We start from the raw sequence: 112,337 nt of genomic DNA on the forward strand, positions 1-112,337 counted from the left end.
GCACCATTTTGTCCCTAAACCTGTCCTACCATCCTTCATGGACCTTGTTTAAATCACCTCCGAGCTCTGCGCATCAGTTTTCCTTTCTGTGTGATGCTGGACAAGGTGATTGTCTTGAAATGGTTTTGAGCTTTGTCATTCTTTAATGAGGGCGTTATTCATCCCCATTCTTCTGCCAAGGGCTGCTTCCCAAATGTCCAGGCAGCCACACCGTTGTTTGGGTATCACCTTTGTTTGACGTGTCTCCCCAGGGAGGTGGGCAGGTGCCTTGGCTTAGAATAGCAGCAGCCTCTCCCTTCAGACCTTAGTGCTCACATAGCGATCCCGAGCCTGGAGATTTCCATTAAAAAAACTCAAGAACCGGACTTAAAGAAAAAAGGTGTATTGAACGATAATTGACCTACTCTAAAACCACACATATTTAAAGTACTCAATTTGATAAATTTTTACATCTGCTATTCACTTGTTATAAAAAAAAAAAAAAAACTATCAGCACAATCGAAATGGTGAGTATATTCATCATCCCCAAAGGGTTTTTCTCACTCCCCCTTTCCTCTCTTTTAACCCTTTCCCCACCCCAGGTTACCACTGGTTTACTTCCTGTCGCTACACTTCAGTGTACCTTTTATAGGGTTTTATGTAAATGGAACCACACAGTAGGTACTTGTTTTTATTTTGTTCCTTTCATTTATCAGAAAGTTTTTGAAAAATCTTTCATATCATTGCATGTGTCAGTAGTTCATTCCTTCGCACGGAGTAGCATAGCATTAAGTGGATAACCACAATTTATTTGTTATTCACCTGTTAATGGACATTTGGGTTATTGGCAGTTTGGGCTGTTAAAAATAAAGCTGCTATTAATATGTGTGGACAAGTCTTTGTCTGGGCATATACTTTCCATTGGATAAATACTCAGGAGTGGAATGATTGGGTTGTGTTATAGGCGTATGTTTAACTTCATAAAAAGTAACTACACTAACCTGCAAAATATCTGCCCCAATTTTCCAATCAGCCATGTATGACTGGTCCAGTTGCTCCACATTCTCACCCACCTTGATACAGTTAGTCTTTTCTCTGTTTTTCCCCTCTTTTTCTTTCTCTTTTCTTTCCTTTTCTTTTATTTTCTTTCCTTTTGTTTTTTCTTTCCTTTCCTTTCCTTTTCATCATACTTAGGCATGTAGTGGTATCTCATTGAGGTTTTAATTTGCTTTTGTCTAATGACTAGTGATGCTGAACATCTTGTTGTGTACGTGTTTTCTGCCATCTATTCAAACCTTTTACTATTTCAATTTTTTATTAGATTGTGTTTCTTCTTGTTATTGAGCTGGAAGAACCCTTCGTATATTCTAAATAAAAGTCCTTTGTCTGATATATGTTTTGAAAATATTTTCTCCCAGTCTGTAGCTTCCTGTTCATTTTCTTAATAGTATCTTTTAAGAGCAAATGTTTTCATTTTGAAGTCCAAGAATACTATATCCAGTAAAACTGGGCTTTAGAAATGAGAAAGATAAAGACATGCCCAAATAAACAAAAGCTAAAGGAGTTTACCACCACCAGGACTGCCTTACAGAAAAAGCTAAAGGGAGTTCTTCAGGTTGAAATGGAAGGATGCTAAGTCCCAACATGAAAACATATGAAAATATAAAACTCACTGGTATATATAAAGTCAAACTCGGAATATTCTAACACTGGAATTGTGGTGTGTAAAAAAAATTTTATCTCTAGTATAAAAGTTAAAAGTCAATATTATTAAAAATAACTATAGCTATAATAATTTGTTAATGGGTGCACAATATAAAAAGACAAAGTGTGTCATCAATATCATAAAACACAGAGGGAGGAAAAGTGAAACTACAGCGTTTTATGCAATTGAAGGTAAGTTGTTATTAGTTTAAAATAGACTGTTATAACTATGTCGTATGTAAGCCCACAGAAAAAGACACCTCTAGTAGATACAGAAAATATATAAGGAAAGGAATTAAACCGTACCACAACTAAAAATAAACCACAAAGGAAGAAAGTAAGAGAGAAAGAAATGAACAAAGAAACTACACAAGAGTGAAAAAACGATCAGCAAAATGGCAATAATAAATCCTTACTTGCCAATAATTACTTAAGTGCAATTGGATTAGTTCATTAACTTCTCTAATCAAAAGACACAGAGTGGATTAAGAAAACATCAAAAGGTATGCTGCCTATAAGAGACTCACTTTCACTTTAAGGACACACACAGGCTGAAAGAGAAGGAGATATTCTATGCAAATAATACAAAATAGAACCGGCATGATTATACTTATATCAATAAAATAGACTCTCATCAAAATTGATCAAAGAGACAAAGAAGGTCACTATATAATGATAAAGTGGTCAATTCATTAGGAGGATATAAGGACTGTAAATACATATGCGCCCAACATTGGAGTACCTAAATATTTAAAGCAAATACTAACAACTGAAAGGAGAAATAAATAGCAGTATAATAACAGTAGGGGATTTTCATACTCCACTTTTAACACTGGATAGATCATCTAGACAGAAAATCAATAAGGAAACAGAGGACTTGCATAACTCTATAGTGCAAATAGGCCTAACAGACGTACACTGTATAAGGCACATTCTATCCAACAGCACCAGAATACACATTCTTCTCAAGTACACACTGAACATTCTCCAGGATATATTATATGTTAGGGGACAAAGCAAGTCTTAACAAATTTAAGAAGATTAAAATCATATGAAGTGTCTTTCAAACCATAATGGCATGAAACTGGGAGTCAATAATTGGGGGGAAATTAGAAAATTCACAGATAATGTGAGTTAGGAAATTAAACAATACATTCCAGAACAACCAGTGGGTCAGGTATGAAATCAAAATTTGACTTGAGACAAGCAAAAATGGAGGCAAAACCTACCAAAATATATGAGATACTGCAAAAGTAGTTCTAAAGGCAAAGTTTAGAGTAACAAATGCCTACATTAATAATAATAATAATAGATTCAAGTAAAAATACTAACTTTGCACTTCAAAGAACTAGAAAAAAGAATAAACTAAGCCCAAAGTTAGCAAAAGGAAGGAAATAAAGATTAGAGCAGAAATTAATGAACTAAAGACTAAAAAGGTAATAGAAAAAAAAAATAAACAAAACCAAGAGTTGGTTTTGTGAAAAGATAAACAAAATTAACAAACTGCTAGTTGGATTCACCAGGAAAAAAAAAGAGAGGACTCAGATGAACATAATAAAAATGAAAGAGGAGACACTACAAGTTATACCACAGAAATACAAACCATCCTAAGAGGCTACTGTGAACAATTATACGTCAATAAATGGGATAGCTTAGAAGAAATGGATAAATTCCTAGAAACATGCAACCTACCAAGAATGAATAATGAAGAAACAGAAAATCTAAACAGATAAATAATTAATAAGGAGATTAGACCAGTGATCAAAAACTTTCCAACAAAGAAAAGCCCAGAATCCTGTGAATTCTACCAAACATTTAAAAAAGAATTAATGCCAATCCTTCTCAAACTCTTCCATAAATTTGAAGAGGAGGAAACACTTCTAAACTTATTCTACGAAGCCAGCATTATTATGATACCAAAGCCAGACAAGGACACTTTAGGAAAACAAAATTACAGGCAAATATCTCTGATGAACATAGATGCAAATATCCTTAACAAAGTACTACCAAACCAAATTCAATAGCACATTAAAAGGATCATACACATTAAAAGGATCAAGTGGGATTTATCCTTGGGTTGCAAGGATGGTTCAACATATACAAGCCAATAAACTTGATACAGCACATTAACAAAATGAAGGATAAAAAGCATATCATCATCGCAATAGATGCAGAAAAAGCATTTGAAAAATTCAACATCCTTTCATGATAATAACTCTCAACAAATTAGGTATGGAAGGAATGTACCTCAAGAGAATAAAGGCCATATATGACAAGCCTACAGTTAACATCACACTCAATGGTAAAAAGCTGAAAGCTTTTTCTTTAAGATCAGAAACAAGACTAGGTTTCCCACTCTCATCACTTCTATTCAGCACAGTATTGGAAGGTCTACCCAGAGCAATTAGGAAAGAAAAAATAAATAAGAGTCATCCAAATCAGAAAGGAAGTTAAATCATCTCTGTTTGCAGATGACATAATCATACATATAGAAAATTCAAGAAACTATTAGAATTAACAAATGAATTCAGTAAAGTTGCAGGATACAAAATTAGCGTGGAAAAATCAGCTGTGTTTCCATACACTAACAACAAACTACCCAAAAAAGAAATTAAGAAAATTTCATTTATAATATAACAAACAATAAAATAGTTAGGAATAAATATAATGAAGGAGGTGAAAGAATTGTACACTGAAAAGCCTTAGACATTGATGAAATAAATAGAAGAAAACACAAATGAAAAAAAATATCCTCTGTTCTCAGGTGGGAAGAATTAATATTGTGAATGTCCACTCTACTCAAAGCAAGCTACAGATTCAAAATAACCATGAGAGGAATGGATCAGACTGTCGGTCCTCAGAGGGAAGGTAGGGGAGGGTGGGGGTAGGGGGGAGAGATCAACCAAAGGACTTGTGTGCATGCATATGAGCCTAACCAGCGGTTAAGGACAACAGGGGGGTAGGGACATGCGTGGGGAGGGGTGTGGGATGGGAATGGGGGGGGGTGAGGACAAATATGTGATACCTTAATCAATAAAGAAATTTAAAAAATAAATAAATAAATAACCTTGAAATCTGTATGAAACCACAAAAGACTCCAAATAACCAAAGCAATCTTGAGAAAGAAGAACAAAGCTGGAGGCATAACACTTCCCAATTTCAAGCTATATTACAAAATTATAATAATTAAAACAGTATGGTACTGGCATAAAAACAGTCACATAGACCAGTGGTCGGCAAACCGTGGCTTGCGAGCCACATGCTGCTCTTTGGCCCCTTGAGTGTGGCTTGGCGTTAGAGCCACTTCTTCAAAATAGACTCGCCCAGGCTGAAAACTGACTTCTGTGCATGGGCCATGAAGTTTCAATCGCACTGTATGTGCGCGCCCACACGTGGTATTCTGTGGAAGAGCCACACTCAAGGGGCCAAAGAGCTGCGGTTTGCCGACCACTGACATAGACCAATGGAAGGGAATCTAGAGTCCTGAAATAAACCCACACATGTTCAGTCAATTAATCTGATAAGGGTGCCAAGAATACACAATGGGGAAAGGGTAGTCACTTGAATAAATGGTTTTGGGAAAACTGAATATCCACTTGCAAAAGAATGACATTACACCCTTATCTCACACCATATCCAAAAAAACAAAAAAACAAAACAAAACAATAAAAACCTCACAATAGATTAAGGACTTAAACCTAAAACCAGAAACCATAAAACTCTTAAAAGAAAACAACATTGGCCTTGGCAATCATTTTTTTGGATATGACACCAAAACCAAAGGCAACAAAAGTAAAAATAAACAGATGGCACTACATCAAACTCAAAAGCTTCTGCAAAGAAAAAAAAAATCAACAAAAAGAAAAGGCAACATATAGAATGGGAGAACATATTTGCAAACTATATATCAGATAAGGGGTTAATATCCAAAAAATATAAAGAACTCCTACAATGCAATGGCAAAAATCCAAATAACCCAATTAAAAAATGGGCAAAGGACCTGAGGAGATATTTCCCCAAAGAAGACATACAAATGGCCCACAGGTCTATGAAAAAGTGCTCAATATCACTAATCATCAGGGAAATGCAAATGAAAACCACAATGAGGTAAATGCGACGTCAGTAGCATGACTATTACAAAAAACACAAGATACTAGTATAACAAAATGTTGATGAGGGAGCAAAGGGAATATTTGTACACTGTTGAATGGGAATGTAAATTAATGCAGCCATTATGAAAAACAGTATGGAGTTTCCTCAAAAAAAAAAAAAAAGTAGTACAACCATACAATCCAGCAAACCCACTACTGGATATAAATCTCAAAGAGATATCTGCTCTCTAGTGTTCACTGCAGCGTTGTTCACAATAGACAAGTTATGCAGACAACCTGAGTGTCTATCCATAAATGAACACTTAAAGAAAATGTAGCTGGCAGCTCGTAGGCAAATGTGGTGCTCGAACCTCCCACAACCACATCAAAATTACAACTAAATTACTGGAAAACCACCATTCAGAATGTCTGAAATCTAGCTAAACAGAAACCCAGTCATTAAGGATAAAGGAGCAGCCAAATGGAGACTGGTAGGAAGGGTAGAGACACATCCACGTGTGGACGATAAAAATTGAGAGGACTATCGCTGCTGCGGAGGCTCCCTGCTAAGGAGCCAGGGGTCCCAGCCTCACACCAGAACCCCAGCCCAGGTTCCAGTGCTGGGAAGAAAAGTCCCCATGACTTCTGGAAGTAAAAACCAGCTTGTGGGTGAGTGAAACGAAGAGCTGCTGGCATACTAGGCGTTCCTCTTAAGGGCCCACGCACGGACTTACTCCCACTCACTTGCTCTGAGTTCCAGCACTGGGACAGCGGCGCCAAAGGCCCAGGGACCCAGGGGAGAAACGGAATTGTCTGGCATCAGGGCGAGAGCTGGAGGGGCAGCGTTCTCCCAGACAGAAGTGCTGGCAGGGGCCGTTGTTGCTTTGCTGAGCCCTCCGCCTACAGAGCTGGCAGGCGGGCGCCAAACCTGAGTCTCCGTCGACCTGGCTAACACAGTCAGCCCCACTTGGGTGATTACCTGAGATCCCGCTCCACCCAATTTGCAGGCCCACCCAAGTGTTTCCAATTGCTTTTCCATACAGATGGTCTCTCGTGCCTCATGCTTTGGACTTCTCTAAAAGTCTCTCAAACAAGCAGCACCTGCCCTTGGCATACCTCGTACCTCTTGCTAAGTGGTCCCTCCAGAGCCAGTGTGCCCAGGGGTCAGCTTCAGACCATATCAGATCATAACCCATCCGCCTCCACAAGCTACACTCTCAAGGGGCAGACTTGGTAGGCACCAAAGCCCCACTGAAGCAAGTCCTGCTCCCGGGGTTGGCCCCAGCACAGCAGCTCCTCCAGTGTAGTAGCAGCTGATCCTTGTAGTTGATTGGCCTGGGGGTCAGTCCCTCCCAGTGATGTGCCAACAGCAACCAAGGCTCAACTACAACAGGAGGGTGCACACAGCCCACACAGGGGGTGCACGTGGAGTGCCCAGCTTGGGTGACCTGGGAAGCTGCGGGACTGAGCCCTGCAGGACACCAGCTGCATAAGGCCGCTCTACCAAGTCCAGGAGATGTAGCAGCTCTACTTAATACATAGAAACAAACACAGGGAAGCAGCCAAAATGCGGGGACAAAGAAACAGGCCCCCAATGAAAAAGCATGAGTAATCTCCAGAAAAAGAACTAAATTAAATTGAGACAGGCAAACTACCCGATACAGAGTTCTGTAAAACAATGGTTATAAGGATGCTCAAGGAACTTGGTGAGGACTTCAACGGCATAAAAAAAGGGACATGAAAACACCAGTAATGAACCATCGGAAAGAGAAACGAAGAAAACAATCCCATTTATTATTGCAACAACAACAACAAAATAAGATACCTAGGAATAAACTTAACCAAGGAGGTAAAAGACCTGTGCTTGGAAAACTATAGGACATTGAAAAAATGAATAGAGGAAGATACAAACAAGTGGAAGCATATACTGTATTCATGGATTGGAAGAATTAACATCATTAAAATGTCCATACTACCCAATGCAATGTATAGATTTAACACAATCCCCATGAAAATACGAAAGGCATATTCCACAGATCTAGAACAAATATTCCAAAAATTTATTTGGAACCAGAAAAGACCCTGAATAGCCACAGCAGTGTTATTTACAATAGTTAATATCTGGAAACAGCCCAAGTGCCCATCAGTAGATGAGTGGATAAAAAAGCTATGGTACATTTACACCGTGGAATACTACGCAGCTGTAAAAAAGGAAGGCTATCTTACCCTTTGAGACAACATGGATGGACCTGGAGAGTATTAGGCTAAGTAAAATAAGCCAGACAGAGAAAGACAAATATCACATGATCTCACTTATAGGTGGAATCTAATGAACAAAATAAACTGATGAACAAAATAGATCCAGAGACATGGAAACAGACTGACAAATCTCAGAGGGTAGAGGGGACGAGATTAACCAAAGAACTTATGTGCATACTAGAGGCCTGGTGCACGAGATTCGTGCACTTGGGGGTGTCCCTCAGCCCAGCCTGCGCCCTCTTGCAGTCCAGGAGCCATCAGTTGGACATCTTTAGTGCTGCTGTGGAGATGGGAGAGGCTCCCCCCACCGCCGCTGTGCTCACTAGCCATGAGCCCGGCCTGTGGCTGAGTGGAGCTCCCGCTGTGGGAGCGCACTGACCACCAGAGGGCAGCTCCTGCGTTGAGCATCTGCCCCCTGGTGGACAGTGTGCGTCATAGTGACCTGTCTTTCCGCCATTCGGTCGATTTGCATATTATCCCTATATTATATAGGATATGCATAGCCCATGGTCGCAGGCAATAGTGAAGTGAAGGCCTGGGGTGAAGTGGGAGCCAGGTGGAGAGGGCATTGGTGGGGGGTGGGAATGGGGATATCTGTAATACTCTCAACAATAAAAATCAATTAAAACAATTTTTTAAATGATAAAGAAAAAAATGTAGAGTATATATTATGTACAATGGAATATCTATGAAAAAGGAGATCCTGTCATTTGGGACAATATGGATAAACCTGAGGAACATTATGCTAAGTGAAATAAGCCAGACACACAGAGACAAATACTGAATGACCTCATGGATGTGTGGAATCGAAAGAAGTTGAAATCATGGAACCAGAGAGTAGAATGGCGGTTACCAGCAGCTAGGGGTTGGTGAGGGGAGGGGAAAAATGGGGAGATGTTGGTCAAAGGTTACAAACGTTCTGGGTGTCTAATGTGCAGTACAGTGACCCTGGTTCCGTGATCAGCAAACTGCGGCTCGCAAGCCACATGCAGCTCTTTGGCCCCTTGAGTGTGGCTCTTCCACAAAATACCATGGCCTGGGCAAGTCTATTTTGAAGAAATGGCGTTAGAAGAAGTTTAAGTTTAAACAATTTGGCTCTCAAAAGAAATTTCAATCGTTGTACTGTTAATATTTGGCTCTGTGACCAATGAGTTTGCCGACCACTGCCCTAGTTAATACTGTATTGTATACTAGAAATTTGCGAAGAGAGTAGAGCTTAAGTTTTCTCAGCATACCAAAGCCCAAACAAACTATGAGACACGGTGGATATGTGGACTGACATGATTGCAGTAATTATTTCACAATGTATATGGACAGCAAACCATTACATGGCACACCCTATACATATACAACTTTTCTTTGTCAATTATACCTCCATAAAGCTGGGGGAAAATAGAGTATGAGCCATCAGTGTGACTTGGCTCCAGAAGTGATTTTAAAATATGGAAAGAGCTTAGAGGATGGGAAGGAGGAGGGGCTTGAAGCTGCGCGGGCGCAGCAGACACAATGCTCTTAGTTAGACCGTGCTCATCCAGGGTGACTTGGTTTGGGGGACCGGTGGAGATGACGGGAAACTAAATCAGCACCCCCATGACACCTCTTGGGACCACCTGTGTCAGACTAGCATGTTTGATGTCTACATGAATGGAAGTAGAATTGTCTGAAAGGAGGGGTAGTCCCTCCAGCCCCCAGGGCACCAGGTGCCAGAGGAGAAGCATGCACCAGAGTTTGCCTGGAGAAGGAGGGAGAGGATGGTCAAAGAATAGAAGCTACGCCAAACTGTTAGGGAATTGAGTGCGTCGACAGAACAGATGTTAGATTTGGAGACAGAGCACAGCATGTCCCCATGCAGAGGATGTTTCCACAAAGTCAGAAGTTTGGGGAAATAAACGCATTACCTCCAGAGGAGAGGAAATGCGTGGCGAAGGGTTTGCAGAGATAACCAAGGAAAACTCTGGACCCTCTCTCCAACCTCAGCTGCCTGTGAGCAGTGGGGTGCAGTGGTGCACAGCTTGAGCGCCGAAGCCAGACGACTTGAGTTCGAGTCTTGTCAGGGCCATGGGTTGGCTGCGTGGCCTTGGACAAGCCTCCGGTTCCCACTCCATGCCTCAGTGTTCTCATCAGAACAGTGGAGATGAAAAATAGTTGGTCTTTCTTTAATGGAGCTGTTGTGGAGATGAAAGAAGGCAATGCCGGTAAAGTGGCTACCGAGCCCCGAGTAAGTGCTCAATAAATGTTAGCCCTTGCGTCCTCACGCCTCTTTGATTACTGCCTGTGCAGGGAGGGACAGGACTGCCCACTGAATGACCCTGGAGTGTCTACCTGGGTTGCCAGGCAACAAGCTATCTGGGACCAGTGGCTCCCCCTCCTTGAGCCAGAGGAGCTGTACAGGATTTCAGCTTCCTTAAGGTCAGCGGTGGCTGGTAGCTGACATTCCAGGACAGCTCCACTGGGGGGGTGGGAGGGGGGTGGGAGGGGGAGCAGCTGCCTCCTGAGCCGGGTTGTTTATGAGGCACGCTCCCACGCTGACTCAATAAGGAGGTAAAGGAAGAGAGGGGGAATTTTCCTGGAACATGACCATGCTGTGCCCAGGTTCCTTGCACGCTCCTTGGGGGGAAGGGATGAAAGGGGGGGACCCTGACCTCATCTTGTTGGCTGTGACTTTCTAGTGAAGCCCGCTCGGTGCCCACACTGCATGGTGTGGTGTTTACCTTCCCCTACCTCCCCACACCCGCCCCTAAACTGTCTCACTCCTCCTCATCTCTAGTCCCTGAGAGTGTGCCCCCCAGGCGAGCCCTCTGCCTCCTGCTAGGCCTGGCGATGCTTGCTCCTCCTTGATTTTATCTTCTGCTGGGGGCTTCTGGTGTCCTGTCCATGCCTTGTCCTCGGGTTCCAGGCCTGGTTGGACATTGTCATGTGGACCTGGCTTATTGACCATCTGTACGCCGTCAGCGGCTACAGACGTAAGCCGCGGGCCTTTTTTAATTAAATTCAAATTATCGTGGCCGTTAACTGGTGAGACCTTCAAAATGAATTAATTTTCTCTTAGCCATGAAAGTGAAGGTTCCCCCTGGACTCCGACCCCCAGGCCAGTCATTGGGCACAAGCATCCTAGTCACAGCAGTGCCCCTGCCGCCCTCCTCACTCAGGCCTCTTCCCCGCCAGGATCAGCGTTCTGGTCTCTCCTCTGCTCCGCCCTGGTACTCTGTCTGCCTGATTTTCCTCCCCCCCCCCCAACCACCGTCAGTGCCTCCCTGGTACCTCACTCTGTTGTAACTCCTCACCGGCTTTTCGGGCTCTCTGGCTAAGACTCAGCTGCTGCCGGTCCCCTGTCCACATTCAGCGGCTGCACTTCCTTCACTTTCTACACTCCTTCCACCCTGCACTGTCTCCTCCACTCCAGACACGCCCCCGAGCCCCTCCCCATCACCGTCCCCCACATCTACTCAGCTCATCTCGATGCCCCTCTCTTTGGGGCCCCCATGAGCCTGCCTCCGTTCACACTCTCAGAGCAGAGGCCTGTCCGTGGCTGATGGCACTGGTCATACTGCATTGTATCATCACCCCATGAACACTTGTCTAAGTCCCCCGTTAGCATGTGTGCACTTGAGGTTAAGGACCCTCGGTGAGGAGCAGTTTACACAAGGTGGTACCACGTGGCCCTCGGGCACGTCTGTTGATTGCATGAGCAGGGCTGATGTGGCTGGAGAAGAGCAGGCTCAGAGGAGAGGACTGGCTTCAGGGGCTGTAGGGGTTTGCAGGGAGGGCCCTGCAGGGCAGAGCTCAGCCCAGCCTCTCTGCCTCTGGGGGTATCCTGGGACCCCGCACAGGGAGAGCTACCTTTGGGGAGTATGCGCTGTCTAGCACCCATCCAGGTTTTGGATAACTCAGCATTTCCTGCCCCCCCTGCACGGGCTCTTTGACCGCCAGGCTCACACACAGATGCTGTGCGGCTCTCAGAAAAGACCATGGTCGGGCGTTTGCTGCCCTCTAGTGAACGGAGCATGGCTCAGCCTCTCGCAAAAGCCAAGCAGACTCTGTGCTCTCCCCAGGAGCTGGCTCCAGGAATCCAGCCCTGGCCAAAGGCAACCATCTGGGGGTGAACATGTGTCTGTGGGAAGGGCCAACACTTCTGCACAGAACAGATCATATCTAAGCCCCTAAATTGCTATCTGAATGGCCAAGACCGTACCTTCCCAGATCCTCCCCTACCTCCACCCAGGAGGTATCCCTGCTGGAGCAACGGCCAGCCATTTCTTTCAGATAACTTGGTAGGGATCTGTAAGACCCCCAGAGTTCGTAATCCGAGGCAGCTTTTATGGAATACATAGGCCATCCCCAATGCTGCAGGCAGAACTGGCCACAACATTAGAATGGTGATTTCCACGCCCCGTGGCCCTTCATGAGGGCCCTGTGGCCGCGCTTCTGGGACACCCCTCCCCCTTCCCAGCACGGCACAAAGGCTCAGGCTCCAGGCGAGTGACCACACACTCACCGGCTTATTGTGAGGGTCAAATGAGATTACTCATGACAAATGCTTAGCCAGTGCCTGGTGCACAGCAACCACTAAATAAAAATTAAATATTGACAATGATTAGATAATGCTATTATTAGTTTTGCCAACGCTCCAGAACACAAGGCTGCCTACAAAACTCAGGAAACCCAGGCCCTGGACAGGAATACACTGTGTCACAGTTAGATCTTGCACATGTTGAAAATGATCGCCCTTCAGTGCGCCACAGTGTCCGGCACTGGCCTTCCCTCCATGGGACAGTCAGAGGCTCAACCCTCAGACCCCAGGCTGCTGGTAGAAACATCAGCTTCTCCAGGCTGGGTGAGGTACAGGGCTCCAGGGCTGTTTCTGCAGGGTTTCCCTCACACTTAGATGATCACAATGTAGGTTCTTTGCCCCCAGTCCAGTCTCTGGGGGCTGCCAGCATAATGTCTTGTTTGGCCTCAGGGTGTCTCCAGTTTTTAGGGAGGTCCTGAGCTAGCCCTGGGGCCAGGCCCTCTTGATAGGCCTGGGGTGTTCTCTGGGCTGCTTTTCAAGCAGACATCCAGCCAGAACTAAGTGTAGGGTCCATCAGGTGGGTAAGGTCACCAGCTAACCACTATGTCCCATGGCGCCTGCACCCCAGGGTCCAGGTGCTGCTGAGAGGGTGCTGTCTCCACTGAAGGAGCCCACTGCATATTTGCTACCAAAGTCACATGAGCCTTTCTCATTGGTTCCAGCCAGCGGTGTGCTGGAGCCAGCTCGAGCCGGCCTGTGAGACCGGATGCTGGACACTTCTTCCCAACGCCATCTGCAGAAGCAGGTCAGTAGCTTGGAATCAGCCAGGATGGAGGTATTCGCCACAGAGATCAGCAAATACTACAAATCCTGGCTTTTCTTTTTCCTGAAGAGCCAACTGTTACACCTTATCAGTATACCACTTGCTTTTCCACCTTTAATTCCAAGCAAAGCACCACATTTAAACCACTGCTTACACAACCACCAAACAATAGGCTTTTTAGTGTACTTTCTGAATAAAATGCAAAATGGAAAGCCTCATTTGTTTGTTTATTTATCCAAATATATATAACAGAGATTGTAGCTGGTGAAAATATGGTGGGTAATTGACAAGTCAAGATCATGCTTTTGAGTTTGAAATGAACTCCAACTATCTAATGTTGGTAAAAGTATGTGCAGTGAGCTATTTTTTTATTGGCAGGTTTTGAACTTTTACTGCTTAGCATGCAAAAGAGCTCTACGTGATAAGCCACATACTTGCATTGGGGAAAACATTAAACAAAGATATTAGATAATGTACCTCAAAACCTATGGAAAAATGATTAAAAATTTTAATGTTTTTTGTTTCTTTCTTATTCTTTTGTTTTGACATAATTCGCGCTGTGTTTCAATCCTAACATTAGTGTGTCCTCTACAGGCCTGTCTAGTTAAGACAGTAGCAGTGGTTACAGTCAGGCAGCCTCATCTTACAGCACTGTAGAAACCATTTGAAGTGAACCCTGAAATAGCACTTCTTTTATCCAAGAAAATGGAATAACTAGTTCAATTGAGTCCACTGTTTGTTCACACACTGGGCTGTGGGTCCCCGGTGCTCAGAGGCTGTGAGGCTGTAAGGTAGGCGTGGCAGTGAGGGGCTCAGTCACAGTGGACCTTGCCCTCGGCCACCCCGGAGCTGGACAAGTCTCCATTGCAGAGTGTCTGGAGCGGTGAACGCGGCCTGTCTTCCAAGGCACACTTGTTCGTCTTCACCATCACTACGTACTTTCGAAAGGCCTTTTGGATGACAGCAGCACATCGCTCCTCTTCCGTCCTCTTGGTGGTGGTGACTATGGGTTCGTACAACTTCTTCAGAGGGTTGGCTTCCATGAACTTCTCCTCCATCATCGTCTTCATGCCGTCCAGGCCAGTGGAGTCGCCGAGTACCCTCGTGGTGAAAGCGAAGAGAATGTCCAGGCAGTGGAGGCGATCTCCGCTTACCATGGGCAAGTCCATGACTAGGAATTGAAATTTATTTGGCTTTGCCACACGCAGAGGCTCGGGAAGGGCATCAGCAAAGTCAGAAAGGGCAGAATATTTGATAAACTGTGTGGCTTCTGGGTCAAACTTTTCCCAGACTTCGTAGAACATTTCAAAGTCATCTTCACCCAAAGGGTCCTCACTTTCTTCAGTGGCTGTATTGAAGTTTTCTAAAATCACAGCAATGTACATGTTGACAACAATGAGAAAGGAGATGATGATGTAACTGACAAAGTAGACTATGGCTATGGTACGGAGGTGACAGTTCTCTCCGTTGGTTTTACATGAATCTTCCGATTTCAACATGGGGTTGAGGAGGGTGTCCCAACCTGCTGAGGTGGTTATTTGGAAGAGACAGAGCAAGCTGCCTGCAAAAGTTTGGAAGTTAAATATGTCATCAATCCCAGAGTCTTGCGTCACTTTACAGAAAGAGTTCATACCAAAAATGGCATAAATAAACATAACCAGAAAGAGTAGAAGACCGATGTTGAACAGGGAGGGAAGGGACATCATCAGAGCGAAAAGGAGGGTCCTGATTCCTCGTGCCGCCCGGACAAGCCGCAGGATCCTGCCGATCCGAGCCAAGCGGACAATTCTGAAGAGTGTGGGAGGGAAAGGAATGTGATCCTGGTGTTCTAAGGCAGAAATCATTGTGCCTGAGGAAGAGGAGAAGAGCCCGTCAATTTCTAGCAGGCCTCCGGTTTTAGACCAGACTGTCTCTCCTGCCTTGGAATCTTAGTGGGACTGACTTTTATCAATACCTTTTAATTTATGCACAAAATTAAGAATTTTCTTTACCCATATAAGGGGAAATATCTATCCGTACCTTAACTTGGAAAACAATTTCCAAGGGCCATACAGTTTTAGGTGGGACCTAAAGACCCAAGGAAAGAAAAGAAAATGTAGCTTATGAAAGGCTATTTTGTGAGTTTATCTCATGAACTTGAAATACATTATCTATGTTGGGCATTTAAAGTCATTCGTGGGGTAATAATATAATAGTTTTCCACGTTTATTGGATGTATAGAGTGGAAAATAGATGAACTAAACTTGGAGTCTTTTAGATTAGAGTGCAAAGAGAAATGTCTGCTAATGAAGGTTGGCTTGAGGCTGAGTTTCAGTGGAAATTGTGGAAAACCTAACCTCAAAGTTCCATAAAGTAACAGGTTCCTATTTGTACAGAGGAATTTGAACACAACTTGTCAGGAGATGGTAGTGTTAGGATGCTCATCTGTGGGCTAAAGCTGCCATGGATCTCTCATATATTTGTTAATATGTTAATTCTAAGGACTCCTGAGTCCAAATTCAAAAAATTTCAGGGACTAAATTAGAGATACTTTCTCTGTTGTGGTAGACACCTCAGAAATGGTATCTCAAGCAGAGGTTTCTGAAAACTGCCTAATAATTGGCCTAAAATGTCACTCTCTTCTCTCATTGCCTACTCTGTGGGCGAGTGAGACAAAGATTGAAAACAACTCACATTTTGGCCCCGATATTATAGAATGGTTGGAATGTGTAGACATGGCCTTGCTCTGGTGGTCCTCTAAGGTCCTTCAGGGTGATGGGCAGCCAAAACTATCTGCCATCGCCTAATGACTAACAAGAACTAATTGATGACATATTTCACTGACTGCCCAATTGTGCCAAGAAGTTTAATTCACATGTTAGTTGGGCAGTCAACCCTGGTGAGATGTAGAATTCATTAGGTACCAATTTAGCAACCACTGGAGGAGGTCCATCCTTTACGGCCCTCCCCCTCCAGGAATAGTTCTTTTAAGTAATCAAGTCCACAGTAATCTGTCCCATCTCTGAGATCAATCGTCTGTGTACCATGTACTTTGGTGTTCAATTAATTTCCCTGTTTCTGACTCTTTAAGGTGAGTAGGTCTTAAAAACTGGATTGTTAACTCCTAAAGAGAGACTCACTGTGGCTCAGTCTCCTTGTATATTTCTCTAAAAGCTTAGGAAAGAGCTTGAGAAAGTGTAGCGGCTAAGAGTTGAATGGCAGACCTACTGGCAAAGGAATAAAAAAATGCTGCCTTTGGTGAGCAGGATTTGGCTCAATGTGCATATTTGCTCAACCACTGGAGCAAAATGTTATCCAGTGCTATGCAGTTTAACTGCAATTGCCTAATATTTAAGGGACAGAAGTCAGAAATGTTTCTACAAACTGTACGATGCCTGGCACCGCCTGGAAGGAGTTCAATGGAGAGTGGAGTGGATGAGCTGCTCTCTGCATAGTGGAGAAAGGGCTCTGTAAGCTACAAGAGGGCTGCCCCAGAATCATCCAACCACCACTTTCTAACACAGTTGCCTCTGTCAATTTCACCAGAATTTATGATTGGAATTGACTAATAAAAATTAAGGATCTATTTAACTGTAAGCACATGGATCTATTGGTGAACTTTATCTACATGGCTTAGAAGCCAGAATAGCCTATGAACTTGCCCTCTGAAAAACGACATTGCTGCAGTGATAGGAACCAAAATATTTTTATCCAAAATATCTGTTTAATGCATCCTTTCTGAAATAGCACAAAAGCTTCCACCTGTGAAATCAGTTGTTATTACTTCCACTGCTTTTTGAACTATAAGAAAGGCCCCCGGGCAATTTTACACAATTATAAAAAGTCAAATTACTGATTTAGTTAAAAGCAGACTTCAAAAACTCAGAGTAAACTCGATGGTTAAGCATGAATAATAAAGGTATATGGCCAATAACCCTCCCCCCACCCCATTCTTCTTTCATAAATCTTATAGTTAATTCTGCCTACGGTTAGGGAAAATATACTGATTATAAAGTGAGCCTAGCTGGTGAATGGGGTCCAAGCAGTAGAGATAAGCATAGTTCATGGATTTTGAACTAAAGAAAAATATGGAAACTAAATGCCAAATCCTTAAAATTATAAAATGTTCATTAGGGCTTATAGTTTCACAGGGAAGATAGAACTCTGACTCAGTTACCAAGATTAACCATGTAACCCCACAGAGACTTTTAAGTCACTTTAATTTTGCCTATCTCCATTGACTAAATGACCCACATTATTATTTAATTCTATACTCCAATTGGGTAGACAGTCGAGGGAACGGAAATTACTCTATCACCTAGCAACTTCCCAGTAAAGAATGGCATTAGCACACCTGTGTTTTCAGAAATCACACTAAGCCTCATTTGTTACTTTATGGATAGTTTGGACATACTTCCAAATAATAATACAAATTTACTCCTGGCTCTCAGATTAACACCCCTCGGGCTGCTGATTTTACTTACTAACAATAGAAACGACCACGATCAAACAATCAAACAAATTCCAGCCATTGGTGAAGTAGTATTGCCTCAAAGCAAAGATTTTGATGAGACACTCAATTGTGAAAATGACCACAAAGGCCAGGTTGAGACGCTCAAGGATGGAACTCATGGATTTAGACTGGCCATATGACTCAGCCATCATGCAAACCATGTTGAGGAGAATGAAGATGATGATGAAGACATCAAAGAGCTGGTTTGTGACCAGGTCAAATACGAGACCCTGGCATTTGTTCTGAGAGAGAAAAAGAAAGGAATCACAGATCACTTTGAGTTGTAAGGATGAAATAACCAATAAAAAAGGCATATACAACAGAATGTATTCTCTCTTACAATTAAAGCAGCTTCTTGGAAAATGCACAAACTCTTTTTAAAGAGCAAAAAAATTCTTTATAATATTTTCATTTCTTTAAATTAAATTAAATAATTGTTTTTTAAGCTTTAGGCTTATAGCTTTAATTTTATCTTAAAACAAAAAAGTATAACTAAATAAAATTCTTAGTAACAACATAATTTTGATGTGATGGAGGATGTTTTGCAAAAACAAAACAGCTCATGTTGGATTTAATAATAAAAAGATAAACTTTGGTCTCTATGTTTCATCTGTTTCTATATTTTGATTTCAATACTGTTAATGCAGAGAATACCCACTCACATAATTATGTTGGACAAAATGGAATTATCATCTCCAAGGCTCCACTTGTCCGTTCAGAATAATCAAATCTTACATTTAACCAAAACTACATTCAAGCAGTTCTTAGACGCCAAGTTTCTAATTTTTGTTCCACCTGCGGATAAGGGTAGGTAAATAGGATTCTGATCCAATGATTACTAAACAAGGAAACGGAAAAGTTGGGTACTTGATGTTATTACCAATAGTGAACTTGTATACTGGTTTGTACATAGATGGCCTAGACGCTGCATCTGTGACATTGCAACTTCTGTCCGGCTGTGTGATGCATTGCTAGCTCCATATCCTTCATGAAATAGACTGGTAAATATGGGGAAACATACTGTGTCTCATGAGTAGAGTTAATTCCAAATCTGGGACCAACTGGTGTTGAGTCAGTGGTTGTATAGCACAGACATGTAAGTAAAAATTATCTGTGTCTTTTGTGTTGGCTCAAGTTCAGATAAAAATTTCAAAGTGAAATTAGTGCTAATAGGTGAGATTGGTATTGAAAAGCTAGATTTAGGGAAGTTGACACCTACTGTTGACAGATTTAATCTCCCCAAATATAATTTCATCATTAACTCCTTGGTCAAAAATTCTTCATTATATAAACTCTAGACACTTAGCCCTGCCATTCACAGACACTTTTAGTGCAACACAAATACTTAATCCTAGTGGGATGGGCTGTGTGCATGTGCCCTAAAACATTCTTTCATTCAAAAACATATACACAAAGTTAAAAATGGAACTCCCATTTGACCCAGTGATCCCACTTCTAGGACTATATTCCAAGAAACCAGAAACACCAATCAGAAAGGATATATGCACCCCTATGTTCATAGCAGCACAATTTACAATAGCTAAGATTTGGAAACAGCCTAAGTGCCCATCAGCAGATGAGGGGATTAAAAAACTGTGGTACACCTACACAATGGAACACTATGCCGCTATAAAAAAGAAGGAACTTTTATCATTTGCAACAGCATGGATGGAACTGGAGAGCATTCTGCTAAGCGAAATAAGCCAGTTGGAGAAAGATAATTATCACATGATCTTACTCATATGTGGGATATAATTATCAACATAATTTGATGAAAAAGAATGGATCCAGAGACAAATGGCAGGTGCGGGGGGTGGGGAGGGGCATTAGAGAGCAACCGAAGGACTTACATGCATGCATATTACCATAACCAATGGACACAGACACTAGAGCGGTGAGGGGTTGCCCAGGGTGGGAATGGCTGGGGGGGGGGGGGGGGGGGGTCAATTGGGGGAAAAGGAGACATATGTAAAACTTTAGACAATTAAATACATACATACATACATACATACATACATACATAAAAACACATGATCTGAAAAGCAAAAACAAACAAATAAACAACAACAAACATATATAGAGGACACATTTGATGCCAGGCTCTATTCTGCACGCTGGGAACAGCAGTAAATTTAACACACTTTGGGGTCTATGTTCAAATGAAAATCTCAAAATCCTCCATACACTTCAGTTCTCAAGCCCTTCTTCCATTCTGCTGCCCCCACTGACCCTCCCCACCTTGAAAGTCTTCAAACTCACTTGTCAGAGCTACCAACGGTGCTTGTTGTATTACTTTATAATTGAATGCTCTCAAATCCCAGCCCTTCAATTAGACTGTGAGCACTGAGCAGCCCTTTCATACCAGTTACAGCAGGATCAGCAAACTACGCCCATAGACCAAATCTGGCCCACCGCCTGTTTTTATATAACCTGGGAGCTCAGAATGGACTTTATGTTTTTAAATGTTTGAGAAAAACCTCAAAAGAAGAATAACGTTTTGACATATGAAACATATATGAAACCCAAACGTCAGTGTCTCTACATCCAGGTGTACTGGAATACAGTCATGCACGTATGTTCTGTGTCATCTGTGGCTGCTTTTCTGGCACAATGGCAGAGAGAGCAGTAGCAGCCGAGACCATAAGGCCTGCAAAGCCGAAAATATTTACTGCCTGACCTTTTACAGGAAATGTTTGCCAGTGCCTGACACAGAAAGTTTATCATAAACATTTGTGAAGTGGAAGTGAGTATGCATGGCCTCAACTTCACAGCTGAAAAAGTTGACAAAATGTATTATAAATACATTTTAAACTGATCGAGATGAAATTAAAATGGTCTGCTAACAGACACAGACAACAGTGTGGTGACAGCCAGAGGGAAAGGGGGGTGGTGAGGTGGAGGTGGGCACAGGCGGTGAGGAGATGGAGACGGAAGGAGGCTTTGCTTGGGGGGATGGGTGCATGATGCAGTGTGCAGATGATGTTTTGTTGAGTTGTACACTCAAAGCCTGGGTGGTTTTGTGAACCAATGTTACCCCAATAAATTCAATGAAAAAAAAAAAAAGTCTGCTCACTTCTCGTCATTGCAATGAGTATATACTAAGCACCTGTTGTGTGCTCACTAAAAAGCAAGTTAAAGTTGTTACCCAGACTCTTACTATTGAATATGAGTGTCTAATTTTCCTAAGGACTTGAAACATACACCTGTGCATCTGGGTTTTTATTGTTCTTGGAAAAAGTCTGTAAATTTTAAAAAGTAAAGAAGAGCAGCAGTGTTGACATCTGAGTTCCTCATAACCACGTAATGAGCTATGTATTTAGAATCAATTACTTCTCTTACCAGAGGCCTTGGAATGGGCTTTTGAGGTTTTTTGGATCCTAACTTTTTCATTGCATTATAGTATTTCTTCTGTTCTTCTGTCATAAAAATGTCTTGGCCACCTAAGTATATGAAGAAGAGGAGAGTTAATATTATTAACAGTTTTAGGAACAGGTTCTGAATTGTCAGAAATAAAGTTATATTCCACTTCTGTCATTAATTCCTAAAATTTCAATGGGAAGCAAAAGAGGCTGGACTCTAGGGGAGGGCTGAAAGGAAACCAGGTTTAAATTAAGGAATAGGGGAGAAATTTTACTTTTATCAAGTATATATCATTTTTTAGAATATAAACAAAGATAACAAATTATTTGCAAACATCTACAGAACCTTTACAAAACTGGAAATATTTCAGGTTGCATAAATCAAACAACAGTGCAACAAAAATATAAATGAGTGACACAATTTAAACAAAAAATCCCACTCAGTGGCAATTAAAATTCTCTTAAATGAATGAATATATAACTCACTACTAATAAAATTTCACAGAATCTGTCCAGAGCCATTTTCAGAAATAAAAATTAGACAGCTTTAAGGGTTTTCACTACTGAGCAAGAAAGAATAGAAAAATGAACTAGATTTTTCATTTCTGAAAGTTTTAGGGGACTTTAAGTAAAATATCTAGACATCCTGGATAAAACAGAAGAGAATTCCTTTAAATTGTATAGCTGAACAATCCAATTTTCCTTACCAAAGTAAGGAAAATCTCTAGGGCCTAAAAATCAAGAGAGATTTTGTAAAAAATAAGACAGAGCAGTAAATTAGTTCTAAAGCCACAGTTGGTCTAGGAGCATTTTCTAATCTCTGTAAAATCTAGAATCTTGGGCTTTAAAAACCTTAAGGGGTCCTGGGAGAAAAGGCAGTGGGCTTCTGCTGAAGTCCTGTGTGAATCTGAACTTTCCAAGTGCTGCCAATGAAAAGGTGAAGATGGAAGATGACAGAATTTGTTGGCAATGAAAGACAAGTAGGAAGCTGTCTCAGTGTGCACTGTGGGTAAAAACCCAATCTTCCCTGATAATTTGTGAACCCAGGCCTGCCTTGAGGTGGGTATGGGATTTGAATTTACACCACCAGTATGGACCAAAAATATACAGCCCTAGGACAGCCTTTTCAAAGACTGGGGAAACTAGCACTGGGAAAATAGATATCTGCATGCAAAAGAATAAAGGTGAATCCTTACCTGACACCATATATAAAAATTAACTCAAAATGGATCAAAGACATAAATATAAAATCTAAAACAGCAAAACTCTAAGAAGAAAATAAGACAAAAGCTTCATCACATTGGATTTGGCAATAATTTCTTTAGTATGACACCAAAGGCAGAAGAAAAAATAAACTTCATAAAAATTTAGTGCATTATCAAAGGACACTTAGGTTGTTTCCATGTCTTAGCCAGCATGAATAATGCTGCAATGAACAAAGATACATATATCTTTGTGAATAAATGTTTTCAAATTTTTTGGGTAGATACCCAGAAGAGGGATTGCTGGGTCATATGGTGCTCTATTCTTAATTTTTTGAGGAACCTCCATGCTGTTTTCTATAGTGCTGTACCAATTTACATTCCTTTGATGGATGATTGGATAAAGATGTTATACATATATACAATGGAATACTACTCAGCCATACAAAAAGATGAAATACTGCCATTTCCAACAACATGGATGGATCTTGAGAATATCATGCTAAGTGAAATAAGTCAGATGGAAAAAGTCAAGAACCATATGACTTCACTCACATCTATATATCTATATATCTATATATCTATATATCTATATATCTATATATCTATATATCTATATATCTATATATCTATATATCTATATATCTATATCTATATATCTATATATCTATACATCTATACATCTATATCTATATCTATATCTATATCTATCTATAGCTATATATATATATATACATACATACATATATACATACATACATATATATATGTATATATCTATATGTATGTATATATGTATATATAAAGAGCCAGGGTCTGTAATGACCGAAGACTCGACCGAACACCGGAAGTCAGCACTGACTGCCACACTGCGGGTGCCTCAGCGACCCAGCACTGACTGCCGAGAGGGCTGTGATCAGACCCGGACAGAGGCCGGGAGAGAGAATCAGGCTCTGATCGCAGCCCCCGTGAAATCAGTGCTGGGTCGGCGTGGCGGAAGTCAGTCCTGCAGTCAGTGAACATAGAGTCAATTAATATCTCTTTGAGAGGAGTTGGGAACATAAAGTACAGTGTAGAGCAACTACTTATATTATTTCACATAAAACTCTTTTCAACTAAGATATTTTCCTTCATTTAAAATGTATTTTTATTGCTCAAAGTATTACAGATATCCCTTTGTTTTTGGGTTTTTTTTCCCATTGATCTCCTCCACCCTGCACCCACCCCTTCCAGGCCTTCAACAGACTATTGTCTGTGTCCATGGGCTATTCCTATCTAATACATAAAAATCTAGAAAGATTTAGAGAGGATAAAATAAAAGATATGCCAGGTAAACATTGAACAGAAGAGCTGAAGTTGCTGTATGAATACTGGATATAGGCTTAAAGCCTAAATACAACTCATGAGATAAAGTTAGTCATTGTAACATAACAAAAGGTTCCTTTCACTAAAGAGATAAGATGGTTCCCAATACTTATACACATAATAGAACAGTGTGGGGGTTCAGAATGAGCCTCACCAAGATGTGTCTCAGCAGATTTTTGAGCTAAGGGCAATGTTAGCTTAGGCTCAAGTGAAAATTCTGCCCCTTTTTTTAACTACCTTAAAAAAATTAATTAGAGGCCTTGCCCATAATAAGACATTATCCTATATAATAAAAGGCTAATATGCAAATCAATCAAAAAGCAGAATGATCGGTTGCTATGACACACACCGACCACCAGGGGGAAGATGCTCAATGCAAGAGCTGCCCCCTGGTGGTCAGTGTGCTCCCACAGGGAGAGCTCCACTCAGCCAGAAGCTGGGCTCATGGCTGGCTAGCATAGCAGCAGTGGTGGGAGCCTCTCCTGCCTCTGCTCCTATAGGGAACAAGCCTAAGCCATCAGTCAGACATCCCCTGAGGGCTCCCAGACTGGAGAGGGTTCAGTCCGGGCTGAGGGACACCCCCCCCTCCAAGTGCACAAATTTCGTGCACTGTGCCTCTAGTGTAAATATAAAACAGAAAGCAACAAATGAACAAATAAGACAAATAAACAAACAAAATGAACTCAAGAACATAATGCTAAATGAAATAAGCCAGTCACGAAAAGACAAATACTGTAAGATTTCACTTATATGAGATACTCAGAGTAGTCAAAGTCATAGAGACAGAAAGTATTAGGGTGGCTGCCAGGGGCTGGGGAAAGAAGAATGGGAGTTATTGTTTGATGGATACAGAGTTTCAGTTTTACAAGATGAAAAGAGTTGTTAAGATAGACAGTGATGATGAATGTATTTAATACCACTGAACTGTCTGATAAAAATGGTTAAGATGGTAAATTTTGTGCTATGTGTATTGTACCAAAGTAAAAATAAAATAAAAATAGAGCCCTAGAAATTAATCAGGTTGTTTCAGGATGCCTGGCAGACACAAGTGTCTTCAGTAATCATATGCATCATGATAGTATTAACACTGTTTTTCTGAGCCTGTCCTAAGTGTGTGTCATGGGATAAAGAAAATAAGTAAGTATGGAAAATGGTACTGCTATCATCTCCTGTGCCCATGAGAACCAGGTTTCTCAGTGTAGAGGAGAGGAGATACAGATGTATCGGTTAAATGAAAACCTCCTGAATTTGAATGATCAGTATTCATATTTCCACATATATCTCCCAGGAGTCCTAAATGTGAAGTAGCTCTGTCCACTGAAAAAGCCTCGAAACAATGACAATGAGCATTCCAAACTGCGGTCTTGGAACACCACGTCACACAACAAACCCAGCACTCCTTAGAGAACTGCTGATTCCAGATCTGGGACAGGAAGGGTCTGACTAGGCCGGGCACATCTCATTATTCCAGAGAGCAAGGGAGCTGTCCAATGGGAGGCCCTTATTTGAATCCTGATTTGAAAAGAAACTAACTTTAATACACATGAATTAATCAATGAAAGAACAAATAAGTATTTTAAGAAAATGAAAGACGGGAGGAAATTTGAACATGGACTGGGTATTTGACAAATTTAAAGAATTCATATTCATCTTTTTAGGTGAGATAACTGATTTGTGGTTATGCTTAAAAAGAGCTATGTTCTCAAAATCTGTGGATGAAATGATAGGATGTGTCTGATTAGTTCTACAAAAAAAAAAACCAAAAAAAAAACAAACCTGGTGGCAGGTTTGGGTGAGGCCAGATAGCATAAGGATGTGCTTAAATCAATAAATATTGTGATGGGTGATAGGTAGTTTGGGTTCATTTTAGTATACTCTTGTGCGTTGTTTGAAATTTTCTGTAATACAAGTAAAACAAAACAAAATTGCTATAGACTAATCAGAATAGTGATTTCAAATGTAAGCTGAAACCTAAAATCATAAGGCCTGACACCCAAATTGCAGGTATTGATTGCAATCAAGCTGCATATTGCAGAGGTGACTCCATATAGCACACTCCCGAGTAACAGCAGTGACTAATAGTTGCATAAGGGTAGTGACTGGCTCTCCCTGCAGATACTAGGAGGGCTCATCAGTATCAAGGTATATTCTAGATGGGTTAAAAGAGTTCAACAGAAAAATAAAAATGAGCCCCCCAAAACTGGGAAACCCAAAGTGAATAATATTTAGTTACCTGTTTTCAGAATTCAGAAATGCAAAAGAAGAAGTCAAAAAGGTCAAGATTGGGAGTTTGACTCCATGAATATGCTAAATGTCTGTAAGTCAAAAAGGTCACTACAAAAATACAAGAAGCAAGTCACAAAGTGGACTCACTATATAAAAATATAAGAAAAAGATGACAATCTCAATTTTAAAAAGAGACAAAGGCTAAAAACATAATTCTTAAGAGAAAAATACTTATGGCCATCATCCTGTGAAACCATGCATAACCTCACAAATGATCACGTAAATGAATATAAAGCAATGAGAGAACACTGTTATCCATCAAGCTAGAAAAGATTTTTTAAAAATTATAAAAACCAGAGTGATGAGAAAAGAACAAAGCAGCATTTTCATATCTTGCAAAAGGAGCATACCCAGCACTATTTCTGAAAGGTTATTTGATAGTATATCTTTAATGCCTTAAATTTAAGAACTTATCCTGAGGAATAATCAGATACACAGAGAGAAGTTCAAGAATGTTTGTGACAGTTTTAGAAGAGCAAGAAATTTAGAACTGAACTAAATGTCTAGGACAGGGGAGAAGATGATTTCATGACATGGACTCATGACTAATGGGAAGGAGGCGGGGCTACAAAATTTAAAATATCATGCAATCTCAACTGTGTAAAAGGAATATATATTTAGTTGAGAAGTAACTGGGAGGGATTGTACCAAAGAGATGAGGCTTAATCCAAAATGGCTATCATTTGGTGGTCACCTTATGGATGATTTAAATTGTCTTTTTATTTTCCACATTTACTATGAACGGTAAAATCAGGAAAAAAAGCTTGTTTATTACAATGCATGGGGAATTTCCCTAAAACAATCTGCCTCTTCCCCAACCATCTTCTTTTCCAGTTGTTCCAATGAAGCTGCTGAGTTTGGGTGTTGGGAGCCAGGACACAGTTTGCTATAGGGGGAGTATTCTTTCTTTCTCTCTTTCTTTTCTCCCTCCCTCTCTCCCTTCCTCCTCCTCCCTTCCCTCCCTTCCTTTATTTATTTTTATTGAATTGAGAGGGAGAGATAGAAACATCAATGAGAGAATCACTGATTGGCTGCCTCCTGCATGCCCCCTACTGGGAACTGAGCCCACAAGCCAGGTATGTGCCCTTGACCAGAATTGAACCTGGGACCCTTAGTCCCCAGGCTGACACTCTATCCACTGAGCCAAACCAGCTAGGGCTTTTTAAAATTACTTATCTATCTATCTATCTATCTATCTATCTATCTAACTATCTACTATCTATCTATTTATTTTTATAGAGAGTATTCTTTTTATTCTGGGTAACAAGTTACACTTGAAAGATACTAAAATATCACTGTAGTGTCATAAATACTGATTCTGGTAGTTGCTTTTTTATTGGGGTTCAACAATGTCCTTTGTGTTAAAGAGTAGAATGGAGAGATAAAACAGAGGTTTAATAAAACCTAGCTATTGCCCTAGCTGATTTGGCTCAGTGGATAGAGCATCGGCCTGCGGCCTGAAGGGTCCCAGGTTCGATTCTGGTCAAGGGCACATGCCCAGGTTGCAGGCTCACATGCCAATCGATGATTCTCTCTCATCATTGATGTTTCTATCTTTCTCTCTCTCTTTCTTCCTCTCTGAAATCAGTAAAAAATATTTTTTAAATAATAAAATAAAATAAAACCTAGCTATTTTTAGTCCCTTTTCAGCCACATCTTCAAGCTTCGTCTCCAGGTGGCCCCCTCTTTGTTCTCATGCTGATGATAAAGGCTACTTTGCACAACATTCTAGACCAGAATTATGTTTCACTCAAGTGCTTTGGAGAAGAGAAGTAAAATACCAAACCAGGACAACCCCGATACTTATCTTTTTCTGCTGATGGTTGAAGTTATCAATTATAACACCAATAAAGAGATTCAGAGTGAAGAATGAGCCAAAGATGATAAAAAATACAAAGTAAAGGTACATGTATTTGTTCGTCTCAAATTCTGGCTGCTCTTCCTTCTAGGAATTTTTTTAATGAGAGAAGAAAATAATTACTGGAGAGAAATATAAGCTATATTAAACACCTCATCTAGAAGACCAAGTATTTCTCAGCAGCAGCATTAACTCCTCAGCCCACTCCATACAGCCATGGCGCCTGCAGAAAGCCCCTCAGTTTCCCCTAGCTCAGGGTATCATGCAATGGGAGGGAGCCAGACTGGAGGTGAGACTATCAGAGGCAGACTAACTGCCAACTCCTGTTGAACAATTACATCCTTCATACAGAGCCCACATCGGATTTAGTTTATGCTTATGTCCTGTCACTCTTGAATCCCTGATGCCTAGCATACCTTGTGACATGTAGCATATCATGAATGAATGAATGAATGAATGAATGAATGAATGATCAAGCTCCAGAATGGACACAAATTAATTAAAACCAAGCTCCCCACCTCAAAATGTGACTCAAAGCATCGGACGCTGGGGATAGAGAGAGGCCTCTCAAACTTTTTTCAGTTCTCATGTGACTTAGACATGGGGTTGACAGCCATGGGTTTGCCATGGTGGGCCTCATAGTAAGGAATGGAGTAGACTGCTGGGCCAGGAGACCATGTGGGGAACATGGCAGCAAGTCAGTATTTGAGACCAGGAAGAGCTGAGGGGGTAGAAATGCCCATTGTTTAACCACTTGTAATTTTAATATTTGAGACTAGCTGGATGCTCCACAACTACACAGAGAATGGCCATGATGATAAAAGCCAGCACACATCAACTAGAATGTCCCAGGACCAGCATCAGGACAGGTACCCCTCCACATACTTCCACCCACATATGTGAGCCACACACACACCTTTTCTATCATGCATCTGCATAAGATTTCCTCCCCATCCCCAAGCTCCACCTCAAGGCAGATGGATGCTCACAGTAAACTAGGAGAAAGGCCATATACTCAGACCAAAAAAAATAAACACATTAATATTTCTAAATATTTCCTTGGTTATAAATTGCCTCTACCACTCTTCTCACTACTCATAGCACTTCTATTGCTACTACCAGCTCACATGTACTGAACACCTACTATGTGCCAGACATCAACTCTTAACACTCTCAAATGGAACATCAGACACACACGTTTGTGATGATAGGATAAAACAAACAATGCTGATTCCTTTCTTGATTCAACCATCTGTTCAAAGCATGACTTTGGACAACACTCATCCTTTCAATTCCTCAATTTTCCAATTGGGAAATAGAAATAAAAGAGATCACTGAGTATTCTTCTAACTTTGGGAATCCATGATCAATTTCTATTTAACTAGAATTCAATAGTTGACAACCATCAGAAACCCCATTAGTCTTGGGAGAGCCTGAAGCCATGAGAGGGGCTGTCGTGCTCACACCTAGTCCCATCTTACAATTTTCCCAGTCAAGGGCAAGAACCCTTTGAAAAATGGCTCTGCCTACCCACTCATTTGGAGAAAAGGTGAGAGAAGAAAATCAAGGAATCCTGTGATTCTGTTGCTGTTTCTGGCTCCATCTCCTACATAAGTGGTTTCTCCTTGGCCACTATGGAGAAAGAGGACTGGACTTTGGAGCATGCTAGGATGTAGTCGTAACATCCCTGTTTTGACCCCAGCACTCGAGAACATGGTAGAACACAAGCTCACCTCTCTGGCATCGACAGCTGCATACATAATATCTGTCCAACCCTTAAATGTTGCCTGAAACAAACGAAAAAAAAGCAGATAAACATGAACACAATTATAGACGTGCCATCAACATATAGGTCCCAGGCAAAAGCAAGCAAGGCCAGGGGGCAGATGTGTGTAAGATGATGTACCACCCTTCCAGGGCAGAATGCCCAAATAAAAGGACAGTAGAAAGGAATGCAAGGATGGGTGTCTTGGATTTTTCTTCTTTTTAATTTACACAAAATAGAAAGTTTAGAAACAAGAAAGTTCTGCCTTAAAAATTGCTAGAGAAGCTACAAATCAATTTCTGGAAAGAGCCTGTTTAAGGCTCTCTCCTGATGCCACATCTGTCTGCACTGTCAGTCCAAGACCTGGCAGCTGTGGCTTGACCTGGGACTGACTTCCAACAAGAAACCGTTACTAGCCGAAACCGGTTTGGCTCAGTGGATAGAGCGTTGGCCTGCGGACTCAAGGGTCCCAGGTTCGATTCTGGCCAAGGGCATGTACCTTGGTTGCGGGCACATCCCCAGTAGGGGGGTGTGCAAGAGGCAGCTGATCGATGTTTCTCTCTCATCGATGTTTCTAACTCTCTATCCCTCTTTCTTCCTCTCTGTAAAAAAACCAATAAAATATATTTTAAAAAAAGAAAGAAAGAAACCGTTACTAATGGTGCAGCAGGGCCTCCGAGGCTCCTCTCCTCTCTGGTTGGAGCTCGGAAGAACAAGGCATCAGCCACGGCAGAGTAGGAGGGACAGACCCTACAGGGGCATTACGTGAAGGCTGAGGCTCAGTAGAAAATAAAGTTGGAGATGCTTAGTGAGGAGCAATTCCAGAGGGCACTGGCTCTCACATGAGAAATTGGGATTTGATTCCATTGCCTCGGGGGAGTCACTGTATTTTCATTCGTTGAAAAATAATTTATGATTTTCCTAAGAGTGACAAACATGCTGACAGCACGTACCACTTGCAGCAGGGCGAGGTAAGCCATTCCCACATTGTCAAAGTTGACTTTCAGGTTGTCCCAGGTGAAATTTTCACTTTTACATTGACTTTGGTTTGCAATAATGGTATAATTTATAAGTAAAGCTGGGTTAGTTGTTGTGTTCAGGCATCTTCCAAATCTTCCGGAAAACAAGTTTACTCCCAGGATACAAAATATAAGCCAGAAAATGAGGCAGACAAGCAAAACATTCAGAATGGCAGGTATGGCACCTATGAGAGCATTAACTACCACCTTAAGGAAACGAAACAGAAGAAAAACATAACGGATGTGTAAGACTCATCATGCTCTTGCTTGTCCCAGGATAGGCCTGGGGCTCCTAGAACTGTTTTTACCCGCCACCCTGGCCCTCCCCGAACTCCACGACAAGCCCTGCTCTCAGCTGCATGGGTAATGGGTCCTTTCATTGCTACTCAGATCTCTTGAGAAGTGTCCTCTGATGATGGTGTTGGAGACTCAAGGAACACCTGCCTTAGGATTCAAGGGAAGCCATAGTCCATGTCACAGAAGCTCTTTTAGGATGGTGGCTTTATCATACACTTTTCTCCATTTCTCACATTCTAAGCAATGGGCTGGATGGGAAGGAGTCCAAGAAAAGCTTGGCAATTTAAAGAAAGCCCTCTTAGCCCGGCGAGAAATGCTCCACCTTTCCCTGCTAGCTGAAGTCCCTCCCATGCACTTGAAGAATGTACCTTCATTCCTTCAAACTGGGACAGAGCTCGCAGGGGCCTCAGTGCGCGAAGAGTCCGGAAGGATTTCAAGCCCTTTAAGTCAATGAGACTGGTCACAGACACCTGGTGGGAAGAGAAGCCTGCTGGGTAGCATGCCTGCCTGAATGCTCAGAGAAGACAATGTGGGGTTAAGAACCCCCATTCTAAGAGGCAGGTGGATTATCCAGACACATAGACACTGCTGGAAGGGGAAGAATGGATGGAGAGGCTCTTTCCTCCTTGTCTGGCAAAACTATAGTTCATGCAGGTAAGCATGATGCATTTACATTAGTTGTTTAATGAAAAGTAAAGTTGAGAAATTGTTGTGAATTAAAGGAAACCAAAGAGTCATGTCAATGATATGTCATGTGGGGTCCTGAATTGGATACTGGATTGAGGTGAGGTATGGAAAGGGGGAGATAGTGATGGGTGGGATACAGAAAATTAACTATAAAGGACTTTGTTGTAACAATTGACAAAATCTGAAAATAGATTTTTTAGTATTGGATCTTGTTAAATTTACTGTCCAAATTGCACCGTGACTATGTGAGATAATATCTTTGTTCTTAGAAATACACACTGATGGCCCTAGCTGGTTTGGCTCAGTGGATAGAGTGTTGGCCTGCGAACTGAAGGGTCCCTGGTTCGATTCCAGTCAAGGGCACATGCCGGGGTTGTGGGCTCTAGTGCAGGAGGCAGCCAATCAATGATTCTCTCTCATCATTGATGTTTCTATCTTTCCCTCTCCCTTCTTTTCTGAAATCAATAAAAATATTTTTTAAAAAAATAAAAGAAATACACACTGATTATTAACATTTCACCCCATCAGTTTTGTCATTTTCTCTCTTATTTTTTTCCTAAATTGCTTGAGATAAAGTTGCAGACACCACACTCCTTTACCCCTTAAGAGAGATGGTACACTTACAATCACAATGGTGAAATCAAGCCAGCACCAGGCACTGGTGAAATACTTCTGAAATCCAAAGGCCACCCATTTCAGACCCATCTCCAGGATAAAAATGTATGTGAAAATATTGTCAGTACAATTAAGTAATTCTTGGATTTTGGGTTGTTTATCAAGGTGAATATCTTCAAATATCTGAAATGATAAAGCCATAGGCCAGGCTGAATATTTGCACAGGTCTCCTTGCTGACTTTACTTTTTCTTTTTCAAATAAACTAGCATCTCTCTTGGTGATAAAGTTTTGCTCAACAGGTATTTTAAGGCTGAATTTTTCCAATGGAATCAATTCCTTAAGTAAAACTGGAAGAAGAAAAATCCTATTTCTAGACTTCTGTTGCTACTATGTTCCCCAGGCTCTCATCACTGGCCCCTGGAATATAAAAACTCTTCCTAACAAATCACCATACCATTTCCTGGCCTTCTGCTGCTGACTTTTCTAAAACCACTGAATGGCACACACACACACCATGTCTTTTGTCCTCCTAGTTACCTTAGGGGCTATATTCAGTAGCTCTCTGTTACTTATAACATCAAATCCAAACACCTAAGTCCGCATTCCCGATCTGGCCCACCCTGAGGCCCATCGTCTCCTACCACAAACAGCCTTATCTAGTTGCCTTAGTGTTCCCTACACACATGATCATTTGCTATGTGCACCATGACATGCAAAAGTTCGAGATGCTATGGGCTAGAGCTCCCAATGTAAATTACTTTGAAAACTAAACATTCATTAATTGTGACTATGAAAACAAGACACCCTAGCTTTCAGAGAGACCCATTTTCATGCTACGTACAAACATTTCCTTCACCCCAAGTGTGCGTGTGCTTCTTCGGGGTCTATAGAATGAGGATGCACACTGTTTTTTTGGTTTTTTGGTGGGTTTTTTTGTGTTTTGTTTTTTTGTTTTTGGCCTTCACAGAGTTACTGAAAATGAAAGGAAGGAGAGACGAGGTCTTGACACTAAATCTGCCAGGACATTTGGGCAAACACAGAAAGCAAGAAAGCAAGCAGCCCTGCTGTTGGGACCGAGGTTTCCACAGCTCCATGGCTCCGGGGGAAAAGGGCTTTGGAAGCTCATTTTCTCTCTCATTTTGGAAACTTGGCAACAAGCTGGCTCCATCGGTCTGAGTTAGCTCAATGGAAGAGCAAGCTGATAATCAGCAACTGCTCTTGGGGGGCTCCGACATTATAATGAGGCCATTTACTAACCCAGGAAGCTCCCATTATTACATAGTTTCCCAGACCAGAGTTTCTCAAACTCTAGTGAGCCCCCAAATCACCTAGGTTCTGATTTAGCAGGTCTGGGGTGGGCTCAAGACTCTGCATTTTTAATAAACTTCCATGGGCTAACTAAGGCTGCTGGCAATCAACGAGGTGTTTCTTTTCTCTATTTCTCTGCAAATAATGTTCAGTGAAACAGGGCCTGGGTCCCTCTCCTGGAACCCTCTGCTTGTGTGTTCAACTCGCTCTGCCCAGCCTACGCTTGCCTCAGCTGAAGGCAGATGAGAAAAGAGGAGGATTGTGTGTCCTCTGCTACTTCTCTGATTATACCTTTTCTCACATGGTGCCATGGCACATGTGTGGCCTTTTGATAGCACCACTGCTTTCCCACTGACTAGCACAGGGCTTGGTAGACACCAAGTACCATTTGTGGAGTAAATTATAACCCCCTGCCACTTGAATGAGAGTAGACAGCCAGGGAGATTGTAATCACCAGAAGACTATAGGAAGCCAAAGGCCAAGGACTAGCAATAGAAATTAATCAAGGAACTCCTCTTGATAGCTTTAGAGAGACCTGCTCTTTTGATGGAGGAATAATTTACATTGTGGTGAGCAGATAAATGAGGAGTCTGTTGGCCATAGCCTCCGATGGGCCCCAGTGTGTGCTCATCTCCTTTCACCCAGAGGTTGCACGGGTGTAGAGCACTAACCAGAATGGCAGGGCTAAAGAAGTGAGGCATTTCCTTGTCCCGTTCTATTTGCTAGGAACATACTGCAAGATGTCTGTCACTCCAAATTCAAAAGGAGGAGCCAACGGCTCCATTTACTTGACATAACAAGTAGGAAGACAATTTAGTTCTATAGTATGGCCATTTTAAGGGAAGACACAAGACAGAAGGAGGGAGGGAGGCAGGGAAAAAATGAGGGAGAAAGAGAGATATTGGTGATAAGAGCAAAGGGGGAGGTGAAGCAGGGGGCAAAAAGGTGAGGATAGCGAGCTGGAAGGAGTTTATGACTATGTGGTTCTGGAGGCTGATGGATTCAGTTATTTCCAAACCTCACTGAGACACAAGACACCTCGGTTTGGGAGGATCTGCCATGCACACAAAGCGGCATTTCTTTGTCTCTCCTCTCAAGGGATTACAAGTGATGGAAAACACTAAGGCAACTTGGTATACCCTCATCGGGTCCCTGTAGCCTTCTCCTCACATTTTATCTTTTAGAAAGCAGCATTATGGTCTTCAAGAAAAGAGAGTAGGAGTGCTGCTGTCTAAAGGAGGAAACTGGAAGGATATAGTGAAAATGTCTAGAAATCCTCCAAGAATGACAGACAGAACTGGGGTAAAGGGCCAGACTTCAGGGGCCACGTTAGAGTGCTAGGTTGGGTCATGATTCCCTGTAGGTAAAGTGCCTTTGGCTTGGAGGCTTCCCACTCGCAGCATGACTCCAGAAGTTGTTCTGCAAAACCCTATCCCCAAGGGTAACCAGCAGTAAAGATCCCACTTGTGCCTATTCCCCCCACCTTCACAGCCCCATGAGGGTGAAGTCAGAATGCAGCTCCCCCAGCTGCCTTGTTCCCCAATGTCCCCACAAGATATGATAATTTACCAATGCCCCACTGCTCAGCAGAATCACAAAGATAATAAAGCTCTCAAACCAGCTGTGTTTCACTATTTGGTAGCAGGTTTTCCGCAGGTTCCACCATAAGATCCAGGGGGACTTTCTCTTGTTCACAGCACAGCATGGGAAGCAGCAAGCCAGGCCTATAAGGAACGGGCAGTAGCACTGCCATTAGTGTCTGTAGTAAAGTACATTAACAACCCAACTCTTCACCCCTCCCTGTACACATACCCCTTGCTGTGTGATTTTGCAGATCCTCACACTAAAGAGGTAGAGTCTTTTTCCAACCCTTTGAATCTGGGCTCAGCCATGTAACTTGATTTGGCCAATAGAGCAGAGTGAGCCAGTTCTAAGCCTAGACCCTAAGCAGCCTTGCATGTTTCTATCTGCTCTCCTCCACCATCTCCATAAAAAAGGTATATATGCCAGACCAGTGTGGCTCAGTGGTTGAGCGTCAACCTATGATCCAGGAGGTCACAGCTCCAATTCCCGGTCAGGGGATATGCCCAGGTTCTGGGCTTGATCCCCAGTGGAGGGTATGCAGGCAGCCGATCAATGATTTTCTCTCATCATTGATGTTCCTAACTCTCTCTCCCTCACCCTTCCTCTCTAAAATCAATAAACCCCCCACCCACCCCTTATTTTTTTAAAGAAAGGTGTATTCAGATCAGCTAACTGGTTCCAGGAAGAGGACATATTACATGAAGCCACATTGCAGTTAAACCCAGGCTAGATCAGCCAACTCCTAGTTAGTACCACTCACATGAATAAAGCCCTCCAAGATCAGCAGAGACAGTCAGCCTAGATGAGCTGAATCACGTTTATCACTGTATGCTACTGAGGTCTTGTGGTTGTTTGTTATGCAGCAATGTTTTGGGCAATAGTAAACAGTGTCCTAAGAACTGCAGGGAACGAGGCATGGATGGACACAGGCTTTGTCAACCACCCTTGGAAGAGTTTGATCAATTGTGAAGATACTTACAAATAGCTGAGCATTTGGTCCCAACACACACAAGCCATCTAGATGAATCACATCAACTTTCACCTTGTCTCCTGCTCTACTCCTAAATTCTGTGGGTGCATACTTCATGGTGACTATCGCATTCTACTCCTTTTCTCATCATCTTCCTTAATCACTGTGAGGTCTCCTCAGTCTGCCCCTTACCTCTCTCCATCTTTCAGAACATCAATAAATTAATTTTCCTAAAAATGTATTTCTCTTATCCTACTCCACTCTTCTAGAACCATCCCCACTTTTTGCCTCCTTCTCCTAAAGAACCATCCCCCCTTTTTGCCTCCTTTTTGCCAACCATCCTTTTTGCCTCCTTCTCTAGAACCATCCCCCCTTTTTGCCTCCATCTCCATTGCTGACATCCTGTCCATACCTCAAGGACCAGTCCAAATGTAAGTAAAGAGAATAGCAATCTAGCCCTGGGCAGCTTTAGAGCTGTCAAACAACACTAAAACCCATTCTTAGTGTTCCTTCTGAACCAAATCTAGTCCCAAACTGATGGAGAAATTTTTAATTTTTAGATTCATTTATTCATTTGTAAGTTACTTATTTATGTGCTTAACATTTATTGAGCCCATAATCTGGGCAGGTTCTATTCTCACACTAGAGATACAATATTGAGTAAGTTATTGCTTTTGTGTTTAAGAACCTCATGGGAGAGATGGACAGAAATAAATTCCCCTCAATGTATAAAGAAAATAATGAAGGCACACAGGAAGAAACCACTACATCCACTCAAGGAATCAGAAAATGCTGCATTTGTTGATTGCTTATTATGTGCCAGGCACTCTTCTAAGTGATTTACATTCATTCATTTCATACCTATAACAACCCTTTTCAGCAGGTACTATTACTGTTCCATTTTGTAAATGAGGCACAGAGAGGTTAATGAAATTAAACACTGAGAAGCCAGAATTTGAGCTCAGGCAGTCTGGCTCCAGAGACAAAGCTGGAGCCAGACTGCCTGAGCTACAATGTTATCCTGTGTTCAGAGAAGAATCTTGAGGAATGAGTTGAAGGCCTGGCAGGGGTTTTAGTCAACCCTAAACTTATAGTCAAGTTCTTTTAGTCTATGACTCAAGTGTATCCTGACAACTGATGTACTGGGGACTCTAAAAAGTGGTGGACATATTGGCTCACTGGGCTTTCTGGAAAGTTTTCTGGAGTTTCTACCCTGGTTGTTGGTCTCTGTAAGCTGAGCCTACCCAAATTAAGACTAGGCCTGATAATGACCCCAAGAACCTATGAGTGACCTCTCTTCACTTTTGTCTCCAGTAGAAGTAGAAAGAATGAATGTATCAAAACCATAGAGCTTCAAAGAATAACAGAATCCCATCCAAGTATTCTGTGAGTTGGATGCAGGAATACTACCACTTACCTTTGGGAAAACATCTCTCTGGTTCCTTTTGGGGAACCATTTCAGGTATCCGCCTAAAGGGATCTTGCAGGTCGATGGTGCTACATTCCGAGAACACACTGATAGCATCAGACTTCTGTACATCAGAACAAAGGAAAGGGAGAATCATTTATCAACACCCTCTCTCACCATTGTAGTACCTAACACCTTATAAAAAGTATGATTTTTTAGGTATGAAACTAACAAGGCAAAGGCCTCTAGGTATGAGGGGCATCAAGAAAGTATCCCTCTTATTGGGTCCTTTTCCAAATGCTCTGACCAGCCCTGACTTCAGGAGAGAATTCTCTAATTGCTCTCCCCTGGTGGAGTAAAGGGAAGGAGTATAAAGACATAGTATCTCAACCTTTTCCTCCCTTCAAATCATACCCCTAGTCAGCTGCCTAACCCCAAACAGGGAAACAGGTGATGAGGAGAAGGCTACTTTACTGAGACTGTAATATTCAGATATCCCAACGCCTGGAATAATAGGCCTACACCAGTGGTTCTCAATGATTTCCCCCTCCAGGATATATTTTGGCAAAGTCTAGAGAAATTTTTTATTTTCACAAATGGGGAATGCTACTGGGATCTAGAGAGTAGAGGCCAAGGATGCTTCTAAACTTCCTAAAATACACAGAACAGCCCACCACAACAAAGAATTATCCTGCCCCAAATGTCATAGTGGAGAAGTTGAGAAACCTTGGTATAGATCTTTGCTTAAGATGTGACCCCAGAATTTTTCTCTGCACTAGTCTTGATATTTTCCAAAATGGCTCTCTTAGAAAAGGTGTATCATGCCATATGTTCCTTCTGGGAACATGCTGGGGAAATTACCTTTCTAGTAGTCTGTGCTGATAAATTAGCATAATCTTCAGAGAACAACTCAATTTCCACATTTTGAACTCTTGGACTGGTGGACTTGTCTTCCTGATCAAGCTCATAGGCCTGAATACAGAGAAGCCCAGAGTAGAATTAATATTCCTTGTGGAAATCTCGCTTGAGATGAAACAATACTGCATTCTCTTTGGTTTTCTATTTGTTATGAAAATTGTGACATTGTTATTCTTTTTCTTTTCCACTGTTTGTGGAAAAACTCAACATAAAACAAATCTGGAGAAAATACTATAGAAAACAGATAACAAAATTTACTCAGAAGTAATCCTATATAATAAAAGCGTAGGTGGTGTCACGCAACATCATCACAAGATGGCCACCACAAGATGGCCGCATGCACAGTGGAGTTGGGGCCCAGTGGCCGCTCTGTGTGGTGAGGCCTAGGGGTCCCGTGGCTCTGCGTGGCACAGAGGAGGCCGCTCTCGGTGTCTCCACCACCTCAAACAAAGGAGGCAGGTCGCGGCAGGGGAGGGCAGTTGTGGATGATCAGGCTGGCAGGGGAGGGCAGTTGGGAGCCATCAGGCCAGCAGGGGAGGGCAGTTGTGGGCGATCAGGCCGGCAGGGGTGGGCAGTTGGGGCAATCAGGCCAGCAGGGGAGCATTTAGGCATCAATCAGGCCGACAGAGGAGAGGTTAGGGGGCGATCATGCTGGCAGGCAGAAGCGGTTAGGGGCAATCAGGCAGGCAGGCAGGTGAGCGGTTAGGAGCCAGTGGTCCCGGATTGTGAGAGGGATGTCCGACTGTAAACTGGAAGTTGGACATCCCCAGAGGGGTCCCAGATTTGACAGGGTTCAGGCCGGATTGAGGGACAACCCTTCCCATGCACGAATTTCATGCACCGAACCTCTAATATAATCATAATATGGTTCTGGCACAATATTTACCAAAAAATTCAGAGGTAAAACTTATTGTGACCTTGCAATTAACAGCTAAATAATAAATTATTTAATAAGTGATATTGGTATAATTAGCTACCCCTGAAAAATTAATACAGTACCAGAATATAGTAAAAATAAAGTTCTTAATTTGATATAAAAACAGATGAGTAAAAAAGTTAGAAGAAATTTTTGGAAAATAGGTTGGCTTATCAAAATCAAAAGGCATAAAAGAAAATATGAAAATGTATTATTACATAAAAATAAATTATAAAAAATAAATAAATAATAAATAAAAATAAATAAATAAATAAAAATTGTGTCTGATGACTTGCAGAGATATCCAAAAAGGATGTGTAAAGTCACACTTTAGGTGAGGGTTTTATCCAAAAATCTATGTGACAATTCCAGTGAATCCGACACTGCAAGGTCATAATTTAAGAACACTTCTCCTTTTGAACACATATAATAACATACACAGACACACACCCACAAACATACACACAAAAAACAGGTAAATATACCTATGGACCAGACAGAGAACAGAAATATAAAATAGTAACAATTTAAAGCACATAGTAGGTAAATGGCTAAAAGTGCCCCATGTGATGATCAGAACCATAAGTATTTCCAAAACTTGAAACATCAACTGCTGGGTTGAAGTTCTTGAACTTAAGAGATAGAGCCAATATAAGCTCTGGCCAATGCTTGGAGTTATGATTATACAAAGCTGCATACCTAAGGAGGCAGGAGGGAAAACAGCCTCAGAAATAGGACCTGAGCAAAGGAACCCACTGGTTCAGTGACTGGATATGCAATATGCTCAGTACCACTATTTGACAATAATCAAAAATTGGCTATATAAGATTTTTGATTCTGAAATGGATGACTTATAAACATCCATTGAAGACATCAGAGAACTTAGAATGCAAAGTGAGTGACAGATCTTCCCACCAAAGATGAGTTTTTAAACTAACACTCCAAAATACTAGGTGTACCAGTCAATAATAGCGGATTTTGTAATCAAAGAAAACACGATAATTTCAGGAGAAACATCAAAAGTGCTTTATTCAAAGTAATGTCCATCGCTAGCTACACATTGCCCCATCTTTCAGATAATTTGTAGATACCGTCCCAATAGAACTTTTCTTGTTTTGAGGCAAACCATTCAGAGACCCAATTTTCCACTTCTTCGTACGTTTTGAAGTGATGCTCAGAAAGTGCATGTGCCATCAATCGGAACAATCTGAAGGGTAAGGTCTGGTGAATACGGCGGGTGGTTTAATACTTCCCAGGCAAGATCTTTTAACATGTCTTTAACTGGTTTTGAAGTGTGTGGTGGTGCGACATCATGAAGCAAAATTACTTTGCTGTGTCTTCTAGAACATTCTGGTCATTTCACGATCAAATTGATTATTTGTTGTCGGTATCGATCAGTATTAACGGTTTCACCTGGTTTTAGAAACTCATACTACACCACACCTTCCTGACCCCACCAAACGCAGGCATTGTCTTCTTTCCCAAGCCATTTGGCCTTGCAGTCAATGTTGATGGTTGACCTGGATCAACCCATGATTTTGTGCATTTGGGATTCTCAAAATAAATCCACTTTTCATCGCCAGTCACAATTCAATGCAAAAAAATACTTTCTTTCGTGCCATTGAAGCAATATTTTACTGACGACTTTACGGTTTTCCATTTGTCTTTCGTTCAGTTGATGTGGCACCCATTTTCCTTCCTTTAAAATCTTTCCCATCCCTTGTAAACAATCGGAAATTGTTGAGCAACGTTTGATCTTTCTGCAAGTTGTTTTTGAGTCTGACACGCATCTTCATCCAATAATGCTTGTAACTGTTGGTCTTCAACTTTTCCAGTTGACCTGGGCGTCTTCGTCTTTCATCAAAATCATTACTTTTAAAGCGTTTAAACCAGCATTCACAAGTATCTTGAGATGGAGTATGTTTACCATAAGCTTCCTGAAGTATTCAGCAGCACTTTTCTTCAAAATAAAGTAATGAATTAAAACTTCCCACAAATGCTCTTTTTTTAGGCACGAAATTCGACATTTTTAAGTGTAAAAATATCTATGATGTTAACGCCTTCAGCAAATTTAACATATGAAGTATTGAAGCTTGTTGTCAATACAACAAAATAGCATACATATCAAATTGCATATATATCAACATATATGTAACTCTATCTAGTGAAAAAAATCCGCATTTTTAACCGGTACACCTAGTATGAGATAAACATAAAATAAATAGCTGCTCCCCATCCCCAAAGTAACTACTAGGAGGTGAATTTACTCAAGAAAAAAACAAAACTATATGTCAACAAATTAGATAACTTTAATAAAACAGACATATTTCTAGAAATAAAATAAAAACTCCACCACAACAGACTCCATAAGAAATAGAAAATCTGAATAGCCCTATAGCAAGTAAAGAGATTGAATTTATAATTTAGAAACTTCCCAGAAACTTCCAGTTTCTAGTCTGATACCTGGAAGTTTCAACACTCCATCCTAACAAGTAAAAAGCTGTACAAACTGGAAAATAAACAACGCTTTTTAGATCCATAAGAAAAGTGAGGTTGAGGGCAAATGCTGACCCCAGCCTGAAATACAAAGAACCACAACTTATCAGAGCAGAAGCCCAGGAGCAAAAAAAAAAAAAAAAAACTCCATAGGAACAGTGCCAGAGCAGGGAAACCTGAACTGTAATTGACAAACTGCTGCAGGCTAAGTGTGGACAAGTTTAAGAGACAAAAGCTCAGTAGGACCATCTTCAGGTGGGGCCCAGACTGTTGTGAGTTTTACCTCTTGGAACTCTACCAAGTTCTCAGAGTGAATATTGGAGAAAAATCCCCTCATGCTTTCAGCAGGGGCAGGGTAAAAGAAATCATTTTGAAAGGTATGGGAGTATTCTGTTCTTCCTAACAAGCCCTGCCCCCAAGAGAAACTAGTTAATCAGAACCTAACCTGCTGGGTTTTATCACGGTCTTACTGACCTGGGGGAAAGATAATACCTGATTCCAGCCAGCTCTAGATTTCCACGTGGAAGGAAGGAAATAGCCAACTCCAGCTTACTCTAGCCATTCTGTCCCACCTAAGGACAGGGCTACTGAGAAGCACTGTGAAGTCCAGAGTCCAGAAGCTCAGGCTCACTGAAAGCCTGAAACCTCAGCACAGAGGAAGGAGAGGGAGAGCAGCTAACTGCATCCAACAATTTTGGCATATTATATTTTCATTTCTATTTATCTTTAAGAATTTAAAATATTTTTGTGATCTCTTCTTTGACTTGGTTATTTAACAATGTTTTGCTTAATTTCCATATACTTGTGAATTCTTCCATCTCCCTTTTCCTCTCCAATAGAACTCTTCCGTTTCCCCCACACCTCACCAACATATAACTAAAGGCCTATTTACAGCAGTTTCATTACCAATACATCATGTCCAAGTATGAAAAAAAAAAGTTACAACACATACTAAAAGGCAAAAAATGTAGTTTAAAAAGGCAGAGCAGGCATCAGAACCAGACTCAATATGGCAAAGATGTTCAAATTAATCAGACCAGGAATTTAAAACAACATGATTAAAATGCTAAGGGCTCTAAGGATACAGTAGACAGCATGTGAGAATATACAGGCAATTTAATCAGAGCAATGGAAATTCTAAGAAAGAACAAAAAAGAAACGCTAGAGGTAAAAAATGTAACAAAATTTAAGAATGCCATTGATGGGCTTTAGTAGACTGGACACAGCTGAGGAAAGAATCTCTGAGCTTGAGGATATCTGCACAGAAACCTCCAAAACTAAAAAGCAAAGAGAAAAATGTGGAGGAAAAATAACCCAGAAGGGAATACCCAAGGCCTATGGGGCAATTATAAAGGTGCAACATACGGGTAAAAGAAACTGACAGCCCTCATCTCCCACCACTCCTCACCCATGAGCCCCACCACTGATTCCTGCAGAGAGCAGCAAGGCAATGAAGAGGTTGAGTACCTGGGGAGGGGTTGGAGTGGGGCACAAGCAGAATGGACAATTTAGCAAACGAAAGGATATCGTAGGTTTCCAGAACCATTTTCCCCAAGACCCTTCTGAGTTTTTTCCTATCACTGTCTCTTTTTCTATGCTATTCACTTCACCTTCCACATTCTTTCCTCACCTTTTATCCAACCCAAATTCTTTTAGGGCTCAACTAAAGGCACTTGATTCCCCTGTTGCCCTAGAGTACTCTGATCTCGCTCCCCTCTGAACTCCTCCGACACCTCTCATCTGTGTCACATGTATAGGGCCATGATCAGCACAGCCCTGGGATGGGCCCATCGCCTTGAGGGGCAGCCGCCACAAATTCTACCCTTATTATCCATGCATAGTGCACCCAGTGCCCCGTGGCAACCAGTGCCCTGTAGCAACTCTAGCTCCACACACCCTCTAAGTCTCTGTGTGAGCCTTCATACCTGCTCCCCAGCCTCAGGTTGTGTGACAGTCTGTTCATTGTCTACAGGAGATTGAACATCTTCTTCCTCTGCAAGTGGGGCCAACCAAGTCCGATCGGGCCCAACACGCAAGGGCTTTGGTGCAGGAGTTAGTACACTGGACTCTTCCCAGGTCACTGGGTCTTTTTTAATCTCTGTGACCAGGGGAAAGACATCTTTGTTCTCTGCAGAAGAGCCTTCTTTCACCTCTTTTTGCTTTGGTGACTTTTGCCTCCTGCATCGTTTGCGACAAAATTGCTCCAGAGTACGTATCACAAAACGGAAAGCCCGGTGGAAGCGATCCAGGGCTAACTGGACTTTGGTTTTCCTGGACTCTCCCTCCAAGTTTCCATCCCTCTCCTCATTGCTGAAGGAATTGAGCAGCAAGGCAATGAAGAGATTGAGTACCTGCGGAGGGGTTGGAGTGGGGGCACAAGCAGAATGGACAATTTAGCAAACAAAAGGATACAGTAGGTTTCCAGAACAATTTTCCCCAAGACCCAAAACCAAATCAAATGAAATTTCTATGTCCTTCTATTTCCCAAGAAATTTCATCTATAAAATAAATAAAAAGAGATTGAGGAGTAATTAAGATAACAAGATAAGACAAAAGAAAAACTCATGTTAAGGGGTACAAACAGCCAAATCCAGCCTATCTACATATAAGCAATACCTACTGTAGACTCTGGCCAGAGTAAAGCAGAACAGTGTGACCATGTGGTATAATCAAAAGTATATTCCTTGTGAATCAGCCAGAATCATAAGCTTGGACACTTGTTGGAACTGCCCACAGGGACATGGGCCTGATGTCTAAGACTGCTGTGGGGTCCTCTTCTGTTTGCAAAGTTGGAGACTTGGTGTACTTTGTGCAGGCTCTTTAGATCCCACTGCCCGAACTGCAGTAAGTACTGGCGCTGAGGCAGAAGGGTTTGAGTCAAATCTACATCGCTTCTATTGAAGCACATCTCACTTTAAACTCAGATCATCTCCACAGCTCCCTACTTGGGATTTTTGCTTACATTCACACACCCCTAATTCATCATCTTTAACTCCTCAAACTCCTCTGTGGCTCTCACCAGCTCAAAAATATACATCCTTCGGAGAGAAGTGTCTGGTGGGTGTGAATGGGTAGAGCCAATATTTTTCACCTTCACCATGAGAATTGCCAACTCTGGATCTTTGCTCAAGCTCTCCTCCATCGGCTCAGGTCCCCTTGCCTCTTAAATGCCATTCTCAAGTACTATATCTTACACAGATCCTTTCTTAATGATCCCTTCCCCATTCCCATTGGTGATGTCCTGCTCTTCTGAACTTTTGTATCACTTACTGTCTATCTACACTTTCCTTGTGTTCTTAGGATAAACTACCATGTGCAGATACCTAAGTATATTTGCACCATAGCCCCAACTCAGGTGTCCTTGGGTGTCTCCTGTCTCTTCACACCCTCACTGGTAGATGCCTAATTAGCCGCTCCATAAATACCTATGTTTCCAACTACAAGTAACAAACTCAAGTCAGCTTACACAATAAGGAAATGCAATATAACCAGAAGTTTGAAAATAAAACAGGGGCCTAGTTATGACAGATAGACATGTTTGTTCCACCATTTCTCTCTACCTTCCTCAGTGCTGGCTTTGGCTTATCTGGTTCTTCTGGTGGCTGCATGTTTACAGTTCTATCCAGAATCCCTGTCATAAAACGGCCCAGAGGAAGTAAAAGTACCATTTGTTCCCTTGTCCCCTTCTTTAAAAATAAGAAACCTGCCCTAGCCAGTTTGGATCAGTAGATAGAGCATCAGCCTGTGGACTGAAGGGTCCCAGGTTCGATTCCGGCCAAGGACACATGCCTGGGTTGTGGGCTTGATCCCCAGTAGGGGGTGTGCAGAAGGCAATTGATCAATGATTCTCTCTCATCATTGATGTTTCTATCTATCTGTCTCCCTTCCTTTCTGAAATCAACAACAACAACACACACACACACACACACACACACACACACACACACTGAGTGGCCAGATTATTATGATCTCTGAACGCATAATAATCTGGCCACTCACTGTATATCCTATATAATTAAAGGCTAATATGCAAATTGTCCCCTCACCAGGAGTTCGACCAGCAGGCAGGCCAGCCAACCGCCCATGTCCCCTCCTCCTGGCCAGGCTGACCAGACCCCACCCATGCACAAATTCATGCACCAGGCCTCTAATATATATATGTATATATATATTTTTATATAGTTTTATATATTATATATATTTATATATATTTTACACACACACACACACACACACACACACACACACACACTGAGTGGCCAGATTATTATGTGTTCAGAGATCATAATAATCTGGCCACTCAGTGTATATACATATGTGTGTGTGTGTGTGTGTGTGTGTGTGTGTGTGTGTGTACTATAGGCCCAATGCACAAAATTCGTACATAGGTAGGGTCCCTAGGCCTGGCCTATGATCAGGGCCAATCTGTGGGGCGACTTGTGGGGCAATGGGAGATAGGGGGCCCCACTGGCACCTATCTTGGCTGGCCTGGGGACGGCTGGGGGCAGCTCCTACATTGAGTGTCTTCCCGCTGGTGGTCAGTGCGCATCATAGCAAATGGCCGTTCCATCATTCGGTTGATTTGCATATTAGGCTTTTATTATATAGGAGATATGTATGTGTGTGTGTGTGTGCGTGCGTGTGCGTGTGTGTGTGTGTGTGTATCCTACCTAATAAAAGAGTAATATGCAAATTAACCATCACTCTGCCACACCCACCAGCCACGCCCACCAGCCACGCCCACCAGTCGATCAGAGTGAGTATGCAAATAAACCCAACCAAGATGGCTACAGCTACAGAGAGCAGGGGGGGAGGCTTGGGTTTCCCAGGCAACAGAGGAAGCCAAGCTTTCCGCCTGCCCTTCCAGGCCTAAGCCTCCACTCAAGGCTATAAAGTTTCAATTATAGAAGGTAAACAAATCCAAACAGAAATGGCGGCAGCCACAGAGCTGGAAAGAGCGGGAGGCTAGGGTTGCCCCAGGCAATGGAAGAAGCAAAGCTTTCTGCACACCCTGGCCAGCCCAGGCCTCTGCTTAAGGCTATAAAGTTTCAGATACACAAAACCCAACAGAAATGGCTGCCAGCCACAGAAGGAGCAGGAGACTTGGCTCTGCTCCAGGCTACAAAGTTTCAATTGTAGAAGGTAAATAAATTCCAGATACCATGGCCTCTGCTTAGGTCACCAGGGGGCGTGGACGGCCTGCAAACCACCATAGGTCCCTTGCTCAGGCCGCCCCATGCTCCAAGGGAACCCCCACCCTGATCCTGGACACCCTTCAGGGCAAACTAGCTGGCCCACACCCATGCACCAGGCCTCTATCCTATCTAATAAAAGAGTAATATGCAGATTGACCATCACTCCAACACACAATATGGCTGCCTTCATGTGGTCAAAGATCCTGCCCCCATGTGGACACAAGATGGCCACCACAAGATGGCCAGCAGGGGAGGGCAGTTGGGAGGCACCAGGCCTGCAAGGGAGGGCAGTTGGAGGTGATCAATCCTGCAGGGGAGGGCAGTTAGGGGTGACCAGACCGGCAGAGGAGGGAAGTTGGGGGCAAATAGGCTGGCAGGGGAGCAGTTAGACATCAATCAGGCTGGCATGGGAGTGGTTAGGGCAAAGGGAGGGGTTTGAGAATATAATGATTATCTTAGAATATAATAATTATCTTAGAATATAATGATTATCTTAGAATATAATAATTATCTTAGAATATAATGATTATCTTAGAATATAATGATTATAATGAGAATATAATGATTAGAGAATATAATGATTATCTTAGAATCCTATCACCTGGGGTAAGAGAATATAATGATTATCTTAGAATCCTATCACCTGGGGTAAAATAGCTATTGGGACAACAGTCAACACAAGCACTATTGTGACAAGGAGGTTTTGTTTCATGCTTATCATACTTGCCTCAAGCCAAATTCAAACACAAATTACTAATATTATATAATATCATCATATTGTTTAGAATAAGAATGTCACTAGTGAAATGTTGCAAAAGAAGCTAATGTGTTTCTTTAGTTCATGTATTTTCATGTTAAAAGGTCTAACACACTCACCACAAGTTTTCCTATCACCATGATCAACAAGAAGACAACGATGCACAGGTATTTATCAGCTTCTAGCATGCATTCCCACATGTTCTCGATCCATTCCCCGCAGAGGATGCGGAACACCACCAGGAAGGAGTGGTAGAAGTCCCCCATGTGCCAGCGTCGAAGACATGCGGCTGCCGTAGCATTACAGGGTTTTGGATTTTTTTTCTCACAGCTGAAACTAGAGCCAAACAGCTGCATGCCCACTACTGAGAAAATGAAGACCACAATGGCCAGGACCACAGTCAGGTTCCCAAGGGCTCCAACCGAGTGGCCTATGATCTTAATCAGGGTGTTTAAAGTCGGCCAAGATTTGGCTAACTTGAAGACTCTCAGCTGTAGATACAGACAATGAACAAAAACGGAAGAAAAGCCAGTTAAGGACAAATTCCATCTGTTCCGTCACAAAACAAAAGGCCTGGTCTCAAGCCACAGCATTTATGACTTTCAAAAATCTTTGCAAAGCCAATCCATACTAAACATTGCCACCAACTCCATATCCCAATCTGACACTCGCCTATATCTAATTTGGTTTTTAAAATGAAAATATTTTGTTCTAGTTATTTTTAAATGATAAAGACTTTGGGGTCATGATGATGGAATTGAGCACACATGCTTACTATATAAAATATGTATCAGAGGCAAAAAAAACTTAGGCCTGAGGATCAAATCCATCCCGTTGCCTGTTTTTGTATGGACTGAGAGGTAAGGACATTTTGTACATTTTTAAATGGTTGAAAAATAATCAAGAGAAGGATAATTTTTTATTACACATAAAAATTATATGAAGTTCAAATTTCCACATTTGTAAAGTTTTATTGGAACTCAGCCACGTCCATTCATTCTCCAACATCTAGGACTACATTTGTGTTACAATGACAAAGCGGAATGGTTTTCACAGAGACCACATGACCTGTAAGGCCAAAGATATTTACCATTTGGCCTTTAAAGCAAAGGTTTGCTAACTCCTGCACTATATTATTCAGATCACAAGTCTGAATCTAAACTTTACGACAATGATGAATGTCATATGATGTTTTTACTCAGGAGAGGATAGGCAATCGGTTACTCAAAACACACACACTTTTTTCCAAAGAGGATTTTCCTCCATGAAACCTTACAGATGTGTTAGAGACAACTTGGAGAAAACACAGCAACTAGTTTCATAGGTTATTTTTTATATTAACTTTAAATATAAACTGTGGTTTAAGTCCAAAGTACAACAGGTATCAGCTATCTGAGGGTGGAAATATTGCAGGTCGGAAAGTCTTATGTCCCAAGAGAAAGACCACCACCGTCTGCTCAGAGGGGAGCTGGGAGAAACTGTGTCTCATATGCAGACAACACCAGAGTTCCTTGCTAAACGTGTGGATGTAATAAGCCTAAACAACAGTAAAAACAAATGCAATTTTGCTCACGTGAGCACCCACGACACTTTAGCAGAGCAGCCTAATAATGCCTGACTTGGAGCAGTGTGCTCTCCTGATATATCCAAGTATCAAATGTACACTTAGGTAACAGAATCAAATGTCTCACTCTATAGGCTTAGAAATCCTATCCATGCCAAATTAACCTTTGAAAGAGGACAAAAGGCCATCTTTTGTGGTTCCATATCTCCCACTCAGATGTGATTTCTCTAGATTTCTATCCTACCTCTTGTGGGCTTAGTCACACTCTACTTTGCTTCATGGCCATTTCTGGGCCTGTCTTGCATCATCCCTAGACTATAACTCCTTAAAGACAGTGCTTTCCTCATCTCTGAGCATTTCCTGTGTCAGTTAACATTAGATACTCTGCTCAGGTTGCCAGGATGCCTCCAATGGCTGTGACATGTGGAATGTGGCACTGGCAGCCCTGAGGAGGGACTTGTGAGAAAGCACCTGCCACCAGCAGTGCCCATCCCCTTCCTGGGCTCTGGAGTCTAAACCCCCTTGGTGAGCCCTGAAGTGAGGGTGCCTGGCTGAGAGCTCCGTGGAGGAAGAGATCATTGGGGTGACAAAGGGCTGAGTCCTGACACCGTAAGACACATTTTGCAACTGGTTGCCTAAAGGCTTATCTTGGAAGGGTGGAGGGGAGAGTAGGGGTTCAGCTGCGAGAAGGTCCCTGGGACTCCCAAGGGCATTTATTGAAGACCTGAGTAGGAAGAGGAGTACATTTTGGGTTCTCTGATTAAAGTAAGATGAACTCATTTATCCAAATTAACCACTGAACTCACTGAAGACTCTTTTCAATCCTGGCTGCTAAGTTATTCAGCAAAATAAGAAAGTAAGTGCCTTACCACTCTGAAGGAACGGAAAACTGGCAAACTTTGCGGCATCATCACATCTACAAAACTCAGAAGAGCAACAATGCTGTCAAAAATGTTCCAGCCTCGGCGAAAGTAGTGGTAGGGATCGAGCGCAATGATTTTAAGGCACATTTCTGCTATAAAAATGCCCGTGAAAACCTATATTGAGACAAAGAAAAGTGGGAAAAGGAAGCCACCTCTTCTTGCACACACATGTTAAGAATGGTTCCAGAAAGAAAAAAAAAAAGAATGGTTCCAAGGAATTACAGGAGTTACAAAGAAATATAATGCATTCTCCTGGTTGCACAATATTGCCTAAAATCCATGAAAAAGAAATATTTAACTGCTATAGCATGAACCTTACCCTACCTTTGCTCTCTCTCCACCCCCTTCCATGGTGCCCAGTTCAATGTTACCAACCTCACAGACATCTCAGGATGGAGAAAAAATATTTCTCATTCTGTTGAAATTAAAGCAAAGCTCGCTTCTTGGTAGATGGCAGAATGATAGCAAGTATCAATTAATTCCATTAAATTCTTTAAAAATACCAAGGGGTAAGAACTCTAAAAAGGGGAACTGCACAACAGCTCTATGAATTAAAGACAGATATCCTCTATAAACCAGAATCCAGGAGGAGCTCACCTAACCACTCAATCTTAGTACCTTGATCAGAAAAAAAAAAAAATTTAAAAGGGGCCCAGAACAGAGAACTCAAAACATTACTAGGGACAGAAAAGTACCTTTGAGCAACTCACAAGATAAACCTTAGGTTCATTATAGTTGAAAGGAGGATTGGTGAGTTGGAATATAACCCTAAAAACTCATTTGGAATGCAGGGCTCTTCATTCCAGAATAAAATATCAAAGAATTAAAAGGAGAGGTAACAGTTTTTAAAAAGTGCTAAATTATAGCACCATAGGCAAAAATATTTTTTGCCTTGTTTTTGATAATCAGGTAAATACAGGCTTAAGGAACTTGCACAATGTTGAATAAGTAGTAGCTAAATTCAAAACTATCTTTCAGAAGATAAATCAAAGCATATCCTCATAGCAAACAGCACATTCTCCATCTCACACACACACAGAAATAAAAAGGAGAAAAACAACAGTATGGAAATGACAAGGTAATATAAAAAGATTAAAGTCTTTTAAAATGCTGTCAGTTATAAGACGCTCCTCTACAATTCTGGGAAAAACAACAACAACCCATTAATGATTAAATCTCCCTATTAAAAGTAACATGATCTATTTTTTATAAATAATTACTTATGATTTATTTTTTAAATCCCTAAAATAAAATGACATAAGTTAAGAGGATAGGAACAGATAAATCCATAATAGGCAAATAAAAAGAAATCAAGGGTGGCAAATAAAATTCAAAGCTTATATCTATCTTTTCCCTTTAACTATTGCTGTCGACCCCTGCCCATGCCACACCCAGTACCTAAAGGCAGGCAGTGTTGCCTGTTCTAGTTCACTGTGCTGGACTGATCCCTGTCCCCTTCTGACACGCTCCTCTTCCTCCTGTTGCCTTCGGGCTTTACCAGTAGGTGTCTACACTACAGTCTCCCTGATGCCTTGGGATCATTGGTTTTGCAGTCCAATTCCACTGCTATGGATGGCCTCTTGAGCTTAATGTACTCCCTTGATTCGAGCAATCCTGGAGCCTAGAGAGTCCATTTCCAAGTCCAGTCCTATAAGTCTACCCATCAGAGGAGGGAGGTTTGGATGTGTTCTTTGGAACTCAAGGCTCCCATGCCTCCCCTCCATCAGCAACATAGGGATATAATAGGTGGGTGGCTGCCACCTTTGTGTTGTGTGTCTAGGGCATAGTGCACATGGAATGGAGCACAGGCAATGTGGCCAGCGCTACAAGTTTCTCATCAATTTTCAGGAGTTGGGGTGCAGGTGCTGCCCATGTCCTCAGACACCAACATCCTTGTGCTTCTTTCTGCCTCTGGAGAGAGTGAAGAAGAAAGTGATTTAATGAGCCAGCTTCTGACTGAAAAATGCAGCTTCATCTCAACATCCAGGATGCCTTGCCAGTGGGAAATCTGAGAGGGGGCTTTTGTCACTTCCCACAGTTGGACCAGCTGATAAAGTGATGGACAGACCACCTCTGCAATTGCAAAGCCCTGTCCAGGGGGGTGACTCTGGGTTCTCTGGAACTTATCCAATAACTCCATCCACCAGGAGGAGGTGCTGAAAGATGGGTCTGCTGACTGTTGAGGTAGGAAGCATGGCCATGAAGGAACAGCATTCAGCTTCCAAGTGAAACAATACCATCAGCCCATTTTTGGAGTACCTGAGCAGGAACTAGCTGAATACACTAGCCTGGAGCCCAGAAGACCTCACCTGTCAGAAGGTACAGTGTGTATTAGGTTTATCATGTAGCATGGAATCGAATGTGATTCATGCTCACCCACAGGGCATTTCTTCTGAAAGGCAATATGGGGAAAGGAACTTAGACACAGACTGTCTTTAAGGAGAACCACCGTGATCTTGCATTGTAGTCTCACTGGAGCCCTGGTCCTCCAAGGAGGAATGTGGGACTGAGGGTGAGAGGTACCCGTCTCCAGTTCTAACCCATACTAAACTCAATGCATAGAAGTAGCTCTGTGAACCAACTTCTGATTCAATTGGTACAGTGGGTTCTCATCAATGTAAAAAAAAGAATTAAAAATACATGCATACATATATACATACATACATACTGCCTGGAAACACTCGGCAATGCTAAATAATGATTATCTTTGCTAGTAGAACCATTGGAAATGACTTTTTTTATATTTCTTTTCTTTGTATTTTCCCTTATTTTTAAAAATTTAAAAAGCTTGTGTAGCTTTTTAAATTGGAAAAATAAAATAAAGCTTTAAGAAGAAAGGACTAGACATTTTGGTAAGAGTTTTAGCCTATTAACTAATGAACTAATTAGGGTAGAACATTCAGTGAGTAATTATTTGTTATTTATGATATTTGGAAGACTAATTTTCCTTTGGGGAAAAATGCCTTCTGCAGGAATTATGCAGTACACTCTCGTATTTCAGTTTACCCAATCTAACTAAGACTAGGTCCCGTCCAAATGGAAAAATGAAACCCTACCCCCTCCCCACCCCACCAGCTCCAGACACCTCCTTCCCAGAAAGCAAACCTCCCACAGCTGCCAGACCCTGACTCATCTTTCCAGGGGAACAACGCCTAGTAATGGCAATCACATTATTTTGTGACAAATGATGTCATCAGTATCACCAGGGACCACCATTACAAAGGGCCTCTGGATATAGTTAATGTTTTCTTAATTATCCCAAATGGTTGACATTTTAAGATGTTTACTTGCTTCTGGCTTACCACTGGGTGATTCTTTAGTCATCTACTGGATGACTAAAAAGACACTTTAATATACTAGAGGGGTCAATACAGAGCCCATGGGAAATTACTGAACTGGGTAAATGAAAAATCCTAAAAATCATCTTTTCACTCTACTCCACATAAGAGGACCAAAGATGGAGGTTAGGTTGGGCCACTTACAAAATGCTTAGACTTTGAAAGAGAGAAGTCAAAGTTTGAAATGTGTTTTATATTGTAAAAAGCCTGAAGTTACCAAATTTCCCATTTGCAACATCAACTCAAAACTCTTGTTCATGTTGTGATGCTCCATGGCCAAGAAGAGAGTGTTGATTATGATGCAGATGGTGATGATCAGCTCAGTAAAGGGGTCGGTCATCACAGTTCTCAAGGCTTTCTTAAAGCGTATCCAGTGGGGGCTACAATCCCAGATGAGGTATTTGGATGCCAGATTTTTCCCACATGGGAGGCAAGGCTCCTGGGATTTTTCTTGTTCTGGAGAAGGAGAATGAAAGAGCAGTTGAGGAGTGATCTCTGAACTGGTCTGGCTGCTCTCTGTATTCCTTCCTCCCTCTTCCCCAGGGTCTCTTGTGATACAACATGACCAGCAAAGAAGGGCACTGACTGGTGTAGCCAGAAAGGTTTTCCACATACAACTTGCTTGTGGTATAATCAAGTACATCAAGTCTTTATGCTTGTATACAAGTCATTATAGTGTGAACCCCTGGGAGAGAGAGACACAAGCCCATGATATGTTCACTCAAGGCAGACCATGCTGACAGCTGTAACAGAGGCACAGAGCTTTCAGGGCTCAGGGGCAGGAGAGATATTCAGACAGGAGCATCTTTACTCAGAGACAAGCAGCACTCTATAAGCGGATTGAGTTCAGGTCTGAAAGCAGCTGTAGCTCTGATTTCCCTGGAACCATTTCAGAGACTCATGCAGGCCAAATGAGGTGATTCAATGGGCACAAAAGTGCTAAGTGATCCATTTGGCCCTCTCCTTACAGGGACTGAGTCCTGTCCTTGAACACCAACCCTTTAGTTGGTCCTTATTACCTGTTGTTAACCGGTCCATCAGATGGATCCAGCCTGCTTACACAGGTCTCCTATTGTCCATGCCACATGCCTAACTCTAACTTCAAGGACAACTGCCACCTACTAGAAACTTCTATGTCTTCTCTTCTAGGCTGAGTATCATTGTCACCACTGTGACTGCCTCGCCTAATCAAGAGGTTCTGTGTGTGCTGTTGGTCCTACCCAAGTGCCAACTCAGGGTGGGCCTACAGGGAAGACCCCTTCTTCCAAATCACTTTGCTCACATGCTCCAAAAACGCACAGGAAATCACTCTTTGCAAGAAGTACGTGGGTTGCAGAGGGCTTGGGGGGTGTGGGGGATGCCGAAGAGAGGAAGATGGAAGGACATGATTGAAGTTAGGCTCTCCCTTGGGCTGGGAGGCAGAACTTACCCTGCATGGTGATGGTGAGGATGCTGACAGCACTGAGCGCTCTCTGCCTTTGAAAGGGGTCTCTATGCTCCTCACAGAAGTCCACTGACAGGTTCTGAGACAGTCGTTTGGTTTGCTCTAGGAGGTATGGCTATAAAAGAGGACATGATGGCCCTTCTAAGGGAAGAGGCCACCTCTTTTCAAAACTTCACAAACTACTGAGTTTCAATGCCACATACAACAAAGATGTTCAATATTTTACATAGGATGACTCATTTCAAGATCATGACAGATGTTCAATTCTCTTATTTCATATATAATAAATAAGAGAAATACGGTTTGACCACTCATGTTTCTTATGTGTACACATTTCTATAGGCCTATCTACAGAAAATTTTTTTTCTCTGTGATTTATTCATTGTCAACAAAAAGCAAACAAAAATTTACAAAAACTAATCAATATAACAATGATTGCTGGCAACTCATCAAAAGCTAAGAATGGGCAAGGAAGAGTTTGCCTTAGAGGCTCCAGAGGAAGTTTGGTCCTACCAAGAACTTTATTTTGGATTTCAAACTCAAAGACCTATATAACAATAAACATTTGCTGTTGTTGTTTTTTTTTTAAAAAAAAAAAAAAAACACTAATGAACAGTAATTCCGGGTATGAAAGCAATAAAAAATCTAATTTGGAAACAATGCGTGAGAGGGAGAGATAAATTTAGAAAGGTGGATTGGGGCCAGAGAGTGAAGTGCCTTAAATGGCTACCTAAATAGATTTGGAAACAGTAACTGAAGAGATCAATCAAAATAAATATCACAAGATCTATGTACTGACCCTCAAGCACTCTCTCAGGCTGTGCTCAAGAGCTTACTTACCTATAATTCTAAATTCTCTGGAGATTAAAGGACATAAGCCTTCAGCTATCCAGGAACCTCGAGTATACATAATGACTTATTTCCCCAAAGTTATGACCATTCAGAGCCCCAGAGGGAACTATTCCTCTGTGATCGCCTGTTCTAAAGGCAACCTGTAATCTCTATATGGCTATCTCCTGTTCTAATTAAAGGGCAAAGACACTTTATATTATGTGTCTGGGTCTTTGTCTTTGTGGCACAAGGAGAAACTTTCAAAATACTAAAAAAAGATTTGCAGCCCTAGCTAGTTTGGCTCAGTGGATAAAGCATTGGCCTGCAGACCAAAGCTCTCAGGTTTGATTCTGGTCAAGGGCACATACCAAGGTTGCAGTCTCCTCCCCAGCCCAGGACCTGTTGGAAGCTCGTGCAGGAGGCAACCAATCGAAGTGTTTCTCTCACATTGATATTTCTCTCTGCCTTTCCCTCTCTCTCTTCTACTCTCTCTAAAAATCAATGGAAAAATATCCTCGGGTGAGGAATTTAAAAAAAAGTATTTGCAGTCTCTTCAATATGCTGTGTTCTGACAGGAAAGAAGCCTCTACACTCTGTCACTCCATCAGAGAACTACTCACAGCAGTAGATGATATCTGTCCATCTACTTCTGCAAAGGCCCCTCAACTCCCTCCCCCCCCACATCCCCGGATCCTTGGGCATGCACACACACCTGCTGCCCACATCCTCTCCCAGGAAAGTGGCTCTAGTCATTATTCCATAGCCTTATCTTCAACATTTTCCCTGTTTCTGATTCCTTTGTCTACAAGTAAAACATATTTCAACATCTCCCACCTTAATGATAAGAATAGCTTTTTACTAGTATTTTCTATTGCATATTCCCCAACAACTTCATTTCTGTATATCCAATTGGCTACTCTGCTTGGATGATCCATAAGTACATCAAACTTGACAGTCCAAAACGGAACCTGCCATCTTCAACATCCCCAGGACAAGTTCCTTTCCTGTCTCAGTAAATTACCCTCCATCAAGTCAACCACCAAAGTCATAAACTGGGCATCATTCTTATTCTCTATATCTAGTCAACTGCCAAATTTTACCTTCTGCAGATCACGGTACTCTGTTAATCTGTTCATCTCTCTTCATCCTCCCTGCTCTCACCATAGTTTAAGCCACTATCATTGGGTTGGTTATCTGAAGCAGATGCTGTTGTTTGCCCCATCCGTATGTCCTTGGGCCTTATCTGAAGGCTTTCTCTGGTTATCGAACCCCCTCTGCCCTACTACACAGCAAGTTAAAAATACAGAAAAATTACTGTCTTTTCACCCTAGCAGTCTTTAACCAATGATGAACCAAAGTTGGTGTATACATATCCTAGCACCCCACTCTCGGGAAGTTAAACTACAAGTATCTTCGGTGGCAAATGGTTTGATAATGCACTTCCATTGGCTACCCTCTCTTCCATGTATTGCTTCTTTCCTCCCCTCTTAGTGCTTCCTGGGATCACTTTCTAAGTAATCTACTTGCACTCGAATGTCTCAGGGTTTGCTTGGAAGGGAACACTGTTCTCCCACAGCAATCATCACGTCAGTCATCACATTGAACAGCAACTGTCTCCTTTTTAGTGTATCTTCATCATTAGTTGCTTGTCTTATACATCTCATGTATCCCCATCACCGACCCCAGTGCCACGCAGATAGTAAACATTGTCAACATGTTAAGTAGATATTTGTAAATAATGGGTAACTGAATAGACACATGGGTGAAGGAAAGTATGTGCAAATGGAGGAGTGGATAAATGAGTAAATAAATGAATGAATCCTTTCCATTAGAGTGACCCATCATTAATTCCTTGGCCAACACTTACCTTTTTGGGGGAATCTTCGTCAGAATCTGATCCTAGAACCTGTTCTTTCCCAGGCTCTCTGAAAAAGAAGGACTTCCTTTTCTTATTACCAAATAGCTTTCTCTTCTTTGGGGAAAAAGATGATGCTTCAAGAGAATTAAGCGAACTTCTGTCAATTCCCATGGCAACCAGAGCCTTAGAAAGGGAACAAAAGTAATTAATAAACAGGTTACACCTCCCTATGAAACACTACAAATGACCTCAGCCTTTGTGAGCATTCTCTCCCCTTTTCTGGCAGCACTGTGCCATGCAGATTGCTCTTCACCTAATTGGAATATGCTAGCTTTGTCATTATTTATCTGGGGAACATGTCCTGTTTGTCCACAGAGATTGCAGCTCTCAAAGGCAGAGTAGACTCTTTCATATCTCTGTATCACTAACCCTTAGCACAGCGTCCAGTATATGCTAGGAACTCGATAAATCTATGTGCCTGTGATGTAGATATTAAGGAGGTACAATAGGTTTCCCCCTGAGATATATCTATGGAAGGTGAGAAGGAGTATAAAACATGGTCCCTGCCCTGAAAATCTTAGAATTGAACGGGAAAAATGTAAAGATACCAGGAAAGCAATGAGAATGGCTTATCTATGAGACAGGAATTTCAAGAAGGGAGAGATGATTATGGCTGTTGTCTCTAGAGCTACCCACACCCTCTCAAGCAAGGCCCAGAACATAAACATCTCCAGATTCCCACAATAAAGTCTAAAGCAGAACCTGGAGATTCTATGTCTATATCTATATCTATATCTATATCTATATCTATATCTATATCTATATCTATATCTATATCTCTTCTAGCCAGCAATTTGGAATCTGTCCTAAAAGGCTCAGGTTTCAGAAGGTCAAAGAGTAACTAAACCAAGGGTTACCTGTTCCCAAGAGCCCTGTGTCTAGACATCTTAATGAGAGAGAGCAGCAGAGCCAGTCTGCAGGGGGGTTTAAATACTCAGAAAAGCACCAGTAGGTCGAGTGCTGTGACCAGGCCTCATATAGCAGCCTGAGCCTCAGGCCCCATGGCCTCTGGAGTTCCCCTAAGTAGAGCCCACAGTCTGACCCCATAAGCCCCTACCTCCTTTTCCTCTCTTAACAGTTGCTGGGCTTCTTGGAACATCCTCTCCTTGGCCTCCGTCTCAGCAGTTACGTTCTTGTTCTGTTCCTCATAAGCCATGGTGACAACAGCCAGGGTTAAGTTAATCAGGTAGAAAGAGCCCAGGAAGATGACCACCACAAAGAAGAAGACTGCAAAGGGCCCCGAGGTACGCAAGGTCTGCAAGGGACAAAGCACACGCTGGCATCCGGAGCCTTCTTCCACGTAGCGGTGACCATCATTTCAAGTAGAAATTGTACAGTACCAATTGGTCTTCCCCAGCAGTAGTTGGCTCAGCTGCCCACAGCCTCATCTACAGCCTCTCAGTTACCCAGGAACTCCTGATACCCTATCTCTCAGGGAGAAGATGCCATCCATCCATCCCCATGGAAGTCTCAGTGAATTTCCTATGAATTTCTCCAGAGTATTCGCATTTTAAAATTAAAGAGGCAAGAGCGACAGCAATGCTTCATGGAAACTGAAGCACTAGTGGTGGAACTTCAGGCAGGAGGGGATATGGAGAACTGTCGTATTTCTAGGAAGAGAAAGGTGTGTGCACTATTCTTTCATATATCATACTATCATTTTATGTTCCTAATAGAATTTTTAAAGCATAATGTAACAGTACCACTGTTAAGGTGGGGAATAGGGGACAAAGGTGAAGAACAGATGGTAGGTTATAAATAAATGATAGGTATTTAGAGAGAATAATTTAAAAAAATAGATAACCTGTCGATAAAGCTTCTCCCAGGAATCTTGGGTCATAAGCCGGAACATGGCAAGAAAAGACCAGCCAAAGTTGTCGAAATTTGTAAAGCCGTAGTCAGGATTCCTGTCAGTGTGGCTGCATGCAAACTGGTGGGAACAGGCACTAGATATGGAAAACAAGGGAACAGAGAAAGAACAACAATTTCACCCCACCGCATAGCACTGGTTCATCTGAGGGCCATGGGCTCACACCCAAAAGTCCTAGGTGAAGTCAGTATTTGTAGAGTGGCCATCCAAGTCTGTCAACCCTCCCAGCCTATACCTTATTGTGGGTACCCATTGACTCTTTTCAAATAGGTTGATTAGGAAATTCATATTAGCTAGTTTTTCACTAAAAATTTAAGTGCAGTGACATAGTGAGCAATTAACAGTAGCAAAGGTCATACAATAAATATCAAGTCTCCCTCTCTCCTCCAACCCCCAGTTCTACTTCCTAGAGGCAACAGTTTAACTTATTTTGTGACTTTCCAGAAGTTTTCTATGATTATAGCAGCATATATATATCAATACATATCTTCTATAATACATAAATGGAAGCATTCTTTAAACACTCTCATGCACTTTGCTTTTTTCATGGAGCAATATAGCTTGAGGATCTTTCCATATCAGCATACAGGGAGATACCCCATTTCTTTTCATGTTTTACAATCCCATGATTGATCTAACTGCTCTACTAATGATGAATATTTACATTTCAGTTAACACTCTTTTGCCTTTACAAAAATTTGGGTTTTACTCTACAAACAATGGATATCTTGCACATAGGTCTTTGCCCACATCACCAAAGCACACATCGTTAAGTGTATCTTTATGATATACTAGGGATCGCTTCTCGGCCTTTTGGCTAAGATCAAGTGTAGTATCTGTTCTTATCAGTTTAATATGATATACTAAGGATATGCACTTCCTTTTTTATTTAAACCTCACACGAGGATATGCTTTTATTGATTTTTAGAGAGATAAGGAAAGGGAGGAAGAAAGAGAGAGAGAGAGAGAGAGAGAGAGAGAATCAACAATCAGTTGCCTCCTGTACTCACTCCAACCGGGAATCAAACCCACAACCTAGGTATGTGAGTGCCCTGACCTGGAATAGAACCCACAACCTTTTGGTGTATGGGACAACATTAAACCAACTGAGCCACCCAGCCAGGGCATGTGCTTTCTTAATTTTTAATAAATACAGTATTTTTATCAAATTAAAGCATATGTGGTTTAAAATTCACATGGCATCTATGCTTATAATAAAAACCATGCCATCATTCTTTAATCATTACTTACACATCCCAAATTCAACAACTTTTAAGGATTTTACATTCACATCTCTAAATATAATACTTATACTGATATTTAATTGATCAATTTTAGCCCTTGTTGATTAACTTCCTGCTATGGTGGTTAATCCCATCCTGCTTCATCACTATTTGTATCGCTCTTCATAGAAAAATACTGTGGCCCATGTCAATGGCTCTCTTGGGTCGAACACATTTTTTTCTTGGCTCTTGTCTTGTTTCTCTTTCCAAGTTTTACTTCCTCATTTTTCTGGAGCAGATCTCAAGCTTCCTAAGAAGACCGGGTGGCTTTGCATATATGAGTATAACTTTATTCTACCTTCATAGTTGATTGATAGTTTGGCCAGAAATAGAATTCTGAGTTGAAAATTATTTTTCCTTAGAAATACGAAGGCACTGCTCAGCTACTATCCTGTGTTGCTAGTGGGAATTCTGATCTCATTTTAATTTTTATTATTTGTCAATTACCTTTTTCTTTTTGGTTTTAAGATTGTTTCCCCCCAAAGATTCTGCAATGCCACAATAATGCACTTGGCATGGTCTTTTTTCATTTGTTGTACTGGGCACTTTATGGGACTCCAAGGGAGTTGCATTGTTAATCCCAGGGAAATTTTCTATATTATTTCTTTGCTAATTTCTTCCTTTATTGTTTTTTTCTATGCTCTATTTCTTGAATTCCTACTTTGTCAAAAGTTAGAACTTCTGGATTGGTATTTATTGTGATATTTCTGTCTCTGTCTTTTGTTGCTGCTTTCTGGGCTATTTCCTCAACTTTATCTTTTAATGCTACTAATGATTTTTGTAATCATATTAATTTTTAAATTTAACAATGCACATCTAAACTTGCTTAGACATATGAAAAAATCAGTACTGTTTGAGAATTGCCATCACTGCCTTCCACAAATCATTGGGTGAAGACTGCTTGCCACATCATTTTAAAAGGTCTAGAGTTGCTCTGCTTGAGAGAAAAATGGAGAATATAAGCTTCTTACCTTTCACCCAACCAGGTGCCACACAACCTGAATTCAGTGGAATCTTTCTTTTCAAAGCAATAGTCTGAGAAGAAAAGAATCATAAATTCAGATTTTTAAAAAAAGAAATGAAAGAGAGCAGCAAATATGCCAGGTTATACTTGAAACAGATGGTTCAGAACCCTCTAAAATGATCAAAATGGGTGTCCAGAGAGGAACTATAGGGAGCCTAGGTCATCAGAAAGTAGCAAGAGAAAAAGAGGGAAAGGAAAGAAGCCGGAGGAGGGAAAGCAGTGACATCACCACCACTTTGCCTCTTGGGACATAAAACTGGTGAGACCACCCCATGAAGTGGTCACAGTGCTGAATACTTCTGCAAAACATGTCAAAGAAGTGGGCAGAAATCTTTGTGGAAAGGATGGGAGCTGACACTGTTCTTAAGGATATGACTTTGGGCTTTTTTTTCTCCATAGAAACCCACAGAACAAGCCAATTCTCTAAGACATGCATCTGCCCACTGGAGAACCCTTGGGGGATGAGGTTACCCCCTGCTCCTAAGAGACTCTGTAATACACACATATAAATGTTATGAGTGGGAATAAAACAGTTAACTATGCACAAACTAAGGAATAAAAAGTAGGGTATTTACCATCATGGTTACTGATGTTCAAGCAGTCCTTCTTGACACATTTCATGTTCAGAGTGCCCATGAAGAGCTGCTGACCTACCAGGGCAAAGATGCTGAGGCAAAAGAGAGTCAGGATCAACACGTCGACAAGCTTCTTCACAGAGCGCAGCAAGGCCCCCACAATGACCTTCAGACCTGAGGAGGAGGACAGGTGTGGAGAGAAGCCCCCACTCAGACCCAGGCTAGAGGCAGACATGGGAGGGAGCAGCCATGGCCTCGGAAGCTATCTGATTGCAGGCTGGAACTGGAAACGGGCCTGGCCTACGATTCTGATGCCATGAGTTCTAGTGCCAACTCTGTGCCTTAAAGGTTGTGTGTCATCAGAGTACTCCACATGTCTAGGACTCAGCTCCCCATCCTTGCCCTCAGTCTGCCACGGGGGTGCTATGAAAACAAATGAGAAGACTTTGAGCAGAAACATGCCATATGGGAGTAACTATGACAATTGTGTAGGCATGGCCATAGCTGGAGGGGAGGCACATATATCATTAAGGTTAGAATGAGGCCACCCAAGAAAAGGAGCCACGGTTATATTTATCATTTAGTAGTCACTACCTACTATGAGGTGTCAGGGGCAGTAAGCTGAAAGAGGAGCCTTGTCTGGACTCAAATAATAAGGCTGTCCTAGAAAAAAGAACCTCAGGTTACTAGTTATATTTTTTTTTCATTCATTCAAAAAAAATTATTGAGCACCTACTGTGTCCATGAAACACTGTTAGAATGCCAAAGTTACAAATAAGAACATAGTCTTATAGTATGCTGGCAAATATTTAAAATCAGTTCCCAGGGAGGGCTGGAGTAGGGGGAGGGCAAGGAGGGTATGAGAAACTCTTCATTTAAAGCGTTTATAGATTTCCTTGTTTGCTGAATTCTGTAGTGTAGATTCCTCTTCTCCCTCCATATACCCCTCTCCCCCTGGTTTCAAGTTACCAGCATGATGTGCCAGGTGGAAAAGATGTGCACAATCTGGTGAGGAGCCACAAGTCAGTCTAGCTCACAACTGAGTCATGGGCTCTGCTCTCAACACAGCTGGAGAGAAAACCAGATGTGAACTATAACATGTGGGATGACACTACCCGACAAAGTTTCAATTGATCCGTGTAAACCATACATGGTAAACTTGAGAACACAAGGCAGCAGCAGCCCTCCGTAGATAACCTTCCCACAACGTGTAATGTCACATGGGGAGAAGCCTTGAGGCCAAGCTGGGGCATTGGCTATGTCCCCAGTTGCAGCCAAACAAGAAATTGCTACAACCTCATCCAAGTCCCAATTTAATCTATAAGAGACTTGAGTCTTCTCCAGTACAAGAAGAACTGAATGAAAGAAGATGGTTGTGATTCCTGAATAATTTTTACATAGTCCCTTAAAAGATTTTGCCTTACACCTTCACTTCCAAAAAACATCCAAGGATCCCATGTGCTCATGAGTCAGAAGGGAGACTATAGTCACCTGCTTAGAGATGGAAAAGGAGGCAATAAAGCCACTACTAGTAAGTGACTGCCTCCGTGAATATTTTACCTGTATGATAATACGAGGCACTCAGCTCATGGAGAAAGCCCCTAAATCCACCTGGGAAACCAAGGTCCACTTTGCAAAAGAAGAAGAGGAGGAGGAGGAGAGATAAATTCTACGAAATTGTCCTGTGACTGCCCGTTTCCTTATCACTGTGTAGTTACTTTTATGGAGTTTCAAAAAATAACCCATTGCTCCGTTTGAAAAGACCCGAATTGCCTGTAGTTCTGATACGGGAGCTAAGCCATTAATATAAGGAATAGATGGGTAGGAAAGATGAAAGGTGGGAAAGAACTCCAGAAAGGGAATTTTTATAATGTTTTGTGTGGTTTTTTTTTGTAGAGGAAAGAGGAAGGAAAGGAGAGGAGTGTGCCATAATAACCTCATTTTTAATAAACCGGAATTCATAGTTACCACCCATCTTTGGCTTTGTCCTGATTCACAGAGCACTTCCCCTACCTGGCTTCCATGAGACCACCTTTGCTTTCCTTCCTACTTTCCTGTGGTTCCTGTTCCTTGCCTTTCCTGGTGTCTCCTCTTCTCAGCTCCCCTTAGGTTGCAGGCTCCAGGACTCAGACCTTCACCCTCTTCTCGTCTCCATCTGTGCTCGTTCTCTTGGTGATCTCATCAGGTTGTATATCATCTACAGGCTCATGACTTCAAAAATTATATCTCCAGCCCATACTGTTTCCCCGAACTCCCAGCTCATATATAATTGCCCACTTAAAACCTTCATTTGGATGTCTCACAGCCATCTCAAACTGAACATGAACTCCTGACCTGACCGCCAAGACCTCCTCCTCTCCCGGTCTTCCCTGTTTCAGTCAATGACGACTTCATCTTTCCAGTCACTCAGGCCAAAAACCCTGACCTACTCTTGACTCTTTTCTTTTGTTTACACCACATACAATCAACCTATCAGGAAATTCTACCTTCAAATGTATACAGAATGTGACTGCTGTCCCCCAACTCCTCTACCACCAGCTGATCTGAGAGCACCACCATTTCTTGCCTGGATTGTGGCAGTGTCCCCTTGTGTCAGTTTGGGTTCTCTGGGAAGTGGATACTATGGAATCAGATTACAAGAGGTTGGTTGGGTGAAATGCCTGTGAAGAATAAGCAGGAAGGAGTAGAGTTGGCAGGGAGAGCCCGACTGTGACACAGGGCTGACACATGGGAAAGGAGAATAAGTAGGAAGCATGATTGGACAGGACAAGCCTCAGACTAGTGCTGATGTGACAGTCTCAACCAGGTTGCTGAGGAGTCCCTCATAAGCTAATGTTCCCCAACTAGGGAGTCCCACATCCTTCCTCTAGCCCAGCTGGTGTGGCTCAGTCGTTGAGTGTTGACCTATGAACCAGGAGTTACAGTTTGATTCCCGGTCAGGGCACATGCTTGGGTTGTGGGCCCAATCCCCAGTAGGGGGCATGCAGGAGGCAGCCGATCAATGATTCCCTCTCATCATTGATCTTTCCGTCTCTCTCTCCCTCTCCCTTCCTCTCTGAAATCAATAAAAATAAAAAAGAATAATGTCCCTAACATGTAGGGAAAGCACAATCTTGGCATGAACATGAATGCAGTGGTGAATCCAGACAGATGGCACCTGGGACCATTAGTCAACTATGGTCCCTGCAGCAGGAGATCTGAGTGGCACATTTCCATGGCAACGACCATGCCTCCCATCTGGGCTTCCTGCTTCTACCTTTGCTCCCCGACATTCTAGTCCCCACACAGAGTAATCCTTTCAAAACCTGAGTCAGGTCATGTGACTCCTCTGCTCAAAGCCCTCACCTGGCTCCCATTTGTCTCAGACCAAAGCTCAAACCTTCCCAGCACTCACATGCCTCCCCTTCACTTCTGTGTTCCCACCTCCATCATCTGGCTCCTCACTCTGTCTGCTCCAGCTTGATTCGAATCCTTCCTATTCCCCAGTCTTTGGGCTGTTTCCTATCCCCAGAACACTCTTTACCATATATCTGCTTGTGAAACTGTCATCTCCTTAAAATCTGTTCACATCTCACCTTCTTAATGACACGCCTCCTGACCACTCTACTGAAAACTGCAACCTGTTTCCCCTAATCCCTGTGACTTCCAGTAGCTCTCATGTTGTTTACTTTTCCTTTTTGTTTGTACTTTTTTATGGCACATATCACTTTCTAACATGCTGGATAACTTACTTATTAAAAATTATTGTTTAGGATCTGTCTCCCCACCCCCCATGTAAAATGTAAACTCCATGAGGGCAGAAATCTTTGTCTGTTTGCTCACTGATATATCCCAAGCAGCTAGCATAGCGCCTGTGCAATACATATTTGTTGAACAATCAAATAAAAAGTAAAAGCAGAATTTGTTTGTTTGTTTGATTGATTGATTGATTGATTTTGGTTTATATGACATTTGGAGAAATTATAAATATAAAAGAATATTCTCTCCTACTAAGAATCAATGTTGAAAGTTAGAGTGACTTACCTGAAACTACTGAAATTGCTTTCAAAGCTCTGAACACTCGGAAGGTACGCAGGGATGACAGACTGATGCTGTTGACCTTGACAAATGGTAATAATGGCACAAACCTACAAGACAAGGCACAGGAAAAGCCTGGGCTTGCTCAGTCCTGAGGCTGCACTGCACACCTCCATGAGGTACAAGTAAGCATAGCCTGGGCCCTGGGTCCACAGAGGTGAAATCTGGGCCTCACCTTCCCAAGCCCACGTTCATCTCAGGGTCTCATGATATTCTCTTTTGCTATGGACCAGAGATTGTACAGGAGGCTGTTCTCAACTAATCTTGATATTTGGACAAAGGTAAGGATTCCTTGAAATAGTTGTGGCTACATCCATGGTTAATATAAATCAATGGAAACATTTATCGATTGGCCCCAGGCACTATCCTAAGGTCTCAATATGTAGCCAAGCCCATAAGGTACACAGGTGGTCTGTCTCCTGGGCCCACACTATTCGCTGCTATACAACATCACCTTTCAATAGCTATGAGCATCCGATTGCAGACCTTCAAATGTAAAACTCTGAAATGAATAACAACTACCTCAAAGGGCTTTTGTGAATATTAAATATGAAAATATATGCAAGTGCTTAAAATAATGGCTGGCTTGACAACTTAATTAAAGGTTTGTTGTTACTGTGCTGGCAACAGACCATTTCTTTTCTTGCTTTTTATTTTGCTGACTCTGCCTCATCATTCAGATGCCAAACTGATGTCCCTTCCTTCAGGAAAAACTTCACTTTTCACCTGTCATATACAATATACACAGTATTGAACTCAAAATAGACCATGGACTTCAACATAAGAGTCACAACTATAAAAAATTCTAGAAGGCAACATGAGAGAAACTCTTTGTGTCCTTGTAGTAGCTAAAGATTTTTTAGACTCCTTGGTTCCTCCTACATGCTCTGGCAGCCTGACACATACTTTGGCAGCCCCATACATGCTCTAATAGCCTGATAAATACTTTGACAGCCCAATACATGCTCTGACAGCCTGATACATGCACCGCTCCTATCTTAACGCTCACCGTGCCTGATTGTAATGGTCACTAATTGTTTCTCTTCTCATCTGGACTGAGAATGAGGTGTGTTTGTTTGTTTTGTTTTTTCATGATCACAAACCCTGTATCTTACACAGAACCTGGCCCATAGTAGGCCAGTGCTTGGTGAATTAATGACTGAAGGAATGAGAGCATGAGGGTTGGCCTAGAAATGACTTTGTGGATGGAGGCCTCTGGCCAATTGACTGCATGGTGCTATTCAGGGTCAACCAACACTGCCCTCAGAGCTCTAAGGCATTACTGGACCACACTTAGCTACTCATGTGGATTCACACAGAGCCCTGATGTACGCCAAAGGGGCTTCTTTCCCACCCCAAGTCTCTTCAATAAAAATCTTTAACATTCTTACGCTGTTGCAATGACAATGGAGTCCAGCCAGTTCCATGGATCTCGAAGAAAAGAAAACTCATCCAGGATAAAACCTCTTGCCAATATTTTTATCAAAGCTTCAAAAACATAAATCCCAGTGAAGATATACCTACAAAGCAAATCATTCAGAATAAGAAGGAATATAAGTGATGTGAAAAGCAGAGAGCCTGCCTGTCTCATCTGGCCTTGATTAGGTTTTATCCATTTCAGTGTGACATTTAACATTCTGGTCTTTAGCAAACCAGAGTTCAGAAAGGCAAGCTCCTCAAGCAAGTTCTGGTAGTTAGAATTTCTGAAAAACAGGCCCATGGGTAAAGTTGTAAAGCCACTTTACAATGCCTAGCTTCACAGCTATTCTTGAGCAGAGTTTCAGCCAAGATGGGGCCCTAGGACTTGGGAATATAGTTTGTCATGGCTTTTCTACAGTTGTCACTCATGTACAGAAGGAGATGATGGCAAAGGAAAAAGAAAAAAATCATAAGGCTAAAACCTAAATCTTTCCATATCCTATGTTCATAGATTGGAAGAGTTAATGTTGTTAAGATGTTCATACTACTCAACATGATCTATAGATTCAGTGCAATCCCTATCAAAATCTCAATAACATTTTTTACAGAAATAAAAAGAAATACACCCTGAAATCATGTAACTATCTCAAGGAACCATGAGTAGCCTTAAACAATCTTGGAAAAGAACGAAGTCTGAGGTCTCACACATCATTATATAAAAACTTATCACAAAGCTAAAAAATCAAAACTGGAATAAAAAGCCCAGAAATATGTCCTCACATATATGGTCAAATGATTTTCAACAAGGGTGCCAAGACTATTGAACGGAAAAAGAACAATCTCTTCAACAAAACGATGCTGGGCAAGTTCAATATCCACATGCAAAAGGATAAAGTGGGACTCTTATCTTTTTTTTTTTTTTTTTTTTTTATTTTTTTTTTTTTTAAGGTGTCACATATTTGTCCTCATCCCCCCATTCCCATCCCACCCCCCTCCCCACGCATGCCCCCATCCCCTTTTTAACTTAACCGTTGGATAGGCTTATATGCATGCATACAGGTCCTTTGGTTGAACTCTCCCCCTCCCCCCCACCCTCCCCCTACCCTCCCCTATCCTCCCTCTGAGCCCGATAGTCCGATCGATGCCTCCTTGCTTCTGGTTCTGTTCTTGTTCCTCATCTATGTTGTTCATCATTTCCTCTAGATGAACGAGATCATATGTCACTAGATATATACTAATAAGAACTGAATGTGAGACGAGCAATAATATTTATGCTGACAGGCAAATGAATCAATCTGAGCGAGCTTCCCCCTGGACCAACAGTTCTTTTGAGACCCAATTTCGATGTCCAGTAGTTCCTTATGTGTACATGTCAGCACTGACCCCTCAATGCCTTAATGGTGGACACCCTCAGCTCTGGATGGTGGACAAATGGTGGTAATGGAGGTCCGACTCCCTCTGGTTTGGTCTCGGCCGAACCCAGGGGCACGGCGTCACCTGGACTAAGGGGCACGTGGCCTCACCCATACCCAAGGGGCGCGTGGTCTCACCCGGACCTGGGACCCAGCCTCACCCAGATGGATCCAGGGGCGCACGGCCTCACCCGGACCCAGGATCTGGCTTCACCCGTACCCAGGGACGCTTGGCCTCTCCCAGACCCAGGGGCACGTGGCCTCACCCGGGCTTAGTTGCACAAGGCCTCACCTGGATCCAGGGACACATGGTCTCTCCCGGACCCAGGGACGCCTGGCCTCTCCCCGACCCAGGGCCACTTGGGCTCACCCGGGCCTAGGTGCACGAGGCCTCATCCGGATCCAGGGACGCATGGTCTCACCCGGGCCCAGGGACGCTTGGCCTCTCCCAGACCCAGGGGCACGTGGCCTCACCCGGGCCTAGGTTCACGAGGCCTCACTCGGATCCAGGGACACATGGTCTCACCCAGACCCAGGAACGTTTGGCCACTCCCAGACCCAGGGCCACTTGGGCTCACCCGGGCCTAGGTGCACGAGGCCTCACCCGGATCCAGGGACACATGGTCTCACCCGGACCCAGGGACGCTTGGCCTCTCCCCGACCCAGGGCCACTTGGGCTCACCCGGGCCTAGGTGCACGAGGCCTCATCCGGATCCAGGGACACATGGTCTCACCCGGACCCAGGGACGCTTGGCCTCTCCCCGACCCAGGGCCACTTGGGCTCACCCCGGCCTAGGTGCATGAGGCCTCACCCGGATCCAGGGACACATGGTCTCACCCTGACCCAGGAACGTTTGGCCACTCCCAGACCCAGGGCCACTTGGGCTCACCCGGGCCTAGGTGCACGAGGCCTCATCCGGATCCAGGGACACATGGTCTCACCCGGACCCAGGGATGCTTGGCCTCTCCCAGACCCAGGGCCACTTGGGCTCACCCGGGCCTAGGTGCACGAGGCCTCATCCGGATCCAGGGACACATGGTCTCACCCGGATCCAGGGACGCTTAGCCTCTCCCAGACCCAGGGCCACTTGGGCTCACCCGGGCCTAGGTGCACGAGGCCCCACCCGGATCCAGGGACACATGGTCTCACCCGGACCCAGGAACGTTTGGCCACTCCCAGACCCAGGGCCACTTGGGCTCACCCGGGCCTAGGTGCACGAGGCCTCATCCGGATCCAGGGACACATGGTCTGACCCGGACCCAGGGACGCTTGGCCTCTCCCAGACCCAGGGCCACTTGGGCTCACCCGGGCCCAGGTGCACGAGGCCTCACCCGGATCCAGGGACACATGGTCTCACCCGGACCCAGGGACGCTTGGCCTCTCCCAGACCCAAGGCCACTTGGGCTCACCCGGGCCTAGGTGCACGAGGCCTCACCCGGATCCAGGGACACATGGTCTCACCCGGACCCAGGGACGCTTGGCCTCTCCCCGACCCAGGGCCACTTGGGCTCACCCCGGCCTAGGTGCACGAGGCCTCATCCGGATCCAGGGACGCATGATCTCACCCGGACCCAGGGACGCTTGGCCTCTCCCAGACCCAGGGCCACTTGGGCTCACCCGGGCCTAGGTGCACGAGGCCTCATCCGGATCCAGGGACACATGGTCTCACCCGGACCCAGGGATGCTTGGCCTCTCCCAGACCCAGGGCCACTTGGGCTCACCCGGGCCTAGGTGCACGAGGCCTCATCCGGATCCAGGGACACATGGTCTCACCCGGACCCAGGGACGCTTAGCCTCTCCCAGACCCAGGGCCACTTGGGCTCACCCGGGCCTAGGTGCACGAGGCCTCACCCGGATCCAGGGACACATGTTCTCACCCGGACCCAGGGACGCTTGGCCTCTCCCAGACCCAGGGCCACTTGGGCTCACCCGGGCCTAGGTGCACGAGGCCTCACCCGGATCCAGGGACACATGGTCTCACCCGGACCCAGGGACGCTTGGCCTCTCCCCGACCCAGGGCCACTTGGGCTCACCCGGGCCTAGGTGCACGCGGCCTCACCCGGATCCAGGGACACATGGTCTCGCCTGGATCCAGGGGTGTGTGGGCTCTCCCAGACCCAGGGGCGCTTGGCCTCGCCCGGGCACGGGATCCAGCGTCATCCGGGTCCAGGGGCACTTGGCCTCACCCGGACCCGGAGTCCGGCCTCACCTGGACCCAGGGGCATGTGGCCTCACCTAGACCCAGGGACGTGAGGCCTCACTTATACCCAGAGGCGTGTGACCACACCCTAGCCCAGAGGCGCGCAACCCCGCCCACACCCGGGTCTCAGCGGGGCCCCGTCTTCCCGGTCCCAATTCCTGCCGGTCAATCCCCCCTCAGCAATTCCCCTGGCCATCCTTCCAGAGCTCCAGTATGGCTGCTGCAGAACTCGTCGGGCGGCGGCTCGGCGAAGCTCCGGTGCACCCGGTGCATGGCGGTGGGCCAGTCTGGCGTCGCTGCGTCGGCCCTTGGGTCTGCATCGGTGGCCGGTCGCCGAGCATGCGCACCTGGCCGTTTCTGGGGCGTTGAGATTCTTGACGGACTCAGAGGTCAGCAAGCGCGGAGTCTCCCACCCCATGTCTCATAGGGGCTCGTCTGTCCGTACTTGGCTGCCAGTGGAGCCGTCCCCTCAGCCGGAGACTGCCGGGGGAACTGCGCCGAGCACGTTCCAGGCCGCTGTTGTATCGCCTGAGCCATAGTTCTTTTGTGTCGCCTGAGCTGTAGTTCTTAAAGTGTGGTCTTTGGGTCACCGGCATCAGCATCATCCCACATACCCCTCTTTTATTCTAGTTGTAGAGCATCTACTCAGCCAGCCCTATGGTGGTCTTGGATGGTGTCTGCTCTGCTCTCTTGTCGTAGTCTCAAAGTTGTTGTGGTAGGCAACAATCAGGCTTCCGCCCTATGCCTCCATCTTGGTCCTCCTTTGTATAGTTAAGTCTTGATTGTTGTTGGTGTCACTGGGGGGGCGCTCTTTGTCTATAAAGGAAGAGTTGCTGTGCAGGAGACACGTTTATGGGCCGGATCTTGGTGCAGCAAAGCTTTGGCGCTCACTGAATATTCCCGTTGAATGTGTCCCTTATGCACGTGGTTGAAATCTGGTGTCATCTCCCACAGACCACTAGATGCCCTCGTTTCTGGGTCTCCAATGGAGTGTAGATCAGCTACTGCCTTAGGCACTCAGCAAGGATTACAGTAAAAACTGTAGTTTCTTCCTCCTGTCTGAGTGGCCCTGGAGCAGTCCAACTAGAACAGCAGATCATCTGGTCCGCTGCCAGAGGGCAGGCCACCCACATGCTTAAGCCGTTGCTTGGGGCGCAGGTGTGCCTGCAAGACTTGCGGGGCAGGTCTTCAAAACGTGCGGGGCGGGTCCCAGGGCGGGGCGGGGTCTCAGGGCACCAACAGGCCATGGTGCTGCGAGCCTCGATGGCTGTGAGTCTGGTCCTTCTGCCTTCCATGTATCTAAGTCCCCTCGTTCCGCACTCCAGCGCAGCAAACACTGATTGCTGGGCGCACCTCTGCAAGAGTCCCGCCTCTCCCCGCAGGCATCTGGGTCTCCCGGGGTTCGCCAGAAGATGGGTTTCAGGGTGATGGAGAGCTAATCTCCCTTAGGTTTGGAACAAAAGCCCCTTTCCCCCGCCACCAGCCAGACCCACGCACCTCCACACCTCATCCCCTCCGATTTCGCTGGGTGCGAGGCAACAGAACAGCCTTTAACCTCCGCAGCCATCTTTTTCAAACTTCTCAATTTGTACTTCTTAATCCCTTCATTTCAGTCAACTCTACTGAAGTCTAGCGCCGCCGGGAGGTGCACGGAAAGGGCGCCCGGGCCTCCATCCGGTGCGCGGTGCACACGTCCCGCGGAACCAGGCGCGCGAGGGCCGTGCGGCTGGGACGGGCGCTGGGCGGCCGCCGAGCTCCAGGCACCGCCATCGCCGTGGTCCGGACGTCGCCGCCGCGGCGTCCCCCCAATTTATACTTCTTAATCCCTTGAATTCAGTCAACTCTACTGAAGTCTAGCGTCGCCGGGAGGTGCACAGAGAGGGCGCCCGGGCCTCCGTCCGGTGTGCGGGGCGCGCGGCCCGCGGCACCGGGCGCGCGGGGGCTGCGTGGCGGGGACGGGTGCTGGGAGGCCGCCGGGCTCCGGGCGCCGCCGCTGTGGCGGCGTCCCCAGCGTCCCGGGCCGGGCGGCCTGCGGGGGCGGCGGAGTTGCGAAAGTGAGTGAGTTTCCCAGGGTTTCGCCCGGAATGGGGTTCAGTGCAATCGGAGCCGGTGCTCAGCGCACTCCGGAGCCTTTATCTCCTTCCTGCCAGTGAACTCTGGCCAGGTCATCAGCCGCCCCCTCCTCTCCGGTTCCATCCTCCCCGCAGGCGCGTGTGCTCGTGTCTCCGCCCGTTTCTCCATACCTCAGGCTTTTACGGCTTCCCCGGCTGTCCCCGTGGCCTTCTCCTTCCCTCCAGCTGTGGGCATTTCAGTCCACCAACTTTCCTGTGGTTCTGGACGATGTCCGTTCTGACCTCTAGTTGTATTTTTGAAATTGTTGTGCCCGGCTGCAGGTTAGGTGTTTAACCTATGCCGCCATCTTGGTTTCTCCGGGACTCTTATCTTATATCATGTACAAAAATTAACTCAAAATAGATTTAAAAACTAAATGTAAGACCAGAAAGCATAAAACTCAGAGAATAAGATATTTTCAAATCATTTATCTGATGAGAGGTTAATATCCAGATTACATAAAGAACTTCTATGACTCAACAACAACAAAATCAAATAATACAATTTAAAAATGGTCAAACTGTCCGGCCGGTGTGGTTCAGTGGTTGAGCGTCGACCCAAGAACCAGGAGGTCCCAATTTGATTCCAGGTCAGAGCACATGCTAGGTTGTGGGCTCGATCTCCAGTAGGGGGTTTTCAGGAGATAGCTGATCAATGATTCTCTCTCATCATTGAATTTTCTATCTCTCTTCCCCTCCCTTCCTCTCACTAAAATTAATATTTCTCTAAGGATGATTTACAAAAGGCCAATGAGAATATGAAGAGATGCTCAATATTACAAATCATCAGGGAAATACAAATCAAAACCATCACAATTTATTACTTTGTATCCATTAGGATGGCTACTTTTTAAAAAAACAAAAAATACAAGTGTTTACGAGAATATGGAGAAACTGAAACCCTTGTGCACTATTGGTGGGATTGTAAAATGGTGTAACCACCATGGAAAATAGTATGGAGGTTCTTCAAAAAACGTAAAATAGAATTGCCATATGATCCAGCAATCCTACATCTGGAGATACATATATATACAGAAGAATTGAAAGCACAGTCTGGAAGAGATATTTCTACACCCATGTTTATAGCAGCACTATTCACAATAGTCAAGAAGTGGAAGCAACCCAAATATCCATTGATACAGATGAATAGATCAATAAAATGTGTTATACACAATGGGATATTATTCAGCCTTTATTTTTTAATATATTTTATTAATTTTTTTACAGAGAGGAAGGGAGAGGGATAGATAGTCAGAAACATCGATGAGAGAGAAACATCGATCAGCTGCTCCTGCACACCTACTGGGGATGTGCAACCAAGGCACACACCCCTTACCGGAATCGAACCTGGGACCCTTCAGTCCGCAGGCTGATGCTCTATCCACTGAGCCAAACCGGCCAGGGCATATTATTCATCCTTTGAAAGGAAGGAAATCCCGTCACATGCTACAACATGGATGAACCTTAAGGTCATTATACTAAGGGAAATAAACCAGTTACAAAAAGGCAAACACTGTATAATTCCACTTATATGAGGCATCTAGAGCAGTCAAATACCACACAGAGATGGAAAGTAGAATGGTGTTTGCTAGGAAATGAAGGGGAGGGCAAAATGAGGAGTTATTATTTAACTAGAGGCCCAGTGCACCAATTTGTGCACCAGTGGGGTCCCTCGGCTTGAAACCAGCTCTCTGACATCCCCTGAGGGGTCCTGGATTGCAAGAGGGAGCAGGCTAGGCCGAGGGACCCCACTGGTGCACGATCGGGGCTGGGGAGGGACGCAGAAGGTTGCCCCAGCCAGGGAGGGACGGTGGGAGGGCTCCAGGGTGTGTCTCGCTCAGTCCCGATAGGCTGGACCCCAGCAGCAAGCTAACCTACTGGTTGGAATGTCTGCCCCCTGGTGGTCAGTGCATGTCATAGCAAGTAGTTGAGGGGCATTAGAATATTATTAGCATATTAAGCTTTGATTGGTTGAATGGACGACCGGACGACTAGACACTTAGCATATTAGGCTTTTATTATATAGGATGGGTACAGAGTTTCAGCTTTGCAAGATGAAAAGATTTCTAGATATGAATGGTGGTAATGGTTGCGCAACCATGTGAATGTAACTTAATACCAGTGAACTGTACACTTAAAATGGTTAAGATGGTATATTTTATGTAATGTGTATTTTGCCATATTTTTTCTTTGTTAATCCTCACCTGAGGATATTTTTCCATTGATTTTTTTAGAGAAAGTGGAAAGGAGGGGGAGAGACAGAGAGAGAAAAACATTGATGTGAGAGAGACACATCGATTGGTTATCTCCTGCATGAGCCCCTACCGGAACTGGGGATCGAGCCTACAACCAAGGTACATGCCCTTGACCTGAATCAAACTGGGACCTTCAGTCCAAGGGTCAACACTATATCTACTGAGCCAAACCAGCTAGGGAACCACTTTCTTTGTTAACTATTTTTTCTTTTCTTTTCTTTTCTTTTCTTTTCTTTTCTTTTCTTTTTATTGATTTCTGAGAGGAAGAGGGAGAGATAGAAACATCAATGATGAGAGAAAATTATTGATCGGCTGCCTCTTGCACACCCACACTGAGGATCAAGCTTGCAATCCGGGCATGTGCCCTGATGGAGAATCAAACTGTGACCTCCTGGTTCATAGGTCAGTGGTCAACCACTGAGCCATGCTGGCCGGGCTAAACCATTTTCATTTTCTTCCCTGAGTCCTTCACCATGTCTATCCTCTAATTTATTTTCCTTCTTCACCTTCCTCCTCCTCCAAAAAAAACTGGGTCTTCCCAGTATTTTTGACAGCTTGGGATTATAACAAGAGAAATAAGGTATTAAGGTTTTTTTGGAGGAGGAGGAAGGCGAAGAAGGAAAATAAATTAGAGGATAGACATGGTGAAGGACTCAGGGAAGAAAATGAAAATGGTTTCATTCTCTGAGAGCTATTAACTTGGATTTAATTTCCTCCATTTAATATTTTTCTAACCGAAGAATGCTGAAGAAACTCTTCCTCCATTGGTCTAACCACTCAACTGCACGCTTCCTTTTCTGAGGACATTTTCAACAGCCTCCTCCCAGCCCCACTTTCATGCATCCACTACCGCTCCAACTGCCGCCAGGGGACAGCAGCACTTTCCCCACCTCCCACCCCTACCTCCAGCCTCTCTGCTTCCCTACAGCCTAGACAAGATTTGGTTTTTGTTTTTCCATATCTCTGCCTTATGGGTCTTTTAGTAGTGAAAATGGCCTTGAGCAAATTAGCTTTCAGTTGGGCCACTGCTTCTCCTTAATGGGAAGGGAGGACTCATTACATCTCTGCAGAAGTGCTGGGCTGGGCAAACCACTGCTAGGCCGGGAGCAATTCTACCTCCTGGGTCTGTCTGCTCCACAGGTCCCACTCTTCACCACAGAAGCTTCCAGGGACACTGCTGGAAACAATGAGCAGTAGCCCCTGCATTCAGTTAGCTCCTCACATGGAACAGCAATTCTCAGAGGGGAAACCATTTTCCCCAGTGATACTGCCAGGATGGTTGCTATTCTCAGGAGTGTACATGCCCCCTGTTCCAGGGCACAGCCCCTGAGCTGGCTGGCATTAACCAGATTCCAGTTTCCACCCACCAACAGAGAGGGCACAACCACTAAAAAATAACGTAAAGAAGTAAAGCTAAAAAGCCAGTAGAGAATTAAGATGACATACTAACCATCCCTGATTAACACAAAAGAAAATAGAAATAGAGAACAGAAGAGCATGTGAACAACATAAAAAGTGAGATCAATAGAAAAACAGAGGGGAGGAACCAAGATGGCGGCATAGTTAAACAACTAATATGCTGCCTCACACAACAATTTCAAAAATACAACTAAAAGACAATAACATCTACCACCCAGAACCACGGGAAAGCTGGCTGAGTGGAAGATTTACAACTAGGAAGAGAAAGAAGCACAATCGCTGAAAAGCTGAGGTACGGAGGCACGCGAATCGGCCGGCGGCGGGCGGCTGGGTGCGCGGCTTTTCTTCACCCGCAGGGAGACAAGCTCCTGATCACTCTGAAATCCAGTTTCTGGGGACACTCGGGGGACCCAGGCACCTACGGGGAGAAGCTGGACTCGGCCATCGGGTCGGAAAGTGAGAGTGACTTTTTTGCAGTGGTGCGCCCAGCAATCATTGTTTACTGCGCTGGAGCGCGGGGCGCAGGGACTTGGAAACGTGGAAAGGCAGAGACGGCTGACGGCAGCCATTGCCGTTGGCCACGCCCCAGCCTAGTGACGCCCTGAGACCCCACCCAGCCCTGAGGCCCCGCCCCGCACATTCTACAAACCCGCCCCCGGCTCCACACAGCGGCTTTTGCATATAAATGGCCTGTTCTGGAGCAGCTTAACCAACTGCAGCTCCAGTCAGACTGCTCCAAAACCGCCCAAGCAAAGGAGGAGAAAACTAGCCCTTGCTGTAGCTCCTGCTGGGGGACACACAGTACACAAGGGTACACCAAGAGTGTCCACCTCAAGTAACTGGGAGGCTGACCCGTTGAACCAATAGGACACCTAGTACACAAAACTACCCTACCAACTTAGGGAAGCAGAGAATATGAGAAGGCAAGGAAACAGATCACAAACCAAAGAAATGGAGGAGAACAAGCGACTGGACATAGAGTTCAAAACCACGGTTATAAGGTTTTTCAAGAATTTCATGGAAAAGGCCGATAAATTCCATGAGGACCAACTAGAAATTAAACATACACTGACTGAGACAAAAAATATTATACAGAGACCCAAAAGCAGACTAGAGGATTGCAAGAATCAACTCAAAGATTTGGAATACAAAGAGGCCAAGGACACTCCTCCAGAGAAGCATGAAGAGAAGAGAATTCAGAAAGTTGAAGATAGTGTAAGAAGCCTCTGGGACAACTTCAAGCGTACCAACATCAGAATTATGGGGGTACCAGAAGAAGAGAGAGAGCAAGATGCTGAAAACCTATTTGAAGAAATAATGAACGAAAACTTCCCCCACCTGATGAAAGAAATAGACTTACAAGTCCAGGAAGCGCACAGAACCCCAAACAAAAGGAATCCAAAGAGGACCACACCAAGACACATCATAATTAAAATGCCAAGAGCAAAAGACAAAGAGAGAATCTTACAAGCAGCAAGAGAAAAACAGTTAGTTACCTACAAGGGAGCTCCCATACGATTATCAGCTAATTTCTCAACAGAAACCATGCAGGCCAGACGGGAGTGGCAAGAAATATTCAAAGTGATGAATAGCAGGAACCTACAACCAAGACTACTCTACCCAGCAAGTTATCATTCAGAATTGAAGGGCAGATAAAGAGCTTCGCAGATAAGAAAAAGCTAAAGGAGTTCATCACCACCAAACCAGCATTATATGAAATGCTGAAAGGTATTATTTAAAAAGAGGAAAAAGAAGAAGAAAGATAAAAATTATGAACAACAAATACATATCTATCAACAAGTGAATCTAAAAGTCAAGTGAATTAAAAATCTGAGGAACAGAATAAACTGGTGAATTAATAGAATCAGGCATAGAATGGGAGTGGATTGATAATTCAGGGGGAAAGGGGTGTCTGTGTGGGGAGTATGGGAAGAGACTGGACAAAAATCATACACCTATGGATAAGGACAGCGGGGGGGGGAGGTAAAGGAAGAGGGGGGGGTAGGAACTGGGTGGTGGGGAGATATGTGGGGGAAAAGGAGAAACAATTGTAATCTGAACAATAAAGATTCAAAAAAAAAAAAAAAAGAAAAGAAAAACAATAGGCCTAAATTCAAGCCTACCCCAAAATTACATTAAATGCAAGTGAACTACATATTCCATTAAAAACAAAAACACAGAGATTGGCCAGTTTTACTCAGTGGCTAGAGCGTTGGCCTACAGACAAAGGGTCCTGGGTTCGATTCAGGTCAAGGGCATGTACCTTGGTTGCAGGCTCCTCCCCAGCCAGGGCCCTGGTTGGTGCTCATGCAGGAGGCAACCAATCGATGTGTTTACCTCACACAGATATTCCTCTCTGTCTTTCCCTTTCTCTTCCGCTCTCAGTAAAAATCAATGGAAAAATATCTTCGAGTGGGGATTAACAAAAACAAACAAACAAACAAAAAACACCAGAGATTGGATTGATGGACTGTTTAGAAAACTCCACAAAACCAACTATGTGTTCTTTACAAGAGATATACTTTAAATATAAAAACACAAAGTGTTGAAAGTAAAAAGGATAGAAAAAAAATATACCATGCAAACAATGAGCATAAGAAAGCGTAAGCAACTATAGTAATATCAAACAAAACAAATGTTAAAAGGAGTATTATAGAGACAAAGAAGGGCATTTCGAAGTGATAAAAGAATGCATATGCCAGGAAGATAATCATCAATGTTCATGTGCCTAATAACAGTGCTGCAAAACATGAACCAAAATTTAACAAAAAAGAAAGGGAGAATGAACAAATCCATAATCATAGATGGAAAAGTCAAGCCTCTCTGCAGTGATTCATAGAAGTACTAATAGAAGCAGGAAAGTTATAAAAGATCTAAATAACATATTGATGAGCCTAACCTAACGAGCCATTTACAGAATATCAGACCAAACAACTCCAGAATCTACACTCTTTTCAAGTGCACATGAACCATTCCCAAGGTTGACCATAAAACAAGTTTCTCTTGATTTCAAAAGACTGAAATCTTAGAGAAAAGTATGTTCTCTAACCTCAACAGAATTAAATTGTAAATCAATAACAATAAGACAACTAGAAAAACATGAAATGTTTGGAAATTTAAAAACACACTTCTAAATAACACATCAGGACAAAGAAGAAATCACAAGACAAAGTGGGGAATATTTTTAACTGAAAGGAAATAAAAACATAATTATCAAAATCTGTGGGGTACAACAAAAGCAATGCTTACATGAAAATTTATAACTTTATATAATTATATAAGAAAAGAAGAAAGATCTAAAACCAAGTATTTAATTTTCTACCTTAAGAAGCTAGAAATAGAAGAGCAAATTAAAAATAAAATTAAATTGAGGGAGGAAATTAATAAAGACTTTAAACCTTTCATATATTGCTGGCAAGCATATAAAGCAGTATAGCCACTTTGGAAAACTGTGGCAGTTTCTTACAAAATTACTTAAAATATACTTATTTTAAGACCCAACAATTCCACTACTAGATACTTATCCAAGAGAAATGCAAACATATATCCACAAAAAGGCTTTTATACAAAAATATTCATAGCAACTTTATTTGTACAAAAACTAGAAACAATCCTCAACAGGTGAATGGGAAAACCAACTGTGGTATAACCATACAATGGGATACAACTCAGCAATGAAAAAGAAGAAGAAAAAAAAAAGCTAGTGAAACATACAACAGCATAAATGCACCTCAAAACGTTACACTAAGTAAAAGAAGCCAGGCACAAAAGTATGGTATCATAATACTATATGATTCCATTTATATAAAATTCCAGGAAAGGCAAAACTAGTCTAGAGTGACAGAAAGCAGTTGAGCATTTGCTTAGAGTTGGGGGTGGTGGGCAGGAGACTGAACCTCAAAGAGACATGAGAAAACTTTGGGGGGTATTTGGAATGTTCCACATACTGAGTGTGGTGGTTTCTATCACATAGTTAAATATATGATAAAAATAAATGGTCTTATTATTTATTCAATTTATGATTCAGTATATTCCTGAAAGACTAAAGCAGTAAATATGTCAAACCCAGAAAAATTAGGACAACATATAAAAGAATATTTATCAAAATACAGAACTTTCTAAGTTTAAAAAAATTAACTTTTATGTCTGAATAAGCAATTAAAAAGTACAAGAAGTTAATATTTTAACTATACAAAGAACTCACTCAAACTGACCAGCAAAAAACCCCAAAAATGACACATGGGCAAAGATGGAAATACACAATTCACAAATTAAAACAACAAAAACATCTAACCCATCTGGAAATTAATGAAATGCAAGTAATTTTAACTTCATAAATTAATGAAGAAAAAAATGTAATGTTGGCAAGAATGTAGTACAACTGGTTGTCAGAATATACTACTGATGGCAGATTAAATTGCTACACACTTTTGAGGAAATATTTTGTCAATACATATTTTTAAAGTGTTAAAATGTACCTTTTGATCTTTATGCAAAAAATACTTGTTGCAATACTATTTATAGTAGCAAAAATGCTGTAATGGTTAAGTAATTTATAGTTTATTCACCTGACCAACATTATATAGCTATCAAAATAGATTCTCATAAAGCCCTTGTAAGACAAAGAAAATCACTTAAAAGCTACATATAAAATTCGTATGTGTGCTGTTAATTACCAATGTGTTTTAAAAGGCCTTTAAAGACAATCATAAAAACATATATACAAAAATAAAATGGACTCTTCCAGCACTGTGTTGGGGAATTGGGGTTATGGGTGACTTTTTCTTTCTCTATATAACTAAACTCTCTCTCTCTCTCTCTCTATATATATATATATACATATATATATATATATATATATATATATATATATATGTATGTATATATATATAAAGTTATAACTTATTTTTGGATGTACTTGTTTAAAAACAGGGCAGACACTTACTCAGCAAGTTCGGTATCTATATGAAGGTGGTTGTCTTTCCGATGAGCTGTGGCCATGAATATGCAGTTGATGATGACGGTGCAGATGATGAACATGCTGAACAATGTGACCAGCATCTGTTAAGGCAGGTACACTGCAGGATGGCAAGTGCCAGTAGTTAACAGAGTGGAGGCCACGGGTGCCCCTCCAGGTCCCCTTCTCTGCAGCTGCACCTAACTGAATGTTGGCTGAGAACAACTCATAGCTATCCATCCCCTTCCTTAGGGGAATGGCAGCCTCCGCACATGGGGGGCTACAACCCCCTTCCACATGTCTGATTGACTTGAGACTCACAAAAAACTAGTCCCTTGCCTCCGGGCGTGCAGTTCTGGGGTACAATTTGTGCCCCAGAGCTCTCAAACTCAGCTGAGACCCCGTCCTTATTTGACTTCGCCTTTTGCTCCATCCTGCTTCCCTTTCTCCTTCTCTAGAGAGCACTCCTCTACTAAATCACCCAAGTGAAAATCCCTATCTCAGGCTCTGCTTCTAGGGAAACCAACCTAAAGGGTTATTCCTTCTCTTTCTCTCCAGTACTGCATTCTGTCTATCGATCCATGTTTCTTACACCTCCCCTAGTCTAAAACTGCCTAGCGTCACCACCACCCCCGCACACATCAGTGATGCCAATGATTCCTCCCCATCTTTATCCTTAAGACTGAGGGTGCCAACTCAGTCTCCAGAGCCTGGCAAGTCAGGTAACTAGGTGAATTGGGCTGATGTTGGGCTGCAAGGAGGGGTGAACATGTGGTGAAAGAGAGTTCACACGTCTCCTCTAAAAGAGGCTCCAGTTTCTCACTACAACGACTTTGACAGATGGGAATGCAAGTCCAGCCTTGACAGGTTCCACTGTTCACGAGAAGCTGGAAACCTGGACATTTAACATGAGAGCGTTTTGTTAAACTTTCTGAGGAGTTTTAAACATTGTGTAGGTGCAACACACTTATCAGCTAAGTACGATGCACGGGTTGGCAGTTTACAACCTTCGTTTGAGTCTCAACTGAGATGTTCCTTTCTCCAGGAGGCCATCCTTGATGCCTCCAAAGCACAGTGGGTGCCTCTCCACACTACCACTTCCAAACCACCCATCTCACTAAAGAAACTGACTGCCTTTGACCTTGCTCCTTCCCGGGGTAGGGGCCATGCCTTATTCACACCCAACACTAGCACACTCCTGCCCTCGGCCAGTCTATATTTACTGAAAAAATTAGCTGTTTCCACTCAAGAAACATGTGAACACCTTGGGCGCATGCACTTTTCACTTGACCTGGACTTCATAAAAGATGCAACAAAAGGATATGAATGGACTGAGATTCTAATGGCTAAGCTTCGGACTGAATTGAAAGGGCCCAAAACAAACAAGGCGCGTTTGGCACTGAAGCGGTAGATGGTTCTCTTTTTGTTCAACACCATAAACGTCTGCAAAAGACCAAACACAACAGGAATTACAACGCTGTGACAAAATAGTATTTGCCGTGAGTTCATTTCGAGAAAATTCAGCGGAACCATGGATTGAGGTATAGCTTAGCTTCTTATTATAACTACAGCTTTTGATTAGAGAGCTATCACTCTAAAGCCTGAGGCACTTTCTGACCAACCAACTCTGTTACTCTGGAAGCCAACAGATGTCCCCAGGTGGCCTGGATCTCAGTCAGAGCCTAAAATAAGCTTTGCGCTACAGCCTATTCACCTAGTGGAATACTCCGGAGGCCCCAGAGATGGAACACATGGGCCCTGCAAATAAAGAAAAGAGGTGTGAAGAGTAATAGCTAAGGCAAACAAAGCTCTTCATGCTGGACTCTAGGGCAGCAGTTGCCAACCACTGGTGGTCCGTAAAGTCCAAAAGGTTGGCGACAGCTGGTTTAAGGAAACTTTTGGAGCAGCGGTCGCCAACCAGTGGTCCGAAAGGTTGGCGACCGCTGCTCTAGGGCATGTGTCTACAGAGACAAGAATTAGAAGAGGACTGCAAGAGATGGAAACAGAATTGAACATTCACATTCAGCAGGTGATTTTAAATCATTCTGATGACTAATAAAAACTTTGTAATGAACCTTAGAATAGTCAGGAACCTACAGAGTCCATATTGTTATGCTTGAGCAGTTTGACATGAGATAGTCTGCCAATCAATTCTAACCTTGAGAATCTTCAGTAAAGAAATGCATCAAGGTTCCCAGACTTGTTCTCCAATTCCCTCCATGGACATAGGGACAAATCTGCCTGTGGTTCTCAACTGGCAGGGGAAGCATCTGGAAAGGCATGGGGGTGTTTTTGGTTGTCTGTCACAACGACTGGGGGCTCCACTGGCCTTTAGTGGGATGCCAAACCCAGCACAGACCTGCCCCGTGGTGCACTGTCTCCCTCACAATCCCCAATTGGGCCCCACTAAAGAATACCAAACCTGAACCCATTTCCTCCTAGCACATCTTCCTGGGCTCTGGGAATGAAGCAGCCCCTGGACAACAAGCTTCACTCGCAGGATTCTAACATCAACACCAGACCTCCCTCTTTCCATTTAATTGTAATCTAGCTGTTCCTTTATGGGTCCTTAAGGCTGTTATAAAAGTATTCACAGAACGAGGGTCATTCCTGTCTCCCCATGTCACTGCCCCGTTCATATTTGTGAAAAGTACTATTTGACATGTAATCCAGCATGTTCTCGGACAGGAAAGACGGGCCTTGTCACCAAAGCCCAAGACCGCAGGGCAGCGGTGCCTTGGCTGAAGTACCAGAACTGCAGCTATTTCACTGAGTTGCTGGAACTTACTTGTCTGCTGACCATGTGGCTAGGATATATTCTGTTTCCTCTAAAACAAAATGAAACGGGACGCCGGGTTCTTGAAAAGCTATGAATGAGCGCAGGAGCCTAAGACCCACTTTGGGGATTCTGTGCCCTTCCTTTGGATAGAAAGACAATTTCAGGACAGAGAGCAAACCTATCCTTGAGGGAGGTCACCCCAAATTAGTAGGTGGCATGATATGGCTCTGTTTCTGTGCCCTTTGATTTTGATATTTTATTAATGTTTCTTCTGACTACTTTAAGTATTTCAACTAATGGTGTATTTAACTACACTTGCCAGGGTTTTAATGATTAAAATGATATGTACTGACTCCTTCTGCCTGCTTGCTGACACATCTCCACCCCTTCCCTGTAGCTCTTCAAAATAGAAGCTCCTAGAAAGGAAGTGGCCTGAGGCCATGGAAAGAGCCCTGGGATGTGAGTCCCAGCTCCACCCCTCACTGGCTATTTGACCTGGCATAAGCCACTTCCCCATATGGTCTATGGTCTCCTCACCTGTAAGGTGGCATGTTAATGACTACTAGACGTACCTCACATGACTGCTGAGAGCACTGGTCATGTGAGGTCATGGTTCTGCAGAGGTCTAAACAAGGATCATGTCTTCTGATTTGAAGGGAGGACCCAGGCTGAGAAGAAACACTTCCAGAACATCCATTCAGGCTAGAACAGAGCCTGCCCTCTAGGACTGTCCACAACACACCAAGCTGCTGCCTGCCTCATGGGTCTCCTATCCGTCCTTGAGGCAGAAGGAGGCAGTTAACTCACATCCAACAACTCTGCCTTCAAGAAGCCCCTGAATTCAGGGGCATAAGGAGAAGGAGAAATATTAGACTGTTTTTGCTCCTTCATTTATCTTCCTCTTTCTTTTTTCCCATTTATACCCTATACACAGAGTCCTCATTTTGCCTGGTAACCCTAAGTCTATCCCAATTCACAGACATATGAACCAGGCAATATTTCTTCAGAGAGATGACTTTCTGTTGGTTGCTAGTGAAGGATGCTCTCGGCATCCTGTGTTTTCTAGGACTTCCCTCAAACTCCCCAGCCTCCTTCCTCCTTGACCTCAGTCTGTTAGGTGGGTTTTCCACACTTTGTTGGATCCCATAGTGAGGTGATAATGGCAAGGTCTTCTGGGACTTTCCTGAAAGGGGATGGTCTGCTGAGAACTGTCCTCACTGCCCACCCAGGCTTTCAAACAACCACCAGAGGAGTCCAGAATTCACATTTCCTCACCTGGGAAACCTTTTAAGGAACTTTTACTAGAATTTTCCTGCAAGAACTACCTCCAGCTAGATGAAACAGCAAGCCTATCACATATTGGCATGGGGTTTATATATAGGGTGTCCCCCCCCCCCAAAATGTATATACACTTTGAATAATTAATTGCAATGGGTTACATCTGAAAAGAAACATCAATTGAGCTATCAGAAAAAAGTATGTAAACATTTTTGGTGGATACCCTGTATAATCTGCATGTGTCCACTTGATTACCATATTCTTAGACTTCACTTATTGAGCTCTGATTATATGTCAAGTGTTGGTTTAGGGCTTTGACCTTCATAAAGTTAACACTAAAAAGTTTTCAAAGTAAACTCTTGTTGCTGAACTGGACAATCTTAGACAGCAATATTAATCCTTCACATGGGGTCGGGAAAGCAGGCATTATTCCCATTTTACAGATTAAAAATGAGGATCAGTGAAGTGACTTACCCAAAGTCATAAAGCCTTTCCATATGAACAATTGTAAACCTACTTTTGTATAATAAAAAATTTGAGGAAAAAAAATAAGCAAACAAAAAAACAACAACAAAGTCATAAAGCCAATCATTGAAATGGCCTACACCCAACTTTTCTAACTGCTAGTCCAGTCCTCTTTCCTGACATTTTAACCTGTTCTCATTTTAACCTTTCTGCTGCTCCTAGTCTTCAATGTTCTTCTCCAAGACACACATTACAGAGAGAAAATGGAGACTGAAAGAAGTTCTCAGGATTGTGAAGGCAATAATAGGGAGTGATAGCAAAAGAGAAGTAAAGCCTGCTCCCTACAAACCCCAAGATTAGAGTTTGGAGTTCCTTGTAACACCAGTTACAACTGCATGCTTAGAACACCCCAGCTTCCCCATGGGACTACCTTATGATTTCTGTAGAATGGGTCCAAGTCTTCCAGGGGCTTTGCTATCAGTTCACGGGGAATGTCACCATAGAGCTTAGGCAACTTTCTGGAGGCCTTTAGGTCAAGCTGAGGTCGAAGTTGGGGTTCTGCCGCTGTCTGGTCTTTGAGCTTCTTTTTCTCCTTTTGGATGGCAATCCGCTTCTCGATTGCAGCCAGAGAATCAGAAGTGAAGGGGCGGAAGTTCCGCGCATCTGGGAAAATTACTGGATAGCACCAGTCATCCATCTTCACCCTTGAGACAAAGACAAGTAGCAGATCCTCAGAGAGCTCTGAGAGGTAGAGATCATACAGCCTGCCCTGGGATTCCTCTCTCCAAGGACAATATCAATGGGTCTAGAAGAGTTGAAACTCAGGTGAGGGGCCTTGTGAGCTTATTGGCTGTGGGACAGGTCAGAAGAAGTGACCACCACTGTGAATAAAGTAGGAACTTTGGACACAGGCATGACCGAAGGAGGGAAATATTCCTGGAGAATCTAGGGATAAGTGGGAGGTTGAATTCGGAACAAGAGGCAGAATAAGCCCAGTCTCTAAAATTCAGACCCTAGCATAGGGTAAGACAATAAGACCCAACCAGCGGAACTATTGAAGTGAGGCCTGCAGATGGCGGACAAGTGGCCATCATGTAAATGGGAGAGGAAGGTATAGGGAATCAAGTGGCCCATAGCTGTGGGTTGTAAAGTCAAAACTAATTACATGTGTGTTTTATCACATCTGATCAGCGTGGAACACAGGCAGGAACATTTATACTAACATCTATGATCCTATGCCAGCTCCTTTACTTCTGAAACCCAGATCTGGCAGAAACAAGACCCCAAGAAATCAAGATTTGTCAAACAAATAGGGTCTCTCTACCATGTGATGATAGCTTTCCCAAACAGCCCTATCCCTGAAAGCCCCTTCTACAAGGACTTTCTCTTCAGCCCCAGTCTTAAAACTAGATTCTGAGGAAAAGCAATAGTGTTCAGGTTGAATGCCTTTATTCCCCATGTCAACCATTCTCTCCTTTTTTATTCACTAAATGCCAATCTAGGATTGACTCCCAAACCACTCCAGGGAATTCTGAAGGAGAATCCAAGATAGCATTGGTTTGTTCATTCAACAACCATTGTGCTCAGTGTCTGTTCTAGGCACAGTGCTAGGCACCAATGGTGAAGAAAACCACAATCCCTCCTCCTGGTCCTATAGTCATGCCATCCTAGTGCAAGGGAGAAGACAGATCAAAGACAGGACGTTACAATAGAGTAAGACAAATGCTACTATAGTGAGAAGTAGAGGGTAATATGTCTGCATAGGATAGGCATCTAGTTTTGGGGAATCAGGGATGGCCTACCAAAGCTTTACTGTCTCAGCTAAATCCTGAAGGAGATATAAGACTTAGACACAAAAAAAGGGGTGACATAAGAGTTTTGCAAGGGGAGCAAATAACATGTACCCCTGGGTGAAAAAGAATATGGTGTCCATCAACAAGTTCTGTTTGCCAGAAAAGGAGAGTTTGTGGAGTGGAATGGCCAGAAAAGGCTGTAGTCAGCATTGCCAGCGCACAGGGGGCCCTATAATCCTTAGTAAAGATCTTGGACTTCATTCATCCTAATGGAGAGTTGCTAAAGGGTAGGTTGTTGTTATTATTATTGTTGTTATTGTTATTGTTATTATTAAAGAAGAGTATCACTATCAAGTTTTTTTTTAATATCCTTCTAACTGGTGAAAATAAATAGGGCTTAGGATAAGGAGGAGGAGGGAGGCTAGAATAGGAAAAATCAGCTTGGAAACTATTATAATAAATCACAATCACTGACGATGACCTAATAGAGTGGATGGACTTGACAATCACTTAAGAAACAGCCTTGATAAGTAATTAATGGGAAGGGAAGGATTTGAGGACAGTAAGGAACTGAGGTTCTTGGCTTGGGCAGCTGGGTCCAAGAGTGGTGCTATTCACTCTGATAGAGAGACTAGGGAAGGAGGGAGCTTTGGAGGAATGGATTCAATTTAAAACACAGGGAATTGAAGCTGCTTGTGGGACCTGCAAGTGGAGAGAACAAGGAGACACTTGAATACGAAGGAATCACAGCTTACACACATCAGGCTCTAAAAATAGCACATATGGGGAAAAAATAACATTGTCAAAACTTCTCTTGATAATCCCTCAGGAAAGCACCCTATTGAAGAGGTTCCCAACTCACTGGTCAACAAATCCAATACAGCCAGCTTTTCTTCCACTGCCACAACTTTAGTGTCTTTTTGTTGTTGTTGTTAATCCTCACCTGAGGGTATTTTCCCATTGATTTTTAGAAAGAATGCAAAGGCCCTGATCAGGGTTAGGAAGAAGAGATCCATCCTGCAACCAGGGTACATGCCTTTGACCAGACTCAAACCCAGGGCCCTTCAGTCCATGGGCTGCTGCTCTATCCACTGAGCCAAACCGGCTAGGGCACAACACAGTGTCTTTAAACACACCAAGGGCAATGTGATGTTCACAATGTGCGAGCCATCTATCAACTGAAATGAAACACGGAACTCTAGATTCACCGCATTCTATCCCATTCATTCAGGTTCAAGCCATATGTGAACTGAAATGAAACAAGTGAACTGTAGATTCACTGCATTCTGCTCTATTCATTCATTATACTAGTAGATTTGTCTGGATGATGGAATTGGTGATACTACTTAATTTATTCTCTCTCCCTTCCTGTCCCCTCTGTTCTTCTTCTCTTCCATCCCATCCTTCTGTCTCTCATAAACATACATAATCTAATTTGTATAAATGAAGTGGGCATATTATGAGACTCATATTTGGCTCTATAGCTCATGAAAGACATTTAAGATAGGGATGAAATATTTTGCACTCAAAGACATGAGTATGCTAGTTGATCATATAGAATGGATGAGCTGAGAAAGACCGTGGATGCAAAAACTGGACCTTCTAAGTTACAGCAAAGAATCAAGTGGAGGCTGCTGCCATAATAATGAGACTAGCAGAAAAGAAACTGGATACCTGCCCTTGCTGTTCTGATCAGGGGGATATTTTGCATGGGTTCTTGAGGGAAAGAGTCTTGACAGAAATAAATAACACAAAATAAAACTGACAGCCCCTGAAACTGCACATTAAAGTTTGTTATAGATGATGAAATAACTAAAGAACTGTATTTTAAAAGTAACACTGAATATTGTAAAACTGACTTAGGAAAAAAAGGACTTTATAAAAATTATCAACTCAAATAAATCTGACAAAATAAAATTACATGCAATAAAGTTTTGTTCATAACTGAAAAAAACTGATAGAAAAATCAAATATTTTTAATGAAAGTTCACTCAGGAAAATTGAACTGTGGAAATAGAGGCTACACATGCACAATTAACTAAATTAATAAATTAATAAAAATCAATATGGCACAAACTATACTTGGTAAAATTTGAAATTATTCAAATCTTCATTGTGAAATTTATAGCAAAAATACTTAATCTGGACATTCTTCTGCACAGAAAATAGATTGCATTGCATGGAAAATTGCTTGAAGAATTAAATTGGCTAAGTACAATTATTTTCCAAGCCTTACTATAATCAAGCATGAAGGCAAATGTTTCAGATACTAAATGACTCTTCAGAAAAAAATTACTTGAGTATATGCTCCCAAACAATAAAATGAGAATCCAAAAAATGAAGTATATGCATCGAATCCAAGATATAATGTACCTAACATGAGTGCAATAAAACGAATTTAAGGATCCCTGCATTTCAATCGGCTTAAAAAGCAATTGATTTGTCTAGAATTAAAAGACAGTGAGCCCTCAGAAAAATCCTTCAAGAATAAAGTAAACCATCTATACCAAAGAATAAGAAAATGGTTTCTTATTAAGTAAAAAAGAAAGGTAATTAGAAATTCCATTAAAACACATAATTTTTTTCAGAAAGTCATGTTTTACATATGAAGCCAACTAAATGGTTTGAACAGCTGACACAATACCATCCTATCTAATAAAGAGAGAATATGCAAATTGACCATCACTTGCCACAAAGCTGGCGGCACCCATAGCCACAAGATGGCGGCGCCCAGTCCTCTCAGCCCTGCCAGAGTCCCCCAGTCCCGGCGGGGGGGTGGGGGGGGGGGAGGCGGCCGCTGAGAGCAGGCAGTGTGAGCAGCCTGGCGGAATGCTTGCTTCATCGCCGCGGCAACGAGGAAAGCATTCCACCCCAGCCCCGGAGGGCCTCTGGCCAGGCCAGGTGCAAAACACTTGCATTGTTGCAGGCTGGGCTGAGGGACCGCCCCCCCCCCCCCGTGCATGAATTTTGTGCACCGGGCCTCTAGTATGATATAAGGTTAGGAAAAAAGAGAGTTCACTTGACCTTGACACTTAGAGCATTCTCCTTCATTAGCAGAAGGTCAGAGACATCAGAGTTCACCTCCTTCTCTATGGGTCCAAATATGGTGCTTGGTTTTAAAGAACAGCAGCTACAAAATTTAGTAATCACCCTTATAAATAAAGCAGAATTAATCACAATTACAAAATAAAATCCAAATGTGATAAATGCTATAAAATTTTATTGCAAGCTGGAGTTGAAAAGACAAAGGAAAGGTCAGAGGTACCAACTTCCTCATCCTAAACACTTGGAGAACCAAGGAATGCAAGTATAAGTCTATCCCATAAAATTATGCAGGAAATTGAGTGTGAAACCAAATTAAAAATATATATAACAAGAACTGGAAGAATCATGAGAACAGCAGGATTACTGTCAGTAAGATAAGTTCCTCATCTCACATAGGGACAATTCAATAACTCCGGCTTAAACTTCATAAATCAAGAAACTTCTTAAGAGAATTATTTAGAGGTAACAAAGCAATGACTAGAACACTGAAAAACTGAAAGAGTTAAAAGTAGGACTGAGTATATAGGTGAAGGTTGAGATATTTTATTTTTCATGTTATATCCTTCCAAACATACTTTCCTCCTGAGCTATTTGATTTAGTGCATGTATACGTTACTTTTATAGGATTGCAAAAGGAATGTAAAAATCCTTCGAGGACTCAAAACATCCTCTGATTCAAAATAGAGTCGAAATACCAGGTATAGTGACATGCTCAAAATCTCCTTGAGTTGTAAAGGAAGCAAGCATAATCTCAACTTGCCATCCTAAAACATGTGAATTGTGATTTGACATGGGGAATCACAGGGACTGGAAGGACAGGAGAAGGCTCTGCAAGACCTCCATGATGTGATGAACTAGACTCGAAAGGGAGGTGGGAGCTGCCTGTCAGAGAAGGCTCTGCTCATACTCCTCTGAGGACTGGCCTAGCCAGCTCATAGGCCTGCTCTCCCTGAATAGACAGAAAACTAACACCTAGGAAAGAGGACCAAGGCCTCACTTCCCTAAGCAGAGTTCCTAAATTCCTCAGGAATTTACTTGCAGTTAAGATTAGGTAGCCCCAGGCCTTACTTCAAATCTATAAACTTTATAGAGATACTAGAGGCCTGGTGCATAAAATTCATTCACAGGTGGGGTCCCTAGGCCTGGCCGGTGATCAGGGCCAATCAGGTTCCCCATTTCCCTACCACCCACCTCCCCTCTTCTCCTTCCCTTGCCATCAGCATCCACAGCCACCCACCCCTTGTTCCCTGTCCCAGCCCAGGGCCCAGTCCCGATTGGGCAATCGGGACCTGCCGGCCGGGGGGAGGAACAAGAGGAGGGACTGGGAGGTTGGCCACCAGCCCCAAGGAGGGAGCCAGCCCTCAGCCCCCCTGGAAAAGTGGCTGCATCTGCCGCCACCCACCCCTGATTCCCCGTCCAGCCCAGGGGCCCGGTCCTGATTGAGCGATCAGGGCCTACCAGCTTGCGGGGCTGGAGGGAGGAGCGTGGACCAGGAGGTTGGCCAACAGGGCCCATCGGCAATTGGGGCCTGTGGGCTGGGGGCAGCTCCTGCATTGAGCATCTGCCCCCTGGTGGTCAGTGCACGTCATAGTCACCGGTCGTTCTGGTTATTCCGTCATAAAGGTCATTTAGGCTTTTATATATATAGATATAGACCTTAACTCCAATTGTTCATTCATTCCTATGCTAGATACTGGGGCTGCGAAGTGATATAAAACACCATCCCAGCCCTCAGGGCCTTGTAGTGGTGTGGGGAATCAGGTAAGTCAAGGATGGAAAATAAAGCCACACGATGAGTATGGGTGCACTAGGGGGAAGCACTGGGTACTGTGGGGGTCCAAAAGAGGCATGGTCATGAAGAATCCAAAGTACTGAGCTGGGAGGAGAAAGGGAAGTGTATGCAGGTGTGAAAGCACTAAGCATAGCCAAGAGCTTTTGTTACTTATGACTTTTCCCACAATTATAAAAGTGACATAACCTTGTGTGCTGGGCATTGTCAGCTTGCCCTCCAGACTTCTCCCCATCCTTCTCCACCTTGCTCAGTGCCCGTGAAGCTAATACATATGGAGCTCTCTTTGGGGTCCCTTGAACTTTGGCTTCTGGTTGGATTTGGTCAATGGGAGGCACCAGCAAGAGACCAGAGAATGGTGGAGAGTGAGGTCAGGTTTTTCCTCCCCAACTCTCTTCCTGACTGTGGCCATGGGCCATAGCAGCTGTCAGATGGCCCACCCACTCAGCTCTCTCCCAGGTTCCATAGCACCTCCTTCCCCTAGCCCTGCAGATGTAGGGTGTAATGGCACCCACTCTTACCACATTTGAGAACTGCACCCTCATTGATTCTGTTACTGAGCTCTGCCCATACCTTTGTAAAATGTCCCTTTAATAAAACATCCTCAAAATGCCCAGTTTGAATGTGCCATCTGTTTCCTGCCAGGGCCCTGGCTAATAGAGTCATCCATTAAATAAAATTTAGAAAACAAGAAAAGGAAATGATTACTCACACACTAAAGCCACCCAACACATGCAAGTTTTGACATTTTGGAATATTTCTTTTCCATAGTGTTATTGTGTATAATTTGTATAGCTATCATTGTAATACATATGCAATTTTACATCGTGAACTTTTCAATCAATGCTTTATCACAAACATTTTTACTATAGTAAGTATCACTTAATGGCATCAACCCTGGTCCAGGTAAAATTTAATTCTCAGGACAATCTCATGAGATTAAAGTTATCCTTAAGGTATTTCTGAAAGGAAACCTTCATCTGGAATTAGGGTGAATTATTTGTGATCTTCTCTTAAGAGGCAGAGGTTTTAATCTTCTATCTTCCTGACTAGAGTTTCTCTCTAGGTTTCTCTCTTGGTAAGGAGCCAAACTGGTTAACCTGGCATTCACACTTACACTAACCAGTAAGCGAAGTCACTGAGGAAGTCACCAAAGGTTTGCAACTGCATGCCCAGAACATTCCAATATGGACCTGGTCCACACAACTCAAAATGCCAAAGGTCTACCCTGAGGTTCATACAGCTATAAGCTATGGGCTAAGCACTGTGTCTAATGCTTTAAATGGATTATCTCTCATAATTTCCCAAGAAATGTACAAAGTGGATATTATATCATCCACATTTACAGAAGAAAACATTGGAGTTTAGAGAAATTGAGATACTTGCCTATGATCACATATGTAAGTGCTGGGGCATTCCTACAACCCACCTACCTACCTAGTTCTTCAAACTCAAAGCTAAGACATCCCAAGGAGGTGAGAGAAGGGAATCAGGAGAAGAAAGACACATAGCTTCCAGCTGGGCTGAGTCTACAGCACCCTCATTGTGTGTGACATGCTTCCCAGGACATCAGCCTCTCTGCCACCTCCCCAATCACATCTCGCTCCCAGAGGCATTCCACTGGCCCCACCGTGAGACCTCCCTCCCAACCAAGCAGATAGCCCAATGATGAATGTACCCTGTAAGATGCCCCTTTGTTTGTTCTGGGTGGTGGTCTGAACAGCAAGTTCTTAACTTTGGTGACCATGTTCATTAGTGGGTAACAAAAAACAATACCCGCTTCCTCTTGCTTAGATCCCATAAGAAAATCAGAAAGCAAAGGAACAGGAGCAGACTGTAGCACAATTGATCTCAATCTAAAACGAATCCCAAAATTAGTGAGCTAGCCCTTCAGAGAAAAGAAAAAGTATACATTAATTTTTGATTAAGTCACCTGGCCACAGGGAATTCAGAAAATATGTGGACGATTTGTACCACAGCCTGACGGAGACAAGACTTAGCACAGCTTTACTAGCAAAGTCCAATTCCTAACACCAAGTCCATGTGGTGAGCCCTCTCCTGGCCCCATGTCCCTCTCAGAGCATCTAAAAGGAGCACTACCTGATGGACCCCATCACTGAGTCACCAGGTCTCTGCCTCTAATTTGAGCAGGAAACGTTTACAGAGACCTACAGTCCATCCTGATGGGAAAACACACACACACACACACACACACACACACACACACACACGCAAGTTCTATAGTGGCAAGTCCAGACTTGAAAGAACAGAGGATAGGGCTGTCCCCATCTCAGACTTACCTGCCTTTTGGTGAGGTGGCTCCAGACAGCAGTACCAGTGGCCCCTCTCAAAGCTCTCTCCTCAAAGCAAGTCTCTCTCCGAGTCTGAGCTCCTGCTCTCAAGCAGTCGGAGCCCTTCTGGGAGGAGCGGCTCAGAAGCTGGGTGGAGAGCATGGAGGAAGGCAAATGGGAAGAGAGCCAAAATGATTTTAAAGAATCGTGTAGGAAACCCTGTAACCGGAGAAGTGACTGAGATGGTACTTACATTTATACATTGGAAGCATCTGCCTTTAATCAGTGCTTAATCTAACTCTGCAGAAAGCATCATTAATAAAGAAACAGCTTGTTGTTTTTTCCCTTTGGCCCCATCCAAGTGGGTGAGAGAATACAGAAAAGTCTATGAAAGCCATGCTGTGTTCCTGAATCCAGACTATCCTGCAGGCCACCTAACAGGGGGACTCGAGGGTCTCACCCGCCAGGACCTCCTGAGGCCCATCGTGTGAAACTGTTTACAAGGCACCCAATCAGCTCCTCCTCCTTCCTTTTCTCTTGTGCCATCAACACTGGGGGTTCAGACCCAGGAAAATGCGTGCTTGTTATGTGGTTGTCATAAGGGACACCAAGAAGACCCCTTGGCCATCAAGCATCTCCACAATCCATCTGTCATCAAACTCCAACTCCCCACATAAACTTCTGTTCTGTTCATTCTGGGGGGAATGTAAATCTCTTTGGGAGGTCTCACACCATAAGCTATTTTCAGCCATTGTCACCTTCCAGAGGCTAGCTGACAGCTGTGATAAAGGATACAAGATGGGTGTTTACAAAGAAGAAGGAGGGAGGAAGGAAGTAGGTGTTTAAAGGAGTGTTGGATTGGAATCACCGGCAGATTTCAGTCCTGTCAGAAGGGACACTAAATACTAGTCCTGGCAGAAGTCACAACTCCATCGCTATAAGCTGCGTGATCGTGAGGGGATCACTCAAAATCACTGAACCTTACTTTTCTCCCTATACAATGGGATAATTCTTTCAAATATCCTTAGTGTTAAGAAGCAAATGTAACAATAGCTGTAAAAGCACTTTGCATACACTAGATGTAAGTATCTGTTAATTTTTAAGAAGGAAAAGACCTGGCTGCTTTTCTCCCTCTGCTGACTCAACACGTAGATTCCACAGAGAGGAACTGAAATCAGACATGGAACTAGTACCAGCCTGGTGCACTGCAGACATGACCTGACCTTTTGAAGCAGTGGTCAGAAATCTAAGCCCCTGTCTGATTTCAGGGTGACTCTCAGAATAAGAGAAGACCAAAGAATAGGAGAAGTACTTGGAGTTAATAAGCTTTTTTTTTTACATTGATTAAAAAAAAAAAGTATGCATTTTAAGAAGACCTCTTAAAAGGCCCTGGTCTTTTCAAATATAAACTCTTTGCAAGCATTATTTTCCTAAGCTATTTAGTCATATTCAGACTTCGAACTCTGAAGTTTCAGAGAATCTTTCTACATCCATCTTCTAAGTAAATGCAAATGATTCCAAATGGAAGAACTTAAGTCAAAGAGTAATAGACAAACGGGCCACCCAAGCATGCGTTTGAGAGACGGAGCAGAGCACCTGTGCTGAGTCTTCATAATAAGAGAATACTAACATCAGAGCATGGTCAGGATGCCCCCACTTTTGCATCCCTGGAGTCAGACAGCATTGTCACCACTCTCGGTTGCTAGCGGGCAGCCAGCCCTGCCCGTTTCAGTCCTGCCATCTGACAAGCTGACAAGCTTCGACATCAGTGGCCAAGTACGGTGCATCAAAAGCCATATCTCCCATCTGTTTATTTAGCAAAGATAACATTGCACCTCCACAACTGCAGAGCACCTGGAAATACCAAACAAAGACCTGAGCCCTTAAGGAGCATGCAGCCCATTGATGATAAAAGGTATACAAGGAGCTATAAAACAAGAAAGAGAGAATCAAAAAGCTGCAAGCAAGAATCAAACAGAGCCTCCACAGCACAGAACAGGGAGCGACTCATTCTGGAAAGATTTCCAAGAGGAGATGGGATTTGGGCTGAGGCTCAGAGGATGAGTAAGAACTCAACATGCAAAGAAAGTAGGGATGGAAAAGTATGAACAAGGACACACAGGCATGTGTAGAAAATGTCAAGTGGTTCCATGAGGATGGAACATTGGCAAGAGGAGGAGCATGCAAGAGGAGGATGAAGGGATGCTTTGCATGGCCTTGCATACCACTTGGATACCACTAAGGAGTTTGAACTTGAACTTGTATTGAGTAACAGGCATGGACACTGGCACTGTCTTAAGCTTTTAATTTATATTTATGTGTAACTACCAAGTCTTATGTTTCCCTAATGTGTACTACAGCTGATATCTAATTGACAATTAGACATCCACATAAATAAACAGATGTGTTTGGGTAATGCTGAGGGTGTGATGTATGTCACAGCAGTTGTGCGCGGCCAAAGTGAACAGAACATTTTGTGGCAGAACTAGCTGGGACTGATTTTGGGGACACAGCTCTGAGAAGGTACAGAATCCAATTCCTAGGAATCATTTGCCTTCCAAGTTGTAAGGAAGATTCCTTGGTAGATCCTTATGGGAAACATGCTCATTGAGGACATAGTTTCATGATCTTGTTCACTCCTATGGCCCCATTGTAACAATACATATCATTTAATAGGTGCTTAGTAATTATTTGTGAAAGAATAAATGAACTGCTAACCTCCTCACAGTCCTTTCTGAAACCCAGCCCTGGCTCCTCATTCCTATACGAGGTATGTCTGGTTCTGGGAAGGAAGCCCTAGCAGGTCCTCCTTTGTAAGATCTTGCTCTTTACTCCCATCCTTCATTTCAAGTCAATGTGACCTAATACAAGCCCTTCTCATCTCTCACCTAGACTGTCATAATGGCCTTCTTAATGGACAGCCTGCCCCGGCCCCTTCCTGGTAGACTATCCCACATATTGACCATTCCTGCCCCAGCCATATCTAGCTCTTCTCTGTGCCATGCCCTGCCCAGGCCCTGCACCCACTCTGAGTATTGCTAAAGTGTCCTCCTCTTGCTCTTTTTTAAATATATATTTTTTATTATTGATAGTACTAGAGGCCCATTGCACAGATTCATGCACATTGAAAGGAAATTAATTAGAAGAAATATTTTAGAGGCCAGGGAGGGACCATGGGAGGTTGGCTCCAGGGTGTCTGGCCCGTCTTGCCCAGTCCCAATCAGGGCCAATGGGGGCTGTCTCACCCAGTCCCGATTGGCCAGGACAATCGGGGTGGTGGCAGGGGAGGAACCACCAGAGGGCTCCAGGGCATGTCCAGCCCATCTCGCCCAGTCCCAATCGGCCAGATCCCAGCAATAAGCTAACCTACTAGTCGAAGTGTTTGCCCCTGGTGGTCAGTGCACATGATAGCGACTGGTCGAACAGTTGAACAAACAGTCGGACACTTAGCATATTAGGCTTTTATATAGAGAGAGTATAGATATTTCTCCCTCCTCTTGCTCTCTTTTTCACTGCCTTTACTGATCTCTCAATCCCTCAATTCCTGCTGCTTCCATAAAGCCTTCCCCAATTATGTCATCCTTCTACTAGTACATGTGAGCTCCCTCTACATGAGTAATCATCAATATTCCAATAGCAGATTGTGGCATATACTTTTATGATCAGTTCCACATCATTTCAAAATTATTTTGTGTTTTTATTTGGGTTTCTCCAAAAGTATTACTGGTAGACAAGCACTTCGATGCAGGAGTTTATTTGGAAGTGATTCCAGAAATAGGAGTAAGGGAGGAAGGAATAGAAAGAAGTCTAAGAAGGAGGAGAAGCCATGAGAGGGTGCGCACTTTAAATTATTATTGTTATGGCCAACTGGAGTTCAGCCTCTTTGGGGAGCCTCTGAGGAACCATGTAGACCAGGCGTCCTCAAACTACGGCCCGCGGGCCACATGCGGGTGTTTTTGCCGTTTTGTTTTTTTACTTCAAAATAAGGTATGTGCAGTGTGCATAGGAATTTGTTCATAGTTTTTTTTTAAACTATAGTCCGGCCCTCCAACGGTCTAAGGGACAGTGAACTGGCTCCCTGTTTAAAAAGTTTGAGGACCCCTGATGTAGAATGAATGCACTTGAGAATTAGGAGGCTGGGCATTTATCCTCTGGCTTACATCCTCTATCATCTGAGGATTGTCCACAGGGATTTAGCAGCCTCCAAGATGGCCCAATGACCCTTATCTCTGACATTAGCATGTAAATACAGTGGTTGAGAGTAGCCATTTTGAGACTACGTAGTCTCATCCCAAATTAAACAGGTGTAACCAACATGACATTGCAGAAGTGACACTGTACAATATCTGAGGCTCAGTCATAAAAGGTAAGGTGGCTTCTTTCTTGCTCTTTTGAACAGCCACAATGCTGTGAAAATACTCAGTCAGCCATATGGAGACTTCATGTGGAGAGGCAATGAGACTTCTTGCAAGAGCCAGAATCAATTGACCAACCAACCATAAGTCATCTTGAAAGCAGATCCTCCATATCTCAGTTAGGCGATCATTTCCCTTCAACCTCCAAATCTCTGGGCTATGCTTGCTCATGGGCTGAGTGAGCTCTGAGGGCTTTGGAGAAAGCACTGAGACAGAAAAGCCAAGAGAAGCACGACAGCCCCTCAAGGTGGGATGCTGTTAGCATGCAGGAACTGTCCACCACAGCTTTAGCTGAAATCAGGGTTTGGCTGAGGGAATGTGACAGCGATACCAAAAAGTATCTACTATACCTGGGAACTTCCTAATAGATGGCTCCTGTGTATTCTCTGTTCTGTCCAAAGGGTTTGCCAAAGGGCTTCACATCCATGTAGGTACTAAGCAAATGCCTCAATGTCCAGCTCATGAGGTCTCCTGCAACACAACAGGGAAAACTGCCCCATTCTCTAACATCCACACTTCCTTCCTTGTACCTGTATTCAACATTTAGTTCACTTAGCTTCTACTTTCTGATATGTATTATTAGGATTATTTTGGCTGCAAGTAATCAAAATCCTAAACTTAGCACACAGTATTTGCAAATAAAAGAGACTTTATTAGCAGGAAACAGGATTCATACAGAATCCAAGGAAAAAGAGGCTGTAGACCTTCATGGACTAGAACCAAAGACTGAATACCGGTAGGAACCTCATAAACTTCTATCCCTCCTCGGGTTTTTGTTGTTGTTGTGTTGGGGGTTTTCGCTGTAGCTATTCCCCAGCCTCTTTGCTCTCATGTCTTACTGTATACTGGCTTCCTCTGGTCCTCCTTGGCCTGACTGAAAATGGCCACTCTCAACCACTGTATTTACATGCTGATCTCTTTCATTCTCAGACAAAATTTCTGGAGAAGGATCTGAACCAATCAATGGAGTCATGCAGCTCCCACTGCCAACCTGGCAGTGGATCTGGGAGGAAGAATTCCTAAAGAACCCTGGAATGGGGATAGCACCACCATCACATTATTTTCAAAATAAATGAGGTAATATGTCTGAACATCCCTCTTATACTCTTAGATGTTATTCAAAGGCACAACTTCATTGTTATTTGGAAAACAGTATAGTAGAGAAGGAAAACACGCGCACACACAGGACTTACAAATCAAAGACCTACCTTGAATTCTACCTTGTTCTCTGAGCCTCAGTTTCTTAATCCATAAATGGCCCTGATAACACCTACTGTACAAAATATTCACGAGATTTAGATGATCAAGGATAACACTTTGTAAAGTACAAGCTAAAATAAATGCATATAGCTGTGGTGAGAGTTAACGTTTACATAGATGGTCTCCCACTAGCAACCATGTCCCTACCCCACACGAGATACAAATGCATACAATTCCAAATTCCTCATACCCACCATAGCCCCCACCGAGTTTAAGCTCCAACAAGAAGCAGCTCCAGTGAACTGCTGACTTGTCTGTGCAGGAGGGATGGGGGAAGGGATGGTGGGAAGGAGCGAGGCAGGCAGAGGCATGCCGCCAGCCTGAGGCTGGGATAGGTGGCCAAGTCTATATGGAAGCTCAGCGAAGGGACTGGCTGGGAGTCAAAAAGGATATAATTAACTTAGGAATCACAATAAACTTGCAGCCACACTTAATAGGCTTCAAATATTTTCTCAATTTACTCTGGCTTCATTCTTCTCATTTTGCCCTTGTTAAAGAGGAAGGAAAGGGAAAGGCAAGGAAAAGTCTTAAAGCGGCAGCACCACGAAGCACGTAAGAGAGAGGAAAAGGTTCGGGCTTTGAAGAAAAACTCAGTGGCCTGCTGTGACATCAGATAACTGTGCTGCCCCTCCTTAGAGGACACATGGAGGAAGAGAGTTCCAACAGGAAGCAACGCGTCTGACCTGCCGGTGAAGCTGCCTTCCCCAGCTCCTCCGTCCCTGGCCTCCTCTTGCACGTCCCTTAGAGGCTGCAGGTGGTAAAAGGGCTGTGTGGTTCAGTGTCTCCTGAAGATGAATGCCCCTTTGTTTGGCCATTTCAGCTTTTTACTGATTAGGTAGAAAGCAGTTGTTTATATTTTTGGAGCAAATGTAAATGCATCCAGAAATGAATTCACAGTGTGCATAGAAGAGAGGCAATGTCTGCTGAGACTCAAGCTCAGAATGAGAATGAGTGGGTGTCACAGGGGAAATTGGAGGACCTTGCTCCTCACTTTGCTATGTGGCCTCAGGTTAATTGCTTCCTGCCAAAACCTGAACCTGATGAGCTCAGTTCTCTCTCTAAAATCTTCCCCTGGCAACCTCTATAGAAGGTTGTCCAACCAAACCCTGTGGCCATCTGTCACCATTAAAAGAATGTATCCTTTTGCCCTGACTGGTGTGGCTCAGTTGGTTGAGCATCGTCCCATGCACACAGAGGTGGCTGGTTCGATTCCCAGTCAGGGCACATGCCCGGGTTGGGGCTCAATCTCCAGTAGGGGGCATGTGGGAGGACTCCCTTATTGATGTTTCTATCTCTCCCTCTCTCTCTAAAATCAATAAAAACATTTTTTAAAATAATAATAATGTGTCCTTTTATCTGCCCTCAGGGATCTCTCTTAGCCTTCCCTAACCCCACTGGACCCCTAGTTTTTCTATTCACCTCAATTTCCTACCATCTTGCCTCTCAGGAATGAGGCAAATTTCTTTCAAGGCCTTGAGCATAACAGTGTCAAAGATTCCCCTCCCCCTCTATTTTTTTTTTACATGTATGCCCTTGGGGACTTTCCCTCCATCTCAAGCAATTTATCTGAGTATGTCTTTCAAGTTAATAATACGCTATCCCCAAAAGAAATTTTAGTAAATAAATGTGCCTCCACCTCATGGGATTGCCATAATTTAGAATTAAAGGTAATATTGTCTTATTTTTTACTGTCAATTTTATATTTAATTTTGTAAATTAAAATGAACCCCAGAAATCTTAGTTAATGCCGTTTTTGTTGTTGAAGCCTCATTTTCAAGACATTTTGGTCAAATAACATCTTGAAGTGAGCATGCGTATACAGGCCACCTGGGTAACCTTCCTCACCTCACCTTCTCTCACACTAGAGGATGGCTCTCCCTGTGCTCCTGCCAGACCACTTCATGGACTGCCCTCTCCTCTCCTTCCTCCCCAAATTCACACCAACCTTCAGGACTCAGTTCAAGTCCTCTCCTTCAGGGAGCTTTCCTCACAGGAAGGTCTTCCTTCGCTGGAACTGACAAATACTGTCCCCTGCTTCCTCCTCGGCCCATTTCATGTTGGATGAGCCTCATCACCTCAGTCAGATTAAAAGATGGACCAGAGCAAAGACCGTGTCCTCCTCCCTTCCGTCTCTCAGCACCCAGCCTGCAGTTGATGCTCATAAATTAACATCCAAGTTCCCTATTAAATGGGATGAAAGATGCTAGACGGGAGATGGCTCAACTGCTTCCAGAAAGACACTCCTGTTTCAAAGCCCAAGGAAAGCAGGGGGAGGGGGAGGGGAGGAAGGGCAGGCGCTCACTAAAAGCTTGTGGAGTACACAGAAGAGCTGAGGACAGAACAAAGTCTCATTTAAAAGGGCAAAGGAAACACTAGAAGGCTGTTAATGGTGAACTGAATATGATAAATTATTACTTAATTCACTTGTTTTCACTCCTTATTGTTATACACAGTTAATTGGAGGGAACAAAATGCTGGGCCTGAATGGGGTGGGAGGTGGGAGCAATCCCAGGCTGGGAGCTTCTCCAAGACCACAAAGCCATCATGTGGGGATGACAAGCACTGGGCCAATCTCACTCCCCGCCTCCTGGGTGGCCAGGTCCCATTTACCCACATTCTGATCCTCCTTGGGCTGGATCTGATGGCAGCCAGGTGGCCTAAGGGAGGGAGAAGCAGAGGGGTGGGCTGAGTGGCAGGAGGTCTCCCAGGCTCTGAACACCAACTTTGCCTCTGCTGGGCCCTACTCCATGTCTCCCACCCTAAAGAAAGCCAGAAGGCCTCAACAGCAAATTTTGACTGATTTTTTCTTACATTTCTATTTATTCACTAAATTTATCCTGCGTTCCTATGAAATTATAAAACACTTAGTTGGGGAGGGAGGCAAAGAGAAATGAGTAAGACAGAGAGAGCTTCTGCCTTCACTCAGCGGGGAGGACAGATACAAACACATTGAAACCATTGTGGGCTGCACAGAAAATGATCTTTCTAACACTTAATTTAAGACTGAGAATCTGCTAGAGTCTGGGATTTTATTAATAATCCTGTGGCCAAAGGGAGAAGAGGCCGGCAAAACAAGCCTGATAAAACCATCAGCAGAAAAAGGAATTTAGAAACATACAGAACTGCCACAGACTAGGACTTGACAAGCAATGTTTGCATGACAATTAATTAGCAAGGCTTGGAGAGTTATGGTTACATGACATGAGAGACAACATTAAAATGCTGAAGTCCACCCGTCTACAAGATAGTTTAACAAACAGTATCAAAAGACATTTTCCTAATTATAGAATCAGAAAAGGAGGGTTACAAGATATAACACAGGTCTAAGTTTGTCCCTTTTCCTAAACATGCAATTAAATTTATATGTAATGTTACATTTAAGAACTCTTCTCAACCTTCAGTTGTATCACAAGAAAAAGTTTTTAATTGCTACACTTCTTTTAGTGAAGCTTTTGTGTAAATAAATGTAATCTCAAGAGAAAAAGAAACGTTTTCACAAGCCTGTTAATTAGAGGCTCACAGTCTCTCCGTGTGTGTGTGTGTGTGTGTGTGTGTGTGTGTGTGTGTCTTAAAGAAGACCCTGGAGTGACATTTCTATCAGTACAGGGAGCTAGGTACCTTGGATAATTCTTACAGTTGAAACAACTAACATGCTGTATTAAAAGCTGAAAAATTAAAACATTTAAAAATCTCTGCGGACTCTACGGATAAAGAGAAAACAGAAACCCTTGGATGGAAGGAAGTGTTAGAACCAGCTTTTACCGAGAGGCCAAGCCCTGGAGACCTCGTGCTCCATTTGGATGGCTTCATGGGGTGTGAGGCAGGACAGAAAGCCTGGCCCATTGAACGTGGGATGTTTAAGAGGAGTCTACTGGGTAAAGTTGGAGCACCAAGGGCTTGAACCCATAATATAAGGTGAACAAGAAATAAAATCTGTTTCTACAAGCAGGCTGGCAGAAGCAAACACAAATCCTTTCTAGAGGAATTCCACTCTGATCAGGCCCTAAGCAGTTCCCGCAATAAGGTTTTAATAGCACTTAGCAGTTCATAACCAAAATCACAAAGCATACAAGGAAATAAGCCACCATGAGTGAGAATCAAAGCAATAGACAACATAAAGATTTTAGACACTAGAATTATCAGACAGGAAATGCTTAAAAACATGAGGAACAAGAGACTATAAAGAATGATCTTAGCAAATTTTTAAGTGAAACAAATAGAATACCTGAAAATTAAAATATTTTTTAAATATATTTTTCTTGATTTCAGAGAGAAAAGGAGAGGGAGATAGAGAGATAGAAACATCAATGATGAGAGAGAATCATTGATTGGCTGCCTCCTGTACACCCCACACTGGAGATTGAGCCCACAACCAAGGCATATGCCCTGATCGGGAATCAAACTGTAACCTCCTGGTTCATAGGTCGACGCTCAACCACTGAGCAACACTGGCTGGGCTGGAAATTAAAATATTTAGCAGCTGCAATTAGAAATGTAATACAAAAGTAAAACGGCAGAGTGAGTAAACACATTTGAAGAGAAACTTTTAAACTGGATACTAAGTATAAGGAAATTAGACCAGAGTGCATCACAGAAACACAAAACGATACAAAATAAGTAAGAAGTGTGAAGAGACTTGTGGGAGATTAAGGCCTAAATAAATCCAATTGAAGTTCCAAAAGGAAATAATTGAGAGAAAGAGGATAAAAAATATTCCAAATATATTAAACAATGGAGAAATTCCCAGAATTGTTAGAAAAACATCAATCTTCAAGTCCAAGAAGCTCTGTACATCCAAAGGTTTTAAAATCATTTAATCAAAAAAATTTCAGAACATCCAAAGCAACCAGATTCTGAAAATTGCCATAAAGAAAAGGCAATTTAATTGATGGTTGGCTCCTCAATATCAATAAAGGAATCCAGAGAGGAAGAGAATAAAGTATCCAATGTTCTGACAGGGGCGAAAAGTCCATCTAAAATTCTATGTTGAGAAAACTATCTTTTAAAAATAATGGTGGGATATAGACAATTTCAGACAAAGCCTAAGAAAAGTTTATCATCAAAAGATCCTCACTAAAGAAAATTCTAAAAAATATACCCCAAGCTGAAGAAAGATTTTCCTAAATGGAAAGGCTGAGACCTATGAAAGGAAGGTGAATAAAAATATGTTACTGTCTGGGTAAAGCTAAGCAAACATTGACTTCAAAATTAATAACAGTAATGATAATAATAATGCCTAATTTAAGGAGTGAAAAAGTAGACTAGAAATAAAATACTGGATAACAGGGAGAGAGATTCAAGCATCCTTAGATCCTTGTATTGTCTAATTCAGCAGGATTCAAGTGTTGATTGGCTTTAAACTAGTGTAGGCATGTTAAACAAACTTGCTAAGAAATACACATCTGCCATTAGCACGTTACAGTTTCCAAGATTATAGTTTATTTTACACAGCTCCTTGTTTTTCTCATTCGGAAAAACTCGAATCACATCAACCACATGTTTACAAGCCTTCTTTAGAGCTGGTAACTGTTATTGTCCAGGAATGTCACTCCCTCCCTGGTGGACAGAGGCAAAGAGTGTAACTGTCTCCCCTTGTACCTTAATTATTTCCAAGACGTAGTTCAGAAAAACAGACTGGAAAACGGCTTCGAGTTATCTCTGATACAAGTTAGAGCTCTACCAGCTAAGAAAACCAAGGGGAGCCAGTGCCTCCTGGGTCCAGGCTATGGTGGCCGGTGTCTTTAGGGATCAGTCTTCAGTTCCTTTTTGTACACTTCATCCATGGTCCCCAGAAAGGGCAGCAGGCCATCTGACTTATGGCAGAGTTTCTGAGGTCAAGTGCCATAGTAACCATCCCAAGGTAAAGGATGAGGCCAGCAACAGGGCAATCTACAGGGAGAATTCCAGCTCAAAAACCACGAGGGACCAGGATCAGCCCCATTCAATGTCAGACCTTCCAGTGAGTGGCATGAACCTGACGGGGGGTGTAAAGTGAGAGAGCATTAACTCGGAGCCATGGGAACAAGGGGAAGACAAAATCACAGACTGAGGCCAACACTGGGCCCTGTTTGGGGCTGCAAGGGTCAACAAGCCAAGTGCTCAGGAGGAAATGGTAACCCTGCTGCCTGGTCCACTGGAACAACACCTGGACCAGCTTAGGATGCAGAATTCCTGGAACTTTTAATGGAGGCATTTTTCACAGAGCAAGAGGAAATTAGCTTCACTCCCAACAAAGTGCACAAATTGTCCTGGCCCACAAAGACATCTTTTTTCTTAATGGTTTAATGGGCTCTGGGTAGATAGGTGAGCCTCTGACTTAAGTGGAAAAGTCCACGTTTGTATAATACAGCCCCACAGAGCTAATAAAGTAAGGTGAGGAGCTCCTTTAAAGCTGCTCCTCCTTTATAAACGTAAAAGTTTATAAAGGAGGATTGTTCTACCGGAACAAACTTTCCAAAAGGTTTAATTTATTAAGAGAAGGAGGTTTCTCTGAAAGTAGGGAAACAATAGAAATACTGCCTGAAAGATACAATGGCGAGGCATTATGTGGTTGCCTAAATTGTGTCCTGCTGCACAACAAAGATGATTGATGGATCAGGAGGGGATGGGGAAAAGGCAAGCAGCAGGATTCAAGGGCTCTGAGTCAGGGATCAGGCATTTTGGAAAGGAGCAAACATAGGACAAGGAGTGACTGAAATCCATACCAAATCCACACAATTCTGGGAAAACCTGAGTGGAGTCCTAGCAACCCTGTCACGTTTGCATCGTGGCTCAGGCTCTTGCTCCAGGTTTGCACTGACTCTCTTGAAGCTGGGCTCAAGAGAACCATATGGCATTTCCCAGATACGGGACCACTTCCTGCCTCGTGGTCAGAAAGGAATGTGGTCCCCTGCATTTCTGTGCTTCCTTCTACCTTCCTCCCCTCACCTCCACAAATACAGCAGGGCCGACAGAAAGGAGACACATCTCACCTCTGTCCTGCCCTATTCCATCTCCCCACCATTGTCCTCAATGCCCTCTCCCCCATCTCTCCCTCCATTGTCACCAAGCTTCTGCCCAACAAGAGTTCTGCCAACAGCTTGGGACTATTCCAATCCCTTATAGTAATCCTGTGCAGAGTTTAAAAGGACAGCTACATTTTAAAGATGTAAGTGATGAAAGGTAGCTAAGGGTTTGTTTATTTTGTAATAAGTGATTTTTAGAAATGAAAAACCAGAACTCTGAATGGGTTAGATGGCTGGTTCAATGTCCCACAGCTGTTCAGTGGCAAAGCCAAGGCAGGATTCTAGAACCTGCTGACTCCAACTATAATTCCTAAAATAATTAGGGATCAATGGGATCATAAAGAAATAAGGGTATAAAGGATTAAGACAACATAGTGGTGTTTAAAAGCAATAACTACAGCCCTAGTCGGTTTTGCTCAGTGGATAGAGTGTTGGCCTGTGGACTGAAGGGCCCCAGGTTTCATTCCCATCAAAAGCACATGCCCCGGGTTGCGGGCTCGATCTCCAGTAGGGGGCGTGCAGGAGGCAGCCAATCCATGATTCTCTCTTATCACTGATGTTTCTATCTCTCCCTCTCCCTTCCTCTCTGAAATCAATAAAAACATTTTTTAAAAAATAAATAAAAATTACAAAATAAAAGCAATAGTTACATATTTTTTGCACTACAGAGAGGTGGGGGCCTGTGTCCCTTCCCTTGAATCTGGACAAGCTTGTGACTGCTTCTAACAATAGGAGTTGGAAATGATGCTAGGTCAAAAAAGGCCTGCCTGGTTCCCTAGGGATACTCACTCTGCGGAAAGTCAGCCTTCATATAAGGGCACCAAGTACCCTGAGACTGCCACACTTACAAAGGCCACATGTGGTGCTCTGGGCAACAGCCCCCGCTGAGCTCCCAGCCAACAGCCAACATCAACGCACAGCCATGTATGTGCAATCCTGGACATCTAGCCAGTGGTACCCTTAGAAGATTCCAGCCCCCAATTTTCAAGTGACGCCCCTGCATGTATGTCTTCCCAGCTGAGGCTCCAGATTCCATGGATCAGAAAAGCCACACCTATTGTTGCCCTGCCAGAATCCCTGACCTGCTGAACCTATGAATGCAATAAAATGGTTGTTGGAAGACAATCTGTTTTGGGGGTGATTTGTTATGCAGCAGTAACTGGAACAGACACATACAACCTGTGCATGTGTTTAAGTAATAAATTTCACATGACTTCCTCTAACGGTGTTTCAGAATTCCCTTAACAGGCCCTGAGAAGGTGCCAGTTTGGGAGGATGTGCTTAGAGAAGGCAAAGCTTCCCCCTCCTCTTGCACACTCCTCGCTCCAACCAGATCTGCTTTCTGGGAAGAAGTGGACAGGCTTTGTTTCCCACTCCAGAGCCACCTTAACCTCTCTGAACTTTCGTTCCTCCTCTGTAAAAGGAGAGCTGGCGAGTAATTCTCACTGCGTGGACCTGATGGGCGATCCAGGAAAGTGAAGGTGTAAACCTGCTCTGGGAACTCGTCAGCACGCTCTAAGGATACTCATTACGGCTACCTATGGCTTGTTTCCCCAACGGTCCCTCCCTTGCCTTGCTGCCCAGTAGATACTGTCTGACTCTGCTGAAATAATTTTCCCAGCCCGAGCCATTAGCTCTACAGAGCCCCACACAGCTGTCATCCTTCCCCTCTAGTTTGCACCTTTCCAATAAAAGCATTGCCTCTTTTGATTACAGGAGAATTCTCCACTCTAATTGACTTCCATGCATTAAAGTTTTACTGAGATGATCTCAGAGGCTCCCTGGGGACGGGAGAAGTGCCTAGCATTGCCGCCCTTAGGGCTCTCGTGCTAGTGGAGGATTTCTAAAACTGCTCTAAATTTTGGCAGGGCACCTTCTGGGGGATATAAAGAGCATCTCGACGCAAGAGAAGCACTCAATTTCCCTCTCGCCCTAGGGCCTAGGCACAGGAGGGTGAGGGCAGCTGGGTCCCAGGCTCCCTGCTGTATCTCACTGCCCTCTGCCACAGCGGGCAGAGCAGGCCACAGACTTGGAGAACCGGGCACCTGCATTCCTGCTCAACTCTGTTCATGCCGAAACACACAAAGTGAGAGGCGTGGTGCCTGCCCTCCATCCGCAATATGCCAACATTAGGTGGTGTGATTAGCACTGAAAGAGGTCAATTAGAGGAGGAGAGGGGCTGGGATTAGGAATAATCAAGCTAGGTTTCCTACCAGAAGAGAAACGAGTGTTAGACCTTTGAGAACAATAATAATAGTAAACATTTATATCCCACTTGCTTTGTGCCAGATCCTGCCCTAGGCCCTTCGTGGACTTGAAGGCATTCATTCCTCACAACTCTTCGAGGCAGATTCTACTTTAATCCCCTTGAACAGATGAGAAAATCGTGGCATGAAAAGGCTGAGTAACTCGGCTAGAATTAGAGCTAATAAATGACAGAGCCAGGATGGGGAGCCAGAAAGTCTGATGCGGAGTCTGTGTTCCTTGTCACTACACTGTGCGGCCTTCCAATGGGAGGAGATGAGGAGGAAGAGAAAGGCCTTCTAAGCAGGTGACACAAAAGTGCAGAGATGGGATTCTGCTCTCTGCTTGGTGGTCAATCATGTCTTTCCGCTATCTGCCAGGGGAGGGAGAAAAAAGAAATCATGCATATGGTTTTGTATGCTTAAAATATTTCTAAAATGACAGGCTCAAAAATGTTATCAGTAATTACCTCTTAGAATTGGAAATGGGGGAGAGTGGAAGGAAGGGAGGGAAGCTCTTATTTTTATGCTCTCCAAATGTTAGAAAAATTTGCCTTGAATTACTTTTAGAATTCCATATTGTTTTGTGAAACATGAACAAAGGAAAGACTCGCCTCCCCACACTCCCACCACGTTCCCCTAAGGCAGTGGTCGGCAAACTGCGGCTCACGAGCCACATGCGGCTCTTTGGCCCCTTTAGTGTGGCTCTTCCACAAAATACCACGGCCTGGGTGAGTCTGTTTTGAAGAAGTGGCGTTAGAATACGTTTAAGTTTTAAAAAATTTGGCTCTCAAAGGAAATTTCAATCGTTGTACTGCTGATATTTGGCTCTGTTGACTATTGAGTTTGCCGACCACTGCCGTAAGGGAAACAGCTGTCAAGAGGGGAAGGTGACCAGTCAAAGACAGTCCTTGGGCTCCAGAAGTGTGCAGAGACGATGAGCCTCCGAATCCTGTCTTCTGCCCAGAGGGAGCTGGGGACCTGCCCTCTGGCCAGTCAAAGGGCCCATCCTTCAGGCCCAGGATGCCAGGCTGACCCCCTACCGCTCTTTTCTCCTCTCTAAGCTCACCCAGCTTTCCACTCACCACCATGTTTGCAAAGATCACAAAAGGAGAACCACAGACCCATGTTTTGCAATTTTTAAAAATTAACTGAGAACTTACAAAAACTGTGAAATTCCATATAAACACCTGGATTTCTTAGTTTTTTGACCAAACTGAAAGATGTGGGCAATTCTAGGTGTGCATTCCTACCAAGCAACTTGGAAGCTGAGTTGAGGTTGCCCCATTGACAGGACACACACTCTGCTTGCCTCCATCTTTGCCTTTGCCACTCACCTTACTCACATTAAGGTCAATGCCATTTATATTGCTTCTGTGCTGTTGTTTTTCTTACAACTGGTGGGCTTCCCTGGCTGCATCCCCTGCTAGGTCCTGGTAAGCAGTTGAACTTGCAGTCTGTGGTTTAGACTGCAAATAAGTCCCCGTTGT

The 112,337-nt window shown here is 43.3% G+C and overlaps 1 protein-coding gene and 1 pseudogene across 1 annotated transcript; one reads left to right on the forward strand and one right to left on the reverse strand.

Annotated features, from left to right (window-relative positions):
* Positions 1-13,586: 13,586 nt before the first annotated feature.
* Positions 13,587-87,704, reverse strand: SCN11A (sodium voltage-gated channel alpha subunit 11). The gene is made up of 26 exons (XM_008154831.3): positions 87,438-87,704; positions 83,810-83,928; positions 82,474-82,578; positions 68,103-68,231; positions 66,658-66,761; positions 62,635-62,808; positions 62,007-62,070; positions 59,687-59,828; positions 58,940-59,137; positions 57,832-58,005; positions 55,119-55,248; positions 53,907-54,145; positions 50,298-50,465; positions 47,984-48,355; positions 43,838-44,263; positions 38,444-38,554; positions 37,592-37,706; positions 35,190-35,344; positions 32,321-32,494; positions 31,378-31,479; positions 30,647-30,919; positions 29,662-29,715; positions 27,874-28,015; positions 21,198-21,298; positions 17,830-18,100; positions 13,587-15,215 (listed from the first exon to the last, which is right to left on the reverse strand). Exons 1-26 carry the CDS (start codon positions 87,702-87,704, stop codon positions 14,179-14,181), a joined length of 5,346 nt encoding a protein of 1,781 aa, XP_008153053.1. The 3' UTR covers positions 13,587-14,178.
* On the forward strand, positions 60,550-60,652 carry LOC114228604 (U2 spliceosomal RNA; annotated as a pseudogene).
* Positions 87,705-112,337: the final 24,633 nt, after the last annotated feature.

This window comes from Eptesicus fuscus, chromosome 18, assembly GCF_027574615.1.
Source record: "Eptesicus fuscus isolate TK198812 chromosome 18, DD_ASM_mEF_20220401, whole genome shotgun sequence".
Lineage (NCBI taxonomy): Eukaryota > Metazoa > Chordata > Mammalia > Chiroptera > Vespertilionidae > Eptesicus > Eptesicus fuscus.

Coding starts and splice junctions, on each gene's coding strand:
- SCN11A (XM_008154831.3), bottom strand. CDS start 87,704: ATGGATGACTGGTGCTATCCAGTAATTTTCCCAGATGCGCGGAACTTC. Junction 54,146..55,118: donor CCTCACCATCACCATGCAGG/GTAAGTTCTGCC, acceptor CTCCTTCTCCAG/AACAAGAAAAATCCCAGGAG. Junction 35,345..37,591: donor AGAGAGATGTTTTCCCAAAG/GTAAGTGGTAGT, acceptor CGTTCCTTATAG/GCCTGGCTTGCTGCTTCCCA.